This window comes from Ixodes scapularis, unplaced genomic scaffold, assembly GCF_016920785.2.
Source record: "Ixodes scapularis isolate PalLabHiFi unplaced genomic scaffold, ASM1692078v2 PGA_scaffold13__105_contigs__length_92229423, whole genome shotgun sequence".
Lineage (NCBI taxonomy): Eukaryota > Metazoa > Arthropoda > Arachnida > Ixodida > Ixodidae > Ixodes > Ixodes scapularis.
Genome location: NW_024609839.1, coordinates 22,091,684 through 22,223,003, shown reverse-complemented (window position 1 = coordinate 22,223,003; position 131,320 = coordinate 22,091,684). Strand labels below are relative to the sequence as shown.

Sequence of the window (131,320 nt, the reverse complement as noted above, 5' to 3'; positions counted from 1 at the left end):
ATAATATTTGGAGCTACAATGGTTGCCCAAGAGGTGGACGATGGCTTTTTTTTTCATTTTCAAAGTCATAACGCTCCAGGAGCCCTTCAAACTTACCTGTTTTTGACGCATATCTTTTTTGGACATCAAACAGATTTATTGGCATTTAATAACATTTATTGTTGGTAATAGATATACATTGCGATGTATTAAATTTTCACAATGATCTTGCTTTGGTTTTTAATAGGTGTAGAGGTTAGCTAATTTTAAAAACTATTAAAAACTGTTTGGGCGTTTTGTTGCGCTACCTGGCGGATGGCAGGCAAACTGCTGATTTCTAGTGTTCAAAAAAATTCCGAGGGCGGCGTTGGCGTCTGTATCATCATCAATCTCTGTGTCTTTTTACCTTCACATTTAATAAATATATTGGAAGATTTACTATCGATAAATGAATGGTTTAAGTACCGGGTCAGGTTATAAATCTAAGACAAATAATTATACACGCGTAGCGTGATAAAATGTGTTCATTATTCGCTATGATTGAAATCAATAAACAATAAAGACGAAGAGGAAAATAATACACCCGAGGTTACTTCATGATTAGAGTCACTAAATGAGCTTTAAAGTATCGGCATTCCATCCCCCAAAATTGTGTTGGGCGCCGCCATTTTGGGTCTTGTTCAGAGCAAACGCAACTGCCGATCGTCACGATCCAAAAGTACGACTTCCTCAGCATTAGATGCGGTGCTAGGAAGCTGATGCAATAGTGCAATGCTCTGTCGCGGGTTGTTTAAACATTTGTGGGGGACGGAAAAGCGTTTTAGATAAAGCTTCAGGTAACTGGCAACCATGATACCATGATTTTAAGCCACAATATGGCCAAGTGTCGTTACTCTGAACCGTATCTAATTTACTGGCACAAGCGGTAACAATGAGGAAGAGGCAGGTGTAAAAAGGTAGTGGCTTGTGGAATCCACGGGGCTTACGTCATGGCCCCTCCAGGTATTACAAGCCTCTTGAACAAGAGCATGAATAGTGCCATTAAATAAGCTACGCGTCATAGTAGCGACACTTGGCCATATTGTGGCTTAAAATCATGGTTGCCAGTTATTTGAAGCTCTATCTGAAATCACAAGAAACGCTTTTTCGGCCTCCACTTTCAACAGTGTGCGACAAAGCAATGCAACATTACATGAGCTTCCTAAAACCGAATCTAACGCTGAGGATGTCGCACTTTTAAATCATGACGATCGGCAGTTGCGCCTGCTCTACACAAGCACCAGAATGGCGGCGTTCACAACACTGTCGGGGAACAGAGTGCCTATACTCTAAGCGCAGCTGACTAATTTGCTCTAGTTCCCGCGAAGCTTCTTTTCCCTGACTGAAACTGAAAGTAAATATGAATAATACACCATTATTATAGCTTATTTAGTTATAACCAACTACACATAATGAGAGGAGGAAGCGGCCGGGTAGGAGAAACGCGGGTTTTATGTGCGACCGTTCTAACCGTCTCATAAGAGAGAACGCGCCAGCTTGCGCTGGTTTAAAAAAAGACATCCAAAGAAAAGAGGCGGCACGCTGCGCTCTTTGTTATTATGCGTCTAATTGCAAATTGTTGTGCGTATGTTTATAGAGCCGGAAATTAGTCCCCCTTAGTGGGCGTCTGACTCTCAGCTGTAGATGAGCAATTTAGCCAGTGCGGTACAACCGCAAACCTGGGCTCTTTAACGTGCACCACGCAGTAGTGATACACGACCGCACGCCGGTACGATGCTCTTCCAGATCGAAACGGGCAGGGGCGGGGTGGCTTCTGCAGCGCGAGCTTTCGCTCCAAGTGCTCCGAGCTGGTGTGCGCTAGACCGTGCACTCGGCCTCCCCCCCCCCCCCCCCCCCCCCTTTAACGTCTAATTTACATACAGGTATAAGTATTGGAAGATCGACGATGGACGTCGATCGTTTCGAGGTAATGTAACGTAATAATATTATATAAATAATAAACTCGTTGAAGGACTGAACGACTCAATTTTTCAATTCTTGGACTGTAATTTGGCGGTAGCCTATTGTACTTACCGTTGATGAAGAGCAATATGAGGTGACGAGGTAATGATTAAATGATGAGGCTCTATAAGTACGACGACATTAGCGGGTGTCGAACCACAAAGTACACTGCCAGACTCGTTTCAAGTATCGTGTACCCAAAGACTTCCTCCACCCGTAACAGAATATGGTAAATCAATGAGGATGCTGCTTTACAACTGTACGTAGAACAGGAAAACTGCACTGTGCAGAAGTGCGGCTTATTCGTTAATAGGAGGGACGGATTTCTAGCAGTATTCCCTGATTGACTGCTTGGAACAAATGGCCTCGTTGACATAAAGTGTCCCCGTTCCAAATCATTTTGAAGCATACTTAAACCGCAAAGGAGTACGAGGCGAAAAAAAAAAGAAAAATTAGCCTGGTGTGAAAGGTCCAAATCACCACCATAGCTTCTGCTATCAAATACAAGGGCAGTTACACAATACACAAAGAGAGTTTTATGATTTAGTTATATTTACACTCATGGGCATTGATATCCAACGTATTCAGAGAGATGACACCTTCTGGTCAACCGACATAGAGCCTTTTCTACTTAAGTTTTACATGGAAGGCCCGACTTCCGCTGAAATTCCTTATGTAGACGAGATGTCCGACCGAATAAACTGCAATTAATCCCGATCTGGGAATCTCTCGATCTTCGTTAGTAAGCCATAGCATCATGAGATCGAGGGGTGTGGCTCTTCGTCCGCCGAATATTGCTTCGCCGGGTGTTTTTAACGTGTAAGATGAGACCGTCGCGTGCTGCTGGAACAACAACCTGGCGATTCTTCACTGAACTGCTTCTTCCGTAAGCTTCAAAAGGGCTTTTTCTTGTTTCCCACACCATCTGTTCTGCTTGCCCGTTAGTTGCAGGATGGTATGGTGCACTGATGTGATGCCCGATGCCGGTTTCTTTTCTTCAAAAACTTGTTTATTTTCTTTGAAGCAAGATTTGGCGCGTTATCAGAGAAAAGTATTTTCGGTAGGGCAAAAGTCGTTAAAAGAGACCTTGAACGTCAATGACGTGTTTGGACGTCGTGGCAGGCATCGTGTAAACTTCCAGCCACTTAGAGTACGCATCGCCCATGACTTCGCAGATGCGGATACGTTTCGCCACCCACCGATTGAATAGTGGATCGTTTTCAGTTACTGTTCATGATGGCGTTGGACTCAAGGAAGACTTCGAGTCTTTCCAGGAAGTTAGCCTAGGTGCCAGGACTTTTGTCGAAAGCGGTAAGTGTTCGAAACTTCGACAACGCGGTAGCCACGTGTTGTGCTTGACACTGGACACATACCATTCGCTGAGAAGAAACTTGCTTGTTCCTCTGCCACGAGTCGTCTGATATCAGGTCATCACCTCAACACCATCTCCCGACAAAAACGCATGTCCATAGTTAGCAATCACGTGAACTTATAAATTCCCGAACGCTCGTAGCTTGCCGTCGCTAAACGCCGTTTATTCATAGCGTCATCATTGCAAATAAACGTCTTCCTATTTCTTCTGATGGTTTTCATCATATTCCTCCTAAGCTGTACTTACAACATTATGTGTGTCGGTACTTTCGAAAATATTGCAACGGCGTTTGTTTTCTGTGAACTATAATGTAACAAGCTTCACAACATCTTCCGGACCCCGTGAAACATAATATTTCGTGACCTTTTTTTAGTCGTCATTAAAATGATGAGGTAAGTACCGTAAATCGCGAAGCAGTTTACTTGACGTCCGCTTCCACTGGTGTCTTGGAAGATTGAGTCAACTGAGCGTGCATTCCTGCACAAGAAATTTTCATTGATAAAATATTAACACGTGAATCAACATTTGATTCCTTCTTGGTAAGATTTATTGCGAAAGCCCGTTACAACTGCTGAACCGCATCTCCCTATATCAGAGAACAATTTATACCCAGCCTGGCATTCTCGCATACATCCGTTTGCTGGGCCACGCTACTTGAGCTAGCTGAGCACAGCTGGCAGCGGCGCGAGCAAGGCCACGAGGGGAACGTGATGGTGCTCGAGCCATCCCACTGTGAACCAATGTTTCGGCCACCCCACGGGTGCGTGTCGCCATCTATTGGTTAAACTAACGCCTTGTTCAAGATGGCTGCCGTGGGACCGCAGCCTTAAAGAAGCCAAGGGGAGATCGGTGGGGGGGATCGGTGGCCGAGTGGGCTGAAGCGCGCACCCAGCTCGACGCGCGTGGAGCGAAAGCTCGCGCTGCAGAACCCAGGGATCCTGGGCTCGAGCCCCACCCCTGCCTGTTTCGACCTGGATGAGCATCGTACCGGCGTGCGGTCGTGTGTCACTACTGCATGGTGCACGTTAAAGACCCCAGGCTAGCGGTTGTATTGCACTGGCTAAATTGCTCATCTACAGCGTGTGACTTGTCGCAACTTTAATGGCAGACCAACTACACGCTGTATAAATATCCCCACAACCCAATTATAGGGAGATCGGTGGCCGAGTGGGCTAGCGCACACGAGCTCGGAGCACGTGAAGCGAAAGCTCGCGCTGCAGAACCCAGGCACGGCCGGACTGGAAGCCCGCGCTCTCTTTCTCTTCTTACAGCCTCTGCGATTGGGGCAAGCGCCACCTTACGCCGCAGCGCCACCTTACGCCGCTGTCACCTCACCTCTGGGCTACCCTTTGCTGTTTGCACAGAGCGCGTCTGACAGTGTATCTCAGCGCTGTCGCAACTTGCGGCCGAGATTTCTTAGCCTTTGACACCTGATCCTTACGTTTAGACCCTCAGCCACTATCTAATGCGGTTCTGATGAGCCCAAAACGGTAAATATTTCACGCACATCTCCGAGAGATTAGGAGTATGAAGTAGCAAGTACAGACAGCGAATGTAATTGCGGGAAACCTATACTCGTCTTTACCTCGAGGACTTCTGATGCAACTTAAGAACAGGAGGAGACAGACCCCTTCTGCGTGGAGGATCTTTAAATGATAAATGATTCGTACACTCTCGTGAAATGTAAGCAGGCCCAATCTATCTATTGCCGTGGTCTGCGTCATCATTTCATAGGCCGCACATGAAATCGGTCAGCTGCTCTAGACGAGGGTGTAGAAGTCTGTACAATTTTTGCACAGTGCATATTACAGCCTAAAGTGCTTCCTCGAGGGCTTGTGCACATATCCAGCTGATCGTTCGTTTCTGTCCGTGACCGTCTTTTCATGGTTAATCAGAAATATTCTGAAGAACTTGTGGCAAATTAATCCAGCCAAGCGTCTTGCGCGACTGTTGTCAATGCCCTCTGGGCAATTTAGGATTGGCGCGCGGGATTGGCGCGATCCCTAGGTAGGGTGCATTGAGTTGCACCCTATCTAGTTGCAGAAGTTCGTGCACATTTTTTACATGGACAGTCCTTAACAGCCTTTCTTTAAACAAAAAAAAAAGCAACCATGTTGTCCAGAAGTGCGAGGAACCTAGGATTTAGATAATGAAGTCCGCTTTTATCCTGGCCTTGCAATAAGACGAACAGAGGATCATCTCTGTTACTCGTAGTCAACAGCATAACACAGGCGTCGCACCAAACTCACTAATGAGTTTCACCAGATAGCCACCGACGTACACCAGACCAAAGTTGCCAAAACAACAACCTGCGAAGCTCGAACACCAGCGCAAAGCAGCTCAAAGGGACTCTCCGAGTGGGGTGAAGTGGGGTGAGGTGGTTGCGCCCCTGGCAGCAAGCAAGTGAACTACATACGGAGAAAAAATGCCATTGACTCCCGGGCGATTGCAAAGGCCGTAAAAAGAGAAAGAGAGCGCGCGCTTCCCGTCCTGTCGTGGCCCAGGATACTGGGCTCAATCCCCGCCCCTGCCCGTTTCGATCTGGATGAGCATCGTACCGGCATGCGATTAGGTGGCTAACCAGGCGCATGTCCACCGAAAGGTTTACGTTCAATTGTATCGCTCATATATTATTCAAGGAAGAATGTGCTTGTGCTCGGAATATACCAAAAGCCTTACACTGAGTGTGACAAAGAAGTGTTAAACTCCGAGGCAAGATGAACCATACACAACCCCCCATAACAAGCAAAAAAAAAAAAAAGAAACTTTGAAGATATTGTTAGTCATAATTAACAATATGTAAACGCGATTAGGTGGCACTGCACGTGACGTCTCATGCAGGTTACTGCGCGGTCGTCGCACCTGAAGAAAGACTAATATTAGCTATATTCCTCAGAGCACAACTGGATGGTGATATCGTTCTATTGAGACTCAGAGTATATTAGGTCTCATTCATTCCGGAATAAAGTAAAAGGAAAGGGGGATGGCGGACTCGATAATGCAATCTGTGGCAAAAACAAACCGGAATATTGGGAAACTATAATACGAAAAAATACAAGACCTGCATGACGTAATGCGCATCACAGCGTAATGCATGCATGCATGCTTGGTGTAATGCGCATCCTTTTCGCTTGGGAATTAAGATTTTGTAAACCTTCATACTGCATCTGGTTCGGTCATTGTTAATTAGTGCATGATTGCAATACATGCTGCTTGATGGTTGCTGTTCTCCCCCCCCCCCCTCCCCTTATATATATATATATATATATATATATATATCAGTGTGTCGAACCGAAAACAATACGGGTTCGGTTACGGTTCAGGTTCAGGTAAATTTATTTTGTTCCGGTTCAGTTCCGGTTCGATTAATTCGATCCACGAACCGGTTCGCGAACCGGTTCGGAAATTATAAATGACAAATTGCAACATCAAAATAAATTTCAAATGAAACATCTGAAATCACCACATACGAAACGGGATACATCGTAGTGTAAGGCTCAGGGATTTCTACCAGGAATGGTTTCTTTATGTGCACTCAAAGGTTACCTCACCGACTTTTACGCATACGGACTTCATCTAATTGGGTCGGACGCAGTAGCTGTAAAATCCGCGACCTCCTTACAAACCCACTTACAAGTAGAACTCGCTAACTATCCCGCCACCTCGGCAAGTAAGCAATTGAAGGAACAGTGGGGAGAAAATACAGCTTTCTTTATTTGAACTAGCCTTCGGTAACTCAAATTAGACCCTTAAAGAAGTTTTCATCAAACAAGATACGGAATATGAAAAACACTTCACCGAACGCAACGCCAGAAGGACGTAATATGATAAATATTAAAATAGAAGAGTTCGCTGTCTCACAAAGATGTTAGCGTCTAAGTGCCCATACGAAACCGGATGCATTATTATCAAACTCCACAGCCTTTTCTTTTCTCATTCCGATGGAAGCAAGCTTCAAGAACTCGCGCGTTCTAGAAACGTGTTATGAAATGAGCACACAGCAGCATTTAGGATTTACGAGATTGTAGAAAAATGAAATCCCGTGACGCGATTTTTTTTTTGCACAGCCTTCCAATTCTCTTTCTTTCGTGCAAGCCGCGACCAGCGCAATACTGGTTCCTATGTCAAGACTCATGGATGCAGCGTTAATATTCCTAAGACTGAGTGGAGAAGAAAAATATGTAAGCGAGGTGTGTGTCAGTTGACGGCACTTAAAAAACAAATGGCATTGATAGCACATTCATTGTCAACAGCGCGTGGCCGAACCGTTTTGACATGAGCCGGTAACCGTTTTTTTTTCCCGGTTCAGTTCCAGTTCGGGTTCATCGCGATAACGATATAACGGTTCGGGTTCAGTTCCGGAAAAAATACCGGTTCGGTTCCGGTTTTCGGTTCGGTTCGGTTCCGGTTCGACACCCTGATATATATATATATATATATATATATATATATATATATATACACCGTGTATGTTTGCTATACTTCGTTTCACCTTAGGTCCGAGCGTGGCCGATGTTATGAGCCGAAGGGTCAATCAAACAGTGTCAAAAGCGAATCGTCATGGCGTGCTCTCTGCGCTTCACTAGCCGGCAGATGAGCACGCACAGAGAGACGGCGAATACTGGTGGCCGGTCCTATCAACTGCAGAGAGCACGTAATGACGTTGCGCATCTTTCGCGGTTTGATTGGCCCTTCGGCTCATAACATAGGCCGCGCTCGGACCTAAGCTGAAGCGAAGTATAGTCCACTGTTGTAAAGCTTGTAATGTCGTGATATTTGTTTGTCGCCGTATGTGTGAATTCAAATGGTGTACCCCACTCCCACTTAGGCCTTTAATGGACTGTAATATCGTCTGATTAAAAAAGTAAATAATTAAAACAAGCGGCACCACTAGGCCAAGTGGCCTAGTGGGGATCGAACCCCCGATCATGCCACCTTCAGTCCGATGCCTTTGCTCGGAACCACAAGTAGAGCCGCCAACGTGCGCAAGGACCAGGGCTAAGTAGGACACCCGGGAACCTGACGTAGCTGACGATCGTCGGTGCGTGTAGCAGGCTCCCGGCTGACAAAGCGTAGCTTCCAAAATAATCCCGGACGTCACGTCACACACCAAATAGAGAGCGCAGCAGGCGTATGTTGTCACGACCTAGCACATCAGTAAATAGATAGATTGACGATGACATCAAAAGTTTCCCCTCACGATTGCTTCAGTTACAAACACGAGCTCATCAAAATCCAAGAGCACTAAGGACTAAAGGCGCTACTGCTACCCTCAGATAACGCAAAACCCATTCAGTCCTCTCATTAAAGAATACTCGTCACACACACTACTCTTATTTACATTTAATGTCTTGTTATTGTGATAACTGCAATGAGCCCTGATGTGCTTTGCCACACAAAGTTCCCCGTAACCAAGCATAGAAAATTATTAGGCACGCATAATGCACCAACAACACATTCTGTATCGCCAGGTTTATCGAAATGAGTAAAATTAGTTTAATTTTTTCCCTCGGAGGCCTCCGTATTTCATGTAGGCTTTACGTGTATTCTTTGCTGGAATAATGCTCTCTTTCAATGCTCTGGTACGCACACGACTGAATCTTCAGGTAGTAAAAAATAATATTACATTCACCTCTGTGCAAGTCACCATCACCCCGCATGGGATTTTTTCTGGATTTATGAATGTTGCAAATTTTGACTTCAGAATCAACAACTCGCAACATCAGCACAGCAGCGGTAACCTACAACATAATTGGATATATGTTAAATTAACTAGCTAAAACTACGTGTACTTTTAAAATTTGATTTCATTTTTAAAAGAAAACAATCGGATTTAGTTGTACATTACTTTAACACATATGAACGTTTTGGTTTTTGATGTTGAAGAAAACAGAACTAAAATAAAACAAAAAAACATACTGATCATTGCCGCAAAGCCTCTCATACGATAAAGTGCCGGCGTGTGTGTGTAAATAAAACAAAAAATCAACCTCGCATTCTTTTTATTTAGACCCAAGAGTTCATTTCTGAACGGCTATCTTTAGCAAAGGCAGAGGAGAACAAACTTGGGTTTCTTGCAGTAAACTTTGCTTCCTCGATGTAGTTATTGTTGTTGTTTTTTGACGTCACCGGAGGCTCCATGCCAAAGTTTATTCTCGATTGTGTACGAAAGCAAACGCGGCTATTGTGAAGGAGACCTTTAAACTATGATAGGGTAAAAGACAAAATGCGCAAGAGGCGCCGATGTTATATCCTCCAAACGCAATCTTCGTTGATGTTTATTTATTTTTTTTATTTTAACAGGAACTTTGCCCAAGGGCTAGATTGTATGGAAAAGTGTAAAGGTTGGACTGCATGAAGCGAACTTTCACGGCGAACTTTACGCCGAAAATTCTACAATGATGCGCCGCCGCGTGTTCGTTCACCACTGAACTCTATGAAACGAACAAGCTGCAAACGCCGCCGACGCAAACAGTACGACTTTCAGTGTTGCCGAGGAAAAGAGCGAATATCCTCTAAAGCCAATCACTTATAAAGCTTTGTTTAAACGCTGCATATTCATAAAAAGCGGAAAAACAAATTTGAGGAAAGGAGCAAGTATTCGATGTACAATAAAATCTCAATTACCCTTGAAATGTTTTTCGGGAAAGAGATTGCTAGGTGCGGCGGGGAACATCGTCGGTCTGTAACACTTTGCATCGGAGCCAAACAGAAGCCGAGCCGCGTACTACATCCCGATTGGTTCGCATGTTTCGCCGCGCGTGAGCCGTTTTCTGTAGTGGCGTTCGCAAGGCGAACAATATCAAGCTCCTCTACTAGGAATGTTGCGAACCAGCCTAGGTTCGATTTAGAAAGGTTTCGATATTTTCGAAGCGAACTGAGGTTTGAATTTGAAAACTTTCGATATTTTCGTACCGACCGAGGTTCGAAATCGAAAAATTCGAAACTTTCGATCACAGTGGAGTTTTGAATTTGAAAAGTTCGAAGCTTTCTTGGTTTATAAATATGAGGGTACGATTATTTCGACTATATTTTTACTTGAGGTTCGATAAATTCGAAGTTTTCGACCTCTTCTAACTTGAAATTCGAAAATTTCGAATTTCCTGGGATCTGAAATCGATAAATTCGAAGATTTCGAAAGTCTTTGGATATAAAAGCGAAAAAATTCGAACGCTTCGAATTTTTATAGACATAAAGTTGGAAAAATTCGAAAATTTTGACCTTGTTTCTAAATAAAGTTCGAAACGTTCGAAGGTTTCGGTTCTCGTCGTCTCATTTCGAAAATCGAAATGAGACGACGAGTGTCCCGGATGTTCTGGAATATTTGCCAGTGCAGAGTGACGTGTGACCATAGATCAGTAATTGTGACCGCCAGCCCCCTGGGGGGAGGGGGAGGGGGAGGGGGGCGGTCTTAAGCGTGTATCACACAGTAGTGATCACACAAACGCACTTTTTTACGATACTCATCCAGTTCGAAACGGCCAGGGGTGGGCAGGAGGTTGAAGCTCGGAAAAACCTTGAAGCGACCTGGCAAACTACCCCCCTACCCCCTTGCACGCTGATAGTAATCCGATCGGACACCTCCCGAGTGACGCTGACATATAGAAAATTAAGTTTGTAATTGTCCTGTCCTGGTTTGTTTCCCGGGACGGAGGAAAGGCCCCGCAAAAAGCACAGAAGCCGACACAACTCGAAGCCGAGGGCTGTTCTACCATACAAGTGGCGTCGGAAGAAGAAAAACGGAGGAGGGGGGGGGGGGGGGGGCTGCAACCCCGTTTTTCCCTTCCAGATATTTCGGACTGTTAAAGAAAACAATACGGGGAAAGAGGGCGTGGTCGAGCTTATTTTAATCTGAAATTGTTTATGCATATGTATAGCTACTCTCGCTCTTCACTGCATAAAAGATCGAGTAGATGGTAATTCTCGAAAACTCGCTTTCAGGAGGCACTACTTGTCACATGTTTAGTGGTTCGGAAGCTTTCAGCTGTGTCTTTTCGACCTAAATTACTGTGCCATTGATAAAAAAAAAATAATCATAACAATAAATGCGGGGATAAAAAGCCGGAGAAAACAAAAACTACCAAGAATTCGCCGGAAGTGTTGTATTCTTGCTTATTCAGAGGCTCAGAACTTCGAAACAAGTTTGTCCTAAATGTGTACAGGCAAAAAGAAACACGTCCCAAGAGCCTGAAGCGAAAAAACAAATGTTTATTTTAATGACGTGCTGAACTTGAACAGTATTAAATATATATTCTCATGAGTTAATTTATTCCTCAACGTGAAAAAACAATAAATACATTAGTTTGTATTCTGCAGATGGCAATGTTATGTACTGTATGTAGTGTTAGCTTAAATGCGATACCCCAAACAACTTATACGAAAAAAAAAAAAAAGTTTAGGGCATAATTACCCGTAGATACATGTTTGGACATTTCTTCGAAACTTATCTTGAATAATGTTCACATTCTAAGAAGACGCTTACCTAGGCTATACATAGATCATTCTTAAAAAGTTTAACACCTCTACCATAAACAGCTTCGGCTATAGCGCGCTTCAAATATGGCACAAACGACAATCGCCGAAAAACTGTCGTCCTTCCTCGCCCCTTCGGGAATATATTTCTTTAAAACTAAGCATGCCAGAACATTGAAATAAACGGCATTGTCTTTCGTAAGGAACGCGCCACTGCATGTAAAAATTCGGGAAAAAATAATTACGAATGTACCTCACTACTTGAATTCAAATGAAACCGTCCGCCGGTCTTTCGAACTTTTACCCTAAAAGTTCGAAGTTCGTCGACCTTTTGACATGTCAGGGCTCGAAAATTCGAAACCTTTCTAATTCTCTTGATAAATTAGTTCGAAAGCTCGAAAATTATCGAATTCATAGCCTAGAAAATCCGAACGTTCGAAAAGCTTCGAATTTTTTAGTGCAAGAAGTTAGAAAGGTCGAAAATCATCGAATGTTTTGGTCTATCAAGCTTGAAAGTTCGACAAAAAGTTCGAAAAGGATCGATTTTTTTTTGCGTCATAAGTTCGACGGTTCGAAAAGCGTCGAACTTATTAGTTTAACAAGGTCGAAAATTCGACTTGCGTCGAATTTTACAGTACAGAAAGTTCGAAAATTCGAAATCTTCCGAACCTTTGGAACCGCTTGATTCGGTAGTCAAGACTTCGGTTCGAAAAACGTTCGCGGCATCCCTATCCGCTATGTATACGGCGAACAGCCAGTTTTCTTACGATGCGGCAAGAGCGAACGCCAAGGGGCGAAGTTCGTCGAATATTCGCCGTATATCTGCTCCACGGAGCTCTTCAGCCTTAAGGCTGGAGTGTGACAAAAAGCGTTACACGAAGGCCACGGCAGCATAAGCGATGGATAGCCCATCGCACGCCACGCATAAGTATTCAAAGCATATTAGGGCATAATTGGTCATAGCAATTCAAAACATGATCGGAACTAAAAAAACGCAATCGAAACCAGAGAGATTTACCAAGGAGCTCAGAGGGAATCGAACCGTAGACTGTCGGATCCGCAGTCCAACACTTTGCCGTTATACGGATAGTCCGCCGTTTTCTCGAGCTACTGAAGCTAATGGTGGTCCTTGACATCTAGAAAGTGACTGTAGTTAATTAGCAAAGTACAAATTACGACGGAACCAACACTATATTTCTGACTTCCGGCCGGAGGTTTCGGTTTCTCGTGCGGTGGTGCTGTCACGTCACTGTTGGGTAGGCAGGCCACGAAGGCTGTGGCAAGAGAAAGCATGTGCGGCTAGCGCGTCTTTAGGAAAGAAATGGCGCGGGCGTTTGACTCGGATAGCATCAGCATCTGCTCCAAACATGGCACTGCGAGTTTAGATTTCAATCTCAGTGAGTCTCCAGTCGCCTTCGATCTGCCGGCGTTGCCTCATCGCGCCAACGGCGCTGGAGAGTACGGTCTCCGGCCGCGCTGGGCAGTGCAAACTGTGCAACCCGCCTACATTGATGAGGACTGGTAAAACTCTTTCAACATTCCCCTTTTTTGTATCTTGTATGTGCTCTCTAGTGATTGCGCACACTTGCCACAGGTGTTCCTTCAGGCCGGTACTGCCCCGCGCTGCGGTACGAAGATCTTTGTTGTGCTGAAGTTTCCGTGATGGGTCCACCACTTGGCAAGCTGCATAACGCGCAACGAGACGTTCCCGCTTTTGTGCCTCCGCAGGGATCTATTTGAAGTTCACGCTCGTTACGCGCAATACAACACACCGATATACCCTAGTGAAAGAGCCATTTGTATAAAGAATTCTTGTCCTGTAAACACATTTGAATCATACAAGATATATAAGCACATATAAAACGATATCGTTATTATTATATAGTAATTATACGATTTTTATATAGATCTTATATGTTCTTATAATATATTGTATGATTCATATGTGTTTATTGGACAGAAAAATTTCTCATGAAAATGTGATTTCTCAACAGGGAGGTGCAGTGCGGCAACACCAAACGGTGGGTACAGTCTCCACTCCGCCTCACCTGTAGCTGTAAATAAAGTACGTTCCTTCCTTCCTTCCCGCGAAGCTTAGGAAGCGCGAGCTCATGACTTTTAGAGGGTTCCCCGGCGCACGCGCGTCCATGCATCCGAGGCCACTTCTTGAAGCTGGGAGCACGTTCCTGTAACCTTCACAACACGAGTGCGGGATTTACGGTCGAGCACATCTTTTTCCTTGGAGCAAGTCTCGCTTGTTGATCCTGTAACACATTGCAACACAACGGCAAAGCGTTTCATACTTAGTGTGCAGTGCTACTAGTATTAGTATTAGAAAACAATTTTATTTGCCCAAATATGAGTTAATGACTGAACGGAAGACCCTTAGGTTTGCCCGGGAACGCGACAGAACAGCACACGACAAAACAGCACGCGACAAAACAGCACGGTCAAAACAGCACGCGTCAAAACAGCACAGCGTCAAAACAGCACGGCGACAAAACAGCACGCGTCAAAATAGCAGGCGACAAAACAGCACAGCGTCAAAACGGCACTGCGACAAAAGAGCACGCCCCAAAACAGCACGGCGTCAAAACAGCACAGCGACAAAACAGCACGTATGTAGCAACTTCGAGCGCGCTCTTCACCTCTCCATGCGCGAACAATTTTGAACCTCCTTGACCCTTTCATTTTTTGGCGCTAGGTTATAAAAGAGGGAGGCATACTTGAAGAGATTGGGTAGTTATAGGTGATATCTTCGCGTCGATGTTGGCCGCGTTGTCTGGTCTTTTATTGTAGGACCAGCGAAAGCTGAAAAGTTATTGGGAAAAAGAAATCCATAAGTTCAAGTTATGAATCGTATGGTTTGCGGCGATCCGGTGAGGTTCCGTAGTACTCGCCGTTTCGTAATTACCACCTAAGCGTAAAACGCCTCCCTCCCCCCCCCCCCCCCCCCCCCCAAAAAAAAAAAAAAAAAGAAGAAAAGCGGGAGATGCACCGATTACAGATGCATCGTTAGAACCGGTAAGATAAGGTGACTTTATTGTCGAGCGTATTCAAGGTGGTGCCATGGGCACCGATTCTGCGTGGTTCATTCGCTATGAATAAAATGTCCAGGAAACACGCGGCTGCAGCTTGCAGGCGAGAAGTCGTTTTAAATTAAATTTACAGATTATTTCCGACGAAGGCCTCGATCGACAGGAAACCGGTGAAGCAGAAACATGCCACAGCCTCAATGCTGTTGCCGTACAGCATGGGCAGAGCAGACTGTTGCCGCACACGCTTTCTGTTTTTTTTTTTCTTTTTTTTTTAACAACTAACGTCAACACTAACCCGTTCAATTAATTTGTTCTTTTTTTCCTTTTTTTTTTGTAGACAACATTGCTAGCAAACTTGCGCGTCAAAATTAGCAGAACTGCTCGAGAAATGGTCAGAATACGCACACGTAAAGGCTTCGGTACTGTCCAGGGAGCCTTCATGTGCCCATCGAGTATACTCCCCACACCGAACTTGCTCCCAAGAGAACGGATTTGACAAATTGGCCGTCGACGAGTTGGCTTTCGACGAATTGGCATTGACCCTCCATTATTTTACAGTGCCTACTTTGAGATATCCATTTTTTTTTTACTCCATACGCTGTATTTAGGGTTCAGCTTTTTCGGGTTAAACCGAATAAAGTACGCCGAATTATTTTTTATCAAATTCGGTTTTAATTAAAAAAAGGTCAGTATTTTCGAGGAAGTTCGGAGAGGCAGGGAGGTATTACTGACCGTATACCACTTCCTTTCGCAGTTTTCAGCTTGTCTCCGAGATCGGCTCAACGTTCAACAAAAGCTCCGGGGGCCCAGGGGTCTTCAGAACGAAATCTGGGTCCTTCACCTGCTATGAATTTGTGTGCCGAATTCTTTGTTCAAAGAAGAGAGTTTCATCGTGAACTGAACAATGAAAATCAAGGACGTCCATAAATGCCCCACATTTTTAACACCCCTACTTTTCGTCTACTATACTTCGTTTCACCCTATGTCCGAGCGCGGACGATGTTATGAGCCGAAGGGCCAATCAAACAGGGCAAAACGCGCAACGTCATGGCGTGCTCTCTGCTTTTGATGGGACTATACTCCGTTTCAGTTTCGGTCCGAGCGCGGCCGATGTTATGAGCCGAAGGGCCAATCAAACAGCGCAAAAAGCGCAGCGTCATGGCGTGCTCTCTGTGCCTGATAGGACTGGCCGGCGGAGGAGCACGCACAGAGACACGGCGAATACCGGCTGGTCCTATCAACTGCAGAGAGCACGCCATGACGTTGTGCCCCTTTCGCTGTTTGATTGGCCCTTTGGCTCATAACATCGGCCGCGCTCGGACGGAAGCTGAAACGAAGTATAGCCGGCGGAGGAGCGCACACAGAGAGACGGCGAATACCGGCTGGTCCTATCAAGTGCAGAGAGCACGCCATGACGTTGCGCTTTATGCGCTGTTTGATTGGCCCTTCGGCACATAACATCGGCCGCGCTCGGACCGAAGCTGAAACGAAGTATAGAGGAGGGCATACATACGAATTTGCTTTATTATTGTTTCTGCTCAATCATGCTGCGTACGTGACTATACACTAAACGAAATTCAGAGATACAAAATATAAAAGCAATATGGATATGTAACGCGAATTTACCACCCCTTGCAGTCGCGAAAATGGGGAAAAAAACGCACTAAGTACAATGCTTGCAAATTTCTGGATCTTGAAATGTGGCTCTCCGACCGAAGAGGTAGTGAAGCTCATGTTCGTCCAGTGTACGTACAAATAAGAGCACACGACGATAATATCAGATCACGATAGGGTCCCAGTGCGCCTTGCAGAACAGGTCACGTCGGCTGCCACAGACAGCAATAATTAAGAAAATCAATACCTGGTTTATTCACTATGCATTTTAAACAAACGCTTTAAAATACTGCATTTTCGGCAGTATACTGGTTCTCGTCAATAAACCGAAAAGAACCGAGAAGTTTATCAGTCTACAAATATACACAGCAATAAACCGACAATTCGTTTCGAATAAAAGCCGAAAAAGGTACGCCGAATTTAGAAATCATAAAAACTGAAAATGCCAAACCCTAGCTATATTGTCAATGTCCTGTTTTCAGACCATGCTGTTTTGTCGTGTGCTGTTCTGTCTCTGTGCCCTTTTGGCGTTGCGCTGTTTTGTCGCTGTGCTGTTTTGACGCTGTGCTGTTTTGACGCCGTGCTGTTTTGGCACGGGCTCTTCTGCCGCTGTGCCGTTTTGACGTTGTGCTGTTTTGTCGCATGCTATTTTGACGCATGCTGTTTTGTCGTCGTGCTGTTTTGACGCTGTGCTGTTTTGACGCGTGCTGTTTTGACCGTGCTGTTTTGTCGCGTGCTGTTTTGTCGTGTGCTGTTCTGTCATGGTGCCGGTTTGCCCCGCCAGCCACCCCTTGGGCGGCGGCCTGAACCCCCTGGGTCCTGATGGTGTCTCCGACCAGCTGGACTAGTTGGCTCTGCACTGAGTAATCGATACACAAGAGTAGGGCTTCTCGATCTTCTCCAGTAGGGGGTGGGACTGGCGGCCGATCCTACTGCTCTCCCACACCATGTGTCAGAGGGGTGCGTGGCCGCCACAGAGCTTGCAGTTTGGCTTGTACTTGTCGGGGTAAAATTTATTGAGTAGGGAGGGGCTCGGGAAGGAGCCTGAAGGCGGCGCCATGCCACCGACGTCGTGTTTCCCAGCGAGGGGTGCGGCGCGGACAAATAGCGCAACCTCTCGCCAGCGTAGTGATCAAGAATGTCCCTACGTGGCCGGCCTGTCGCCCCCGTCAAAAAGGTCAGAGAAGGGTCCACCGATGCCCCGGCCCTGTGAGCGAGTTCTCGGGCCGTGCAGTTTGCCTTCTCGTTGCCGGGGAGCGAAAGTACGCCGGGGCCCAGATGAGCCGTACTCTCCTTGACTTCTGAGATTCGCCCAGGACCCTGAGCGCGGCTGTAGAGATGCTTCCTTTGGCGAGCTCCAGTATCGCTTGCTGCGAGACGCTGACGACGATGCGTGCTCCCAGGACTCTGATCGCGAGGGCAATGGCCACTTTCTGTGCGACTTCCGCTTCCGACGTCTTGACACTGCAGTTTGAGATCACTTCTTCTTGTTGGTTGACAGCGGTTGCGACCATGGCCCCTTCCCCCCCCCCCCCCCCCCCCCCCTCGCTGGCAGCGTCCGTATAGGAGACGCCCTCCGCGATGATTAACCGTTTCTGCAGCGCCTTCTTGACTCGCGCCAATCTGCGTTCCGCGTTATGTGTCGGGTGCATGTGTTTCGGGATGTTCGGTATGACGAGGGCCCCCCCCCCCCCCCCCCCCCGACCCGCCTAGGGACGTTGGCCTTGTCCCGCGTTTGCTTCTCGTAGCGGATTCCAAGGCTGGCCAAGAGGTGGCAGCCCGTGGCTGTTTTCGTCAGCCTCTCCAGCTGCAAAACACGCTGAGCTTTTATGACCTCCTCGACCGTGTTGTGCTGACCTAAAGCCGCGAGCTTCCCGTTCAAGGTGGTGTCCGGGATGCGGAGCGCTCTCTTGTAGGACTTTCCGATGAGACAGTTCACCTTGTTCGCTTCCACGAGGCCGAGTCTTAGGAAAGGAAGGACGTACGCCAGCATGCTGACGACGAAAGATGCCATAGTTTCTACCGGCGATTCGGGAAATGAAGCGCGTAATTTGGTACGCAGTTAATTTTAGCGACGCTATCGTTTCGGACTTCTTTCCCTCGGCTGCAATGCTAAGGCAAAGATTCCTATGCTCTTGACCGTGGGGGTTCTGTTACCCTGGGTGTAGAGCTCGATGTCCGGCGGCAGGTGGCGGTACCGGACCGGCTTGAGGATGAGGAGTTCGGACTTCTGCGGGGAGCAGGCAAGGTCCCTTGGCTCTACGTAACTTTCCACCGCCCGAACCGCGTCTTGCATCGTGTCTTGGATGAAACCGTCTCTACCGCCGGTCACCCAGCAGAGTCTACCTAGCGTCCCATTTGCACGATATGAACCGCGAGACCAGTCCTCTCTCTCGCGCCAGTAGCTTCGTCGTAGTTGTAGGAGGAGAATATGGCTTTATCATATGTCCGTGATGTGGCACACATGCAGGGAACACCAGGTGCAATGAATAACGCGGTTATGAAGGGCAAGATAAACAAAAACCTGCATTAATTTATTTGCTGATCGCTTTATTTCATACGACTCAGGTATGCTCTTTGTGTAGTAGGTGCGGAGCTAACTGGGAGAAGGCAATCGCCAGAGGCTGCCAGCCTCTGGCGATTGCCTACGGCGCATTCCGGAAGCTTTCCCATCAACCAAATACGTCATGTTTGCATGGCGTATTCGGATTTTTTCGGTCGCTCACCGGTCACCTAGCTGTGTTTGGAGATTTGTGTTTGTCCTTTTTCCCTTTGTTCCCCTTCTCCAGGGATTATTTCCGTCATTCTTGTCCAGCTCGCTTGCTTCTTTGCATTTAATTGTATTATAATTAGAAGGGGGCTAACAGGAAACAGCGCTAAAATGTTACATGTGTTACATGCTGATATTCATGCAACACAAGACGTAATGCAATGACGTCACCTGTCGAATGACATCATATACATGAAGTCGTCACGTCATCATGTTACACGACCAACTGACAACTTCTCACAGCGGGATGTAATAATGTCACATGACATCCCGTCATAGATAACGGAACACAAGTAAAAAAAATAAACGGCATCCTAAGATAGTCTGCTGTGGAGTACAAAAGATGTACACACTTTTTCTATCAAAAGTTGAAAGGACAAGCTTACCACAGTAAAAAGTTAAAAAAAATTAGAACACTTTTTACCTACGGAAGGCATCCGTCTGCTAATTATATGAGTGTGACGGGCGGAAGCAGTTGCCTTGACGGGAGCGGACAAACTCGATAGATCAAAAACAGCGCTAACTTTTCGGCGTTTGTTGACCTGCGTAATGTTTTAGCGAAATTGAACGGACACGAAGCGAATGAGAAACATAGTTTGTCTGGTTATTTTAGCTTTTACTTTCAGCTACATACGGGTGGACGCCGTTTGTAGGCCGTTTCCGCCATCTGTGAGCTGTGGTAGCAGTCAGACTCCTGTTGTTAGCAGATGGGTGCTTTACACAGAAAAAATCATTATTAATTTATTTTCCTTTAACCTCTTTGCCTTTGTTTTTTAAATGAAGGAGAAGTAAGCTTTGACTACGTATAGGGAACTAAAACAAGGATTCGGAAGGAACATTGGTATAATAATTCACGGGGGAGCTCGCAGTTATTCCAGGCTGGAACGCTAGTATTGAGGATTAGGACATATAGGACAAAGGCCGAGGAAACAGATACGCGGTGTGTTGTATGACAAGGGGAAGACGAGGTAATTGAACTTGTGGTATTGAGGGGCACATGGCTTGCTCCCGCCCTCCCGAACGGCGGGGGCAAGCCATGTGCACCTCAACACCACAAGCTGCGGCTTAATCTGTCGCAACCGTAGGAGGCGACGGGTTTAGCCGGAGCGTTGGGGTTTCCAGACAAGAATGGAAGAATGGATGGCAAGTGCATTTTAATAACAAAAAGAAGATTGGAAGACTGGTGGAAATTATCTAGAGAGAATTAAGTGATTTACAACTAACTAACACAGCTGGGGACAGGTGGGACAGAGTAAAATAAGAAATCCCCCCTTCCCTGACTCCGGCCTAAATACTCCACCCTGTATTTCAGTGAGCCCGGTGCTTGGGTAATTCCTACTAGGTTTGACCAGAGGAAATGTCGCGACTCCCTCGCCGGAAAGGAAGAGGCGGGGGTTTATATTTTTGGTTTGTTTGCCTTTTCTGCCCAAAGCTCAACCTGGTGTTTTCCCATAGCGCCTGGTGATGGTCACGTAAATGCAGAGGGTAAGCAAATTGGCGAATTAAAGAAATCATAGTTTTAGTTCTCTTAGATTCAGGGCTAAGTGGAGCAAGCTACATCCCGTTATGAAAGGTACAGCCGTTAGCATTCAACCATCTATCCTTGTACCAGTATACTTGATCTGCAGACAACATTTGGCGGCAAGTCATGCATAGTCCAACATACGTAGTTTGTAGGGCGACAGTTGGCGGTATGTTATACTTAGTCCAGCACACTTAGTCCGCAGGCCACCTTCAACAGTGAGTCACACCCATGGCACGTTCACACTCGAAGCGAATCCGCAAACGCGAAGCGGATCCGCGCGTTCTCAACCGCAAAGCGGCTGGGATCGAGGGGTTGGAGCGCGTTTTTGTCAATCGCTTCGGGCCCAATTTGCCCGAAACACTTTCGCGAATCGCGAAATGGCAACCAATCGCAACGCGACGGTGACGTAACGTCGGTGGATTTCGAAACAAGAGAGCATCTGTCTCTGGTGAGGCGTTTAATCCGCTGTAGTTCAAGAGCTGACGCAGAAATAAACAGAGAAATGTTCACGTCCGTAACTTGAATTCGCCGTGAAAGGAATTCACTCGTAAACTTAACGGGCTTCGCTCTGGTGGTTTGGTTCGAATAAGAGTTTGTTTATTATTTCGGGTGCCACAGCCGCTACTTGTTCCCTTGTTATCCTTTGCCTGTAGAACGTCAGAACCTGCTCCTGATCGACCGAAGTGTCAGCTTTTGTACGCACTAAGGCAGTCGCGTGAACTATTGAAAGCTTTCGACGCTGCGCATGACCACCACGAAGGTCGATAGACACGTCGTGATCCTGAGTGCGTAGACTGCCGCGGAGCTGGCAGGGTACTTGCGCTAGCTCAATATGCAACGTTTACTGATGCCAAAAGGAATAAAGGGAACCTACTCAAGAAATAATGCGTACGTATCAGACAAGGCAGAGGTAATCCATATGACGTTTACTTGAGTTTAATGTCAAACGAACAGTATACTCGGTGGACGTGCGAGTGACGACATGAGAGTCCGCCGCCAACGATGCCACAACCGGCCAGAACCGAGCACATTCCCCCGCACCACGGTCGACCAGTGCCGTTCACAACTCCAAAAATAATAAGAGCGAACAATCAGGTGGAGGAACTAGCCGTCTATCTCGAAAACAAGGTCAGCTGTTCATAAAGCAAGGGCCCACTTCGAATTTAGAAGAAAGAGTAGGGGGCATCCTCTTCTGATTCAGCAAGGCGTGCATAGCTGGACTTTCCCTGCGGGCGAAGTCGAGGGAATCGCAGACGGGTTTTATGAATCCATGTCTCTTTTATTGCTGGCTGAACTCGTGATGCGTGCGGACATCAGGAAGAAAATCTTCGGATAGAAAAAAAAGCAAACTTCTGGCATTGGACCGTGGATTATTCTGAATTTTGGATTGTAAGACAGGGTTGCCAAAACGAGTCTCATAATATCACGCGTGATCGCCGCGAAACCGCCAACTGCCTCTCGGTGTGTTTGAACAGGGTCGCTCGCGAACCGCACCAGCAACCGCTTCGCAAACGCACCTCAACCGACAGTGTGAATGTGCTATTAGTCAATCATAGCCAGTTCGAAGTCTATAGTCGACGGCGACTCCAATTTAGTCTAGCATAATTATACTGGAATCTCAACGAGGTAGACGGACTGAGAGCGATAAACCCGGGCTCCGGTCTGCACTCGGAAGTGACCCCCCCCCCCTCCCCTCAAATGCCTCTGCCATGTACACAAATGTGGCTACTCATCACGTGACCAAACCAAATACGTCAAGTCACACAAAAGATGGCAGCGCCCAGCGGGTAGCGGCTGCTCTGGGCTGGGCCGGAGCATTGGCCGGAGCTTGTCGAATGCGTTGTTAGCGGTTCGGTGTCTCAGAGAGTTGATTTCAGACGCGGGAGCCTTCCTATGAAGCCGGTTGAAAGCAACTTCAGAGTTCAGCGGGGTCTCTCAAGTGGGTTTAGCGGGGAAATACGGAGGAAGGGCATGCATTTCGCTGGTGATCGATGGGAATATTGCCAAGAAAGAGAAAATCGGCCCGGCGTTGCTCGGACGTCGGATTGGCTTGGATATCGCTGGATTTAAATTTTTGCGCGACGATTTTGTGCTTTAGCTTACCATTGAAATCTTTGAGGTATGCAGTGAAGCGGGGAAAATGTATTTGGACAAACAGTTGAGCTACGGAAATTGCGGGAGTCGCGCATTGTGTAATCGGGGTGCTGCTTCGTTCAAATCACCAAAGGCTCACTTTTGTTTTACGGCGAACCGGAGAGCTGCCTTGAAGCTGGTAGTTCTTGTGCAATGCTAGATGATGCTGTGCTACTTTCTAATTTGTTCTGGCGTAGACGTGCAATTTTACGGAAGGCAGGTTTGCGGAGCACCGAAGAACTGCCTTCAAGCTGGTAGCTCCTGTACCATGCTAGGTGATGATGTGCTGCTTCCGAAATTGCTCTGGCACAGAAGTTCACTTTCAAGGAGCACAGGTGTTGCAGTTGGCATTGAATCCTCTGATCTGCGACACGTTTTGTCGACACAAACGATTCATCAACATTCGTTACGCGAACCGCAAGCTGAATGGAAATTTCATCGCTCGTGTAACCTACCCTTCCCACCCGTTCACGCCACTTTGTGGCGACAGTCTGCAGCGGCTCATTACCAGAAAAGGGGTCCCACATCCATTTCAGTTCAGTTTGTCCACAACAGTCTTCGAAACCCCAAAGGAGAGAACTTGTTCGAACAGAATGACACTAAAGCAATGCTGCTTCTTTACTGGTCAAGATATACTTTCTTCTGTCAATTTTTTATATTGTCACGGATGCTTCGTCCAGTCATTTCTTCAATCAATCCTTAATATTCCAGAAAGTTCCAGGCCATGCTCCGCTGTCATCATATGTTCCGGTGGAGGTGCTGGGTACTTTACCCTTGGCCCGTTCACTCTGTGTGCACCCTGGCAGCTTCTCAGCCGAGTTGCCCGACAACGGGGCACGGATGGCGGACTGTTCCGCGTCTTACACCCCCGGCGAGCTGTGAAACAAGTCTAATCCCGAGCCAGGCAGAAAAACCGCAAGACCAGCGAGTCCCACAAGAGCGAACCCCCCAAATGCACCACAAAGAATTCATGATCCGAGTCAGTTGCCGCAACCAAGAAGAACCATTGGAATCCACTGTCCTGCCAGAAAAAAACAAAGCAAACTAAGCCAACGATCATATACCCGTAGCAGCAAACCACGTCCGCTCCCACCATTGTTTGCTTGCCCGTCGTACCTCTCATTATGGCGCCTTTGCACGGCAAGGTGTATGAAGACGTCGAGTACTGGATTGAACAATATATCCGTGTCGTCCGCCGCAATGGATAGACACACGACCAGTACCTGCAGAACCTATGCTTGTCGTTGAAGAAACTACCAGACACTGGTTTGAGAACCATGAATGTTTGTCAGCTTTGTGTGAAGTTTGCAAGATCAAGCTGAAGCGCACGTTCGTGAGCCCACATTGACGAGACAGGGACAAATACCTAATTGGGCTCAGAACACAGCCCCAACGAGAGCATCATCACCTTCGTGGAAGCTCTTTTGCACCTGATGAATTTCCCGCGCCGACCCTTAGGCTACAGAAGACAAGAAGCTAAAAATCCTCATGTCCCTCATGTGAGGAACATCTTCGATAGCCTTGTCCGCAACCCTCACAAACAGCCAAAGTGTTCATCACCGAGGCTTCCAACATTAAACGTGCACTGCATGCCCAAGCCTGTCACTATCAACAACTAACCGGCGTCTCGACACTCGAGTCGTCCAGCTGCAACTTCAACGCCAGCCTCCCAGGCATCCACGCCATCATCCACGATGTTTTCCAGGAGGAGATCAGGAAAGCTACCAGTCGCCCATCTTTTATTTCGATTGCCGAGACTGCTGGGGGAGAGGTTCAACATGCATTTCAACTGGAGGATTCTGCGAGCGAAGCGGCATCTGACGAACTGAGGATGACTTACGTGCATCACGATCGAAATCTTGAAAGAAACTGCTCGTGTGAATTTTCATTCTTCATAAATATTTTCGAGACATAATTATATCCATAAAACATTCAGTTTTCTTGGAACCGCGAGTAAATGCCCTCAAGCCAGGAGGTTAATTCTAGCTTATATAACGAAATATCGACTAATAAATAATTTGTGCATTCCAGTAGCGTTTCGAAAGTGTTTGTGGTACTTGGTAACATTAAAAAAAACTATTTATTTCCTAACTGCATGGGAATCACTGCTAACTTCTTCAAGATCGCCATACAGTCAATTTCACAATCTTTGTGTCGAAGATTACAAAGCTGCAGAAGGTATAGTAAACGTCATAAAGATCAGTGTCTCCGAATTCCACTAGCGCTATTTGTAAAAAGATATTTGAACATAATCCTGCCTATGACGTAAAACAGTCGCATTTAGCGGCAGCTTAGTCGTCCTCATCCCTCCCCGCTTGGCCTCCCCTGCCTAGTCGGTCAACGGCTTCTTAATCTAAACGAATGTCGGCGCTGACATTCAGTAACTTGGCAGGCGAAGCAACAATAGCCGCAGAGATTTAGAATTACTCAGTGCTTCACGGAAGAAACCAAAAGCGTTTGAGAAGAACAGAATCAAAAATTATTTTTTGTGAAATGCCCCACGACCTTTTGACTCAATACCCACACCCTAAATTACCGACTATACTTCGTTACAGCATACGTTGGGAAACGTTAGAAGCTGAATGACCACGGTGTACCCATCAGTGCGTGCACGAAGAACAAAATGGGATTACGTCAGGCTGTTGAGCATTGAATGCCCCATGGAGCGAAGCCGGCGTTCCCTGTATCAGCGAAAAACGGCACCTAAAGTCCCATTGGCTGAGTGTAACGGCACCTAAATTACCATTGGCATAGCGAAACAGCACTTAAATTCACGCCATGGAGCACGCGCATCAGAAATAAAACGCCAAGAAAAGTACAGCAACGCAGATGCTTCGTCACGGAAGCCGTCGTGAAGCCGACGGTGTTCGCGAGGCCTGCGCAGTGGGGGATACTGACATCGCCGCCGGAGCGCCGTGTAAAAAAGGAAGACGTGGTGCGCTGGTTGTAGGAATCCACTGCGTGTAGGAATGCGAAAGCATTCCTTCACGCAGCGCATTCCTGTATGTTAATTGTTACGTTCCAAAGGCCAGCGAGGCCGTGTTCCATCAATGGCACTCTTACAGGGACGGTCCTCAACACAAACCCTCGACAAAAAACGTCTCGAAGACCTGGGATCAAGGGTTCCGGGCATCGGCCGAACTAACCAACGTCAACGGGTCTTCGTTTTCCTCTTTCTCCAACATTCAGAGAAGCGGCAGCTGCGGCGACATAAGCCTCCGGACCAATGAGAGTGGCTGTTGGACCTGATCTTCATTAAACACCACAGTCACCACCAATGTCTCATAAAAGAAGGAACAAAAAAAATATGCGTCGCTACGCCAGATATTTTGGCGTTAACACACAGAGATAGAAGAGGCGTACTCAAGTGGTGGCGGCATGAATCTCGTAGTTTCGATTGTTCTACGGTGTCGGGTTTATCTGATATCAGGTGTCGAAAGGTGTTCTTCCGTTCTTCATTACTACAAGAACATGAAGAAGCTCAACAAGGGCGTCACAAGTAGCACGAGGCGCCATCAGGTGATTTTGTACTACCCAAAGAGTGGGCGCCACAGTTTGTTCCGAGCTTTAGTACAGGAGGCCGATAGCGGTGGTCTGCTATAGTTGGCTCCCAGTGAATGCTACCTTACCGTGCCTGGGTTCCCTCGTACTGTGTGCTTGTTGCAATCGCACAGGAGCGCGGCTGTTGACTGTTGACCCGGACGGTGACGCCGATTGGCACATTACATCAAAAGCAATACAAGGAAGTGTGACAGAACGAGTTGCCCCTTACTCAAGCGTCCCTAACGCGTCCCCCTTGCACTGCGGACATATGTCAACGACATGATAAGACAATGTAAAAACAGGGTGCGATCGAACCGTTTCGTCCTCACCAGTAACATTACTAGTAACAAAAACTATGCAGCGACATTCATCTCCAGAATTCAATAATGCGTTACATACAGTGTTCAAGTCGGAATCCTTTTAAATTATTTCGATTACACTAAACTGTCATTTCAGGGAGTGAAGGAGGACCTTTATTTTTATCGATTTCCCGCTACTTTCAGCGGGGAAACTGGGTACATGAGTCACGTGGCTTCAATTTGCCCGGTTAAATTAGCGGAAAAAAACTAACTTCGAGTATAGCGCACGTGAATTGTTATGCCACACGTCGTCAAGACACGTGACATTATTTTCCCGCTTAATTTAGCGGGGAAAATAAATTTCTGTATGAACCACATGAAGAAAACGTTCCTGCTAGATTTAGCAGGAACATTTTATTGTGATATGACGTGTCGCCAGGTAGCGTGACGTCAATTTTTTTCGCTAAATTTAACGAAAAATTTTAAAGTGTTTTGGTCGTGCGCCATCGGTTTTCCCGCAAATTTTGCGGCCAAACTGAATTGGTGTACGTATATCGGTGGAGGTAATGGTCAAGGAATCTTCGAGTTCGTTCGAGTTTAGTGTAGAATATATTATATTTCGCAAACTCAAAACGAAAAACATGATCCCCCCGAAACTCGGCGCCCGCTCGGCCGCTTTTGTCATGAAGGTTGAATCTATATGGGCGCACGTGACCGCTTCTGCGCCAATACTGAGTTGTTGGGGGAAGGAAAAAGAACGCGATACTCTGGCTCTGCAAGCAAAGCCTATACAGCTGCTCTAAAACGACGTAAAGGAACTGAATATACCATTACTCTACCACGCAGTAAAGTAATTTTATATGCTCCGCTCTTGGAGCAGAGTATCGCAATAGTTTTCCCAAGGCGGCCATGTTGGATTCAACTTCATCATCGGCAGCGAGAACATGGAAACAACACAAAGAATACTATACATCTGACCATCTACAGATGCACTGCAGAAACTGTGGTGGCAGTCCCGAATTAAAACATTGCATGATGATGGCGCGCAATGGCGACCCTCTTATTAGATAAGTTATAGGGGCCAAGGGGATCGCCGGACTTGACGACAAGTGTGTCAGCGCCACTTCCTTTTCGTTATGTGTCAAAGAACTATGCTACTTGGTGAAGTACTAAGTGTAATAAGCGAAGATTTTCAGGGTGTTTTTTCTTCGATTTCTTTATACCTTTGTTCTACCTCATGCAAAAAAGTAAAGTGAACATGAGTTGATAATCAGCGCTGTGTTTTCTTTCTATGTACCTTCTTAAAAGTAAACATTAGACAGAAGTCTGTCTGGTTAGAGAAATAATTATCAAACTATGACGACCAACCAAGCCCTAAATCAGGGGCCCCACGTTTCCAAATCGGTTCGAAACGTACCTTCTTTTTTACTTGTTTATTACGCGCTGTTGGTTCTAATATGAACTCTCACCGACTCACCCAAGCTTCCGTCTGAACAAGACATTAAGAAACCATCTTCATTGATCTTTAATATTTTTTTTTGTTGCAGCAGCTAGCAGTTTAAACGTCATGCGAACTTTCGTAAAGGTCAGATGTTGAAGGTAGTCGTTCGGCTGCCGTCTTCCTAGTTAAGAATAGGCGTTAAGCGAAGAATAGGGCTTCTAACCAAAATAAATATTAAAAATGTTTCCGACGTTTCGGTACCAGTTCGGCCCTTTGTTCACGGGTAGGTGACGTAAACAAAAAGCGTCGTTTAAATGCCCATACGAATGTTTGGGGATTGGCTGACGTCACGCAGCCCCGAGAGGTAGCTGCTGGGCAGGGAACCCCAAGCTACGTCACGTGTGAAGATCTTTCTACACATGCGAACACTGAGGCACATTTCGATATAAATGTACGGATATAAGTTAGACAGATCACATTTCCTTGCCCTTTTGGTTGGTATTATTATTGTAGCATATCTGCTGACTCAACTACTAATATCATGCAGGAATATTGCACATTTGTTATTGGGATACATTTATATAAAAGAAGCTTGTTAGTTTTCGTAAACGCATGAACTTAACTTAGTTAAAGTATTATTTAGTTTTCTTTAAGAAATGTTTTTACAGCTTCTAGGTGATCGATGCAATATTTTCTTGGATATGTCTGGAATGGTTCTAAATACCTCCTGTGTATTTTCAGTCCTCTTTGCTACTGCGAACATACACGTAGTCCTGCAAACGCGATGCAAGGGAATGAACTTTGGTGGCTGTTTGCAGCGCTGCAAGTCGGGTGGAGCATTGTCGTACCTCCAAGTGGTAAGAAAACGAAAGGTTCACATGGCTGTGGCTTTTGATCCCTTGTAAACTAGAGAAAATATATTATAAAGCATTTTACTTGTCAGTGTTTTAACTACTTGACGCACGTAGCATGCAAATGAGTGTATCTAAAAAAGGAATCTTTTCAACATGTACTTAAATACATAAAGGAAACATAAGTTAACCTTGTTCAGTTTTGGCAATGAACCCTGAAACAAACACTCGAACTCATAGAAATCCTGAGCTATTCCTGTTTGTAAGAAAGTTCTAGACATAGGCTTTATTTTTTTCTGAAACTTTATAAAGGCTTTTATTTAAGATGCACATGTTCTGACTATCAAATGTTTGTTCAATGTGCTGGCTCAGGTCTGAGAAACAACTCACTCTATGACCTCCTGCCTAGCTTCACTCAATTCTGTTTAACATTCCGATATTGTTACAAATTTAAAGGGAAAAATAATGTATATCGGACTAAGTTGATTTAAATCGGATTTATTTTATTTAGATCAGATTTATTTGGTTTGCATAAGCATTATTCGCTTCAGATCAGATCAATTTTATTTTAATCACTTCAGGACGTGTTCAGAGAAGAAAATGCAGAAAGGTGTCATGTTTATTTTTTCAGAAAAAGTTTCGTATGAGGTCGCGAAACATGAGCATAAACCAAAAAAAGCCTTACTGCTGAATATAATGCCTTGTTTATGTAGAAAAAAAACGCGTATTACAGGAGGCGGAACAACAATTTTTCAATTGTGCGTAGACAAAACTTTGTTGCACACAGAAATAAAAAAATGCAGCCTTTCTGCGACGTAAACATTTTCATATATAGAGCACGCCAACTGGCATAATTGAAGTAGTTAAAAAATTGTTGTTTTTCTTAAATTGAAAACGTAAAAATTGTGCAATTTTTGCGTGAAAATACAAAATATCTTTCGTGAGTTTTCTAAATTTCCCTCGATAAACCCTTGAAAGCCTGTAATTTAACTCTGCAAGAAAATGTTGCATTTAATTGTTTAAATGAGAGTAGAGAATGAAAATAAGGAGTATTTAGGTAGTGATTTATGTACGGTTTAAACGAGAAGCTTTACTTTCTTGATTTATATCAAAACATTATCACAAAAAACAATCTCGGATTATTGATAATTTACCGTTTGACTACCATTATAAGCTTTCTTTATACATTTGTTGTCTATGTAGATTAAAACAAAAACCTTAATTAACAATCGATTTATACCAGGCTAAACACGAGCAAAAACCAGTGCTCTTCTAAGTAAATAAGAGCGTTGTTCTTGATACCCACCTTCCATTCGATTCGTAATTTCCACAACATCTTTTTGCAATGAAATCAGCACACGAAGAGGGTAGGGCATTTCTTTAAATCAATATAGAAATTAAGATTTGTTTCTATCTAGTATGGCGGGGACCACACAAATAATAACTTACAGTAATTCATTTTTCGTCATTTTCATTAGTCATAGACGGATGGATCAGTAAATATAAAATCTTCAAAATACATCCTATGACAAAGAATAACTAATGTCTAGCTACAGAGATTTAAATCCATCAGACTGGTCTAAATGAATTATTGATTTTTCATTAATTTTTCGCATCCTGGCTTTAAATAAGAAAATATAAACTTTTAGTCAGGTATATGTCGCAGTCCAGTACCGTTGGAAGGTTTCTGTCTGAACGGCTAGCGGTACTCCAGCACCGCAACCAAGGTAGCCGTACTTGGTCGCATTATCACCCAGACGCAATGGAGCTTTGTGCAAATGCTTGTGAGCTTTTTTTTATTAGTAATGTGGCTGATGTTGCTTATAAAAACTGAACTTTGCGTCGCGTTCAGTCTTTAGGGTGTTGTACATGGCTGAGTCCGCTGCACTGCGCTGTTCCCAGAGTAGTACCTTAACATGTGCAGTCTGTTGACAAAATCGCTTGATCCAGATGTCTAGACATCACTATACTCCGTTTTATATTACGACGGACTGTAGCGGATGTCACGAGTCGCTTCAACCAATTCAGCGTATCAAGTGACGTCACTGCGCCCTCTTATAAGTCATGTGACACTCACACGTCATTGTAATGCTTGTGGAGTCCCGTGTGGTCCATCGTATGGTAAGACGGAGCATAAAATTACATGAGTAGGCTGAAGTCTCCTTACGTGCAGGAATATGAAAGTATTCCTACGCGGCAGCGCATTCCTCCACGCAGCGCGCCTGAATCTAGCGGAAACATTTTCGATAAATTTAGCGGGGAAATTTCCCTGCTAAATATAGCGGGAAAATGTTTCTACTGAGCATAGCGGATAAATTTTCCCTAAATTTCTTGCTAATTTTAGCGAGAAAATTTAGCTAAATTTCTTGTTAAATGTTGTGGTCACGTGACCTCAGGGGAGGATCACGTGAACCCCCCTCTGAGGTCACGTGACCAGAAGGAGTCACCTATCCCTCAGTACATTTCCATCCACCTTCTGAAGAGCTGCGCTCTAATCCGGCATTACAGGGAATTGTAAACGGCTTTCATTTTAAAATAAAATCATTGATATACACTAGCAAAGTTTAGTTTTTTCACCAAGTTACCAGAGTAGGCCTCCTGCTCTGCCTTGCGTGCTTCCTGCAGTTATAGGACAAGCCGGTGTTATCTGTGTTTCTGCGCGTGCTGCTCTGCCGCTTGCCCTGTCCAGCGCAAAGAGCACGCCATGACATGATTATAATGCAATTAATTGCAAAGGTGGAAGCAAGCTGCACAAGAATGTCGAAAATAATCCCTGGAGAAGGAAAACAGGAGGGAGAAAGGACAAATAGAAATTTCCAAACACAGTGACTGGAGCATGGATCAAGCGGCGCCAATAGAGTAATATTGTAAACGTAAATAGCGGACACTGAAGCCCTACCGCGGTGCAGCTGTTAGGATTCACAACAGCCGCCAGCTGGCGTAGTGGTGCCTAATTATTCACACATTCGTTAAATATTGTAGCATTGAGAAAAAGACTCCCTTTAATTTGCATATTTCTGAAACTATCAGTAGCTTCCAACGTTTAAAAAAAATATGACATCCAGTGCGACTAGAGCTTTGCCAGGACACACGACTAGGCAGCCGCGCGCCCCGCTAGAACCGCAGCCAAGACTCCGGAGTGCGAATACGGGGTGCCGTTGCGGTCACCGTGTAAATTTCTGAAAGTTTTTTTTTTTTTTTTTTTTTTATGAGAAAGCAATAATTGTCCCGAGGAGCGAACCCGCGCTATCAGCTTTTGAAGCGGCGCGCCAAACGACGCCAAAATTCCCCAATTCCAATAAAGCGAAGCCTGTACTCTTTTTTTTTTATTTGTTTTGCGGATTTCAATCTGCAGAGGGGGCATAGATAAAGGCATGTTGCCTCACAGCGCCTCTGCCCCCTGCAGTTCATACAGTGGAAATAGCATTTCAAAGAATTCATAGTGATAATAAATAACAAGACCAGCCATTGTCATAAAAACAAATAGAAACAATTATTATAGAAATATCTGAAAACACATGAAATACAATGACTCAACTCAAACAACTACACAAAAGGCACAGCTTGAACAATGCGAGGCGATATGCTTATCATAACCCAGAAGTAAAATAAAATTAAAATAAAGATAAAGACAAGAATAGACACCGTTTTTTTTACATATCTACTAAACATTTATAAACAAGGATTTATAAAAGAAAGCGGAAAGTAGCTAAATCAAAACCAAAAATCAGGCTACAAAGCCAAAATTGAGGATTCCAAAGTTTCGTATACGTTACGTTTCATTGGAAATAAATATAAATAGATATGCATGCCTTAAATAGATGAAAATGCGATATCACTGCAAACCAGAGCTCCTCTGCAGTCTCGTTTGAACTTTGGAAAAGGGGAACTGAAATTAACAACAATGCCAGGGGAATTTAATAATTTAGTACTCATGTACGATAAACTTTGCCTGCCATAATTTGTTCGTATGCCTGGGATCCTACATTTCGGGTCTCGTAATGTGTAGGCACTAGAAGGAGGTGTCTGTGTTAAATAGAGGTTGTTTTTGTAGATCCATTGAAATAATTTAAAGTGATATATCTGGTCTGTCTTTAATATATTATATTTAACAAAAAGTGGTTGAGTGCTCAAATTTCTGACATTAGCTCCGTAATTTTCGCAAATACGAAGAATTTTTTTTCTGAAGGATGATTATTTTGTTGTAGTTAGATGCAGTGGTCGTACCCCAAACCAAGATAGCATAACTGATCTTAGAATAAAGGAGAGAATAATACAACGTCATTTTAAGCCAAGTGGGTATCAAATTTTGCATTTTATATATAATACCAACAACTCAAGACAGCTCTGCCTTCATTCTATTTACATGGGTGGACCACGTGAGCTCTTCGCTAAACCAGACCCCCAAGAACTTTCGCTCTCCAACTTGTTCTATAACGGTGTTCTCAAATATAATGTTAATAGAGCTGTTGTCTCGCTTACTAACAGGTTTGAAGATGATGTATTTTGTCTTACTTGTGTTTAGCTTCAATCTATTTACTCGTAACCAATTCGATAAATTAATGAGGTAGGCATTGCAAGCATTTTCTAGGTATTCTTTAGTCACACCAGTAAAAAAGACATTTGTGTCATCAGCATACATTACTAACTCGGGGGAGCCTGGTATTATCATTATGTCATTCACGTAAGCTAGAAATAATAAAAGACCGAGAATGGAACCTTGGGGAACGCCGTGCTGTATTCTCAATTTACTAGATGCTATGTTGTTAATAGAGACGTACTGCTGACGATTTTGTAGATAAGATTCTATTAGTTGTAGCGCTATTCCTCTTATACCGTATCTCTCAAGTTTATTTAGCAGGATATCATGTTGAACAGTATCGAATGGTTTTTTTAAAATCTAAAAACAAACCAAGCGTGAGCTGTTTGTTTTCAATGTTTTATATAATTTTGTCCTTAATGTCTAGGAGTGCTTGCTCGGTTGATTTGTTTCTTAAAGTCATATTGCTCTTTCGTTATTATGTCATACTTCAGAAAAAAGCTAGTTAATCTTTCATTGATCACGCGTTCATAAATTTTTGAGAATATTGGCAAAAGAGAAATTGGTCTGTAATTATGAATATCTGTTGCTCCACCTCCCTTGTATACAGGAATAACATTTGCTAATTTTAGTTCGTCAGGAAAGTCACCACTCACAAGCATCTTGTTTATAACGTCGGATAGTAATGGACTCAGCAGAGCTGCTTTATATTTAATCGGCAGTGCCTTGATTTCGTCATCACCGGCGGCAACATTATTTTTTAAGCTGTCAATTATTTTATTAACTTTCCTTGGCGTCGTCGGAGCTAGCATTATAGATGCAGACGTATTAGCGGTCGTTCTGTATTCAGCTGTGTAGTCGTGTTGTTCAGCGTACTTGCCGATATCAACAAAGTGCTGATTTATTTTGTCGGCAAGTGCTTCACCAGATACACTTTGATTATCTATTAGGATATGTTCCACGTGGTTGGTTGCTTGCTATCTATTAGTGAGATCGTTTACTGTGTCCCATATTTTTCTATGGTCATCGTGATTGCGTTCGAATTTATTTTGATAATATTCGCACTTCGCCTTTTTTAGGTCCGAGCTTAATTTATTTCTTACCTTTTTAAACTCAGCGAGCATGCTTAGGTCACGATGCCTAATAAAAGCGTGAAACTTCCTATCCATATCTTTTATTCTTTTCAGCAGGTCAGCAGTCACCCACGGTTTTCTTATCTTTTTATTTCTTACTTTTGTTTCCTTCAGAGGGAAAGCTGTATCATAACAGTTTTTAAATTTTACTAGAAAGTTTTGATAAGCTACTGTAGCGTTGCTTTCAGAGTAAATGTCATCCCAGGTTTCGTGTTCTATAAGGGAAGTAAATTTGCTCAGGGTCTCTTCGCTTATTGAACGATGCCAAAGCGTTTTTGAGTCTTCTACACGAGCCATTTCAGGAGTAGATCCCAAGCAAAAAATCGGAAGATGATCGCTTATGTCTTGTACTGAAACCCCAGCTATAACATCATTTTTATTTAAGTTTGTGATGCATACATCGAGAGAGGTGGCAGTATTTAAGGTCACCCTTGTTGGCAGTTTTCGCACTAGGAGACACATTATGACTTTTTTAATGAAGACAAACCAGTCATGATCGACGCCCTTGGGGCTGCGAACAGAAACTGAAGGCAGCCCGCAAAGATCTTTCACGGCTGGCACCCTGGAACGCGACGCAGGCCAATGGCGATATTGAATAATTATGGGGTATTGAGGCAGACCGGTACGTTCACAAAGTATCTGTGAAGCAATGATTAGGTGTTCACGGTGGCTAAACCGCATGCTAGCATGCGTGACGTGAGCGCAGAGACCGGAGTGCCTACGTCATCAACGTGGAGAATATTGGAATGTGGCAACCTTCCCTCATCCGAGGCCCAGTTGCACAAAAACTTTGTGACCGGGGATCTCAAGTGTAGACTCGACTTTTGAAACTGCGTATTGATCAAAGCAGCGGAGGATTCCTACTTTTTGAACGAAATGGTGTGGACTGACGAATCGAACTTATCCGCAACGAACATTAATAGAGTGACACCAATCCCCATTGGCTTGCGAAGGTTCGCCTCCAGTACTAGTGTCCAATGTTTGGTGCGGCAAGTACAACGGCACGCTCATGGGCCCAGTATTTTTGGACGCGATTTTTACTGGGCAGAGATAGATAGATAGATAGATGATAGATAGATGGGGCTTATTTGCGTTCCTGCAAACAGCCAAGTAGCCTGAGCAGCAGAGCACTGTCATGTACATAGATACATAAAAGTATGAGCTAAAAACACAATCAGGCGAAAATGTCTGTTTCATCAAAAAAGGCATCGTGAGTCTGTTGCAGACGTGTCATTGGGCAAGTGGCCCGCACATCAGGGTAAAACGTGTCTCTGCATTTTGATGTCCTCCCTGACGGTACCCGGAACCTCAGCGACATCAGCAGCTGGGCACAATCAAGAGAACCATGCGCAATTTGACGCAGGAAATGCATGTCTCTTGCAATTCGTCTATCGTGCAGAGGCACTAGACCGAGGTCAGTGAGCAGGGAATGGTAATTGTAGAAACGGCGGCGGCCGATATATTGGTCGTATAAGATTCTTATAAACTTAAGCTGAACGTTTTCAATAAGATTACTATGTAACATCTTTACAGAGTTCCAAACAACAGACGCAAACTCGAGGTGTGATCTAACCAATGCACAATATAGACATAAAAGACACTCAAAGCGACGAAATTTTTTTGTCATCCGCGAAATTACACCCAGTTGGCGAAGTCCTTGGCCAACAATGCGAGAGACGTGGAGGTGAAAATACAATCTCGAGTCCACAAAGACACCAACATCCCGTACATAGACTACCCGCAGCACTTGCTCTTCAAATATAGTGTAGTCGAAGACTACGCTCCCCTTCTTCCTGGTAAGGGACATTACTACTGTCTTTTTTGGATTCAGTTGAAGCCTATTTTTTAAGCACCAAAGTTCAACGGAGCGGATGTCATTTTGTATCTGAATACAGTCATTTACATTGTCAACAATACGGAAAAGTTTAAAGTCATCGGCGAACATTAGCACTTTCGAGTTTGTGATGGAAGAGGGTAGATCGGTAACAAATATCAAAAACAGGAGTGGTCCAAGGTTAGAGCCTTGCGGTACGCCAGATAAAGATGCAAATGTCTCCGACACACAATTTTAAAATCTAACATAATTTTGGTGATTTGAAAGGTAACTTTCAAACCACGCGCAATACAAAGTGCATAGTCCGTATATTCTTTATTTTCAACAAGAGTATCTGGTGGTCAACCTTATCAAAGGCCTTGGTCGTGTCAAAGTAAACTGTGTCCACCTGAACACGGTTGCATACTGCAGGACCACTATGACCGAGGAAAGTAGCTAAGTTCGTCTCCACTGATCTGTTCCTGAGGAATCCGTGTTGCAAAGGTGAATTTTTTTTTTTAAATACGAGTACAAGCGTTCATACATCACCATCTCAAAAACCTTTGAGAAGCCACAAAAAAGAGACACAGAGCGGAAATTATTGACATTACTAGGATTTCCTGACTTGAAGACTGGTATTACGACTGAAACTTTCCACCGAGAAGGATAAACCCCATACTGTAAGGACAGATTAAATATATGTGTCAGGATAAGTATAAATATTTCAGCACATCCTTTGATAATAAAATTAGGAATGTCATCACAGCCAGTTGAAAGTTTTGGTTTGAGCTTCCGTATCGAGCACATCACCTCATCCTCGGTTACACTGTGGTATGCTAAGGAGTCAGCAAAACCCTCAAATTCAAAATCATTAGGCACAGTGTCACGTTCCGAAAAGCAAGAACTAAAGTGATTAGCAAATGCTTCGCTCACTTCCTGTGGCTTGCATAAAATCTTATCGTCAATTTTTAACACAGAAGTGCTGACATTATCCTTACTTTGGGCCCGAGCATAATTCCAAAAGCAACTTGGTTCTTTTTTAAAATTGTTTTCTAAACCGCTGTGATAACGAGCTTCATCTCGAGAATAAAGCTTCTTAACTATTGCTCTGCAGACTGAAAACCTCTGATACCAATATTCACAATTTGACTTTTTATAGAGTTTGTGGTAATGCTGCTTTTTAGACATATAATATTTCAAGACAGATGAAAACCACTTAGGAAATTTTGATTTCCTTGGACACTGTTTAGGTATGAATTCCTGTATCGCCCGCTGGACAGTTGATGTTACCAATTCGACACAGGAATTAGCGTCCGTAAGGTGTAAGAGGCAAGACCAATCATAGCCACGAAGACGATTGTATAGGCCGAGATAATCGCCACGCGTATAGATAAACTTGCGTAGTGACTGCTCACGTAGTATTTGAAATGATAAAAAGAAACATAGTGTAAACGGAGGGTGAAAATAATCGACTGGGACAAGCGTCTCGCGTGTCTCTTTCACGTCGAAGACGGGTACATTCGATATGATCAAATCTAAAACATTTCCAGCACAGTTTTTTATCGTATTGTACTGATGCAACCCGTTAAAACAGATGAAATTGGTCAGGCACTGTACTTTATCTTGTACTATAGCGCAGTCACTCTGGGCAAAGCCGGTTAACCAGTCGATCTTTGGAAGGTTAAAATCACCGTAAAAGTGTACCTTGTACTTTGAGAAATCAATTCGGTTGTCTAGGTCTGCAAAATGGTCTACGAAAACACAAACGTCGGAATTCGGCGGAAAATAATATCAGCCAACAACGTAGCTTAAGCCATCCGATGCCGGTATTTCCACCCGGACACATTCCCTATACGTCTCAAGGTCTGTACGCCTAATCGGATAAAAATCAGACTTGCACGCTATTAGAACACCACCACCATATTTAACACGTTCAGTGTAGTTTCTGTCTGTTCTAAACACTGAGAATTGACTTGGAAAATAAGAGCTGCTAGTGCAAGATTCCTTTAGCCACGTTTCCGTCAGACAAATGATGTCATGGTCACAGGAAAGGGCATTACCGAAAAATTCGTCACTTTTGGTTCTAAGACCTCTCGTATTTTGATAGTACAAGTTAATTTTCCACTCCATCATTGGGGGTAAGTTGGACAATATTAGAATCTTCGAAGTGCTGTGAAAGCGACAACTTGCCATAAGATGGACGGAAGACGCAACCAACAGGCCACACCTCAGGCTTGTTCAAGAGTTCAAACAAGTCCTTGTCCAAAGAGACATGGAAAGAGCTGTACGTCGGATACCTGGTTTTCAGTTTGGTGCACACGACAGTCTTGTCCCCAACAAGCCCTGCCAGAAGTCCTTGCACATCCGATGCTTCGGTGCTCGCAGCCAGACGCGAGACAAAAAGACCTGTCACTGCCGATGGTCTCGGGGCGGTCTTCAGCACGGACTGCTTAGCTGTGCCAACTGTGGTTGGAGGCCTCTGCGCCTGCCTCTCCGCGTCGGATGAGCGATGCACACCGTGCGTTGATGACGACCAGGAGAGTGTTGTCGAGCACGGAACTTCAAAAGCGGTACGCCAGCACGCGATGCACTTCTGCCTGCGATAACAGCTGATGCGAAGCTACCCGTGGATGCGTGAGTAAAGACATGAAAGGGCCAGTCGATGACTTCTGCTGTGATGTCCCATTGACATGCTGATACCACATATCAGCATGACAATAGGACATCACAGCTGCAGGGCTCCCGCCAACAGCTGCAGTCAAGCACAACCACGGCTGGACCGTGCCTTCCCCGGACATTGAATTGGGCGCAACGAGCCGTGTCCTGGCCAGCAGGATTACCCGATCTTACCCCTCGATTTTGTTATGTGGGGCTATAATAAAACCTGATCACACTAGCGGCAAAGACATTGCCGGTGGCCGCATTGGCCCCTGTTTTCCTCGCATTATTGTCCTATGACAGCACTGGCCCTCGCGTTCTCGAGATCGCGCGCGCGTATCCGCCGGAACTACCGCGCTTTCCTCGTCTGCTCTTAGTTTCTTCCGTTTCGGCTCCCATCTTTCTCATATATCAGCATCAAAACAGCACTCGCTGCCTACATGGCAGGTGTCGATGATCACGTGTTGATCAGCGCGAATACGATCATCTTAGCTTGCTTGTTAATCTTGAAACTTTGCCGCGCTCTCAACGGTAGGAGACGCAGATTCTGAGTCCGGCCGTGTTGGTGCTACCGAAACACCGAAGGACAGGTCAGTGCTTTGCTGCCCCTGCTGCGCGCCGGAGATGAAGTCTACTTTATAGAGTATCACCAGATCAACACAACATCCCTCACAATGCAGCGACATGCGACAAGTGCCAAGGAGAAACTCATCTGTTATTCCGAATTCGTCTTTGACCATTTTCAAGCAGTTGTCCTTAGCGTTCTTATCTATTTAGCCAGGCACGTCTTGTCATAAAAAAGGGAAACGTGACACAGTTTCGAGGAACCGCTCGGTTGGGAAACATATTGGGGAAAATAAGGATTGCAGAAGAAACGAAATGACACTACGCTCTTTTACAGCGTTGAAGACGCGTGGAGAAGAGGCTTGGGCATTGTCATGGCATCGCAACGTCACTATCCACTCCACCTCGCACAGAATACTTTCTTTTGCGGCAATAAACGGCGAGCCCTCAACCGCGTTCAGGCCGGTTGCTTGGATGGCACCGCGGGTCGAGCCGCTGAGGTTGAAAACTGGTTTTGGCCGGCAGCCCGCGGCAGCAAGCGGCGGTTGGCAAGCCTCTGCGAGGCTAGTGTGGTCACGGCAGAAACCAGAACGCCAGATGCTTTGAAGGCCAATGTAATGGAAGTCTGTGGTGGAGTTTCGAAGATATCGCTGAGGTGTGCGACAGCAAATGGATTGACAAGATGAAACTACTGCATTGCCTCACAGGATGACTTGCCTGAACACGTCTTGTGAAGAGAAAAAGGTTTTGAGCGAAATGTTAAACCCATGAATTAACTACTATTCCGCCTGCTACGACGCTCATCTCTCCGCCATGTAAACATCGAAGACTAACCTATATTTTTTTCTAGCTTCAACACTGTGCTTTTTGCTATAACAAGCGGCAGTGCGATTTATTTACACACGCGAACTTTGAAATAACTCGGTGTCGTGTATCTCGCGGCCAGCGTCACAATCATGGCCTTGTTTTTGGATTCGTTTTCGCAGCGGCAGCGGCAGCGCGCCCGACCAGCAGGCAGGCTTAATTCATTCAAGCCACGTTTGAGGGCCCTAGAATTCGCAACTTTCAGCGAGGGGGGTACTGCGGTGGGAGAATCGCGCTCCCTAGCTCGTAGATGATTGGCTCCACTATAAAGATGCTCGCCTACACCTTCCTGACGTGAAAAAAAAATAAACTAGGGCTCTAATATTGCTCGTACATAGCAAAACTAGAATTACTCACGCCTTGCAGATCCAGCCTCGTACTGCTGTTCTACGGCGATCATCCAGATGACAGACATTTTGATAGGCACCAGTGCGCTCCCTATAGGCCGTGAAAGTTGCGAATACAAGGCGCGCGAGAGCGCAGTAGCGTGTTTTCCCGTAATTTACGGGCTGTACAGGAAGACTTGAAAAACAAATAACGTTAGGAGTTCCTTGACAAAAACCACTGAATGGAATATTTCTAAAAGCGCTGCACAACTTTGTCATGGGGACGTTTGCTCTGATTTGAATATTTTAAAATGTCATTAATTCATCTTAATTAAGTATTTCATTGGAAAAAGAACAAAGAATAGGCTCACTTGCGCCAAAGAACAAAATAACCTTATTCTTTTGGTTTCGTCATTCTCAAATGCAATAAAATATTTCTAAATTTTAGCTAACCCTATTGAAAAAACCAGCTTAAGCTGGTCCCAGCTTCAAGCTGGGTTATTGCCCCAGCATGCCCAGCTTGGCATGCTGGTCATGCTGGTTGATCTGGTCATACTGGTCATGATGGTTGATCTGGTCCCAGCTTCAAGCTGGGTTATTGCCCCAGCATGCCCAGTTTGGCATGCTGGTCATGCTGTTAAACTGGTCATGCTGGTGAACTTCCCAACCAGTTTAACCTGTTTAAATTAATACACAGAATAAAAAAGCCAAGCTCGTCAGAAAAGCCAACTCGGCATCCAATTTATTATTTTCGTACTTGCGGCAGCCTCACATGAACTCAAATGCTACACATCCTCGGCGCTGACACAGTACTAACCGACGCACAGATTCTCGGTGCAAATTGTCTACAATGTTAATAAAACCAGATTGCTTATCTCTCAACACGAAAAAAATACTAGACACAGGCCAAAAACAGGCAATAGCAGACGAAAATACTACACGGACGAGAGAAGCGAACCTGGGTCCCGCCAGCGATGGGGGCGAAGCGGCAACTTGCGTGGTCGGCAGAGGCGAGGAAATCCGTGTGGCTTGGATGGCATTGGCGATACTCCTCGGCACCGCCGTCATTCTTGGGCACACACACGTTCGAAGACACGAAGCGACGCCGCAGTCGGGACGTCTGACATCTTCCCGCACTGAACGGACTGCCGCTCGCTGTCTTCTCAAAACCCGCTTCGCTTGCACCGTCGTTCAACTAGTCTCCAAACAACGCGCACACAGCCGTCCCTTCGATCTGCCCTCTGCCCAAGCTATCCAAACGCGTCTTCGATTCTCCGTTTCTACCACTCTCTCTCTCTCTCTCTCTTTTCTCGCACACAAAGGTAGCTTGCAGCGCGCCTGACGCGCCCGGTGGTCTACCAAAAACGAGAGGACAAAGAACAGGACGTGGCCTCGTTCCAGCAGCCGACCTTGTCGCGCGCGCTCCCAGCAATGCCAGTTCGGCTATCTCTAGCCGACCTTGGCGTGCGCGCTCCCAGCATGACCAGCTTGACCACCACGATTATTATTTCGACCAGATTCACCAGCTTGTCTCCCAGCATGACCAGCTCGTCTCCCAGCTTGACCACATTGGCTCCATGGAAAACCAGTTTGACCAGTTAAGACCAGACTGGCTCCCAGCTACACCAGATTGAATCTAAAACCAGATTCGAGTGAGACCATGCTGGTTTTTACTTAGACCAGACTGACCAGCTTAAATTCCAGCTTGCCCAGCTTAAACCAGCTTGATTGCCAGCTAAACCAGTTTAATTACCACATTGACCAGTTTGACCACCTTGATTACCAGCTTGACCACCTTAATTACCAGCTTGACCAGTTTGATTTTCATGCTGGTTTTTCCAATAGGGAAAGCTACGTGGAACACACTGCCCTACATATTTTTTAGCACGATGCATTGATAATGCATTCACTTTAACTGCAACAAACTGAAGCCGGAGTTAACATTGCGAATTGTGATATGTCCCCACCCTTGCATGCCCATGTAGAGCCAAATGAATAGGAGGGCCGCCTGTCCGTGCGTCCTTGTATCTTTCAGCCCTGTGGCGAGTACCCTTGAAACAATTTATTTTGTGACCACTTGCCCTTTTCACACTTGGTATGCTACTGATGCGGCCTTGAAGAGCACGCTAACCTCTTAAATAATTTTGTGGTTGGTGTTGGTATTTTCATCTGCAACTGGACTAACATCGACAAAGCTATAGAGTGGTATTAAGAAGACAAACCATTACCCCTTCTCTCCAGCTGAACGTTTAAGGGTTTCTTTGGCCACACTATGAACAGCCGATGTTATAAAGAGTTGTAGTTTACGTCCCTCGTTGCAAGATTGCTCTTGTATTTGTTGTGCTTTACATTTTTAATTTTTCAGTGGTTCGGCGTGAATTTTTTTATTTGATTAAATATGAACATCCTCCTGTTCGGGCTCCTGCGTTTTCGGCCATCATGTTTGAAAAAATAACAATTATGATTTTAAGCATGACTGACATATTTTGACTTTCCGTTTTTTCTTTCTCTCACAGATCATAAGAATGTTTGCACTACGGAAGAGTGCAGAGAAACTGGTAAAGACTTTTCTAAATCGTAGTATTTTTATATAAAAATTAATTTACACTGCGTTAAAGCAAGATCGCATTTGTTATAATTTGAAGACTTTAAAGGTATCGCTTCTGAAAAGAGTAAATAAACACACCGACGTCCATCGGGCTCGCGCAGACTTTATTGTTTACAAAGAAATATATAGAAATTAGCTCCAACATTAACCTTCAAAATCCTTTAACGAATGAAATGCATCAGAAAAAAATACCTAATAAATACTTAAAATACCTTTTGGGAAGCGATAAAGCCCACCGTGTTTGTATTTTTATACAAAACCTATTTTATACCCGACGTATTTTTTACGTAACGTATTTTGTAGGTATTTCTTATAGCCTACATGACCCTTTTCAATTACATTGCACATTGCAAAAGGGGGAGAATCAGCATGTGTTAATTGTAGCGCAGTGCAATCTTTAAGTTCTAAAGATTGATTGAAACTGCAAGATATTTCGCATATCACAATGAGAAAGTTCGAGAGATTGAGTCTCGACTTCTGATAGGAATGAATTGAATGTGTTCCTTTAAGACGGAAGAAACCGCTACCAGGAGAACAGAAATGCGTACCATTACGATCCATGTGACATGAATTACCCGATTTGGCAATTTGCTGTCTCTTCGGTTCCAACAAGTTTTATTACTTCTAAATGTCTTAAATCTTTCGAAGTATGCGATCTTACCATCGCATTCAACTCCTGGTTTGGACCAGAGCTATCTTCAAATCTCTGACATAGATAAATGACCACCAAGGAATGTCTCAGCTTATAGTACATAAGATAAAGAAGTTTGCATGCATGTGATCGTTTTGAAAACATATCTCCTTACGGGCAGAATATCGTGTATGTGATATTCGAAAAGTGAAAGGTAAAGGATGAAGACGAATTACCTACGTGCTTTCTAGAAGTGTTCGAGCTATGCATACATATTGTGTCTGACGCCTCAAATAAGTTTTTAATATTATATGTCAATGCAGTTGCGAAAATAGAAAAAAAAGCAGATGCTTGAATATCTCTATTTTCCGTTTTTCAGCAACACGAATTAAAAATGGCATGAAATCTGACATCGACCCATGCGATGACTTTTATGAATTCGCCTGTGGTAATTACATCTCAAAAACAGCGATTCCACCACAGAGGACTACAGTCAACAGATTTGTTGAAACTATGATGAAGTTGGAAAACGAAATGGAACGTAAGCAGAGCAAAGAATATTATCATATATTATCATATTGTATTTCCACTTCAGGCATTCTCAAGAATATTCTTTTCACGCTCGCTCCAATGCCTACGTTTGCTGTCTTTACGTTGTAACATCTCTGTATGTTATGCCTTTACGTTCCTCTGAGACAAGTAATGATACTGCGGATATCCAAATCCTCAAGCTAAATGATAGAGCGGGTACCATGAGGTAAATAGCAATTATTTTGCTATATAACGTAACCTTTGATAATACTAACTATAAAAAATTACGAATCAGGCTTATGCAAGTATGATTGATGTGGCACACCTTTGACACGGCCCCCATTTTATACGGAAACCTTCAGAACAAGCCATTTGGGTACCCATACCTCTTCTATATTCGCTGTGTCTAAGGGTACATCAGATGTACCCGGAACGTCTAAAGGTACGTCGGACGCATTTTGGCCCCGGAGCCTTAAGATACATGTCGGACGTGCGCGGTACCGAGAGAGGCGTCGGACGTAGCCGCGACGGGGAAGGGTCGTATCATAGCGGGTCATAGCATGCCTTACTGAGACCCCACTGGCAATTTTCACTCCATCTTTATCTCTCATTGCTACCGTAATTAGTTCATTCTAAGCATTCCTTTTTTTACATACCCGTGATGTTCAAGGAAAAAGGGGGGGTGGGGTGTTTACATTCAAGAGTTGCTCCGACCTTTCAAAATTTGTGCGAGAAATATTATTTTAATGTAGAGAAATCATAAGCTAAATGCCACAGGTGAAATAAAACTGACCCGGAAGAGAATTAGCGCGCTTGCCGTCAATTCACATATCGTAGCACGGTCAACCAGTTGCTCTCACTACGACTCGACGAGTCTTTGGTGGCCCCGTCCAGTTAGCTGTATACAAACTCACCGATTTTCTTCTCGAGTTTCGGATTGCGACTTTCGCAATATTGCGCGTTCCCGCACACGTTTTACGGGTCGCGGCGCCCTTGAATACCAACTCCCGCTGTCTTCTTTACCATATCACACAATATCGCAGATGCTCTGCAGTGCCGTAGTTTCTGTTGCCTTTTGCGTACGTGTTCACTGTTCGCTCTAACTTCACTGTGTACACTCTTCGCACTCTGGGGGTACAGCACAGTTCTGAACGCCTGAACAAATGGCCTGAACCACGTAAAGAACATAGAAGCGCGCTTGCAAGTCAGACGACGGAGTCGAACGAACGGCGACGAAACAGAAACCGAATTCACAAAGCCTTACTTGTCCCTATAATCTAACGCGCCTGCGCGGTACCGCAAGTCCCGGTGTGTGTCGCCATCTACCAACTGATGAGGAAACTGAGTGCTAGGGTCCAAAGGTGGTGTGCTGCCGGCGCGTTAAGATGGGCACAAAACTAAAAGCGTGAATAAAACGTACAACGAGAAGCGGAAAGAAAACAAGCGACGTTTCGGACGCTCAGCCTTGATGGAGAGCAGACATCGCATGTCCCCGATTCCCAATTTCTTGTACAGAATTAAGATGCTTACAATATGTCCCACGTACCTTTAGACTTCTCGTTCCCCGTAAGTCCAACGTACCTTTAGAAGTTCCGGGTACATCCGACGTATTTTTAGACTCCGCGTTCCGGATCGGATACGTCCGACGTACCTTTAGGCACAGCGTTCTGCATTAGCTCCAAGTAAGTACATTCTGAAATGAATCGACCCAGGGCATGGCAATAACAAGTTTGTGTCAGATTCTGCGGCAAAAACAAAACAAAAACATTCCCTCCCGAAAATGTATGTCGACAACAGCGTCTGCTTGATGCACTGTATACGTAAGAGATGACGCATACATATAAGACGCACTTGGTATTTGTTCCTAATGTAATTTCTAAACGCAAGCAAGGTAACACGCAAGCACGAGAGGGGATGTGATGACGGTGTTTTTTGCTCGTTTTCTTTTTCGTGTGTGTTAAACACACGATAGTAGGGGAGAATAGATTATGCCGTTGCCAAAACACACCAAGAGTCTGGGTCCGTCCAAGGGTAGATCAAAATAACCCCGCAATCCCGTTACCCCGAAGAACATTATGGGATAACCAAGACGTCTCCTGAAATTTTTCTAAAAGGAATATTATTAGACTTCCAAGCATAGAACTTGCACTGCGGAAGGTCCACACGTTTAAGCTTGGGATCTTGTCTTAAAAGAAAATAATAAAAATTTTAAATCCGTGAAGACTGACCATGCCAATCTTTTACAGGTTACGTCTTAGAACGAGTGCCACGGACCCTTCTGGCGTTTTTTGGCTACGATTGTGGACGTTCCATTGGGATAAGAGGGCGTCCGGTGCGGAGGCAGATCGAAAAACCGCCCCCCCCCCCCTCCCGAACAGACAGCATTAACAGCTACGGAGGATTTGAATGCTCATTGCGGCCGCAACTCTCGAAAATTAGAAAACATACCTGGTAGTAACGGCGGGACACCCGGGGCTTTTATTTATACTATAACATGCAGTGAGCGCGAAACACTTTCCAACTTTCCCGAGAGCCTGGTGGGCGGTAGGGTGGCATAAACACAAGGCGACACGTCACAGCAGTTTCAGGTTTGAACGAACAGCACCAACAAACGGCCTGCTCTTTCCGTCTTTCTATGTTGGTGGCCTCAGCGTGATCAGGTCGGCACTAGAGTCACCGGATCTTGAAAAAGCACCGCCAAGATCCAGCGCATGTTGGCCATTCTTTGTGAGCCGTCGCGAATTTCCGGTCACAGGTTGCTTTATAAAGACATTTCGCCTATACGAATATTTGTCTATTCACACCCCGGCGAATCAAGCGGACATCTTTGCTGCAGCCCGTCATGGGCTGTCTGTGCTTGTTGGCCTTAAAAAATAATTTTCCTGCAATAAATTACGTTGTAAGAGATCTGTCAAAAAAAGAATAATTGGTAAGCGGATTGGATACACAGTACAAAGTACGCTTATACTGGCGAGGAGCGCTTCCAGTACGAGGAAGCTCCGGAGCGATTTTGGTGCGCTGGTTAGTACGACTTTTTTCAAGCTTCGAGGATATCAAAAGGTCGAAATGACGCTTGCCATGTCAATAGAAATCAATCAGCCAATCAGATTGCGACGTTTGGGTCTTCCGTATGTTAGTATGTGTTTATGTCCGGCTAGTAGGTAGGGAAGGTAATGACAGTACTTTTCCAGAATCGAGTCATTTTAAGCAGCACCATTGTGTTCAAACATGAGAACAGTTTGATTAATTCGAAGAGAAGATTTGCTTAACAAGAGGTAGACAAGGTACCATAAGCCGCAGAGAAAATGTATCTAGATCAGCCCTTTGTTAACGGAATGATATAAGGCCGGCGTGTATAAGGTAGTTACAATTAATATTAAAATATATTTAAACCATCCTCCTTTCTTCAGCATTGGAGTGCTGAATTTCTTCCACTCACAGACCTCTAGCATTTGGCAGCACGATATACACTGTACTAACTAGAAGGCCGAGCTAGGCTTTTTCCAGCCTTCAAGACTTTTTTAGCCTGTGTTTACGAAGATTCTGAAGAACTTAGATATTCCATTTCACCCAGAGTAAAAAATATCATCTCTTTTTTTTAAGTAAGTGCCAGCGTGAGTTGTCGTAGAGGTTTTGGGCAAAGCTTCAGCCATCGAAAAAAGTTGCGTTATTTTTGCTGACTGCGAGAGAGCACAACGCGAATATGACATGAAGGTTCCTCCAGTTTTCTGATATATAATTTCAGTTTTTCATTCATACCGACAAAAGTGAAGAATATATTTATTCAATAAGTAAACTATTTGCATCGCTTTTTGATTATCTAAGGTGTGTTCTTTAGTAGATAACTCGTGGGGGGGGGGGGGGGGGGGCGCAATTATCTCTACGCCTCACACTGTCAAGCGGTTTTGAGAAGGTGCTTTGTATTTTGCAACAATTAACTCAATGACATATCTCGTGCAACTGCAAACCTACAGCTTTGTTTTATTGCGTTTAGGTGTTATCAATACCTATACACCACCAGCCGGGGCGCAAACGCCTCGGACAAAAATGCATTACATCTTCAAATCTTGCAAAAAACTGGGTACGTGATTATTCATATATTTCTCTAATTGAGGTGCACAAAACGTGTTGTAAAATATTCGTTTCGTTATAAAAAAATACTGACGAAATCTGTGTTCGCTTTGTACGAGAAAAGTTTTCAGCTGTTTAACTTTCAGACTGTATGATTCTACGCCGAGATTAAGCGCTGTTGGGCTGATCCTACTTTAAATTTTTGCTTGGCGTGGTTTTATTCTAAATTTCACAGGCTTGAATGTAAAGGTTCGGGAGCTCTCTACCTGGTTAAGCGGTCACGAAGAACGATAAATGCGAACTCTAATCACATTTTTTTAATTTGAATTCAAACGCTCAGAAACCAGTTCGGTCTCTTTCTGTAAAAATTTCCAGTTGAACTTAATATGACAAAATACGGACACAAAAAGTGATACAGGGTGATTTCAGATAAGATCGACCAAAGGGTGGCTGGTCGACATTTTTAAATCAACTGATGTTTTTATATGACATTGTCTAGTGTCTGGTATAAACGAATCCACACTTAGTTCTGACCAGAAAAAGAATTTGGAGACAAGAAAAATCGTAAGGCAGGGAGAGGTGGACAGTTGAAATAACGCGCACTGATGGAGGGGGCAAGTTTGAAAGTGAATAATTAAAACAATAACATTAGGAGAATTTTAAAACTTTTTACAAACAAACTATGGGTACAACTTGCTTGTAATATAAAGTAATCATATTTATTAAAAATTTATTTAGTTTTCTAAAAATTGCCAAACATGCCTGCTCGAACGACAAATGGCAAAATTTGGAAATCTGTATCTCATGAAGTAATTTAATCATTATTACATAACTTGCAGACATTATTTCACTAATATATGGCTATTATTTAGAAAATAAATAAGGTATCTGAGTGACACAATAGTTACAATATATTTAGGCAAACATGGGAAAAAAATCAAACAAAGAAAAATTCCGATGCGAATAAAAAAAAACACCACCTTCGATTTTTTTCAAATTTGGGTACCCTGTTATACTCTATTTCGGCATTCATTTCTATTAAAAACATGTTGCATCATTGCACTGTGAAAGAAGAAACAACTCCCCAAAGTAGGGTCCTTTTTCAAAGCCTACACTTAGCAGTGTCCTATACAAGAAGTGACTCTGAGTTCCAGTTTCATGAAACTTGCACAAATCTTTTATATACATTTATTCAGATGAGGTCATTGATAAAAAGAGCGATCTGTCACACAGTAAAAGGGAGGAGAAACTATATACAGCATTTTACATAAGCGTACAAAGTGGTATCATATTAGAAACTAATGATTTGAGAAAAGATGATGCAGTGTGAAGTTGTACCTTCCGCTATATTTTACATCTAGAGTAAAATAAATAACTTTACTTCCACACACAAAAACAAAGATATAATAGTAAGATATTTAGGTTGGCTGTGTATTTACGATTACAAACAATTTCAGGTGTCGGATGCCATAGTGCCTAACTGGAGCAGCTTCGATACTCTCGTTGTATGAATGAATCTTGGCAAGCCGATATATTTTATCCTGCTCGAGGATCACATTTTGGGATTTTTTTTATAGTGATCAGATAAAAATTATTAGTAACCACCAACAAAAACAGTAGGTTAAATACCCCGTGAAGAAAAATGTGATAAAAAAGATGTCCTTGCATTCAAAATGAGCAGTCCTTGGGAAATCAAATTCGGCACTTTACGCTAAGGTTTTCCTCGCTGTACCCATTTAATAAAGTTGCTTCCAAGCAGATCCGACTGTCCATGCTACATATACGTCACAGGTCCCTTCTGTTGATGACTTGCTGAGCCGCCACGCGTGCCAAGACTGTATGCCAGGGAAGGCGCGCACCGTCAGCCACTCTTCTTTTTTTTGTTCACGATACCGAACAACCTCATTTTCGTCCAGATATACAAGATGAACGCCTTTCAGTTTCTTTGATAGAACGCTCACCATTGTCCTGGCCGTCTGAATTGCGCTTACTGAACGTTCTCTCAGGTTGTTCAGCGTGGCCTGGTGCTTCACGAGTCCGCCAACTCCGTCACATGCATTTTTCCCATGTCCAGATGCAGAAAATAACCACTGGGCTTGTGGGCAATCGTCCTTTGCAAATTGGTGAAGCTGGTAGCGATTCTTGAAATGACTGGCGGCGCCGTCACTTACGTACGTCACGTACGAGTATACCGCAACGTTGTCTTCAACCCACTCCTTCACTTTTTCTAGAGCCAAGCAAGCGTGAGCGGCGTCGTGACACAGGTCCTCACTGATGATGGCAAAGCTGTTTGTAGATTTTCTTGTCGTCACTACACATGTAAATATCGAAACTTGTTTTTTTTTCCAGTGATATGCTTGCACTTCGTCAGGAAGCACGATGGTCCAGTTTTCAGCAAAGTCAAAATGAAAGACAATGCTCCCGCGTTGCATGCACTGTTTTTCATCGTAGATCGCTTTACCTTGCGTTTGCCGGATATGGTTGTGAAGTACCCAACTTCCAACCGTCACTTGGATGACTTTTAGGAAAGTCTCAGGTTCCAAAGTTTTTTTCACAAGGTCGCCGGACTCCCATGTTGCAAGCACAATCTCTTCATCCTCCGGGATATCAAGTTCCTGGAGTGTAAGAAACTGGCCTTTTGGGCAGTGATCACAGTCTCCTTGAAGGCACAGTTCTGTTGCTGGGTCGCACAGAAATGCTGAGTTCATTTCACCAGTGTTGAATGTTGAGCCTGTAACGTTCTCTAGAGCGGCAATACAAAGATAATAATTGGCGCAGCGCACATAAACGCACACTTCCTGGTGTGGAATACATTGGACCCATCTAGGGCGCAACGAATAAAATTTCGTTAGCCCAACGCCGGAATCGGGATGCTTGTATTTGTGTATACAGAAGGCCTCTCGTATTGAGCGTGTCATGAAGCGCTTTGGCACGAACGTTTTCTCTCCGTTGAGCATGACAGAGATGACGTCCTTCTGGTTGGGACTTTGGCGCGAACATTGTAGCTCGTCTTTCGTGAAGTACTCTAGGGCAGCAGACAGGTTCTCAGGGCTCACCTTGCACCTCGTGTAAGGATCCGGCTCATACCACACGCCATGCTTTTCCTTGAGTTTTCGGGATTTACTGATGAGGTACATTGAGGTCTGTGGAATCATCTTTTGAACCTCATTCTTCGTCAGTGTTGACGGCAGGAGTGTAAGCAGTTGACAACGTTCCCGGAGAGAGGTGGCGGTTTCAAAGGCCTGCCGAAAGTTGTCCACCCACTCAGTGCATGTGGAGCATGTTGGTTCGGACGACCCCGATGGTGCGTCCCTGTCGTACGCAATACGTAGCCTTGAGCGTATATTCTTGACAGCAACCTGCTCCAGTTCTGTCTGCTTTCTCTTGACATAGGCAGGCCTGTCCCGACTTCATACGACGCTTGGTTGTCTCAGCGGCGACACATCTGTAGGTAGTATGCTGCGATTTAGATCTTGAATTGCTTCTTCAGCTGGCACAAATATGTCAGGGCACTGCTCTGAGCTTCGCATCGAGATCTCCTTAGTGATGTGCATGAAGCAATGGTAGCACAGGTAGTCCGTCGCACTCACTTTGGTGGAACAGTCAGGCGGAAGAATTTGCTTCAACGAGTTTAGGTCCAACTCGCCAACACTTCGAAAATTCCGCGGCTTTGGTATAGTCTTTTTGTGTTTGCAAAAGTAATCTGCACAAAACACTCGTTCGGAGCTCCAGGACGTCTTCATAATGTATACATAAATAATAGAAATGAAACCCCAACTGATGGCATATAATCGCCAAGTGAAAGAACTACTGGGTGCACAAGTGACAAGTCCGAGGTTGAGGAGCTCACTCACTGCAAACGTACATTTGAAAAGAGAGGTCACAACTGAGGCTGTCGGCGAAGCTTGATCCACGTCAAAGGAAGAAAGAGGGAAAGTCTTCAGACAAAAAATTGTGGTCAGCGGCCTTCGAAAAAGACTTTCCGGAATCGCACTGTCGTCCCTCCACGCGCTGATATGAAAGCACCCGAGCTTCTACCACGTGGTTCATGACACAGCCTGAGCCATGTCGGCGACCGGTTCGCGAGGGGTTGGCGGTGGGGTTACGTTGATGGTCACTCGGATTAGCCCTTGCTGTACTGAGCTACCTCCTGCAGTACCTTATCGCCGGCTGGTGTCAACAACGAGAACACACACACCCTGTCTACACCAAAACTACAAGCGTTCACCGCACACGCGTCGCCGCCGCTTTTAAGCTTTTGTGAAATTGCTTTCTTTTGCCGCGGAGAACCGCCTTATCTTAACTACGCGCCTGAAATCCTTCCAGGCGGGCTTACACAATATCAAGCGTTTCGAGAAATGCCCGTGGAGTAGAACTATGGGAAAATTCGGAGCCCGCGATGTCAATATCGTCGCCGTTGTTTTAGTACGCCGTCGCGTACTGCAGTCCCCCGTTGGGGGAGGGGGGTGGGGGGGGGGGGCGGTCTTAGTACGATAACATGGCGACAGCGTTTACACTCTATGTATTTACGCGAGGCTCGAGTATTTGGGGAAAATGCTGCCGGTTGGTGTGCCCCTTTGTGCCTGATATTATCGCCCGTGACGCCAGCAAGTGAGATGGCGACAGGCATGACTGCTCAGTAAACAGGCGTCGGCGGCCATTTTTTGCTGGCTGAAGCGAACCCCCTTGTCCTTGACAGCGAGCGGGGAAATGCGAAAAAAAGATTGTATCGGCCGTTTTGCCAGAACTAGCGACGAGTGTCGTCTGCGGTTTCCGGCAACTATTTTGCCATAATCGTGAGCTTAGCGAGGAAATGATTTTTGCTAGCCACAGAACACTACCACGCAGAAAGGGAATGCTTGAACATGTTTTTGTTCTGGATATATATGAGGGATATATATGAGAGAGAGAGAGAGAGAGATGAAGGTAGAGCGGAAGAGAGAATAGCATATAGTGTCGCAGGAGAATAAAGTAAACAAAGTTCCTAGTGGCCGATGGCTGCATGATCTTTTCTCGGATCACTAGTCCGTAATATGATACCTCTTTGTACACAGTAGTTTCTCCTTAATTTAAGTGTGTGAACGATTTCTTTAGTTATCATTGGCCTCATCTGAATAAAAATATATAAAAGATGTGTGTTGGTTTCATGAAACTGGAACTCAGAGCCAGTTCTTGTATAAAACACTGCTAAGTGTAGGCTTTGAAAAAGAACCCTACTTTGGGGAGTTGTATCTTCTTTCTCAATAAAATGATGCAACATGCTTTTAATGGAAATGAATGCCGAAATAGAGTATAACAGGTTACCTAAATTTAAAAAAAATCGAGGGTGGTGTTTTTTTTTTATTCGTATCGGAATTTTTCTTTGTTTGATTTTTTTCCATGTTTGACTAAATATATCCTAACTATTGTATCACACAGATACCTTAGTTATTTTTTAAATATTAGCTATATATTAGTAGAATAATATCTGCAAATTATATCATAATGATTAAATTATTTCATGAGATACAGACCTCCAAAGTTTGCCATTTGTCGTTCGAGCAGGCACGTTTGCCAATTTTTAGAAATATAAATAAATTTTAAATAAATATGATTACTTTATATTACAAGCAAGCTATACCCATAGTTTGCGCCTAAAACGTAATAGAGTTCTCCTAATGTTATCGCTTTAGTTATTCACTCTCAAACGGGCCCCCTCCATCAGTGCGCGTTAATGCAACTGTCCACCATATCATGCCTTACGATTTTTCCTGTCCCCAAGTATTTTTTCTAGTCAAAACTAAGTTTGGATTCGTTCATACCAGACACTAGACAATAACATATGAAAACATCAGTTGATTTGAAAATGTCGACTAGCCATCCTTTGGTCGATCTTATCTGAAATCACCCTACAATCAAATTGCTGGTAGATGTATCCTTCTCAGCTGAACACTTTCAAACGAAATTCGCCGAAATTGCTTAGCTGAAACCTGTAACACGGTCCGTTTTTTATGGGTGAGTCCTTTAAAAGAACACTCGCGGCCTATGCACATGCATAAATGCATAAATTTTTGATGACGTCATGTAATTACTGGGCAGAATGCCTGAATAACTGTTCACGCTTCTTCTAGTTCTTTGATTGAACTGTGATCTAAAGAAGTGCGTTCTCCAACTACTTTGACAAGATAGCGTTAAGGAGATTATGTCACAGAAAAGCCGGCGTCGGTGGCTTAAGATTCAAGATTGGTCGATAGGCTCATGACGTCACAGCCACGTGACCTCGCGCGGAAACTTAAAACAACCGACAACGCTCACGTGAATCGTGACGCCACGCGTGGAATGCAAGTGATTAAAAGCATGACTTGTAATTCGAATTCAAGGTCGCCGCATATCTCAAATGATTTCACTTTCTAAACCAAATAATTTTCCTAAAAAAACTAAACAACCTTGAAGAAGTTTAGGCTGGATTCAAAACCACGCTACTCGGTTGGGCGCCAGACACGCCATAGTCTAGGCCAGCACGTTGCTGTTGCTATTGTGTGTCCGGATTTTACAGGGTTTGCTGTGCTATCGCACTTGCTTCTACATCCCTCTTCGGGTCATTGTGCTCGTGTTGGAGAAGCGAGGTCGCTGGAAAGTTTTTACTTCCGGCAACATAGAAAGCAGAACAATTCAATTATGGTATACGGTAGACGTCACTTTGAGTTGTTTTTTATGGGGGTCGATCTGTATTAAAATTCCAGAAAGACACCAGTTTAAAAGCAGACAAAAACCAAACTGCTCATCAACGGCCAGAGCCAGGGGCACCCCAGGAGAAAAAGGCAGAGTAGGCCTCGAAACGTTGGGTTCTTATTTAGGGTTTGGTTGGACGTTATGCTTGAATACCTGATATTAATTAGTATGCCTGTCACTGCCTGCACAAATTCATTGGCTTCATGAATTTTACCAAACAATTTGTAGCTATGGCTGCTTAATTTTAGATTATGTGAGCATCAGATATATGTGTTGTGTTTAATACACCGACCAATAATTATTAACTTTACGTAGTGAATTTACACCTGTCCATCACAAAGCATATCCATTTGAATTTTATTTCTAGCAAAACATTCTGGATATTTTATAGGGTAGCGTCAGCCACGCTCCTTGTAAGGGAGATTATGTAGTATGGCATTTCTATGTCATGTGAAATGCCTAAGTAGCCTAATCTATTTATATTACAATTATTGTTGAAGTATGTAGGGGATTCCCCTTGGTGCTGCGCGCCTCGGAGTATGACAGAAAGCACCGCTTCAACCACACGTAGTCATTTATCGACTGTCATCGGCCCGCGCCCGGCCCAAAAACTTGCGCACATACTTCGCCGCCGGCCTTTTATTAGCGCTGGAGCACCGCTCGTATAAACAATTGCGGTTGGCCGCCGTGCGGTGTAGATGGGTAGACGATTTAACATCCGGGCAATCTTGTCAAACTCTTTGCACCAACGGGTGGCTCGCAAGTATTACACTCAAGACTAGAGGCAACTTCGGTACAATAATGCCTCTATAACGCACAAAAGTAGTCGCGGAAACCTAAATTACTAAGGCCATTTTTGTTTTCTTTTTTCGAGAACCAACAAACTTGCCTGCGTTTCATCTTCTGGGTGAACTATACATTTATTTCTTACTCGGTTACACTGGCATCCACATTACAGAATTTCATTTAAATGCACGATGTACAGACACGTGGCCTAACAATATGATACAAGCAATATTCAAAAGTTAACCTAAATGGTCACTGTGGTGTCATATGGATGTTTCTTGCAGATACAACGGATGTGAATGAGATCAAGAACCTTAAAGCAGTTCTTAAAGACAGTGGTTTCGCATCGTGGCCCAAGGTTCACTTGGCCGCCTCCCAACCTAGGCGGCAATATTATGTGATTAATGAACAAGGTTGGAATGGACTCTTTGGAATTACTGTGGAAGTAAATTATTTCATCCCCAGTACCCATACAATATTCGTAAGTAACTGCGTCCTCTTGAATTTCACTTGAGTGACAAATAATATTTTCACGCCAAAACTGCAGCTTGGGCGAGTTCGTTGGGCATATTTCTTACTTTACAGGGCACAAATTTCCCGCATACACAAGTATTTTTACAAACACAGAACATACCCTATGCGTTGAACTCAGAACTCTATATTTTATTTTGTCTTTCGTTGATTTTTTTGTCTGTTAAACCAATATACACAAATTGTCCACAAACATCTCTTTGTGGCCAATATATATATAAAAAAAAACATCACACAACGTTTTCCCAACTATCTTCGTGTGCCCAGGTAAACTAACTTTTTTTTGACAACGTGAGAGATAGAGTACTGACATATTTATTGTCAAGCCTAGCAATATGCTTGGCATCAATGATTTTCCTTGTCATCTGATTAACATGCTTGCTTAGGATGGTACAACTTGCAGAATGGCCGCACACACACACGATTCAAACACTGTATACCTAGTTGAACCGAGCTTGCATTGGCAAATTGTTGTTGTGTTAACGTAGTCGACGTTGAGAGACAGTGCAGTCTGCCCAATCCAGCTTTTTCCACAGGAAAGGGAATAGAAGTACACCACTTTTCCTGTGCACTGAACAAGGCTGGTGCGTTTTTTTTTTTTTTTTTCGTGCAGTTTACATGTGTGTGCAATGGATTCTTCACTTTTTCGCAAAGGCTGAACGGCTTGTTCCGAGCAGTGAAGATAACTTCACGTTTACCCTAGTCGCAACTTTTTTGAGACCACGAGAGAACTTATGGATGTTAGATACAACTACAGGTCTAGTTGTCCTGCCTTTGGGCTTTGTCGTCATAGCTTCACCCTTTTTCATTGCTTTGAGGAGGCTCTTGGCGATCGACGTTAGTACTTGACTAAAAACCCTGCTGATGTTAATTGAGAGATTTGCGCGTGAAAGCTTTCTTGGGTTGTACGTTGGTATCACTTGTTGGGACAGAATTTTATCATACCCTCTTGACCAGCTCGGAATGCGCAGAGCTGAACGGTAGGAGCGGTTTCTTTCCCCGTGGCTGATATGCTCAGCATACATGGTGGGCTAAGAAAAATAGTCTTATAATCAGAAATCTGACGGATCTCTTCTGTTGAAGCTCGTGTGTTCGATCGAACGGACGCATGCAGTTTTTAAAACGATATAGAACGCTGGCCACTGTAGCTGAGAACTTAATATTCTCGAAATCAAAAGAAATTAAATAATCGCCGACGTTAAAAAAAAAAAAAAAAACCTTTTATGACCGTTAAAGTACCTAAACATTAAGTCAGCAACAAGCATTTCTTCTTCAAAGGAATGACAAATCTGCCGAAGTTATCGTGGGCGCAGCTTTACGACTACCTATTAGAGCCACCTGTCTGTATGCCTGAACATGACTTACAACCTACAAGTCCTTAAACGTTTTAAGCTTCATCGTGAACAGCGAGGCATCGGCAGTGGACATCTACCTCCCCCAAGCACAGAAGATGCGTGCGGAGCTTCGCAGTGGGGGCGCCGAGTCGGACCTGAGCTTAGCTGACAATCTCCCGAATGATTTTACTATACTTCCTTCAGTATGAACGCGGGTCTCTGTAATGTACACTTTTCTGTAATGCTCCGAGAATTGCTTGCCTCTATATTCAAGGTTTCTTTCCCAGAACTCCGCGTCGCCTTGCATTTGAACGTGAAGTAATGGCCTGGTTGCCAATTAGTGCTATACGGAGATGGTCGATAGAGTCACCGTCTCGCCGCATCCTCTTCTTTCTTACGTTGCGCCATCTGTCGGCAGCACATCGAAGAAGGCGAGCACCGTCGTCGCCGTACTGGCGTCCTGCCATCACACAAACTCGGCGGCGTCAGCGGCGTCTTTTATTCCTTTCTCTCGATAAACTTCACATGTGACAATTTGTTTGAGCCGGTGTGCACTGACAACTTAAAAGCACGACCCTGGGGCATTTCTAGAAGCGCATGACTCTCACGCAATTGCTCGCCAGAGTACGGCGAGTCTAGACGCACCCACCCAAACACAACGTAAACATATCAGAAGCAGTAGCATTTCAATCCCCTGTCATGGCGGCCGGAAATGGTGCCCACACCCAATAAACCAGGAGTATAACAAAGAATTTCAAAAATCGCTGCACCGTTTTTGAGGAAGCGAAAAGATCTTTGAGGGAACAAAAGTGGCAGCCTCGGCGGACGTTAACAATTAAAAAAAAATATGTACTCATTGGGTGAAAATTAACTAATGTGTACTAATCTACTTTTTAAGTACTGAAAATAAATCCATGATTCCAATTAAACTTTTTTTTTTCAGTAATCATCGAAACCACCAGTAGATACCCGTTTTAGAAGGATGTAAGGCAGGTACAGCGTTTTACAGCTGAAAACAACGCTCTATTTGAACGGGTTTCTAGGCTTCAGTTTCATACTCGAGCTAATATTAGCGCCAGCGGTCCTGCTCCCACGTGGCCAAAGCGCGAAACTACCGCCTCGCCTCCCTCGCAGGAGTCAATGAAGTCTGGCGCAACAGCGTTGCGCTTCGTGGCCACGGGAAGCGGAAGGAGGTGGAGGGTGGAGGGACACTAGCGCAAGGATGCGCTCCTATATACCTATTCCACAAGGGCATCATCATTTTGAAATATCATCACTTCCAGAATGGGCGAAAGCATTGTTTTGCCGTCGCCTCGCCAATAGAATGCATTCAGGATATTGGCACGATTGACAATTGATGAGGCGAGAAAAGTGAAGCAAACTAGACGTTTAATGCGGCAAACTTGTGTGTCCAAAGCAAAATAGAAGAAGGTTAGTGCCGCAGGCGTCAATGTCGGCGAACCAGAAGGACCGAGCGCTAGGGCGAGACTGACACCTCTCGTTATGCTGAGTCCCTTGTGTACACTCGTGGGTTTCTGTAACATTCGGCGTAGAACTTTCGGCGCGTAGAACATTCGGAACCCGATCAGACGAAATGTTTTTTTTTTTTTTTTAACCTACGAGAACGCCAAGTTAATAAAAAAAATAAAAGATCATTCCGCTTACTAGAATTGAACCTAGACTTCCTGAGCGACAGTCAAGCGCGGTAACCATTCGACCACGCACTTTTCCCCCGTCTTTTTAATTTAAAATTGAACTGTATGTACCTGTTAAAAAAATTCGTTCACCCTTCCTCCTGCAGTCAAAGTGCAGCAGAACCACAAAAGAGATAAACGCACCGTGCTTAGTAACACAAAGTGGCGCAATATTTCGCATATCTAATCCGCAGTTCAAAGGGCGGAATTGGATAGGCAGTATCAACCCGGAAAACCGCAGCAAAGCAAATCGCATGCCTTACTTGGCGACGGCAGAGATCCCGCGCACTCCGAGCCGAGCCTCCAGTGTTTCCAAACACTCAAGCCCCTCCTGCTCTGTAGTCGCTAGCAGCGAACTGGGATAGACAAAACCATCCAGAAATACCTCCACGCAGGTTTCCCTCCTTCGACAACATGAAGGTGATCCGCTCTTGACCTCCACAGCACGTGCAAACCAAGGATGGTCAGAACCTCAAAGGCTCCGACTATCTCTTCCTCTCCCACACTCAAGCACCATTGCACTTCGCCAGGACACATACAAATCTTACTCGGCCACGCACGCCCTCACTCGGCGACGCGCGTGGCAATATAACTTGGTAAACCCTGTATAGAAATTATTTATTGAGGACATAAACTGCCCTCTATACCTTTGATGGGTGCAAAAATATATACACCGCAGTAAGGAATATATCCCTAGAATTATGCACGAACTACTCACAAAGCCGATTTTTTTTTAGAAGATGCAAAATAAGCATACACTCTGAGCATGCACTTTTTTTCATTTCAGATGGATGTTCCCCACTTCGAACCCTTGACGGAGCGAGCATTTCGTGACCTTCCGAACCCAAAGAAGGCATTGTACAAAAAGTTCATTGAAGATATAACTAGCCTTTTATATCCAGAGTATAGACAGCACATGCGCTCTATTGTAGACTCAATATATAATTTCGAAGTTGAACTTATGAAGGTAAGAAGTCTTCAATACATAAACCAATGGTGTGGATGCGTAAAATAACTAGTTAAACTCGTAACGTTTACCTGAGAGAAACAAGGAAATAGGAACCGCTAGAACCAATTAATCTTTGCAGAGTACCTAAAGTCTAAAGTTCTACACAAAAACCGCGTCGCTTTGTTACATTGTTGCGTCCTAGCGTCGTCAAATCCTTTCCTGTATCGCCTGCTTTATCGCCGCGTAAAATCAAGGAGAAAAGCGGACGTTATCTTTCACTAACATTCTTTGCAAAACTTCATGACGATATTGTTTGTATGCGCTTTCTCTGCGTGCATAAAAACCTTAATTTTTCCTTTCATTGTTTTGAGGTATTGAGTGTTGAATCGCTGTTGCTCGCTCTGGCTTTTCAAAACTCAGGAATCACCCATTGCGCGGTTTAGGATTTTGGGCGGAGCGCATGGAGTGCAACACCAAGTACCACTGGGGCGGGTAATCATGAGGGACTGTTTTTTTTTTTTTTCGCGGGATAGATTGCTCGCTACGTGTTTTGGAAACCTTTGCGAACGCCAGTGTTGATTTAATCTTTATTTATTTATTCAAATTATCATAAGGGTTGTCCGAAGGAGGGCATTACATACGGGTGGGGTGGGCCTTAGAGCCGAAAGTACATGACAGTACGGAGAAAGTGGCTTGATATTATGTAATGTCAGCATGATTTGAAAAGAAAAATATTGAAAAACACAAAATTCGGAACAAAGTGAGTGTCTGTAAAGGACAGATATGTGCGAAAGGGAAAATATTAGACGTTATTGATACTACAGGGAGTTCATTAAATTTATTTAGATCATCTTCGGTACCTACGTGTGCTGGTAGGTGGTATAAATAAGCGCGTACAGACAAAGCTTAAAATCTTCGGGCGGTCGTAGTTTGGTGATTGTTTCCGACTGCCGAGCCTATGCCCTTTACTAGTTTAGAAACTTATTGTTTATTAAGTTAATAAGTTAAGCTTATCAAATTTATTGCATAATCAATATAACTATTTGATATGTTGGAAAGTAGTAAGCGAAGTTTTCAGTGTGGCTTGAGCACGGTCGCCCTTTTGAGACAAACTTCCAGATACCGCTATATCAGTTTTGCGTCCTTCCAAACAACCTTAAGAAGTCAATGATTATGTCTAATCCGGGTGCCTCTTTCAGTAGTAAGCTTACGAGCTCACTGTAAAACGAAGCTCAATGAACCCGTATTTTTTTCTTTGCTAATTAAGAGCTTTTAGCTCCTGAAATCTACAAGAATAGTTTAACACTTGAAATGCAGGAAAGTATTTTTCACCTCCAGGATGCCCCTGGTAGTTGCTTCGCCTGCTACTTAGAATCGGCGCTCGGGCTAAGAAAGTAATGCAAATATATGTATGGCTCAAACATTGTGTTTGCGCCATACAAGGCGCTCCTGCTCATGATACTTCAGCTCAATATCTAAATTTCGCGAGCACTGAGCAAATAGAATGTTGAGCATAAAGGGTGATTGAAGAAAGCTGTGGTGGCTGCGTGACTGCATTCGAAATCACCGACGCCCGGGAGAACGGCAGGCTTTCGAACACAGAAATTTCAGCATTTGCGATGTCGGAATTTTCATCCTTCGCTGAGTAGGAACCCCTGCAGTAAATTGTAACGCAATTTGTCGAGGATCAGCGTAACGGCAACATCAATTCTGTGTTATGTTTTTCTTGTTCTATAGAAAAATAAAAATATTCCGTAATGTTACGTCTGTCCAGATAAGATCAAGTACGCGTGTCCACGCGAGATTTTATTTTCTCATATTTTGATATGCGACTCCCTTATCTATGAATAAAACGTAATCACTAAGATTTCGAGAGAAAAAAATCATTTCTAAACAAGCTGGGTGTCGCTGTGGGCACCTTCCGAGTAATCTGGTGAGTTGGGCCTGTTGGTATCGAGACACGATGAAAAACAGTGCGCAAAATACAGCAGAAGAAAGAGACAAACCTAGAACCCAGAAGCGCTGACTGGTAACCGATATTTATGAGAGGAAGAAAGAAACAGCGCTCATACGTAAAAAAAAAGACAAAAAAAAAAAGACGAAGCACAATACATTTCCACCATGAATATTTACAAACGCATTAAGACACTAAGAAAAATATAAATCTCTAAGGGCACACAAGCAGGACAGATCGCTGGTTCAGGAGACGCTTATTCGTTAAAAGGACTTGCTAGAACAAGCACTTCCTTCTCATGCAGCGTTATGAATGACCTGCTGACGCAACACTCGCTTAATTTTGCTGTATTGTACGCTTCCACTGGTCCGATATGAAAATTTTCTTAAAATCCCCCTTTGTTTAAACTTTGGTGTGAATCGGCACGCCTGACAGTACAGTGAAAGGTCTCCTACACGATACGTCATCCCATTCCAAATTTGTAAGAAGGGGGAGTAGCTTTGTCTATTTTAGTGTGGGCGCAGGTGAAGTCATGTTTCCACAAAGTAAAATATAGTTTTAAAGCTAAGTTGGAACGCCTACCCTCTTTAGCATTTCCAGAGCAGGTTTAAACTGAGGTAATGGAGTCCTTGTTACGCAAGGTCCCATAGAGCGGAGGGGTCGCTCGATGGTGCTTCAATACGTCCACAAAGTATCACACAATTTGAAAAAAGTGGCGAATCACTATGAGGTTCCGATAGTATTTTTAGCCCCCCGAAGGTGGCCAGAATTTGCTCTCAACTGCGCTCTAAAATAAAAAAAAGCGCTCCAAACCCGGATGCGCGAAGCGACATCAGGGACAATTCTTTCCATGCACAAAAGGCCTTGTGTATAAAGCACTCCGTATGTTCGTTAAAAGCGATGTAGGGCAGACGGGTCGCTGTGTAAAAGACCTCCTCCGAGAACACTATTATTCACTTCATGCCACCAGAGGTGGCAGTAATAAAATTACTGTAATTGAATTACTTACGACGCCACGGTGGCTCCACAGTTCTGGCTGACTAAATGTGTGCCTAATGCGCGCGTCATTGCACACGCCACCTGTGACATCTTGCGTGCGTCGTTGGGCGCTTGACGGCTTAGCGAATGGGGAGGAGGTGGCACCACGTCATGAGTGCATAAAATGAGCGCGCTGCGTCTTGCGCGTCACTTGCTCTTCGGATTTCATCGGTGTGTTTCTACTACCTCAAGGCAATGATCCCCTCAGTTGACCATATCCCACCACCACCGACACTGCCACAACCGTTATAACGCGAAGATTACACGACATACATATATCCCTCTAATCACGAAGGCATTGTCCCAACAGATGATTACATTTCACGACAGACCTACCATTTTACATGGGGGTCGTATAGCCTCAAAAAAAAAAACATCGTTCTGCAGTAAAATGGTACGAATGTTTCCGGTCTGTGGCCAACGTATACGCAAGCGCACACACCGAATCAGCAGAAAGAACTTTAATGCGTGCCGAAAACATTAATCGAAAACTTTTCTCCAAGGGGACTATAATGCTTTCGCATTCCCAAGCGCAAACAGTCTTAAGTGTCCCTGCCGCATTTTTTAGTTCTCGTACTTTTTTAAAATATTTTTGTAAATAGTCATTGTATGAATGTATTGTGCATGGTAATTTTCTTTCCTTTTTTATTTATAAACGTCGCTTCCTTTTTTCTCATATATATCAGTTGAGAGTCAGCGCTTCTGTGTTCTATATGTATCTCTTCCTTGGCCTCTCTTTTCGGTGATGTTTTTCATCATATCTCACACCTTCCAAGTTTTTCAAACTACAAAAAGAGTCACATAACTCTTTCGCCCCCATGAGACTTAAGCTCGAAGAATCGAGAAAAAGTAGGATGTCCCTAGACTCACCCAGAGCTAGGATGTCCATAGACTCGCCCAATCCTAAAATGTCTTTGAAGGTGAATTAGAAAGGAATAAAAACGTCTCCGAAGTTAGGAGGTCTATAGAACGTTGACGCATGATGCTATGGACATCCTAGTCACCGTTAACGGCGATACAAGAGTGACCAATCAGAAAGTAGCCAGTCTATAAAACGTCGAGATCGAGTTTTGTAGCGGTAACTTTAGCTTCTTCTTTGGATCTGTCGCGGCGTTCTCTTAAAGAATGCATTATTCAGGATGCGGTATGAAAACAACTTATCCTTTTTGTCGCCGAAGAACATCACACTCTGAGCCCTCTCTCCACTCGTGTTCAAGCTGCCTTCTTGATGCTCATCCTCCGATGATAAGGTACCGGCCTTTTAATTGTCTTTGTTAATCCTCGTCACCACTGTAGTCGTCGCACCGGCCCATTGCTACCGACTCGGGAGGCGACATGGTAGCAACTAAGCGCTTATTCTTCAGTAGTGATCGTTTATACTAAAAACCAAGATAGAAAATTACGTACAAGAGCACGTAGCGTAGAGTAAGGCGTAGCAGCAATGGTCGTTGCTCTACCCTGTGTTACTGCGTCACAGTGATGGTGTCTCTGATTAAGTGATTAGTCACTCCTTCAATATGGACTATACACCCTAGTGCATTGAAAAGATCCGGCGTGGAAAGTCAGCTGCAAATATACTTTTCGCGTTTTTAAGCGATGTTCGGTAGTTCTGTGGCGGTTGTGGTTTTGTACATAAAGGTTGGTGGAATACAACTATCAGCTGAGTTAAAGACGTTGCCTATCCCTGTTACTTTTTATTCTACTGTAAAATACTCTCTCCTTCTTCTGCATGCCCCAGACTCGGGTCAAACTCATTATGGTAGACTTCCACCAGATCGCCTGCACACTCATTGTAAATAAGAAAAAATATATTGGTAATGGGAGCCAAGATCTTTTTTCGTACATCGCTATAGAGGTTTGTAGACCCGTCCTTCTCCAGGTCGCGCAGTTCTTTTGTCCAACATTTGTATTTTGTCTGGGAATGTAGGGCCATGAAAACCCAGAAGAAGCCAAGGTGAAGCTCAACTTGTCTTTCTTTGGTCACAGTTTTTGTTTCTTGGCCCTAATTTCCAAAGCAAGGGCGAAAGTTAGGCTTTATTGCATGTAGTAAGGCTATCCCCCGAAATTTTTGGCCCAAATCGCCGAACTGCCGTAGTTAGACTCCACTTCTGGTTGTTTGGCTATCCTGCGGCAACTTTGGGCTAAAACTGACTAACGAGTGGTTGATGGTTGTAAGGTTAATACGTGGCATATTTGGCTTACGTTCGGCACTTCGGCAATTATGTGTCAAGCCAGAGGGAAGACAAAGGCCAAAGGATAGTACTCTGACTATAACTAAGTCCTTGGGGTAAAAACTGTCCGTGGCCAAAGATAGTACCCTAGTGTCACTAAGCTTGTACCAAGTTAGGTGTGTGTAGGGGTGCCAGCTCGTCATTGTACCGCCATCTTACTGCTAGTGTGTGTAAATGGCCCGGTAGTGAAGCCTTGCTCAGACGTGCACATGAATATTAGACTGGAGTTCATAGAAATCAATATCTACTCAAGAATGCGACACAAAGTTTTGAAGACGGGCTGCTTGCAATCATCTATAGCGTGTCTGTTAGGTATGGCTTGTCTTTTCAAATAGAACCTTTCTTTTAATACTGCCTTCAAACCTTCAGGCTACAACTGAAGACAGCAGAATTGATCCAAAGGACAACAGAAAACTCACGACACTTAAGGAAGTAGAGAAATTGATTGGGGTGAGTTACCTAGAAAACCCACCTTTAGAGAATTTTCGAGTCTGTCCGACAGTCTAAGTGAGTGCAGGCCTCCCCCAAATTTAACCCACATATCTTTAGCTCAATCCGCACACTTGAAGTTTTCAGTCACGATAAAAACGGAATTTGATTTCGTGGTCGCTACTCTCAAAGCGCAATGAAAAGTTTAGGTTAGCTGTCGTTTACTGAACTTACCAAACTGCCAGTTTGCATGGCGGGTTGAATTAAAAAAATTTATTTTTAAATAGAATTATACTTGTGTAAACAAACAAAAACTTACAAAGTTTGTTTTAGTTTTGTTTAATTCTTGTAACGTAACTGCCCGCTTCAATTAGACGAATGTATGCTCTTTTTTTCCACAGTGAAAAGTGTTTTGTGGTAACCCATAGCTTAAGTCCACGCACCTAGTTAAACGACAAACACGTATATATTTTTTTTACATATGACTGCCTAAGAGTTTTTGTGTGTAGCGTGTTGTTATTGAGCCGATATTGGAAAATTAGCGCGAGAAATATTGTGATAATTATGAAACGCAGATAATTAATTCTGCATCTGGATAAATCATATTAAATGGGCCACTGCGTTTTATGTTTTCGAATTCTTTCTGAATACAAATAAAAATCTTGCAGTAAGTGATTTGTAGGAGTATCAACTGATTGCCTCTCGATTCAATTGATTTCGCAAGAGAATCAGTAGAGCTCGAAAGTTGTTTAAATTGTGAACAATTATGCTTTTTTTTATTGCATTGCGAAGTGAGTTTCTTTGTTTTCAAGTGACCTTATTTGTTTCATTTATTAATATTTGCATATGAGCTTCCTGAGATGTTATAATATAGCGCTTGTGTGTATGATTACGTATATATCCCTCCAACTGTCATCTCATCCGGCGATGTGGTAAGAAAATAAAAAAAAATTAAATAAATAAATAAAAATTAGCAAAGTTAAATTTCTGATGAGGTTGCGATTCAATTGTGGATATTTTTCCGTGTTCATTAGTTTTATTTGCTTCAATTTGTTTGAACAGGGACTGCCCTGGAAAAAAATTCTCCAACACCCATTCGAAGCCATTAGAACGGCTTTAAAAGACCCACAAAGCATCGTCGTATGGAGATTAGGGTACTACAAAAGTGTTTCTAGACTGATTAGTCAAACGAAGCCGTAAGTACATGCGTTCACTAGTTTCAATGAGGTGGCGCCAGCATTTAAATATGCCGTAAAATAAGTTGGGTAAATAGGATCTGCGCGCAGCGAGTTCAAATTTTAATATAAAATGTTTAACATAGATTGGTGCTGCCAGGCAAAAAATGTCTAAAGCCTGCTGCTTGACACATCAGCGCAAGCTCCTCCTGCAAAGCCCCTCAAACTTCCCATTTTAAGAGAGTGAATTCAGGAGGGTAAGCGAGTCTCCCCACGCCTCCTCTCCAGCGTTCGTGCTGCTCAAATGAAGAGGGAAGGGTTTTGTGCAAAGAGCTCGTCCGTTTTTCTTAACCTGCGACAGCCAATAGTAGAGGGGACATAACATGAAATTTATTCATTTACCACTCGAGTTATGGGCGTTGAAGAAGAAAATAGGTAAAAGAATATAAGAAAAAAAAACACAACATAGTGTGAAACAACAACAGTCGAGCAATAAGACACAATTATGTTTACATTTTCCGTACCGAAGGATAGTCACGTATGTTAAAAGAATAATGTCTTACTGGAAAACTTGACTCTGGTTCTGGAAGGATAATTAAACATTACTAATCTAGTTGGAATAACATAATTATGAAAACAAATCGCGTGAGTCTGAGAAAGGTCAAAGTAATGACACGTATTATTATTTATAAATGAATATAGAGCTTTTTCAAACAAATTAAATTGTTTGAAGTTGTAACCTGGATATCCACAACAGAGGAAAGACGTTTCCGCCTTCTAAAGCGGGGTATTGATAGGCTTGTTTTAATTGTTGTTTTACTCTAATCCGGGTGATGAGAGGAAAGTCCGAAAGTGATGTGCGTAATTGCACAGCTTCCCATACCGAGCTGAACAATTTACTTTAGGAAATCATCCGGAAGCTGCATCTTTCTACCTTGTAGGAACCAGGATATGACGTAGCAATGATATTAGGAAACGGGAGTCAAAATTATTTCTTTTGCAGGTCGGGCTGGGTAGATGTGCACCACGAAGTATTTCGGGATACATATACAGAGATCGATGTATTTAAAAAAATGCAGGTACCGAAATAAATTGCTTTTAAGGCAAAAAAACAAAATACCGATATACATTTCTTATGCTTTGCAACGAATTATTCCTGACCTCTAGCAAAACGCCAAAAGAGTATTCCATAGTAGGGTTATCTATCTATACATGCAAAAATATATTTATATCCGAACAGTAGTAAGTGGGGAAGGAGCAGGTAGGGGCTATTGTAAATCGTACTGTTTGTATTCTTTTTATTTGTGAGTTTGTTCACACTCCCTTCTGAAAGCTCTTTATCTATTCACGCCTAGAATCCAAAATGCAGTTAAAAAACATAGTTGCCCTCAACGAGGGGCTGAACACCAACGACTGCTTGATAAGGGCCATCTGCCTGAATTGATTCTTGTTTTGTCGTGAGACTATCTCTAAAGCACACAGATATCGAGCGAAGCCAGATGTAGTCTGCACAGGACCTGAACAGGTTCCGTACAGGAAGATCCTAAAGTTTTCTACAGTTACAGTCTGATTCCTTCCTCCGCTGAACTCGTCTCGATTACAGCGTTCGTTTCGCTAAAGCGAAAGCAGTAAAAGCTTTTTTTTGTTTTTTTAGAGGGGGGAGGGGGTAGCTTGTCTTGAATTCGTCCAAGCAATTGCTCTGCGAACCCCCTTTGTTCATGTTGTTTCTGATTTTTCTTTTTACCTTCTTTTGTGACTATGATATACCAAACCACCAAAGGCTCCCTCCTCCCCCCTTATCCGTTGAAGAGGGAGTTATTTGCCGGGTTCATGTCACGAACTCTGAAACCCTTGCACCAGAATGTTGGTTTCTGACGTGACAAAAATCACGGGACTGTGTGTAAAAGCGGTACATACAGTAAAAAGTCTCTTGTAGAGATGTCTATTGTCTGTGTGGTTTTTATCCGCGGTCTCGGTATTTTTCTCATGCTAAATATTCACCAGGTCGTTCGCGCTCTCACGTTCACCTCAGTTTTTTTTGTTATGTTTTGCTTGTCGTAAATAACAGATAGTTAATTTTCGTAAACAAAGGTAACAAGATACCGAAGTCTGCCAGAGTACTGGGATACAAGTTATACATTGATAATGTATACCACGACTCATAAACAACTACCTTTTTCATAAGTATCTCAATTTAAGATATACGCAGGGGTGGTCCAGTTGCGCATTTGCGCCATTTTGATAAATTCCCGCTTGCCTGCGCCTTGCCGCGCCCAAAGGGAATAATTGCGCAAAACTGCGCTAAGGCGAACAAATCTACCAACAAATTGTTTTTTTGGAAGAGTTTTCGTTTTCGTCTGGTAACTGTGGGAATTCAATGGGGTTTGGCCATCACAATCCAATCTAGGTTTCCGGCTCCGCGGCATTGTCTCACAGGGTTCGCAACAATTTTACGGACATTCCTAACGCACCGCAGTTTTAACAGCTTTAGTTGGATTTCGAAGTGCACTATACTGAAGATTAGCAAACATGAGTAATTCTTTTATTTTCTTTTTCGGCGTGCTCATGTTTAGAAGCGTGACGCTGTTTTATACGAATGTACTCGTCGCATATTGTTCCCATTTCGCTTGCACGCTCGGTCGAGACTGCTTGGTTACGAAATGTCGCCTTTTTTCACGTCAAATGATCTGAATTCTTGATCTTACTACTGGTTAAAATGTCTATACATTAGGGAAACCCCGAATATTTTTATTGATTATTTGCTCGTTTCACGTGATAAGATTTTGTATAGTGCTAAGTTACCTCTCTATCTAGAGCAAGGGGCTCGAAACCCCTGCCCGTGGACGCGATCCGTCCTACCCGCAGACGGCCGCGGTGTTTCCAGTGATTCCCGGAAGGATCTCGGGAGAGACCGCGGAAAGACCGCGGGAGAGGAGGCGCTTGCAAAAGTTGAAAGAGGAGGGAGGACCTTCCACTTTACTCTTAACCTGTCACAAATTATACTACAGCATAACTGCTAAATTTGGGTTTTTAATAGGCATCACGTAACCAATCGCATGAATGCATGCCGGTATCACTATTAAGGAACTGCACCGAATTGCTCTAAACTTAAGTATGTGCTGCTCCAAAGCTGCTTCGAAAAACGACTTTCTCTGATACAAACGTGTTCCATAACGAGATTTTTTCCTACTCCAAAAATTGCTCCAAACTCAAAGCTGGCTGGACCACCACTGTATACGTAGTCGAAAGTATATCTGAGATACTATAGCGATACATTCGTATAGCGAAACAAATGCACCGCCCTGGTCCGAAGGTAGCCTGTGGTTAGCTTTATTCAATATGTAATGAATCTGAGACTTTTATAATGCGTTGAAAGTTACATTCGCACCCAAGTAATCGTACATAGATTGCAAACAAGTAAGTAGAAAGTGAAACAAGAAACGCGCATATCTTTCTAGTTATTAGTATTTCTTGTCCCTAAAATAAAACGATACCACTCTAAAGTTCGGCTAATTATGACATAAAACAGAGAGACCTCGAAGTTCCTGAGCGCATATTTGTTTCTTAAAGACACAAATGAACGACCAATGTTCTTGTGTCAAATGTATCAATTTTTTTCTTGCAGCTGGTGCTCGTTCTCACGAACTTCGGATCTCAGCGCTCGTTCGCCCGTGCTTTTGAGAATGCCATTCTGTGTTTGAACAAGTGTCACTAGGCTACTTCACAACACATATATAAATTGTAGCAACTCATTAATATCCTGAGAAGGTGAAAATGTAAGATAAGTTTGTGTGAGCTATATATTATGGAGTCCCATATTTCAAATAGGCAAGTCAGATAGAAAAGAAAAATTCAGTAACTATCGATTGGCGTTTACTGAGTTGGCAAAATTATTTTGAGTTTAAACCGGAGTTCTAAACATTGTGCTGTAAACAAAAAATGCACCCATGTGGCTTTTACCGAATGAGAGTATTGCAAAGTTCGGTGCATAAGTCAAGAACCATATTCTTTTCAATATTCCTAGTTTACATTGAGTTACCCGGCAAGATATGTGTTGGGGATCGTATATTCGGAATGAGTACTCCGCGTCAACAACGTCTGTGAGCACGAAGCGAAGTTGAACTATATCCAGTGGAAGATGTTTGCTATTGCTAATACATCCATATATTTTCGATGGTAAAAAGATGAACTTTGAGATCATTTCAGTGCTTTGTTTAAATATAAAATTCACTTTTGTTACAGGGAAGTGCTTTTTAATTATCTTGGGTGGAAACGAATTGTTCAGCTTTTACCATATACAAGAGCGACACTGTACGCTACATACTCCCAATTTATGGGATCAGTCGACGCCTCCTTTAATAAGCTGTCTGCTCAAGCTAACTGCATCCGTCAGCTGATGAAGAATATGAAATTCGTTTTTGGAGATTTATACACATCTGAATACTTCAAGTCAGAAGCGGTGTCTGATGTGAGTTACCTGTGTATACTATTACCTACTATGTTTTTTTAATAATTTTGTGAATTCGTTTGTTTGGGAAAGAGAAGAATCTTTCGAGGACTCATTTTTTTCGACGCTGCTCGGGTTTGCTTGGTTTCGCATGAATTATGCTGTGTCTACTTGGTCATACGTTGACATTACGGTACGCACCGGGATAGAAACTTCAGCGGAATGTGCACTGCGGCATACATGCGCGCACACCTCGACCCTCTGTGATGTATGCATCTCTGCACGTAGGCCATGACGCGTGCCATTTGTATTGTTCAAACACGGAAGTGTGATCCCTCGCGCGTCTACAAAGTGAGCAGCTCGAGAGGGCTTTGGAGATCCTGCTTCGGGACAAATACCAAAAAGTTAAATAAAAGAGCAGAAAATTATTGAAAAAACAAAGCAACAATAAGCTTCTATATCGGCGTCTTCGTGGGGCTCACCAATATGGGTAGGGTGTTGCCTACACATCTAGTCTTCCCCGAGGATGTCCTCCTAGTGGTTGGCAAGTGCCGCTCAGTAGGGAAAAATAGGCGCTGTGGGGGAGCGAGCCACTCCTTTCAGGATTGGGGTTGGAGAGGGACAGGTTTGGAGAGAGGGCGGAACAAGTTTTGGAGATTAATAATAATAATAATAATCTGTATTTCCATTTAAAGAAATGGTGGAGCAAAAGGGAAAATGCTTCTACAAGAAGCTTGACTGCTCTTAGCCCCATTTCGCCCCCAGCCCCTCTTTGGAACGTGAACCAAAAAGGGTTGGGCCTTTATCTTTTGTTTTTTGTTTAACTAATTGTTTTTCAGTAGGTATTAAACAACATGAAAATAAACAAATGAGTACGTTTCAAGAATAATAAATAAAACTTGAAGACACAGGCAAACAATCACGTTAGGGTTGTAACGAGTCGTGCGTTGCGGTATACACTAACTTTTTGTTTACATTATTCACACGCTGAATCTACTGACTGTCGAAGTATGACATGGCTGCCCTGCTAATCACCCGAAGAAAAAAGCTTCAGCCGTTTTGACATTTTCTTCTTACTCCGGTGCTGGGTCTTATACACCAACTCATTTTTACAAACAAACCGGAGCGCCCCTAGCGGACGCCACCGGCGCCGCGCATGCGCGAGGGGGGTGTGGGCAAGAATCTCGCCGTCGCCCATAAACAAACCATTGAAATGCGATGTTGTCGGCGTCGGTGTGAGTCCCCCTACCTTTTATCGCGTTCGAATTGTTGATTCTACGTCTTCCTGGCGATGTCTGACTACTTGAGCGGTGTCAGCAAAATTACCGAGGCTCGTTATACCGCAAAACGCCGCGTGAATAATGAGACATGTGGCGCTTCATTCCGCGTGGACGCCGCAGAATGTGCGCTGAAGCCTGATTCGCATGTTGCGATTTCGCTTGCAAATTTCAGTCACGATGCCGCTCGGGCTGCAAAAGCGTGAACCGTAGCTGAGATAGTCGACGTCGGTACTGAAAACCGCAAGCCGAATCGGACCAAGTGAAGTAGGCATAACAACTTGGTGATGGTCACTGGTAACAATGATCAACATCTCCTTGTATCTACTGTTTACATCGAGCCTGCTTACCAACCTTCAAACTTTAGTCTTTTGAGGCCTGCACTTACTTCTTACCGCAAGTACTGCGCCAACCTTAGGTCTACGGGCCGGCATCGTCTAAGAGAGCAGACGGCAAGCAGAAATGTTTGAAAGAGCAGACGACGGTTCGAACGATCCGGCCGCCGTTTGAAATTGATGACGCACTGAACGTAGTCCGCAGGTGGTCCGCACAACTTGACGGTTTTCTGGCGTTCATGTGAAACAAAAGAAATAAATCTGATGACCACAAGCATCCGTGAATTCAATCCAAAGTGCTTCCCGCCCAAGCGATCGTTGTCCGACGGCGTCTGCTTTTCCCTTTTTCACGGCACATATATAGATTCTGGGACGAACCGAGCACGTGAAAACTGACCTTCAAACCTTTCTCGACACTTTTGGTACGGCCCCAGTCGCGGCGTTTTTCCGAGAAGGCTGCTTTTTGTCTGGTTCCTTTCAAAACAACGCAGGAATACACGTCTGGCATGGGGACTTCTGTCCACAGCCCCAGACCGGAAGTCCGACCGACGCGCCATCACCGCGCCGTGACGTAACAGAGATAAGTTCGTGTATATGTGGTCGCCACACTATTCCCCCATCCAGTGTGCAGGATGTGGGTGGAAAAAAGAAATGGACCTTGCGTCGTGGAGAATTCCTGTGAAAGCGAGCCATAGCAGTTGTGGACAGTTGTGTGGACTTCATCCGGGCAGGCCCGAGTCTGTCGATCGATATGGTTTGTTGCTGGGCGTTGATGAACACTTCACAATATTTTGAAGTCCTCTTCGGGATTATGTACGGCCAATGATAATGTGGTTGAAGACTGCGGCGAACAGTATGGCCGCTTACGAAAAAGTGGCTTGTCTTTGTAAGATCCTTACTAGTGAAAACTGGCCGCGGCGATCGCCGTCGCGGGGATGTTGGTAGCCGTTCTGACTTGGTGTCTTTGAACCGATGAGCATAGTTGGTTGGTTTCGGAGAAACCGCTGTGTCCGTAGTGGTGTTAACGCATTGTGGAAGACGCAGAAATTCTGTTTACCAGCTCCGCAGGAGTGCATAAAGGTTCTTCCTTGAATGCTCCTCGTAGGCCAGGAAGTACTAATTGAGGAGTTTCAGCGAATATAGGGGGCGCTCCGATAGATCCAACATGGCGGACAAAAGGGGGATAGATTTGCGACGCCCGTAGACCGGTAGCGTATAAATAGAACAAAGCGTGTCGTTCTCTGTTTGTTGCCGTGTGCGAGACGATCATCATTTCAACCAAGACCTACCGTGATGCTACAGATGAAGTGTTCAAGCCAGTCGAAGGCAAGAAATCTTGCCATAGTCAAGATAGGTGTGCAAGTGTTCGACGTGAGCTCTCACGCTGGTGCAGCTGTCATCAAATTGAACCGAATGTACGCGGGTCCAAAGAAAGGTACATATCAACAATGTTCGCGCGTTCAAACTATGACGCGTACTTTATCTCAAACTAAACTTATCGGTCTGCGGCTACGAACATTTTCGTTGACGTGGCTTAGATGATGTAACCATTCAGGCCTCGCATTAGAAGGTGTTGCGAACTTTTCGGTTGTTCTAGTTAATTGTGCTGAAAAGCGGTTGGATGGAAAGTATGACAACTACAGCATACAAGGGACGATTGAGGTCTTTATCCTGCGTTCTATGTATCGAAACATCGGTATCATTGGTGTTATATTGCGATCAGCTGGTCGCCGATCGTCCTGTTTTTACGCATAATGTAAACAAGCCCCGGAAGCGCCAATCTCATTTCCATGTGCTTGTGCACCCCTACAAGCCTCATTTTGGCTCTTGTGGAAAGCTTTATTGTCATAGCAATAGTCTCATCGGTCATTCGAGTTGTATGTGCCACGGTGATATCTGCTGTGTGTGATCTGCTGACAAACAAGTCTGTATTAAATGCGAGGAGGAGAACGAAGGTAAAGCTTTTTTAACTGTTTTCTTTTTACAGAACAGGGCAAAGCTTCTAAAACAAGAGCAACCTTAGCTGATATTTGAGTGTGCTCAAGAATGAATTGCAAAAGGTGCTTATGCCAAGTGGTAGATGTATGCAGTTGATTTTCTGTTTGCTTCTGCATTGTAAATTGGAAGATATGTATCAGCAGAAGACATGTGTCCTTTTCAAAATGTCTTTTATTAGAGCAAATAGGTTTTCATACACAACCGAAGAGTTTGAAACACCATTTAATTTGAGGCCTGAATGGTTACATGATTTAAGCAACGTCAACGAAAATGTTTGTAGCCACAGACCGATAAATTTAGGTTTAGATAAGTATGCGTCATAGTTTCAGCCTCAAACACTCAACATTGTTATGTACCTTTCTTGATGACAACTGCACCAACGTGAGAGAGCCCACGTCGTCGAACACTTGCACACATATCTTGACTATGGTATGGCAAGATTTCTTGCTTGAAGTGAAGATCATCTCGCTACGACTAGCTACGACCACCCACCGCAGCGATGCAGGCACCGAAGGGGCGCAACGCAGTTAGTCGCCGTCACCGGACGCTGCTCGTTTGGCATTCACGGCTTTCCGCCCAGGTGCTTCGTTTGTACTTGGCACCGAGTGTTATTTTCTGTGCTTGTGTGTGTGCCGAGTGGCTAGATATGGGCCTCAAGAGCAGTTCTTCAGGCTCAATAGCGTTCGCCGAAGAACTTCTGAAGAAAATGCCACCCAGGAAAAAAAGCACAAAGACGCAACGCACCAGCTTGGTGGACTATGCACTGGGCGCGGAAATCGGACCCTGCGAATTATACACCAAATGCAAACTATCTAAACAAAACAAAAACATTTTTAGGCTCAAATTGGCTTCTGTGGACCATACGCCTGGACAGGGCCGTACCCAGAAAAAAATTTCGGGGGGGGGGGGGGGGGGGGGGGGGGGTTTCGGGGACAACGACGGCCATTTTGTCTTATTTTCGCCTATGAATCATGTGCATCGGTGGCATATAATGGAGAGTTATAGCAAACCGAAGAACCGGTCCCGGTTTGGTACCCGGTAGCCGACCGGTGCCACTGCGCGTGCGCAGAGGTGGAGATTAAAATCGGCTGGCTGCAAGTGCACCGACCAGGGCCGTACCCAGAAAAAAATTTCGGGGGGGGGGGGGTCAGAACCCCCTAACCCCCCCCTGGTTACGGCCCTGCGCCTGGACACTGGTGCCCGTTATTATGCATTGTATATTCACTGCTGTTTGTTGTGGCTTGAGAGTGCCTTCCTGTAATGATGCAGGGGGGTCCACTGAACCTTGAAATAAAGATATTTAAGCACATCTAGATGCAATGTCCCTTTAATTTGCCAACAGCACGCCAATGGTCACGATCAAAACTCACCGAGTCAATGGGCAGTTTTCCACAATATTTATTGCCATGTAATCACCAATTTGGTCCATTAAAAGTCTTGAGCCTGTAGCACATCCATTCTGGATCTGCAAAGCTTATGCTGTAGACGTGCGTCATCATATGAGCATGTTTCTTATCAATCTTAAACGTAAAACGCTAGTTATGCAACGACATTCCCATATCACATTTTTAGCAAATTGAATGGTCCCACCTGTCATACTGTTAGCTTTGGAAGTAAACCAATTCACAATACCACCAGTAGAATACATCGTGCCAAGCATTAGTGCCGCATGTGGCACAAAAAATGTCCTAACTAGGGAAGCAAACTTCATCGATCGTGTTGATTAAAGCACTCAAGTATGGGCGAAATCATCAATCAAAGAAGGTCACTCGAAAGGGAAGTTTGCTCGCTGAACGAATATGACTTTTTATTGGGCGTTCCGCAATGTAGGCCGAAGACATTCACTCCGTGATTGGTACAGAAGCATTTTCAATCGGTCGTGCGAGCGCAAAAACAACAACAAAAACAAAGGTGGATTAGAAACGCGATAGATTCGCCTTTGCACGGAGTACTTACACTAAAAATCGTGTCAACATAAAGCGACTATGGCCCACCTTGCTAGCAGCAATCTTAAAATTTATCCGTGTAGTCGTCGCACCCGTGCACCAACCGAAAGCGTTGCTGCAAGCCCCACCGCCGTCAACTTTGAGTCGCTGTCGAGTCTGAAGAACTCTGCTCTATGAGGTCCACATCCAGCCACTGAGCACATACAGAAGCACAGGGAATAATACTCGGTTCCAAGTGCAAGCGAAGAACCCGGGACGGAAAGTCCCGAATGCCAAACGACCTGCGTCGGGCGACGGCGGCGACTGACTGCGTAGTACACAGGTTGCGCTCCTTCGACGCCTGCATCGCTGCGGCGGGTGGTCGTAGCTCGTCGTAGCAGTTCGTGTAATCTCTGTTGCTCGTACCGGAACACTAGAGCCGCGTAATATTCTTGCTGCCGAAGTTTATAAGCCTACGTTCGCGGCCAACGCATTTACACAAAGCCAACGCCCAGCGAACCTATCCCCCTCGTTCTCTTTCGGCGACCGGCCGCCAGGGCGGTGACACCGTCGCTGAAACTCCTCAATAGGAGCGATTCTGTCCAATGAGTGATATCTGGACGCACCATAAGTGAACATTTTAGCCGGCAATTAAATTATTTAACAAGACCGCTGACCTGTAGATGGTAAATCGTCGTTCTTAGTCGACTGGTGCCAACAAGAAAGGTGAATTCGTTGAAAAGTGCAGACTCAAATTGCCTACCACGGTCGGTGGTGAGAGTGGCCGGCATGCCAAATCGTGAAAACCAGATTTGCATGAATCCCTGGGCGCCTGCTTGAGTTGTAATGGTGCTAACGGGGAGGACCTCTGGTACATCTGGTGAAGCGGTCAATGGCGGTTCGTACATATTTGTTGCCTTGTGATTCTAGGAGTAGGCCCGCTATGTCTAGGTGGACATGCTCGAAACAAGTACCCAGAATAGGAAAAAGATCTGGAGCAGTGAGGGTGCCTGTGAACCTTTGCACGTTGGCAAGAAGAGCAGCTCCGAGCCCAGTTTCGAACGACAATGTTTATGCTAGGTCAAACGTAACGCGGTTATTACCTTCTGTGATGCACGGATACTGAGATATGTCAGCGCATGGAAGGAGTCAAAGTCTTGTCGTCGTAAGGCGATTGGTACGAAGGGGCGAGGGGCACCAGCTGACATATCGCACACCAAGAGGTGGGATAGTCCAGCTAGTGTAATCTCTCGAAGAACTAATGCACCTGGTAGAGTTCTGAGCCTGGTCGGTTCTGCGTCATTCTGTTGGTGTGCCAAAAGAGTAGCCGGAATAATGTTTTAATTATGTGATATTTAGGCGATGACGGCTCGAGACAAGGTGTCGGCAACAATGTTATCATACCCCTTTACGTGCCGAATGTCTGTGATAAACACAGAAAGAAATGACATTTGTCGCAGTTTCAGGGGAGAGTGAGTTCCACTGTCTGGCTCGTGAGATTGTATGGCGTCTGCTAAGCGCTTGTGTTCCGTAAAGATGTGAAATCTTCGATCTTACAGAAAATACCGAAAATGACGGATAAAAGAGTAAACAGCCAGGAGCTCACGACCGAAAGGGCTGAATCGTCGTTCCGTATTGATTAACTTGCGAGAGAAGAAAAACAACGCTTGCCATGCACCTTTGTAGAACTGGTGGATGCCGCACCAATGACAGTGTCCGAGGCGTCGGTGATAAGACATATTGGTAATCCTGTTTTTGGATGATGAAGCAAGGTAGCACGTGCAATGTGTTTTTTTTTATGCTGCCGAACGCTTCATTTGTGGTATCTGTCCAGTTTAATGGTGCAGTTTCTCCGGTTGGTAATACTTTTTGAAGAGGTTGGAGAAGCTTTGTGCATCCAGGAACAAAGCGGCAATAGCAATTCACAAGCTCGAGGAAGCAACGTAGGTCACGCTATGTTTGAGGGTGGGGGTACTCTTTAATAGCCTTTAATTTTGAAAAGAGTGGACAGATGCCGTGACGATCGATTTGGTGGACTAGGAAGGAAACGCTGGACGCTCCTAAGTGAGACTTTTTCGCGTTGATCATTAAGCCTTGCTCATCTAATTTCTTAAAGAGACATCGTAAGGGGTCTTGGTGTTCTTGCTCGGTGCAACTTGCGACGAGAATGACATCTATGTATGCTATAAGGAAGGCATGCCTCTTAGGACTTGGTAGAGAAACTGTTGAAATGTCTGTGCAGCTTGCCACAGGCCAAAAGGCATTCGAAGAAGTTTGCAGATGCCGAACGGTGTTGTTATTGCTGTATTGGGAATATACTCGGGAGCCATGGAAATTTGATGGTAAACACGAACAAGGTCGATGGTGGAAAATATTACCGCTCGGTCGAGAATAGCTGTTGCACCATGTATGTGGAGCTTGTTGAACTTGTTAAAAAAATGAAAAAAATGGGAGTCAATAAAACAGAAGCGAGCGTTGAGAAGTCGGCGTGGCAGCTGACTATTGCGAGACTGACCCGGTAAGGTCACTCTGGGCACTTTATTTACTACACACGGTATGTCGAAGATTTGTCCTAGAATGTTCCAGAGAGTAAGCATGTATCGTCTAGGAGTACTTAGTAGAGGGAATTCATAAAAGTGATGTCTGGCTCCGGTACATCCCATTTGCATTTCCTCTCCACCCTGCATGCGGCAATATCTCGTGTCTTAACTCTAAGATCACTTAGGGGCTTCATGTTCAGCACAATATTTCAAGCGCCAATCGCATAATTGGTTATTTAAAACGTATCTTGAGACAATCTATGTTAGCACCGAATAGTTTTAAAAATTTATTTGGCCTAATCTCGGAAATATTCTGCCCTTTCGAATCGTCTGTGCGATACACTTGTAGCATCTGAACTTAGTTACAACACGATTCAATAACTGACTAATATCGTCTCACTTGTTCTTACAATGTAAATATATGCACGCAAAAAGTACACAATAATGAAACATATCCACTTTACCGGATCTGGCATACAAATAAAGACGCGCGGTGTGCCGGTGGTGCGCCTAGCAGCGAGCTGCCAACGGCGCACGGCGCCCAGTTTCACCGCTCATGTGTTCAACGCTTTACGTACGGTCAGTAGACCTTATGCGCGGTGCACCTGTGGCGGGCCTAAGTGCGGATGCGAGTGTCACGCGACGCCCACTTCAACCGCTCATATGTGGCATGCTTAAGACTGGGGTTATAAACTGTAGTTGATTTTAGATTTTAGGCGTTAGGGATCAATATATCTGTATAAATCCCTGTATTTCCCCCTGTATCCAGGCACCTTTTTGCACGACAATGTATTTCCGTCACTGGTATAGCATGTCGAAAAGCAAACTGTAAATAATACAAATTCGTTTAAAATGCGCTTGAATGTAGAACTTGCTTTACAGATAAACGAGATGATCACATATTTGAAGGAATCACTCACATCTCTTCTTGAGGATCGGCAAAAGAATTGGCTTGACACAAACACAAGAAGGGCGGCAATTAAGAAGGTACAAGAGGACCATTCAAATAGTTATTTTATCGTATGTAATTGAGTACAATGTTTTTATAGGTACAGGATATGTACCAGCTTATTGGCTACCCTAACTGGATCAAGACCCCTAGGGAACTTGAACTTTTATATCAATACGTAAGCCTGCTTTGCCAAGTATTTCTTACTGACTTCTCAGCGCACAAATATCACACACTCACACTAGTATTTCAGACAAATACACAACAAACACACCGGGCTGAACTCACAACATTATTTTAGATTTTATCTTTGTTTGCTTAGTCGTCTGTTAAATCAATGCACACAAACTATCCGCGATTATCTCCCTTTGGCCAATACACAAAGGTTTCGCAATTATCTTCTTCTGGCAACGTAAACTAACTATTTTTCTAAGAAGATGAGAGACGGAGTAGTGACGCATTTCTCATCAAGCCTTGTAATGAGTTCGGCTTCAGTGTCACGCTGCAGTTTTGACAAGGTTTTAATTCTTCATTTGCCACTGACCGTTTTTTGGGGGGAAACATTATTGGAATGAGGCGACACTACCTCCAAAACTGTGAATAAACTAATTCGCGAGTCTCAGATTGGCAGTCCGGTTTGATAAACTGCTTAAGAAACAAGCATAGAAAGCAGGGAGGTATTTTCATCGCATCCTTTCTTAGTGTATTCTGATTTGTTATTTTTTTTTCTGAATTTGAAGGACACAAGCACTGAAGAAAAAGCGAAACCTTTGGAACTTAGTGTTGAATGTGACAATCGATGCGTGGCTCCTCTAATGAATAAACATGTTTAAATACAGACTTTTTTTATATTTAGGTAACTTTTAAGACAAAGCGTATGTAAAGCTACTTATTTCGAGCACATTGTTAGTATAAATACTTAAAAACGAAGGAACGAAAAACATAAAAGACGTACCCGGACGACCACACTCTCTCAAATAGGAAAACATAATTGTTATTTAAAGAGTGTGGTCGTCAGTGTACGTATTTAATATTTTTATTCCTTTGCTTTAAGTATGTTAAGCTCGTCTACATTTATACATTGATGGCGACAATATTAGGTACAAACGCCAGAGATATTGGTTCCAAAGATACTCCTTTGTAGCGTTCATAATAATTAATTGTATGAGGCTATATGAATTACTGCAGTAGAAATTTGGGACACAATAACATCTCTTTTTATTACGGTAGTTTAGATTGACGTAAAAAATGATTTTAAATTCTTGCTTTCCGCTATGTCTTTATCGTTTAAAATATGTAGCATCATTTTGAAACACCGTGAGCATGATAGTGTTTTCGGAATATTAAATCAACTATGCCCGCATATAATTCTGCATTATGTAATGTATGTTGATATTGTCACAAATGTTGAACTATGGTGAGATAATTAACGAAAGAAATTAAATGTTTAATAGGGCGAACTTGTGTCAAAACAATAAAGGAAACAGAAAATAACAAAATATCGTCACGGACGTCTAAGTCGACGTAGCGGCAGGTTCGAACGCGAGAGCAAGACTGATACTCCTGTCAGGCGAACTAATTTAGTGCAGTTCAACCGAGTGCACTTCGATTGAGTGCCATTTGTGTAGTGTGCCACACGCCTTCTTCCTGAAGAATAGGGGGGATCGGTGGCCGAGTGGGCTAGCGCACACCAGCTCGGAGCACGTGGAGCGAAAGCTCGCGCTGCAGAACGCAGGGATCCTGGGTTCAATCCCCACCACTGCCCGTTTCGATCTGGATGAGCATCGTACCGGCGTGCGGTCGTGTATCACTACTGCGTGGTGCACGTTAAAGACCCCATGCCCATCTACAGGTGGGAGACTCGTCGCCCGCTGAGGCAGACCAAGTTCTAGGCTGTATAAACATACACAGAACTTAATTCCTGAAGAACACACTCAACTTCGAGTGAGTTTGCTTCTTCTGGTTTTAGCTTATTTTTCTTTATCTTCGCGTGCTTTAATTGATCAGAATCATCCAGTTGCCGTAAATATTGTCAATTAACGTAACGCTCTATTTAAACGTGTCTGAATTAAAATACCAAGTATTTGCAAAAAAAAGTTATGCCTTTACTTTAATATTTTAGGTGTCTAATAATACTTTACTCATCGTTATTGTCATTATTTAGGACTGACACTAATTTATCCCGTGTGGTACCGAAACACTTAAAGTGACATTTCGGTGAGCTGAAGTGCACTTGGTTGAGGTGCCCTAAATTAGCCCGTCTAGATGTAACTCCGGCTCGCCACGCGGAGCCCCTTATGTTCACGGGGTGGCTTCTGCAACAATCGCCCTAGAAGGTTCGGCATGTAGAACATTCGTTCTTCGAATAAGTAACAGGGTTCTCGAATTTACCAGAACGCGACATTTACACAACTAACGAAACTGTGCGCCCCCTCCCAGGCATTGAACCTCGGCCCTTTTGCGTGGAAGTCAAGCACAATACCCTTTGGGCTTTTCTTAATTTCTTATTAAAATACGGGTATTCGTACATAGTAAAAAAAACGAAGACTGTCCTGCATATAATGCAAGCATCCAGAGAAGGAAACATAGCGCCACAAGGCAATATGTTAAGACTATAAATGAAAACGAAATAAACGGGTCCGGACGGGAACCAAACTTTAGCAAGCAACTGTCAGACCCTACCTGGTGGTGTAGGATAGCCGACGCACTCCGAGGCAAGCCTTCAGCGTCTCACAGCACTCTAGTCCCTCCTGCGTTGTAGACACTATCAGTGAAGTGGCATAAACGAAAAACAAAAACAAAAAAAACACTGCAACAAAATTAATTTCCGCTGATTTACCTCCCTCGGCAAAAAGGAGGTGACCAGTTCTTGACCGCCACAGTGCATGAAGGCCCAGGATGGTTAGAACCTCAAAATTTCGACCCGATTCACCTACCCCGTACTCAAGGAACATCGCACTTCGCCATGACACACACAAATTCACTCTTAGCACCGCGCGCAATTGTGCCCAAAAAGGTTATGTATTAGTGAAATACAAGATAGCCAGTACCAGCGTTCCTGGAAAAGGACAGAGAGAGCAACTGATAGACTATCATCAGAGCGAAACTAACTGGCCCAACCAGACATCCTTATCAACAGTGCCGTTTGAAAAACGTCAGACTCAATTGCCGTTCCCTCCCACATTTGATAAAAAAGAACTCGAATGAGCATGTCAAATGCGTCCTAGTAGCGTCTTCCCTTTCAACTTGACAAGGTGCTGTTCAGAAAAAAAAGGGACCTTAAAAGAATGAACGGTAGCTTCAATTTCGTTATAAAATTTATAGGGGTCACGAAATGATTTTTATACTTTTTCCTTCTTAGCTTTCCTCCTCAACTCACAAATTGCCTGCAGTACCAAACAGTTCAAGAAGACGGAAAGGAGGGACTCCCTTCTTGCTCAGACCCACGTTTCTGTACCCGGGCACCGCCATTCTCCTCCTAGAAGGCTAAGCAGTCGCTCAAACTCGGAGAAAAGCTGCTTTCCCCACTCCGTTCACCCCGAAGCTGACAATGCCGTGGAAGCTTAGTATTAAAGTATTCAAGAAAGATATGTGCGGAGGTTCGCATGGAGTTCAAACCTCGTTCCTCCGCTCTGACAACTTCGCAACGCACGCGGCAATACACGCATGCAGCTATTTTCTTTTCATCATACATCACTACTTTTGATTTTGCTTTTTTGCGTCTCTTTTAATGTTACGTCTAGTTCAATAAAAAAATTCAATGTATACATTTTATTTCTTAGTGTGTCTAATCGGTTACGTATATATTGAATTAACTCGAATGAAGATATCCTGAATTGAATATTCGAAGAAATCTATTGCAACTAGATTTTTGTATTATTTTAATAAAATCGAAAATAATATGCTAATACCTTTCTGTTCCGTTTTTAGCTACCGCTAGTTTCAGATTCCATGAGCTACGTATCACTGATAAACATGACGTTACGCAACAATTTTCAAGCAAATCTTAAAGAATTGCCTAAAACCGTTGACAGGAACAAATTGTAAGTATCCACTGACTAGATTACGCAGAGTGACTCCGTTTGTGCATACATATATTTTAAAAAGCAATAATCTTTTTATGAATAATGTTCTTACTGCGCGTATGTTAAACTTGGTGATATTAGACTGGACCACGACAGTCATAACCAGTGGGACGAGTTTCAAAACAGTTTTATAAAACTATGTACCTCATATTTTATATGCCACGTTGCAATTGCAGTATGAATAAAACCATTTTTCTGAGGCAGGTCAATTTAAAAATAATTAGAAAATAAAAACGGCATTCATATCTTTTATTTTGTTTCGCTTAAATGCTAATTATTCCATCAGCTGAATTGAGAATGCCTCTAGCCCCGGCATAAAGTATTGCACAAAACAAGGACGTAGTTATAATAGCTAGCACACCGCAACATTAAAATCGTGCCTTAAATGGCTGCGACGACATTGTCGTCGTGAGTAGGGCTCTTTTTAATGCACCATTGTGGGATGTGTAGCACCTGCGCAGCATGTAGATTTGAAGTTGGGGCAGTAAATGAGAAACGTTATCGCTAAATATGAGCCTCCTTAGATCTGAGATATCTTTAGGGATATGATACCTTTACTGCAGCATTTCTTTGAACTATATGAATATTTCGAGCGTAAACAAGCAAAAGTTTTTGATGACGCGTCATGTCGAACTGCACAGAAGTCCACGTTTAATCCCGTGGGCATGGGGATCTTGAACTTTGCAAAGGAATGTAAATGGTAAAATAAGTTTCTGTTGACTATAACAAAAATGACTAGTGACAGATTCAGCACATGAGCCTCGTTATTAGGGTGACTCCAGGACAGCGCCACCTTGCATGCTTTTGAAGGCCATTAATATTGTGAGCGGCGAAATATCCGCGGGCGCCAGTTGGCTTTCACCTTGTATTGAATGGTCTTACATCAGGCCTCGGTAGAAATTGTGCACGGTTTCACTGAGTAGTCTGCTCAGCGTGTGTGAGCCTGGCTGAAGTGCAGCACAACTGGGTAAAAATGGCGTCGTTTGTTTTCTTGCACTAAAATACTTCTTCAAATGATGCATATATGTTGATAGACTTCTGCTTTAACCCACTACATCCGCCTCGGCGAATAGGGTATATTTGTTTATTATAATTCGAACAAAATAAAACTGAGAAAATAATGTCTCATAAAATCGAAAATAGGAAAGCGAAATTAGAGAACCTCTCACGTGTGTACTCAACACTCTAGGGAAAGCGTCTTCGTTTATCCTGTTGGTTCCAATGTATTTTGTAAGTGCTGGTTTCTTATTAATTCCAAGTTCATTTTTTTATTTTGTAAACCACTAAACAAACATTTCCTAATAATACCTGGCAGGCAAAAGAGGTATTCTAGAGTCGTTTCATATAAATACCTGCTTATTCGCTCAGTCAACGGGAAACATGTGAGACCCCCTCGCGATCAAAGTCTCAATTGTAATACGTCAGTGACACTTCAGGGTCTCCAAAAATTATGTATACACCTGCTGTGAATTACTATCGTCTGTATGCTTAATTTTGCGGACCCCAATGTGCATACGGCGTGATTTGCATTTTATCGAGTGATTTTAAACTTGTAAACAATTCTTAGTTAAACTTGAACAGAAGAAATTAATGAATCACCTGAATTTGCCGGGCCACGTCCAACAATTTAGGAGTTTGTGAAAATTTCTGCTTTTCCTTTAAGCAAGTAGCGATGTAACACACTTGTTTGTCACTTTTTCGATATGGGAGGTTCTAAGCGTCAGTTGCTGACAAGCAACTCAGCAACTGTCGAATCACACTTGGACAGAAGAGTTGGTATCGGCAAGCCCAATGTGGCTAGAACAAGTATGCGGTGCTTTGCAACATAATTGTGCGCGTGAGCATAGCTATGACATCAGCACGTCATTTCCTCTGGTGAATGCAAATGCTTTTTCTACAGCAGCCTCTACAGATCCGAAAAAAAAACAAGAATGAAAGAGATTGTGAATGGCCTTGACGCACGCCGCGCAAGCTGTAATTTGAAGGTCCGGGCTTGTTTTTGAACATTGCAAAGTTTTTTTTAAATATTTTTAAAAATATAAACAGCAAATTCGCGGCGCTCTGATTCATTAGAAAAATCAGTTACTAAAACGTCATACACGGTGTTTTAAATAAATAAACTGTTGATAATTGGCCTAGATGCGAATTAACATAGCCACACCGTGCCTTGAATAGCGCGTCATTTGCTAACACCCTTCCAGTTCCGCACAGGTGGGTGCCCGTAACGTGGTACCATCAAAACCTATCGTCGCAAATACAAAATTGTAAAATACCACCAAGATTGTAAAGGGTGAAACTCGATCACCAGCCTCATTTCTAAATTTCGACCGCTGAGAATATCTTTTGGGTATGAATATAGCGTTGCACCTTTGAAGAAAAAACGAGTAGTATTACCTAAAAAGTCACGCGCCAGGTTTTCTTTGCTTAATATGCCTAATTTTACTTTTTGTCTAAAGTTCTGGAGTGCACGAAGCTCTACACAACCACCAGGTCGCATTATATTGTACAAAGTTAGTGTATAAATTAAACGTAAATCATTCTACTCTCAATTTATACTATCCATTTAAATTACTATATATGCAAAATGTACTTTACCTCAGTTGGCCATTAAAATGAAAAAGCTGAAATTGTTCCCGCAATGAACTTTACTCAAGACAGTAAATTTCTCCGCGACGTATGCAAAACAAAATATTTGAGGTTCCCCCCAAATGCGGGTAAACTCCACAACTCTTTTTTATGGCTTGTTGCAATTAGCCCGAAAACTTCGTCAACCAATAAAACTGATATTTCTGGTAAAAGGGGTAGGACACGAAGGGTGAACTGGTATTTTTTACCCATTTGTTTTACGCGTTTAACGCTTTTATTGCCCGTTTATGTTTTTATTTTTTATTCCAATTTGAAATAAAATGCTCGTAGGTTTCTTAGTGTATACACCAGGTTTGTGATTGTTAGAACTCCAGTAATTGCAAAATCAATTTACGAAAGTTTATAAGTTTCGTATGGCGACCAGTCAACTCTGGTGCAACTCTGGTGTCGCTGCGCAAGTTAGCCGCACTATGGTGTCTATTAACAACGTGGTCACGGCATGTAGTTAAACGCGCTCACATTCTTGGCTTCCTCATGCCCCCCTGCTCTCCCAAGCTTGCCATGCTACAAGCTAGATCTTCCAACGCTTCTGCCTCCCCCTTGTCCTTTGACCTTCCTCCCGACGTGCGTGTGCACCTGGCTGGCCTGCCCTCGGTCCTTCGACCTCGGCGCCACGGCTCACCGGTTTTCTCTACAATCGAATGAGCAGCTCCCAACGCGAAAGAAGTTCCAAATGCTGAGCAAAGTTTGCTGTGCGGTGGGTTGGAATGTACAAGGCAGCCGCCAGTTTCGATCTCCCGGTTTCGAAAAATCCTACGCGCCGGAAGGCGTAGAAGCGTGTAGTCGGGCGCCGTGGCTGTGCCTCGTCGTACGAGATGCTTTGTGTGTGGAATATTTCAAAGTCGAGTACACTGACACGCGAACCATGGCGAGTTCGTTCGTGACGATCTCGTCGTGGTTGCTGGAGCTTGTCACCAGCTGCTCGATGTAAAAATGACCAGCTTCAAAAGACTCTTTATAAAAAATAGCGCTCATCGCTGCTGGGATCGGTTTCACACATGTGGGAACTAGAAGACCCTGACCAAGTGAGAGATATCCCTTAAGCCTGTTTCACATGCTGCGACTGTGCAAAAAAAAAAAAAAATCCGTGCGACAGCCGACGCAGCGACTGCGATCGCAATGTTTGGTCTGACATGCTCCAACAACCACGCGATTTTTGTCGGCGCGGCCGGCTCTTCTACCCAAGGTTAGTTGCAACGGAAAGGGACAAGACACATTTGACTTTGCCTAAAAGACAACAAAAACGTCTTAATAAACAAACAAATGCTTTAGAAGCACAATCTATAACTAGAAGTTTATAATAATTAAGTATGAAACCAAGACCGTTTAGGTGTCTAAATTTGTTTTTTAATACTGAGCTATCGCGGACGAAAGCTGGCTAATTAACGGCTGGTTAGCGAGAAAGCGATCACACCGACTCTGCGACAAAATACCAACTTGGTGGAAACCAGTCGCAGAGCCGCTGCGACAGTACGACTGTCATTTAGTCGCGCAGTTACTGCAAATCGCAACGATTTTGAACGAGAATCGCAGCATGTGATACAGCATTTAGACGTCATTATCTCGGAACCTCGTGCTTGAAACGCGGAAGGTAATCGAGGGAGCTAGAGCGCGAGATGCCGCGAGTGCGTGCAAGGGAATGGCGCGCCGCCAGGGACAGCAAGAAATGTACCTCACCGACATACTGAACATGGCGGCCTTCGCGAATGGGGTTCGATTCGAAAGCCACGAGAATAAATCAATTTATCTACGAAACTAATGCGCCACTTAGAGAGGAATTCGAGCAAACGTATCGCGACACCCTATAGGTCCCAGCAGTATAGCTATAGCATATTTTATTCATGCCTTGTCTTCAACCCTTTAACATCCCGTTTCAAAAGTGCATAAGACTGTGTTCTTGTCTTTTCGCTTCCAGTTTTCTCGAGGATCCGGCCATAGTCAATGCAGCGTATATTCCTTACACAAATGCGCTAGGTAAGGTTCCATACACCTTTGACAATTGATTGTAGGCAAAGCAACCTGAGCCCAAACCAAGACCAGCGTGTAAGGACAATAAGTAAAGGAGTGCGTTAAAGTGCATTCAAGCAAAGCTATGACGGCTCAAAAGGGCCCGTATAAGGGAAAACGTACTCTGGTATTACAGATTATCTGGTAAGGAATCGTTTCAAACGTAGAGTCCTTTTGCCGTCCGACATGTTTTATTGTGATAATTAGTGTCCCCCAAATATGTCGCAGTGTTTGTTTGCTCTCCCGTTTTCTGTATCTAGGAATCATTTCATAATTTATTTAAAATTTCTCATTTTCTTCTTATGGAATGTATATTAAAATTAGGCCTTAAAACAGTACCATACAATGTGTCAAAAGGAGAAAAACAGCAACAAGCAAACAATAATACATCAACCGAATCAAGTCACCGTGTTTACACTGTGAGAATCGGCCCGCCATCACCGTTAGTGGACGCGGGAACAGGACCGAGCTTCATTTTCTTTCCATTGCGTGTTGGCGTTTGCACGTGTGCCCCTGTGTGTGGGTGAACTGGCGACGCTCGTGCGAGCTGGGGCAGGGGACGCTTTGAGAAGAGAAAAAGACAAGGACAGCACGTGCGGTAACCTTTTGCAGGACATTCGAAAATGAGCTTCGCTTGTAAATAGACGTGTTTGTTTTCTTCCCCCTATCCGCGGAGTCCTGTCGTTTACTCTTCCGTCAGCGACTATCAGCTGCTTCCGTCGTTGGGTCCCGGCGCAATCTCCAAGAAAGAACATCTTCACTGGCGCAGTCGACAGGATTGCGTCAGCGGACCCCGGCGGTGTGATCTTCACAACGGAATCGGCGGACAGCGACTTGACGTGGCACTGGTGGAGCCTTCTAAAGAGAAGACTGGACTACCGAGCTCCTTGAAGACTGGACCACCGACCTACTTCGTGGTGACAGAGCTACATCGGACCTGATGCCGTCCCACTCCAGCGAGGAACGCCTGAGTCTACAGCTCGGACATCATTTTCGTGCCTGACTATCCTGAGAAGCGAGCTGCGTGTGTGATCCGGCGGCAGTCGTTGACCTTACGGTAAGGTGATTCTTTGACGTGTGCCCGCCATGGATACAGACAGTGCAGAGCGGCGGATGCCGGTTCTAACGCCAGAGCAGAATAGGGGTCGGAATAGGGATGTTGACGGGCCAGGTGAATTGTCACCTTTGAGTAGATTAGTGGCAAACTCGCAGACACAAGCGGATGGGAACGGAGGGGTCCGATCATACAGCTCAATTGAAAAGGAGATAGAACTTATAAGGGAGTAAGAACGGCTGTTACGCCTCGAGCTAGAGCTAGAACATCTACGCTCAGAAAACCGAAGGCGAGCCAGTGGAGGCGGCATGGAGTTCAACCTCCGAGATGAAGTTTTTCGCTTTTCGAGATTGATGAAGGGAGTGCTGACTCCCATGCCGTCGTCTGACTTATTAGTGCCGAGCTGGTTTGATGGCGTAGAAAACGTCTTCGAGACATATGAAGTCCCTGAGCGGCTCAGAGGATATCTTGTGCGACCTTATTTCACGGAGAGCATGCGTGCACTAGTGAATAGGCTGAACATGAGTGAGAGAAGTGGGTATGGTGCGGTCAAAAAATCGGTCTTGTTAGAGCTCGGAGTGTCGCGAGCTGAGGTCTCGAGGCCCTTTACTGAAACCACCACTTCTCTCAAGGAAAAACACGAGAACCCAAGGCAGGGCATTATACCTGAATATTATCGGGTGAAGTGTTTTAAATGCAAGGAATTGGGGCACCTTTCCCGCGAATGTCCCCGGACGAAGACACCAGACGGAGATCTTTTGTTTCTCAAGAAAAGAGTGGACGCCGAGAATGTCACTGTGGAGGAAGACTCCAGCCGTGAGCCCGACAAGGTGACGACCGATGTGGGCAAAACCGACGGTAACAACTTGGACCACCAAGGTCAGAAGAGACCAGACCCACCGGTCCGCGAGGTGCCTCAGATTCTGTTACAAGCCGACGACACGAAGCGGTCGTCGAAGAACAATCGCTGCTGCGTGTCTGTGCAGGCGGACGTTGACGACAGAAATGAGCTGAATGTCTCCCGTGCCTGGAGGACGTCCCAGCGAGCCGAGGATGACCATGATGAGCAAGTTAACGTCGAAGACGAAAGGCCGTACACTTTGCCTGGGCGGCAGGCATCCCGGCGTTCTGAAGACGACCCATCTGTAAACTTCGACAACGTCGAGGCCGGTCCCGACTTCTTACCTGAATTGCACAAGTTCCTACAAGCCAATAACGACCACGGCGAGAACGTGGACGACGACGAAGGACTAGACTTATTGCCTGGGCGGCAGGCGTCTCGGCGAGCCGAGGACGACGATGGCGAGAACGTGGATGACGACGAAGGACCGAACTTATTGCCTGGGCGGCAGGCGTTTCTTCGACCGGAGGATGATCACGACGAGAACGTGAACGTCGACGACGAGAAAGAACCGAATATCTTTCTTTGGCGGCAGACGTTCTGGCAAGCTGATAGTGACCACGGCAGGAAAGCGGGTGTCGACAAGAAGTCGGACATCTTGTTAGGGTGGCTGACGTCACAGCCGGCCGGTGAAGATGTCAGGGAAAGCGGGGACAGCGACGAGGACACCGTCTTCGACATGAATATGTCCCAGAATATAGCTAGGAACGCCGATGAAGACTCGACCACCTGCCAGCCGGCCACGTATGAGAGAGGTGGGAGTCCAGAAGACGTCAACAACGGCGACCGCCTGCGAAGCCCCTTCCTGATTCGTAAATCAAGACAGAGTATAAACTGTCGTCGCTCCTGCGCGGAGAAATTCCGGAACCAGCTACACACCGTCCGATTCAAGCCCCGCCGAAATCTGGGTGGCTTGAATAACCTGTCGGACAAGAGGCCTAGGCTAGGAGGCTAGATGCTGCGCTAGTCTCGGCGCGAGATTGGTCACTGCTTTGGAGCCTTGGCGGGCACAGTAAGAATCACTTTACTGGCGTGTGATTTGCATTTTGGTGTACATTTTTTTGATAGTTTGGATTCTGACGGGTTTAGTCACAAACTCTGTAAGGTGTGTCTGATATGCGTACGCGTTTCAGTTTAGTTGTTATATATTATTTTTGACATTTTGGGTCTAAAAAATATACTTAGTCGGGAGGTGTGAGAATCGGCCCGCCATCACCGTGAGTGGACGCGGGAACAGGACCGAGCTTCATTTTCTTTCCATTGCGTGTTGGCGTTTGCACGTGTGCCCCTGTGTGTGGGTGAACTGGCGACGCTCGTGCGAGCTGGGGCAGGGGACGCTTTGAGAAGAGAAAAAGACAAGGACAGCACGTGCGGTAACCTTTTGCAGGACATTCGAAAATGAGCTTCGCTTGTAAATAGACGTGTTTTTTTTCTTCCCCCTATCCGCGGAGTCCTGTCGTTTACTCTTTCGTCGGCGATTATCAGCTGCCTCCGTAGTTGGGTCCCGGCGCAATCTCCAAGAAAGAACATCTTCACTTACACCGCCTAAGATATATTTGTCCAAACAAAAATAGCCCAAGAGCAAATAAAATATAAATCACACAAAATGGAATACAAAAACAAACTGCAATTCTGTGAAATAATTGCAATAAAAATAATATTGATTTTAACCAAGTAAGAAAGCGATGCTTTGGGTAATTTTGAGGATGCAGCATTAAATGTAAAGTTAAGATCGCTCCACGACAGAACTTTTTGTTAAAGTGAAAATGTTGATGTTAATTTGAGTAATATGTTGAAAGACCCGAGGGGATGGTAGCTTTTTGTACAATATATTGATTTTTGAAAAGGCATAGCGTTGTTTATAAATCGTAAGATGGCCATATTTTAAAGTAACAGAAGCTACTTTATTTGTTCTTTGTTTATGCATGCGAGTTGGAACATAGAGGCAAATTTGCTGCTTATGAGTGCAGAAAATATACTGATGATGAAAAGTATGACAATCGAAATCGGTTGTTTATGTCTTGTAAATAAATTTGTTTGCACTTTTTTTATATTGGAATTTCTTAAAGATTCCAAAATGATGCAAGATATAGGATAATATACATATTAATTTTGAGCAAAATTCTGCGAGCCTTATAAATCTTTCGTGAACAAGCATTTCGCACACAATTTTTTTGTGTGTTTCGCTTGTTCATATTTTTAAATAGCATGCGTCTCATCGATGGCAAAGAGCTGTGGTGGTTTCCTCGCGGTAGAACTATTTTCGCCTAAACCAACAAACGGTAAAAAAAGAAACGTTTAGAAAATGTTTGAAGTATCTTGGGGCTTACGCTTATTTACAAAACGAACGTATGTGAGCAAAGCCTCACATATTTGAAATATTGATCTGAAACCGAATTTTTCAGGTTAAATATATTTATTATGTCTGCAGTTACATTCGCTCCAATACGTTTTCTTACAAGGCTTCGGAATTGCCTTCTAGCGTGCCCTCTCGCAATATAAAATTAATCTTCAACTCTTTTACCTTCCTTATTGTTTACTTATTGTGGAGGAACCTCATTATAGTGCCTTTATTCCTTACTTTATAAGGTGCTCTGATTCATTTATTCTTAATTTCTTCTATTTTTTTATTATGCATTAATTTTACTTTGGTTACTTTTTTGTTTGCATAGCCATTTATTCACCTATTGATTATTCATTACTGCACATGCTGGGGATACAAGGAGCGCCTGGCCATAAGATTGTTTAATTCGGAAAAATGTAGTGACTTTAAATATAATTAAATTTTTCAACAGCTCTATATGCAGGGCTACTGCAGAGTCCATTTTATCAGAAGGATATTCCAATGTAAGTAATTATACTTTTCTAATGATGCAGATAGCGGGTGGCTAGGAAGCTGTAAAGGCGAACTCGAATATAGATGACTTAGAGGATATTGAATGCCACGTATTATAATATGTTAACATAAAATACGCGCAGTTCACTAAGTAGTCATGCGCGTTTAACAGCGTTAAGAGGAGGAATGAAAAAGGTTTATGTACAATATTTCCTTTTGTGGGAAACGTTGTGATCCGTTGAGGCGTTCGGTGTGCGTTTCGTCATTCGGTATTCGTTCTCGTCATTCTGTTATTTCGTTTTTCTCGCAATCTAGTATGTCCTTTCATCGTTTTCACTCAAGAAATGAAGTTCTAATTAAATTGTTTTTCAAACACTCCGACGGAATGAGCATAGACCTGCTCATTTGTTTAAGGGCTCTAGCTGATACAAAAGCTGGACCGGTCGTTTGATAACCCTTCCATGGGGAAGCTTTACCGCGCATGACCGTTCGTCGCGTCCGGGGTTCGCCGCGTCCAGGGAAAGGTTGAACTATGCGTCCTGTTTTCCAACTCTGACGTGAATGTAGAGGTTCACACACTATGTTGAAATTCCCTTCGTCGAGTCCTCTGGATTTGAGGGGTCGGGGGTGGTGAGCTGTGCGTAGTTCATTTAAGTACACCCTTCACTATCTCCTCCTGAATTGGTTAGCCGCTGCTTGCCTATATTTCCAACGTCCTTGAATATTGGTGGCGCCGGACTAAGATGAGAGGTGTCGTTTGACCTTCGGAGCGCTTAAGAAGGAGGTTCCTTGCTTTCGGTCGCGTACGAACGTCTGGTCGTAGTGCGCCTTGCTAGATGTAAAGCTAGCCGTGGCGTCCCTCTTCGAGTTGTCTTCGCTCGAATCGGATGACGTATCCTCCGTGCTTGCTATGGTCAGCGGGATATCTTCATCCGACTGGTCGTTCTAGATCTCGTCATCGTAGTCTTCCTTGTCATCGACGTTGTCTTTGTTCAGGGCATCATTTGCCGTTTGCTTGTTAAGGAACTGTGTGCTGGGCCGCTTTACTCTTCCACGTGTCTTTGTACCCGCTCAAGAATTAGTTCGGTCTCACTGGATCAGTCTTGTTATCAAGCCCCTTCTGGGGGTATGGCAGAGCTCTTTTCATAAAGACCGTCACGTTGAAGTTCTTCTTTACCGTTTAAGAATTGGGAATACCCGTTTGACTCACCTGCACCTGCTCTGCGATGAGGATGTTAAGCTTTGCGACAACTGTGGTAAAGCTGTGACTGTCTTACATATCCTGTGGCATTGTAAATCTTTAAATCAACAGCGCCGATCATGTTTTCCAGAACTTTTCCGGAATCATCTTCCTTTCCAACCAATTTTTCTACTTGGCGACCAACCCTTGGTGCCGTTCCATTGAGTTATAAATTTCCTGCATAAAACTGGCCTTTTACACCAGCTGCAAGCTGCAGTTCTTTTAGATTGCATTTCTAAGCTCCCTATAAAAACCTCTGCTTATGCGCAATATGGCCTAAGTTGCTCTTGCGCCATTAAACCGCCAATAATCAATCAATCAACTGAATCAGTCTCTTCTTCCATTCGGGTCCTGCGCAGATCCTTGAAGTAGCTATCCCTGACAATCTAGCGTAAGCTTGCTCATCAACTCCATGTCCTCCATACTCAAGCGGAAACTTCCACTCGTTCCTTTTGCGACTGGTCTCGACTCCCTCGAGGACCCCTGGTTCATGGCCTGCTCTTGCCCGTGGTTATGTCTGTGTCTGCTCGCGAGAAGACCTGCGCACTTTTTTTACGGGCCTTCTTCTCGCCTGCTGAATGTTCCTACTTGATTCAGGCCTCTCGTAGATCTGTCACAAAAGCTCCGTCTGTTGGCCGACTTTCTCTCCAGAAAGCACCTGAACTGGTCTTCTAAAATGGTCAACAGGTGACGAAGTAACCTCTGCCGAAGGTGGCTGAATTGGCCGCTTTTCACACTCCACCAGTCGTGCATTGGATTCCTCCCGGTTCCTTTCCTTCCTGCCGTTCACCTGCTGCGTGTACTGCTCGTACTGTCTCCGAAGCTCATCTTCAGCCTTCGCCGCTTTTTTGCCTGTCAGCACCTGAACAGGACAGGCCGAAGTAATCGTAGGGACGGGATGTAACAAGGTGGTGTGGTGATTCATGTGTCACCTCCTTCCTGTCTCCCCTCTCCCTCAGCGGTATGTCGCCTCTCTGTGGCAGTTGAGCCTGCCTGTAGAACCTCTGCTGCTAAGGGGGGCTTCAAGCCTCTTGCTATTTCGCGTTTTCCCTCATCTTGCTCTGAACCCTTTTGTATTGCTCCCTCAGCAATGCCTTCACCTGAGCAACCTTCTCTCCAGTGTGTACCTGTATACTGGCCTCCTGAAGTAGTCAAATGGTCTGGACGTGATTGGCTCGTTGTCGCACCTGGGAAGGGGGTTGAACCAGGTTGGGGCCTTTTCATTGGGACGTCCACTAGTTTCCTTTTCTAAGATGTCTTGTTCAAAAGCCTTACGCCTCTGTGCTCTCTCGTACTACCGCCAGAGCAGTTTCTCTTTCTGATGCGGCTTTTCCCCGGTTAGGCCGTGAACCGGCCTTCCGTAAAAGTCGACCGGAGAAGACATCTAAAGCGAGCGGCCCGCAGAGGAGAAGTCGTACGGATCGCGATCACCCTTGATAGGCCTTGCAGGAGTGTCACCACTGTCGTCTTACCTCACCGTAGGTTTCTCGCCAACGTATGATTTGCTGTCGTCCTTGATAGGCCTAGTGGGAGGGGTCGCCACGGGCGAACCTTGGAGATTCATCGTCGTCGTCGATCTTGAAAGCGGTTGTTTTCGACCACATGCTGGCGGCGTTGCTTACCGTGATGGGCCCTTGTAGAGACCACCCGTAAATGGTCTCCACTGCGGTCAATGAAAGGTTGACGCGACGTACGTTTCCGGTGGTAGCCCTCCAATGGTAGTCTGCTCCTATTAGAATGCTCACTACACGCTCCCCTTGACAGTACCCCACAAGTAGATCAGCGAGTGTGAACACTTATCTTCGTAGGTTTCCGATTATGTCGCCATTAGTGAAAGTAAAGATCTCCCCGCAGATTTCCGGAACCTTCAAAGCCTCGACTACGATCTCGGCGGGCCCGTGATGGCTTCAAAGTACAAGTTCCACACGACGACAGTTTCTTTTTGTCACACTCGCTGAGTCGCCAAGAGCGAATATCGTTAGCTCCTCCTCTGCGACCGGTTGACATCCAAGCCTTTCAGAGGTGTCTCGGCGGATGGAGGTTCGTTGCTTCACTCCGTCGATCAGTGCTCGTAGGGACGTTTCTGTCTGACCACTCGCTCGTACCATGGCTGTCTGAAGCAGCTCTTGATTGTAAGCTGTCGTACTGAAGCTCAAGATGTCGATAAACTGAAGAGGAGTCGAGCTGGTGTTAGCCGGCTGCATTGTCGTCGCCCACTCGGGGTCACACATTACGGTCAAGTGTTTCTGCGGAGCACTTTGCAAACTAAAGTTTGTGCGCTGATCTGCTCCCTCTGGAGCGACGGAAATGTTTAGTGCACCGAAAGCACCTGTTTTCTACTTTTACCTTGTCCTTTTTTTATCATTTGAGGTGCCCTGCAGTTCTCCAAGTTTTGCTCCTTAGAGCTGCAGAATACGCAGCGCCTTAATTAAGGTTTCCTGGCACTGGACAATGCTGCCGCCGGCCTTTCCCTCTCGGAGTGACGTTCTAGGTGATGTAAATCGTGCGTTTGTTGTTGTGATGTGTGGGGTGTCAGCTGGCGGCACTTGTCAATGAACTCTTTAGTATTGAGAAGCCTAAGGAGTTCATTTTTGTCTTCGCTCTGTGGTAGTTTTTCGACAATCAAGCTGCAATTTTATCTGAGAACGAGCTCAGAAGGGAGAGACTTCTTTAGTACAGTATGCAGTAGTACCCCATAAGAGTCCGAGTCAACTCCGAGGCTTTTTAGACTCCTCATCCGGGTCATCGCATCGTCATAGGGTCTCCGGCGTCCATCCACTGCGTCTGTCGTCGCAATTTACTTTACGTTCAAGAGGTGTGTGAGGTGGTCGTTCGCGATGACAGAAGCTTTACCAAATCTTATTTTGAGTAGCTCTATGGCCGTGTCGTAGTTGTCACCCGTTACCGAAATTCCTTTGATCACCGCCTCAGCTCGGCTGACCAGGCGCGCCTTTAGGTACTTCACCTGATCCACGGGAGACAAGACGGGGTTCTGCTCGATAGACGATTGAATTTTGTCCCAGAATGTCTGCCACTCCGCCAGCTCTCTGTTGAATTTCGGCAGCCCAGTTTCGGTAATTTCACGTTTGGGACAGTTGCACCGTTTGTCTTTTGTCCCTCTGAATGTGACGCATTGTTAGAGGCCGAAGAGGTCGTTTCGTTGTTCTTTGGCTGTAGTTTCTGTCATTAGGGAGTTTTAGAATAACGTACGCAATTTTAGCGCACGCTAGCGCTAAATTTAGCGCTTGTATTAGCGCACGCGACGCAAGAGAGGTTTAGAATAGCGTTTCTCCGCCGCTACGCAAAAGCCCAAGCATCTCGCGCTGGCGACGCCACCAAGATACAGTCATTATTTTTAATTCACACACGAAAGGCTGTAACTTTAGAAACAAACAAGTTTTTTTTTTTGGTTCAGAGTACTATTATAGAATTGTTTAAACATAAGAATGCGACGCGAGGCGTTGACAGGTCGTGTCCGCTTGCGTCGCCTCGTCAAGAGAGGTCTCGTGCACTGACCTTTGCACATCGTACCTTCGCCGAGAAATATTCGCGCGTCGCGCGTCGCAAGCACCCAGTCGCCGGGGGTCGTTGCCAAACCGCGCACAATGTCGCCCAGTATTGAAAATCGCAGTTGTGAGGATGCCACCGACGTCGCAATCACGACGCCGCCAAAGCAGCCGCCGGCATAATCCTGGAAGCCGCCATTTTTTAACTGAGCTCGTGTTGGCTTTAGCCAACTTCTCATCACGAATCCTCCTCGGATAAGCGATAAGGCTCTTTGCGTACGCATGCTATTTCCCAGAAATAGCGCGCGCTAAAATTGCGCACGCAAAGCGCAAAACCTGGTTTCCGTTCGGAGCATGCGCAGTGGCGACGACGCTATTCTTTGCGTACGCAAAGCTTTAGCGTGCGCTATTCTAAAACTCTCTATTAGCTCGAAGCTCTCGACCTGGCTATGCCGATGGAATCTTCATCACCAAGGCCATCTTCCCTTTCTTCTTCCATGTTTTTCTCATCAAGAAGGTCCGCTATCAGTGTCGAGCATCCGAAGCAATTTTTCTTTTAACGCAAGAAGAGTGATCGTATCTTCAAACTTACCTTGCTGCGTGGGAAGGTGGTTCAAGGCTGTTGCTACCTGGATGATGAGCTTTGTAATCGCGGATTAGACTACTCCTCGCTTCTTCTTGAAGCTTCTCCATAGCAGCCGCTGTCGTACACGCTGTTCGGTTGCTTGGGTTGCCCGAGGTCGTTGTGCTTGCGTTGAACGTCTTCTCTTGGCGATTAGCTCCTGAGTTTCGGCACCATGATTTTGTTAAATAGCGTTAAGAGGAGGAATTAAAAAAGTTTATGTACATTATTTACATTGGTGGGAAACGTTGTGATCCGTTGAGGCTGTTGGTGTGTGCTTCGTCGTTCGGTATTAATTAAGGCGATCGGTGTGCGTTTCGTCGTTCGGTGTCCTTTTTTCGCGATTAAGCATGCCCTTTTCATCATTTTCACTCAAGAAATAAAGTTATAAATAAATCATTTTACAACATATAAAATTGTTTAAACGGAAATAGCACATATAATCAGTAGCACGCCACTAAAGAGGTTATTTCAAGTAAGATCTTTACTACATATCAATTCAGTTATATTTGCTCTTTAAGCGACTTAATCTGGATTGTAGTACGTATTTACAATAATTTAATTCTACGCTCTAATAAAATAAGATATGTCCCTACCCATTCTACTATGTAACACAGTGCTGTAAAAATGGGAGCGACTGGTTGGACTTCGGCACACGAAATAACACACGGCCTCGATACACTTGGTAAGTACCAATTTATTTATATACAGTCCATACTAATAACTACGGAATGTGTGTTACCTTGCAATAGGCTGTGTTTGTACAGAAACATGTCTGAAGCATTTTTTCCTCACAGTATGAATAATTGAGTGAAGAGGAATCATTTTGTTGTTGGCAACTGCTGAGATTATCGATTTTAGTCGTGCTTAGGCAGGCAATAATAATGCATTATACAATTTTTATATTATCAATATTATTAATATTATTATTCCATAGAAACGTTAGTCACCTGCGTACAAAAGTAGATTGCTTTTTTCTTCTAATGTTACCTTATGTTTACCTTCCGTTTCTAATGTTACCTTGTGGTACCATTTTCTAATGTCACCCGTGCCAGCGGCGCCGGTAACAGCTGTAGCCAAGCCTACGCCCGCGGTGGTGGATGTGGTCGCAACCACCAATGTCACCAAGGTCCCGAAGTTGTATTGAGCCGCCAACTTGTTTCAAGCTGCGACTTAGCTGCCAATGGATTCCCCGGGCTGCTGGTCTCTTCGCTCGAACGTTTTTTCTGCTGAAAGGCTCTGACGGCCGAGTGTCATGATGCTTCAGCAGAAGTGTCATCAGCTTGTCAACGCTCAGGTTTTCACGTGTCCCTGGTGTGACGAGTGCTCATATTGCCTCATAAGCCTTGGCTCCACAAATGGTGAGCAGCAGAGCTTTCCTGTTTGAAGGCTCTTCGACTCCGTTGGCTTCACAGTAAAAGCTGAAACGCTCGGCCGAGGATGTCCAAGCTGTTTTGTCAGATTCCTCCAGCTCGCCTTGAGTGAGCATACTTCCCAGTGAAGTTCTTGTCTGTCGACCGACCTCGTCACCAAAATATTATGTTTCTTGGGCACGGACTCAAACTCAAACTAGGTAGCATCCGGATGTCGTAATTAACGGCGCCTCGAATCCTTAACCGGTGCACCAGTCCCCTGCACCAGACCCGTGCCCCAACTACGTGCTCTGAAAACCCCGGCCGCCAGGCCGCGCTGTCGGTTGGACACCAGTAAATACATATAAAAAAAAAATTTCCATCAGTAGGCCATGGCGCTTTACTAATGTAACCCCATATGACATACGACAAATCAATGTCCTTGTTTCAAAAAGATACATATCGCCTGATGAAGTGGTTTGAGTACAATTCTTTAAAAATTAACAAGACAAAAGCGAATCTCGCATGTTTCCATAATCCTTTCAAAGTTCTTGTTCGCACTGCGCCTCTATTCTTACATTCGTCATCATGCACCTCGCGTCGTTGTACCCCCGTTTCTTATCGTAACATCAGAACGTAAAAAGGTGTTAAATTCGATAGTGACGTCATGGAATACACATCGAGGAACTGTATGCAAAATGCTCAGACGTCTATCTAGCCTATTGTGTAACATAACATATCTCGTCCCACCATATGTAAATCATTGAATATTAACGTTTTAGCCTATAGCATTCTCAGATATGAAATCCCTATCATTGGCGGTTGCTCTGACCTATGGCACACCAAAGTAGACAATGTTTTAAATAAACATTTAAACGCATGATAAACAGTTCAGGTGCCGACACAGAACAGGAACAAATAGCTGAATTAAATTTTCGCTATGTCGAGCTCTGTTTTCCAAAACGGTTGTTTTAAAATTCTTTTGGAGTAACCATTTTTGAAGTTCCTCACATTGCATCTCGCTCACTAAGACATACAACACGCTTTGAAGTACCAAGGTGTCAACAAAGTGTGGTAGAAGACTGTTGCGATTTTATGTGCCGGAAATGTTTAATACGTTTTTCTGACAACATATTTGAGACGGATTCTTAAGGAAAACTTAAACAAGCCCTACGATATCTGCTTTGACTTTGTTTTGGCAGCTCCATCTGCATTGAGTTTAACTTCTGGACATTTTGAAGCATACTTCGTTTTTTTTTTTATTTTTATGTGTAACCACAGGTTTTTTCTTGTTACTGAATCTCTGGACATTTTTAAACTAGGCTTGATATATTTTTGCGATTTCCATAGGAAGTTTTTTATCTCCTTTATAGTGGTGCTGAATCGCATGGAAGCAACTGTTAGGTTGTGAAATCACTGCTATTGGATGAAGTAGCTTTGACGCTCCAACTTTCGCTGGAGGCTGGGTTTCGGCAACACAAGCCATACAGGATTTGATTGTAGTGAGGTGTCACATACTGTGAGGACTCATATTAAATTCACTTTTTGGACTAAAGTGTATTTGGAAACAATGTTTGTTAGCAATTGTAATTTTCTGTTCGACTTCACGCACCATGCTCACCAAGATGATGTTCATCACACATGCCCTAGATGGGTTTGATCAACCCGTGTCTCTACCTGGCTTTATGTGTCCGTGCAATAAACATGTAATATTATTATTAATTATTAATAAAATTAATATAACATTATTATATTATTATTATAAATAATAACGATAAAGTTTCAGTACTAGTTGCATAAGACTTAGGAGGCTATGTCTGAAAACGTGAAGAGAAGCTTGCTTTCCATGCGACAGCGTAATGGCAGTTTTGAATCCAGAGTGTGTCTCTCTAACTTGCTCCAAGAAAATAAAAAAACAGCTGGTGCACGCTGCGTTTTTGAAATAATATAGTATTGCTGGCCAGTTCTATTGAGCAAGTCAAGATAATTTTGGCGGTCTGTAAACGCAAGACAAAGAAGCAGTTACTCTTATGAGTTGATACAAATCTGTAAAATTAATTAAATTTGTAGAGGGTAAACTAACGCACGGCCCGCTGGGTGGGTTTGCATTTTCCAGATTTAAGACAACCTCTTGAATGAAGAAAAATATCATGCTTGTTGGAATAAATAAAATTTATATTCAACAAGATTAAACATAAATACTGCACAAATATCTTTTTTTTTTAACAGTAGCACAATGTTCTTGATAGGACCAAAAGAGTGTTATGTGATGTTCATCGTAGTTATGCGTCTAGAGCTCATGTGTCGGGCATCCGTAGCGTAATCGTCACTGCGCCAAGGGTCTTGGACGAAGTCGCGTCTTGCAGTGGTCTTCATTGGCGATGGCCGCGCATGGGTCCAGAAGTGACCTATGGTTTTGAGGCTTTTCTAGACGTTGCCGAAAGTCACCTACTTCGCTTCAAGTACCTCCGATTGTGTCACGCGCTTTTTTTTATTATTAATTTAGAGGATACTACGGACCATTTAAGGTTAATGTGGAGCATGGCTACAAACAGTAGCAAGAACAAAACGTTTCAACACAATAAGAAAATACGTGGCTATACTGTTCAAGTTTACCGAAGAAAATATAAACAGGCATGTAAACAATACAATATACAAGAAACTAATTGACACCTCAATGAGAATAGGACTACGTCAACTACATGTAAGTAAAATAATACAAATTAAGAAACGGTGTCCACTTTCTAAATTTTAAAATGAGAGGTAGTGTGAACACGTAAAATTCATGAACCAAAGTACGACGCTCGGCAGCAAGACGTTCGAGACATTCAGTATATTTAGTGTCAAAAAAATGTTTCAGAGGTTTCCCTCACTTCCCCCTTCGCCTTCCTTTCTGAGGTTTTCTGTTCCAGGCTACCTCATTCTGCGGGCTCACCACTGGGCTCTTGTTGACCGCCATCTTACAAGCCGTGGTCCCTCCGCGACATTTTCGGGCCATCTCAAAGTCCGTTCGCATTTTTAGGTCGACACCGTAATCTTCTTGCTTGTTCACTTCCTTTTCCTTCTTTTCTATCGCGGAATGTGGCAACATTATCTTAGCATTGAGTGCGTACCAGTGTCAATTCAAAGAAACAAACATCTCTTCCTAGGGATGCTATGTAATTAGATACAATATTCATTTTTACAGGCAGCCAGTTTGACGATACTGGAAAGCTTCACGACTGGTGGAGCCCTGATGTGCGGAAGAAATTCGAATCTCAGGCCCATTGTTTCACCAATGAATACAGTGCTATTAGAGACAAAGAAGCTGGCATGCCGGTACGTAGTCTCCAATGATACTAGAAGTTGCCTAGATTTCAGTTCAATCTACTGTTAGATAAAAACGCACATCCTGCTTTCTTTAAAATGTTTTAAAACCGGCAATATACACTGTTTGCCTTTTATTCGAAGAGATCTTTTTTTTTTTAAAGGGGGGTTCCGCGTCAGGCGACTCTTGCCCTCACCATATACTTATCAAGCTCGGCAAACATTAGATAAGGGGATAATTGCCCTCGCAAGTTGATTATTTAACTAGGATCTCTCAGTAAACTTTTTTTATTATTGGTTTTAGGGGTTATGCCGGAATTGCAGTATTACACCGAATTACAATTAGAGGCTAGACCAAACTAAAGAAATTGTGCAAATGTAATAGCTTTTGAGACGTTTGTGAGCTAACTTACGCGTTTTTCAACGGACTGCAAAAAAAATTACGCTAAATTAAAAATAGTGCATCAATCCCCGCCCATATTGACGCGAAGAGTGACGTGGTCGTTTCAATAATGTCGTAACTATCTCGGCGGCATGAGCTTGGAGGATGCGCCGACAACACAAGTGATCACGAGACCTACACAACTACTTCACTCTTCCAAACATATCGTGGGCAGGGCTTGATGCGCTCCTTTTAAGCGCAATTTTTAAATAGGGCAAAAGAACGCGAACATTTATCCATTAATATCTCAAAAACCGTTGCTTTCGTAGTATCCTCCAATTGGTCTGACTCTATTAATAATTGCCGTCAATACCGTAATGGCAACATGACCCCAAGACCAATGACTCTAAAGGTAACACATTTTTAGTTAATTATTCAACCTAGCATGACGGTAATTTTTTTCATTTTATTTCCACGAAACCTTATAAACGCATGGTAAAGACGGCACTAATCTAACTCCCAACACCATGGAAGCAAAAATCTGTTTGATTTAGAAATTCACACCCTTCATCGGGTAATACATCTAATTTCTTAAGTGGATTTCAAATCGGATTATTCTTTTGCGAAAATTTGAATCAATTGTGGGATTAACCAAGGTAAAAAAAGTCGAAAACACGCAATTAATAACAGTAAATTAGACGTCAAGTCGAAATCGCATTCCCGCCATGACGCCACGGTCTCGATTATTCTTAAGCAAATTTACCGTGAGTCCCATCAAGTGTGACGCTAATTGAGCCTTGCATTCATTTGTAGTGCGCTTTTACACGACGGTTTTCTGAACACACTTACACCCAGGTAGCACGCCAGAGGAATGCCCAACTTGGGCAATGGTCTGGCAAACATAAGGGCCCAACTTTGGCGCAGTTAGGTTTTTGCACCATGGCACTCATCAGTGCCAAAATACGGTGCCTAACTATAGCGCTCGTCCGTCGTTTGTGTCTCTTCCTCTGTCCTCGCCTTTTCTGCGCTTTTAAAACCAAGAAGAATAACTAGCAACTAGCCCAACTTTCCACCCTACTCCTAACTATAGCCTTAGGTGGGCGATCCTAGGGCATGCCAAAGTTTGGCTCTTCTCTGGTACGCCAGAGAAGCGCCAAAGTTGGTGCCATACTTGAGCCATAACTGCCATAGTAAATCCTAATCTGGAAATTCGGGGCATGCCAAGGTTTCGCGTTTCTCTGATCCACCAGAGGAGCACCAAAATTGGTGCCATACTTGAGCCATAACTGCCATAGTTAGTCCTAATCTGGGAATTCGGATCATGCCAAGGTTTGGCGTTTCTCTGGTCCGCCAGAGGAGCGCCAAAGTTGGTGCCATACTTCAGCCATAACTGCCAGAGCAACGCCTAATTTGGGTATTTCGGACACGCCAAAGTTTGGCGTTTCTCTGGTACACCACAGGAGTGCGAAGTGTGCCATACTTGAGCCATAACTACCAGAGCAACGCCTAATTTTGGTATTTCGGCCACGCCAAGTTTGGCTTTTCTCTGGTCCGCCACAGGAGTGCCAACGTAGTGCCATATTTGAGCCGTAACCTCCAGATCAACGCCGAATTGATATTATTTCGGACATGCCAAAGTTTGGCGTTGCTCTGGTCCGCCAGAGGAGCGCCAAAGTTGGTGCCATACTTGAGCCATAATCGCCATAGTAAATCCTAATCTGGGAATTCGGGGCACGGCAAGGTTTGGTGTTTCTCTGGTCCGCTAGAGGAGCGCCAAAGTTGGTGCCATAATTCAGCCATAACTGCCAGAGCAACGCCCGATTTGGGTATTTCGGACATGCCAAAGTTTGGCGTTGCAAAGGTCCGCCAGAGGAGTGCCAAAGTTGGTGCCATACTTTAGCCATAAGTTCCATAGTAAATCCTGGTCTGGGAATTCGGGGCAGGCCAAGGTTTGGCGTTTTTCTGGTCCGGCAGAGGAGCGCCAAGGTTGGTGCCATATTTGAACCATAACTACCAGAGCAACGCCTAATTTGGGTATTTCGGACACGCCAAAGTTTGGCGTTCTCTAGTACGCCACAGGAGTGCCAAAGTGTGCCATACTTGAGCCATAACTACCAAAGCAACGCCTATTTTCGGTATTTCGGCCACGCCGAGTTTGGCTTTTCTCTGGTGCGCCACAGTTCTGCCAAAGTAAGTGCTAGATTTGAGCCATAACTGCCGCAGTAAATCTCAATTTGGCGATTCGGGGCATGCCGAAGTTTGGGTCTTCTCTGGCTACCCAGTGAAGTGCCAAATAAGTGCCAAAAGTGGCAAGGAAAGCCGAGATGCCTGCCCAAGTTTCGAATATATCTGGTGTGTCACAGAAGTGATATTTCACGCGTCCTAGAAGAGAATTAAATTAAATAAGCGTTGGAAACACGAAGGTAAGATATTGTCACGACTTTATGTGCAACACAAAAAGAGTTCGGCTTCGTGGAAAAACAAGAACTTTAACTTCTTCACTTCAGTGTGAAGTCCCAGCGGAGTAGATGAAAAGAATGTCCCAAAAAACAAAGCTCAGAGTCACGCGATGGCACGAGCGCAAGACGCTCGTGCGACCGGCCCGTGCGTCTGGTGTGTGGCACTGCCCAATGTCACGTGCTTATCTTAATGCGATAGCCTGTGCCATCCGCCGGTGTGTCTAGCGCGTGGCACTGCCCTCCCCTTCCGATGAAGCATCGTCCCGATGCTTAATCGTAGTGTACCATCTTTTTTTCTCACAAGCACAACAGGCGATGCCCAGGGACTTTTTGATGGCTGTATAACGTCGTCATGGAGCATTTCTTCGACCTGTTGCCGTATCGTTTCTCGTTCCTTATGCGAGACCCTGTACGGTGGCTGTCGTTTCGGCGTTGTTGCTTCATCCGTGATGATCCGATGTTTGGCGACAGTCGTCCGGCGCACCTTCGATGACGATGAAAAACAGTCATTATACCTATGTAAAAGATCCAGCAGATGTTCCTTTTCTTTTTCTGGGAGCTCACGATTAACGTCAAATGTTCTTGTGGAGGTTGTCGTTATCTTGCCTGGCAGTGAAGCTTCTAGTGAAAAGGACCCACTGACATCAGCGACGTCCTCAAGGTAGGCGATGGTAGTTTCACGGGAAATATGCTGGTGTTCGGAGCGAAAGTTCGTAAGTAATAACTCAGTTTGTCCGTCGTGGAGATGAACGAGACCCCTGGCTATGCAGATTCCCCGTTCCAGCAGAAGAGAAGAGTTCGCCTCGGCGATTCCTGAAGAGGCAGTCTCGTCGGTTCTTACAGTCACGAGCATGCTGCTACATGGCGGGAGACAAACCTGGTCATCCGTTACTCGGAGTGGAGAACGCCGTAGTGTTGAATTCTCCTCTTCAACGCATCGTGCAGTGGAGAATGTGATCATTTGCCTACGTAGGTCTATGATTGCGCCGTTCTCTCCGAGGAAGTCCATTCCGAGTATAACTTTTCTTGAACACTTCATGAGAACGACCAAACTGGCGATGAACGTAATTCCTCGTATCTGGATTCTCGCTGTGCACCTGCCGACCGGTGTAATTAAATGACCTCCAGCCGTGCGGATTTGTGGCCCCTCCCAAACAGTCATAACTTTCTTCAGTCGAGCGGCAAGATTCCCGCTTAACACGGAATAATCGGCGCCCGTGTCGACTAGCGCAGTCACTTCGTGTCCGTCGATAACCAGGGGGAGGTCGGAGGTAGTTAGTTGATCGTCGCCGTACGGTGTCTCCATGTCGTCGTCTTGTGCGTCTCGCGTCGTTGGAGGGTCTTCTCGGATTCGGGGGCAAGCAACTTCACCTCCCGAAGTCGCCACCTTTAGTTTCCCCGGCGTGGACTTGGCGACCGTGCCCTGGGAGCGTCAGGGGAGGAGCGGCGTCCAGAATACTCGTGACGTCTCGGTGACGGAGACCTAGACTGGCGTCGATCAGCTGAAGCACCAGCCGGTTGGTTGAGGTAGTCCTCGATTTCGGGTGGTCGCTGGTCGTAGCGCGGGCGGGGAGCATCAGGTGAGAAGCCTCGAAGTCCCATTTGGCGGTATGGGCACTGTCGGTAAACGTGCCCTGCTTCGCCACAGTGGTAGCAGAGCGGCCTGTGATCTGATGTGCGCCAAACCTCCGTCTTCCTTGTCGGCGGGCGCTGTTCGCTAGGGCGTCGAGTGAACTGCCGTGTTGGCCGCGGATAAGGCGGAGCTTGCCTGGAGAAGTAAATGAGTGGTGCGGAATTCCTCACGGCGGCAGCGTATGACAGAGTGCGCTGTTCCGAGGCTTCCTCCTGTACTGGTGTTATGCCAAGGGCGTTTTGAACTTCTTCCCGGATGATTGCTGACACAGGGGCGACGGTGGGTTGAAGTACCGGCGTCTGTAACTTTCGAAGTTCCTCACGGACGACACCTCGAATGAGCTCACGAAGGACGTCGCTGGTACTACCGAAAGCCGTTACTAGATGGTCTTGCGAGGCAGTCGGCATTTGGCGTTCGTACAGCCGGGAGCGCATCTGTAGCGTTTTCTCGATTGTAGATGCCTCTGCGACAAACTCAGCCACCGTCGAAGGAGGATTCCTCACGAGGCCTCCGAAAAGGTCTTGCTTGACGCCTTTCATCAGATGCCGCACCTTCTTTTCTTCGGTCATGATCGGGTTGGCACGACGGAAGAGGCGAATCATCTCTTCTACGTACGCGACGACGCCCTCATTGGGGTGCTGCGTTCTTGCCTGAAGCAACTGCTCAGCCCTCTCCTTGCGCTGTGCGTTGGCGAAGGTCCGCAGAAGCTGGGACTTGAATTCGTCCCATGAAGTAAAGCTTGTTTCTCGGTTTTCAAACCAAACGCGGGCTGCGTCCTCAAGCGAGAAGTAAACGTTCCGTAACTTCAACGAATCGTCCCAGCCGTTTAGTATCGCTACCCGATCAAAATGCTCAACCCAGTCTTCCGCGTCTTCGTAAAGGTCCCCGTGGAAAGCCTTCGGTGTTCGTGGAACCTGAAAGGCTATTTGACTCGGGGCAGCAGGGGAAGACATGATCCCTGTGCCTGAGGTCTCGGTTCTTGCTGAAGCCTTGTCCGAAAAAAGCCCGAACTCCGCTGGTAGGCCTTGCTGTCGTCGGCTTAAGCGAACGTCGGCGCTTAACGACGTGCTTCCTTCGATGTGGGCGTCCCTAGCTGGGCTGGGGTCACGGGTGTTCGAGGATGTACTAGACGTGAGCATGTGGAGGACATTACCCCGCACCTCCACCACTTAATGTCACGACTTTATGTGCAACACAACAAGAGTTCGGCTTCGTGGAAAAACAATAACTTTAACTTCTTCACTTCAGTGTGAAGTCCCAGCGGAGTAGATGAAAAGAATGCCCCAAAAAACAAAGCTCACAGTCACGCGATGGCACGAGCGCAAGACGCTCGTGCGACCGGCCCGTGCGTCTGGTGTGTGGCACTGCCCAATGTCACGTGCTTATCTTAATGCGATAGCCTGTTCCAGAGCCGTTTATACTGAGAGAGTTTGGCCTTCTTAAGGAGATTTTGACAGTCTGACAACCACAGCAGCGTAGTCTGACAACCGGGGGATGACTACTTCCGTCCGCCATATTGTGGCTCTGACTCATAGGAACTCTACGCGATTTCTCAGGAATGAACAAGACAAAGAAGTAACGCCATATTGTGTTATCGCGAAATCCGCTTGTTCTAGCGGCCAACAAGCTCCGCCCATCGGCCAAACTCTCTCAGTATAAACGGCTCTGGCCTGTGCCATCCGCCGGTGTGTCTAGCGTGTGGCAATATCATCACCTCAGTTCCCAAGGCTCACGGCAATATTTCGCAGTATGGTGCCAGTGCCGTCCGAAAGTCGGTTCCAATATCGCTCAAATGTCCAGTTTTGCACCACCGTTTGATATCCGGCAGGTAGTGCCATACAGCTGTTTTTCCCCGGCCTAGCGTTCGCGCAATATTGTGCGAATACTCCACGATCCGTCTGCTCCGTATTGGCCGAACGTCGTGCAAGTATATGTACTATCGCGGACAATATGAGCTGAAACAGCGCTCCGGCCTGTGCACGGCACTACGTGCACCGCCTGTCGCATCGCTCCCTAAACACGGCGCACCCTTAAGCCGAGATACATTCTCACTTGCGCTCACTGCGCCGCTGCGCTCTTCCGGCCGTCTGCTAGCGAAAATATTGGTCGACGGAACCACCATCACGATGCGTGTGCCGTGTAGCCCAATGTTTACGTTTTTAGCTAACGTGCATTTCAGTGCATTTCAAGAAAGCGCCAAAGTGGAAAATGCGTCGTCACGCTCGTATCTCCTCGAGGAGCGCTGCCTGACGAAGCTGCCTTGGCCCCCAAAAAGGAGCCGATCTGAATATCATCGAAAACATTTGGAGGCGCATGAAGGTAGCCATGTCACGTCGTCCCCTCCAACGCGCCACTGCCCACAAATTGTGGAAAGCAATCAGAGGTGAAAGGGAGTGGCGTCGGGCTGAGCCAGACTTCGTGGCCGCGCTCTATGATTTCTTACCGGACAGGAGGAGAGCCGTGGTCGCGGGTCAAAGGAGAATGACGCGGCATTAAATTATTTTCTTAAGTTTTACTATGCCTCAGGACCCTCTGAACCGGATTTCTGCCGATTGGAACAAAGCTTGATGCTACGGTTGCGACACACTGTTTAACGCCGTTAACCACGCCTAATCTTTTGTGTTCTACAATGTCGTCTGGATATTTTCTTTCGATTAAGTTTACATCTCCTTCTTCGGGAAAATATATGACTGTTTGTTCCACTTTATTGAGACTATGAATGTGTAAACAAAAAAAACTGGTGTCTTGTCAGCAACTTGTTTTGTTTGAAACAAACAGGTGGGCCCTGTAATAAGGAAATTATATTTTTTGAACCTTTTCATACCAATTAAGGTTACAAAACCTTCCTAGTAACATGTATGCTTACCATTTTTTCAAACGTCTGTGATCAATGAAAAAGAACAAAAAAATCAATACATTGGAGCCAGACTATATCCGGCATACAGATTTTGGTCTATATTTTACGATGTCCTACTTTGTGCATGCCCCTATAATCGAACAAGAACAACCTCCAACGTTTTTTGATGTGACTTTCAAAAACGATAATCGCAGCTGAAATTTAAGACACTTCACCAGTCAGCGTTTTTTTTTTCTTCAACAGTCAGCGTTTTTTGCACGGGATTCTGCGTGATAGAGTAAAGTTAATCAATTCCAAAAGAGGAACGACAAGTGTAATGTTTTGTTCCCCCCGCCGCCCTCGACACACATGCCCGCTGTCGCACCCGCTGTCTCGCTTGCAGACGGCCGGAAGAGCGCAGTGGCGCAGCGAGCGCAAGTGAGAATTTATCTCGTACTCTTGGTGCGTCATGTGTGCGGAGCAAGGCGACAGGCGGCGCAGGTAGTACCGTGCGCCGGCCGGAGCGCTGTTTCAGCTCATATTGTCCGCGATAGTACATTGTTTATCATTTGTTAGATATCCAATCACATATACAGAAAAACAAATTTGTTTCGATCGCTTCCAGAAGTTTATTAAACCCCTATCATTACACACGCTCTATTCTCGACATATTTGCACAGGTTACACTTCTCTCACTCTGTAAAACGAGAAGCAAACTATAAAATAGAATTAACACTGTCCTTATGCCAAGAAAAACTCATCACACAAAAAAACCTCGGAGATTGAGAGGAAAGCAGGACTACCATTAGAAGCATGCTTTCAGTGTACTTACTAATAAAAGAGCGATATCACGTAATCCTTGATAGATGCATAATCCAACTCAGGCACCCCACAAACACATTCGAGAAAGAAGGTCGCGCACATTCAACTGACGTCTCGTTGCCAGCGAAGGGCAGTTTTTGTCGAAGCGCGACCAACAAACAGATCACAAGAATTCCACAAACTTAGGTGAAAAGAATGAATGTTACCGAAAAATTGGCATGGACGTATTCCGACCGTTTACGACAAAAAAACAGGGCCGCGTCTGCAACGCACGAAAGCAACAGAACAATGAAAAGCCCATTTCGAAAACCGGACCTACGTGGCCCGCCTATTTCTATAACTAGGCAAACGGCGAAAACAACAGTCCCAGAGATCTCATCAGCGTGACAGACAAAGTAACGTGACAAATTTTCGTTCTAACGTTTTTGTCCTACGCGTCCTACGTAGAGAGGTCGCGCCGGGTCACGCGTTTCGCTCTACCCTTTTGATTTGCTTAAAGGGGCTGTCGCGCTCGCTGACAGCCACACGAAGACGCAAAAGCAGGTGGGGAGGATTTGCAAAAGGCGAGGCCACTTTTGCCTGTGACCTTGTCGCCTTGCCTAATCTCTCAGCGTTCGGCTTCCATTCTGGGCCTCAGAAAGATAATATCCTTTCTTGGTGCTTATGTTTTGCGGGCTTGTCGCCATCCGATAGGCCTCATTTATTTATCTCGAACTCGCTCGCTGTGACCTCCCATGGCTATCGTGCCGGCGAAATTAGGAGCGCAGCCAGGACATTTTCTTCCGTGAATGACGATCGGGTGCTTGAAATCCGAAGTAGCTCTTTCGGCGTCCATTTGATGTTCTAGTAGTCGGTTGTTGAGGCATCGTCCCGTTTGCTCGATGTACCTGGCCCGGAGGACAGGGGGATCGCGTACACTTCCTCCGCTTCCTCTCTTCCGCCAAGATTTCTCTTTCCGGTACTCCCATGGAGCGGGCGGGCTTTGAGCTTGAAGCCGAAAATAAATGTTTGTTAAAGTTGAAAGATTGTCCTGTCTGTATCGTCCCTTTTGTGTCTCCACTTTCCAAATGTTTAAAAAGTACCAACACGCTAAAATCGTACAATTTCCGGGATTTCATTCTCATTCACCAAGTGTGATGCGGGAACCGCACCACGGAGCCCCGGTCGTGTCCGCTCTTTGTTATCGCTATGATTTGACAGTGCTCAATCCCAATGCAAGACACGCACAGAGCCACGCTCGCTTTTGCAATGCGCTGCCAAATAATGATATCTCTTGTGGAGACGTGCGCACATCAGTCTCGCGCAGTGCTAGCTCAATGGCAGAACTTTCTGTAAAGGCGCATTCACACCGGGGATGGAAGCAGTCACGCGATCCGACTAAATTGCAATGCAAAAAAAAAGTAAGTAGATGGTAAATCTGGCGTGCGCGATGAGCGAGTCCAATGCCTTTGTTGGCGAGTCGCTTCTCAGAAACTCTCGCTCCGAACGCCGTTGATTGGCTGGGTCTCTCCGCGACTAGAGCGCATCGCAAAAAGTCAGGTCAGCAAGCAACTGCTCAAATCCCGTCGCTTTTTGCCCGCGATGGTCTCTTTTGCAATGAAAGTTATTGCTCGACTATATCGCATCGCCTGTGTGAACGCGCCTTAATGTCGAACGAGTCTCACGGCGCGTCCCGATATTGGCGTGTGTATCTACGCGCGAGTACAACATCCGGCACAATTTTCGTTTGCAAAGCCTGGTCCAGCCGCGTCAAAGCATTTAGCCAATCTTTTAACTAGAGAAATCAAGATACACCCAAAATAAGATAAAGTTGACAGCCGATTAATGCTTGATTTCTATTTAATTAAAATTACGACCACCCGCGTACATCAAATACCTCATCAGCCGAACTGCAAGGCAGTAAGCCTAGTTCTTGCTTGTGACAGTTGTAACAAGGGAGCTGCAGGTGACTACGGCGGGAGCCGCACGTGAAGGGACTAGCTGGTGCAGAGCCAGAAGAAGAGAAGGACGACGGGGCTACGAGGGGCTTGGCAAGTGCTGCTGTTCCGGCGAGCTATAAACAATATTTTGTTATCCTAACAACTGGCGACGAGGTTAAGACTACGAACCATGTTATTATAACAAGTATGTGAAATCTACCGCGAACATCATGCCAAAGTTAGAGCCGTTCACGGGGGAAGGTGGTCAGGAATGGGAAGAGTATGTCGAGATTGTGGATCAGTTCTTCATCGCGAACAACATCGTCGCAGACAAGCAACGAGCCGTGTTTCTGAGCAGCTGTGGCAGGCCAACGTACTCACTCCTGCGCAGGCTGCTGGCACCCATCAGACCTTCGGAGGCCCCTCTCGCCAGATGTCTTGAGTTGCTTACAGAGCATTACTCCCCGCGACCGTCGGTGATTGTACAACGGTATCATTTCTACTGCCGCACACAAGACATCGGGGAAACCGTGAAGGAGTTTGTCGCCGGCCTGCGCCAATTGGCCGATCGGTGCGAATTCGGGGCGGAGTTGGCGAACAACCTTCGGGACCGCATCGTGCACGGCATCAGGAATGACGTGATGCGGAGGAGGCTACTGGAAGAGCCTAACTTGACGTTGGATCGGGTGGTGGAGCTAATCACGAGCATGGAAGCCGCCGCGAGAGGTGCTGAACAGATCACCGGCCGAGCGAGCGGGACAGCCGAGACAGCGGTGAACCGCGTGACAGCACCGTCGACATCGGCGCAGTCAGCGGAAGAGCGACGCAGCTGTTTCCGTTGCGGCGGCAAGCACCGGGAATCAACGTGCAAGTTTGTAAATAGTGTTTGTTTCAAATGCCGGCAACGAGGTCATATATCAAGACTGTGCCAGAACAAGACAAGCCACGAAGGCAGAGTCAGCAGCAACGACAAACATCGCGAAGGAAAAACGAAGCAGACGCTGAACTCAACTCAGACACCAGCACACCGTTCGGTGCACGTCATGCAAGCTCAAGACAGTGAAGAGTCAGATTCGAGCGTTGTGGGGGACCTCTGGCCGTTAAACCCGAGCGAAAAAATAGCGCTACCAGGAAACGGCCGAAAAGAGGAACCAGAGTTCAAGGACCCGCCAATTTTCGCAGAAGTGACGATACAAGGAAAAACTGTACAAATGGAGCTGGACACCGGAGCTGTGTTTTCGGTTATGGATGAGACTGAGTTCGAAAGACGGTTTCCAGATACCGTCATCGAACCATCAACCGTTAAACTGCGGGGCTACTTCGGTCAGCTGGCTGCCGTAGTCGGCAAGGCGACGGTCATGGCGGAGTTTGGCGGGAAAGCTGAGCTACTACCTTTGTTTGTTGTACGAGGTGGTTCCCGGGCTCTTCTGGGACGGAACTGGGCAAGGGCTTTCAACATGCCTCTAGATCAGCTCGTCAATGTGCATCAGGTGAGCAGCACTGAAGAGTTGGCAGGCAGATTTCACTCCGTGTTTTCTGAAGGATTAGGGACGCTGAAAGGAATGAAAGCAACTATCAGCGTACCGGAGGGAACCAGACCCAGGTTTTTCCGACCGCGAACTGTACCTTTTGCGTTGCAAGACCTGGTAGCGCAAGAGTTGCAACGCTTACAGCGCGACGGGATTTTGACCCCCGTACGAACGTCAGAGTGGGCGGCGCCTATCGTACCTGTACTAAAGAAGGATGGTAGGATACGAATTTGTGGCGACTTTAAACTCACAGTCAACCAAATGGCTATTACAGAAGTGTATCCGGTACCGAGACTGGAAGAGATGTGGGCGAAGCTTGCTGGGGGAACAACGTTCTCTAAGCTAGATCTCCGCGATGCGTACCAGCAGATTGAACTGGAGCCGGCAGTTAAGAAGTTTGTCAAAATTAACACGCAGAAAGGACTGTTTCAATACAACAGGCTGCCTTTCGGAGTAGCGTCGGCTCCCGCCATATTTCAAAGAGAGATGGAAAATCTTTTACGAGATTGTAACGGCACCATTGTCTATTTTGACGACATCTTGGTCACAGGGGCAACAGAAAATGACCACTGCCAGAATTTGGAGGCAGTCTTAAAAAAGTTAAGTGAGGCCGGGTTGAAACTCAAACTGGCAAAGTGTTCACTTTTCCAAAGAAGTGTGGAATATTTGGGACACATTATTGACGCTGAAGGAATCCACCCCGCACCCAAAAAAATCGAAGCGGTAATCGAGGCGCCAGAACCCTCGAATGTCAAAGAACTACAGCTACCTTGGATTACTAAACTTTTACCGAAAGTTTATGCCAAACGTGTCATCGGTGTTGCATCCCCTCCATAAACTGCTGAAAAAAGGGGAGGCCTGGAGTTGGGGTGCTGAGGAACTAGCGGCGTTCAATACAAGCAAAGCGATGTTGACGTCTGCATCAGTGCTAGTGTATTATGACCCGAGCCAGCCGGTGGTACTATGCTGCGATGCGTCACCATATGGTGTTGGTGCGGTCTTGGCGCACAGAACAAGTTCCGGGGAAGAAAGGCCTATCGCTTTTGCATCCAGGCGTCTATCCGCAGCTGAAAAAAACTACAGCCAACTAGATAAAGAGGCCCTGGCCGTAATATACGGAGTGACTAAATTCAACCAATTCCTGTGGGGTCGACAATTCGACATTTGCACAGACTACAAGCCATTGCTGGGTCTTCTAGGACATGATCGGGGAATCCCACAACAGTGCTCTCCTCGAGTGCTTCGATGGGCGTTAACGTTGAGCGCTTATTGCTATCGACTGGTATATCGACCAGGGGTCAATCTAGGAAATGCGGATGGGCTGAGTCGGCTGCCACTGCCTGGATCCTCGTTCAAGGACCACGCGGCTGGGGAAGTGTTTATGCTGGAAAAGGCGTTTCCGTCGTTGTTCTCGGCAGCAGCGGTAGCACAGGCTACAAATAAGGATCCCATAGTGTCGACAGTACGAGAGGCTTTGTGGTCTGGGAAGCGTCTGCCGGAATCTGCTGATTGGAGGACGTTCTCATGTCGACTAGAGGAATTTTCAGTGCAGGACGGCTGTGTATTGTGGGGTTGCCGAATAGTAGTTCCAACATCACTAAGGCCAGCGGTGTTGAGCGTGCTACACGAGACACATCCGGGTATTGAGAAAATGAAAATGGTCGCTCGGAGCCATGTCTGGTGGCCAGGCATAGACGAGGCTATTGAAAACAAAGTAAATGGTTGTATCATATGCCAAGTTCACCGGCGGGCACCGAGGTCGGTACAACAAACACCATGGCCATTCCCGGAAAATGCATGGTCACGTCTACATGTTGACTTTGGAGGGCCGTTTCAGGGCATCTATTTCTTGGTGCTAGTTGATGCGTTCTCCAAGTGGGTGGAAGTGCACCGGGTGCCCTCACCATCGGCTAAAGCCACAGTGGAGTGCTTGAGATCAATCTTTGCCACACACGGCCTACCTGATGTGGTCGTTAGTGACAACTGCCCGGCGTTCGTCAGTGCGGAATTCAAAGAATTCCTGGCAAGAAATGGAGTTCGTGCTATCACTATTCCACCGTATCACCCTGCCTCAAACGGCGCTGCAGAGAGGGTGGTACAAACGATAAAAGAAAAGCTAAAGAAAGCTAAACCAGGGTGTTTCGAAGTCAAGATTCCCAGAATTCTTTTTAATTACAGAACGACGCCGCATCACCTGACTGGACGAACACCAGCAGAGTTGTTGATGGGGCGGCGCCTAAAGACTCCCCTGGACCTGCTGCACCCAGATCTCCGAGTCAGAGTAGGGTTCAAGCAGCTACAGCAGAAGGAGCGAGCGGACAAATCTGCAAGAAGAGACGGATTACCACAGCCTGGTGATCGTGTCTGGGCTCGAAATTTCAGACCAGGAGATCGTTGGGTCCCTGCAATAGCTGAGCATCCCACCAGTGCATCGTCGGCACGAGTGATGCTGGAAGAGGGCGGCACCTGGAATCGCCACGGGGATCACCTGAGGCAACGAGCACCAGTCCCACCACAAGACACCTTGGATGTGCAGCAGCCATTGGAGAGTGCACAAGACAACATGGATGTGCAGCCACCATTGGAGAGTGTAGTTAACATGCCTCTTGGACAACAAACTTTCATGCGGCCCGAAGACAGCGTAGCTAGGCAGACACCATTAGGCAGTGTGGTAAACCTACCTAGTGAGCGTGTGCGTGACATGGGTGGTTCTTGTGTGTCTAGAGCCGATATACAGACTCCGAGTGCGGTGCGGGAACGCTCAGGACAGGACGTTCAGGGCGAACCTGTGAGAAATGACACTTTGAGACGTTCAACTAGACAGCGCAGACCTCCGATACGGTACTCTCCTTGATTGACACTGTGAGTTGAGGGGGAGGAGTGTGACAGTTGTAACAAGGGAGCTGCAGGTGACTACGGCGGGAGCCGCACGTGAAGGGACTAGCTGGTGCAGAGCCAGAAGAAGAGAAGGACGACGGGGCTACGAGGGGCTTGGCAAGTGCTGCTGTTCCGGCGAGCTATAAACCATATTTTGTTATCCTAACATTGCTCTTGTTTGGTAATTTTGGCCCGTAGCTGCCAGATGACAGCCGAATTATCGGGAAGCAAAGCCTAACTTTAGCACTTGTTTGGAGACTTTGGCCCGTAGCTGCCAGATGCAGCCGAACTATCGGGAAGTGAAGCCTAACTTTGGCACTTCTTCGGCGACTTTGGCCCGTAGCGGCCAGATGACAGCCGAACTATCGGGAAGCAAAGCCTAACTTGGGCACTCGTTTGGCGACTTGGGCCCAAAGATGCCAGATGTCAACTGAACAGCAAGGTAGTAAGCCTAACTCTGGCATATCTGTGGCGATTTTGGTCCGAATGTGCCAGATGACAGCCGCACTATCAAAAAGTGAAGCCTAACTTTGGCATTAGTTTGGCGATTTTGGCCCAAAAATGATAAAGATCTGCCGAACTACCGGGCAGTAAGCCTAAATCTGGCATTTGTTAGGCGATTGAGGCCCAAAGATGCCAGATGACAGCCGAACTACCAGGCAGCGAAGCCTGAGTTTGGCACTTGTTTGGCGAATTAGGGCTAAAATACCAACACTGTTGCCAAGGAAGGTCAGCTTTGGCTCTACTTTGGCTTCTTCGGGCTTTTTAATGCCCTAAACTCCCAGACGCAAGCCAAGTTTTGGCCCAGAACTTGGTGCTGCCAGGGCAGTGTTTATATACAGGGTGTATGTATTCTAGCTGCACCAAACTATAACATTAAGGGTTAAGAAGTTATATAAATCATGTTTTCATTCTGTTTATATGGCTTGGCGGATATTACTTAGAAATATAGCCATCACTCTGGTCAAGCTAATTAACTAAAATTTGTGAATGAGCTTTTTAATTACTGTATAAGGATATTTGTTTACATTACAAGCCTTGAGGCGCTCGTATGCCATGATTTTTCTTCTTTCGAATTCCCGTAATCAGCTCGTGTTCTGCGATATTCGTCCCCGAATTCAGCACTTTTATCAGGCCAATGTAGCGAAGTTTGTTTATAGCACCCACTTTCGCGGGCTTGTCGGATTGAATGAAAAACATGTTTGGTTAAGTATTAAATTCAAAAACAGATATCGGAACACGGACTGGTTAAGCGAATTCTAGAAAATGAAACCGTCTAGGCATACATCCACCTTAAATTTTGTAACAAACATATATCCTAATTAAAGTAATGAAAAAGTTAAAACGAAAACTTTTTTAGTTAATTAGTTTGATGATAGTGATGGTTATATTTCTATCCAATGTTCGCCGAGCAATATAAACACGCCGGGAAAACCGCATTCATATTACTTTTATGATTGTATTTAAAAATTGTGCGGCTAAACAATTAACACACGGTATGTTATTAACATGGAATAGGCACTTCCGCATCAATTACGGGAAATTTAAGTCACTCTGGAGCGACTGTAATGCCACAGGAGACCAATGATGTGATCTAGATTATCACTTAGAAGAAAGCCAGCAAAAGCCGCTGAGACTTTAGTACCAGGCGGGCGCCGAAAGATAGCCTTTGGTTTCTAATTTTATTTGTGGTATTGCTAAAATGACGCTATTTTAACCAAAGCCCCTTTAAAATTATTCGTATTTAATAGGCGCCCGAGCGTCATGCTCTTGGTCGGGCTGTGTAAGAGAGACTGACTTAAGACAAAGATTGATGACGTGTCTGCTTTTTATTGAGTTGTGATTCAGATATATTTGTTTATTTTTAACCGCTTGTCTATAGTAGATGTTTTCTCCCTGAACGTTGTCTGTGTACAATATCAATTTCGCGAATTTCGGACAGAAATAGCAAATACTACACCAATAATGTGAACTACAAGGAGGCAATATAATTTCTTTATATTCATAATTACAGCTGTTCGGGTTGCGGAATTTGCGAGAAAATATTGCGGACAACGGCGGCATCAGGATCGCATACAAGGTAGTTTTTTTTCTTTCTTCGTGCACTTAACGCCCACAAAATTGTAAGCAAGCGCCAATATTGGCAAATTTTCTTTCTCATGCCTTGTAGAGGTACTGAAAAAGAGACAGTATTTTGGGGCAAATAAATGAAAAAATCGCGATTTATTTAATTGCTGAAATAAATTAAGAAACAAACAAAATAACGAACGACACGAGTTCCTTTTCTATAAAACGTTGGTCTCGTATCGTGGATTGCGTTTTTTTTATTACTTCCGCCTACTGTAAGTTTCATCGATACGCGGTTCAGTTGATTTAGACTGTGTTGTGACTGATTGAGTAATTGATTGAACTATGTCATTGTTTTAAGAGTGAATTCATGCCGCATCTGCGTTTTTTATTATAATCGCTTTCCAGGCCCCCCACTTTAAGGAGAAAGAAGCTCGCGCTTTATCCCTGGATATGCTTGGGTGTGCTTTCCTCGTACCCTGGCCACCAGCAAAAACGCTTTTGCTCTACACCTTCAACTGGCTAGATAAGAACGAACGCGTCAATAATTTGTGTAATTTGTTTATTTCTTTTTGTAAAACAAAGATGCATACACTAAAAGTTACCGCAATATTTCTCTTTTTTTTTTAATTTGAACTATTTACAAATGGTTAACATTTATTTTTCATCTGCCAGTTAACTATACACACACATGCCTATGCCAGAGGTATTGAGCAATTGGAAACATAAAATTTTGGATGGAATGTACATGTTCTACATAGTTACAAAATGTTAATTTTCTAAACGGAATTTTTTTTTCGCTACTGCAACCAGAGCGCGGTCAACACGAAGGACTCCAAAGAATGACGAAGCACGCGCTTTTCGCTATTCTAGCATCAGCTTGCAACATTTTTAAATATATTTATCACATTTAATAAATAACTTGTGTCTCAAGAATACTAAATTTAGGGTTGCAAATTTGCATTTTGAAGGGTTCGCGGTTTGTAAATTATTTAGGTCTACAATACTGTTGATCTGCCAGTAGAGGGTTAACATTGCCAATTCTGCTTGTGGAATATAGGCGTGGTTCGACGGTCAGCCCAGTATTTTGAACAAAACTAATGTTGCAGATTAAGTGCTACTCTGCGTCAATAGTGTTTACCCTAGTGCACGTCTGCGGTCCCCTAAATAAATCTTATATCTCCATTTATTAAATAGTCACAGGTAAAGTACCTCGACATCAAATTCTATTCCCAGTTACGACCACAGCTCTGTAAAACAAAAACAGCTTGCAGGTAAGCTAGATGAGTATGAAAGACTGTTCGAGCTCATTTTGTCCGCGATAGTACAGTGCTTAACAGAGGTTCAGCGACCACTAAACTTCCAAAAATACTTTTTTATTGCCAGCTATTCAAAAGCTAAAGTGGTCACTGCAACAGCTGGAATGTTTTCCCCGGGCTGGGTTGTGAATGGAGAGCCAAACCTTCACCACGTTTTTACGTAGTTTGGCTTTTGGACGCAGAAATAGAACAATGTTCTAAAACCGGATAATCTTGTTGCGGCGTTGAGTTTAGGAATCTCTGTACCAAGATGATTTTTCATACACTCATCTTGCAAACTGCTTAAATTTAAAACGAAAGAGCACACCTTTTACTTCAAATAAACTTCTTACTCTCGAACTAATTAAAGCTGAAAAGTTGTGAGGCACTAAGTTTTGTTTCACATAATTGTGCTAACATTTTTTTTATTACAATCGGATCAAGGGCAAGTGTAAGTTTGGTGATATTTTATTACTGACACTGCAAAAAATATTATAAAAAATATGAATCATTAGCTCCGAATGCTTTTTATATTCTAGCTCAATTACCTGTTTGTAGAATTTTTTCTTTGCCTGTATAGTTATTTTTATGCGCATGCGCGAGTAACGTAGGCTCGGGTTAGAAAAAAAAAAGGATTGTTGCAAAACACTTTGTGCGTTCCTGGAACTAATATACATTTTAAGAATGTTTCAGTTGGGATTGCAGGCAACAATTAATTGATTTGATTGAAGTAATATGCTGGCACCCGTTTATATCGCTTTTTAAGCGCTAGCACCTCTTTATATCGTTTATATGACTAATTAACGTAATGCTTCACATCTGTGAGAGAGCATGATATGCAAACGCATTACACAATGCTTCGGAAAACAGCTAAAACTGCTTACTTTAATGAATAATATGGATGACGTTACAGGCTCTGCAAAATGCCCTGAAGCGGAATCCTACAAGCCGAGTGAAGCTACCTGGATTTGAGAGCTACAGTGCAGAGCAGCTGTTTTTTATTTCATTTGGAAGTGTAAGCCGAAATATTTAACTATGTTTACACAACTATTGGGTGTTTCAGCTATTTCGCGAAGGCTTTAAAAATATGATGCACTCTGGCGTGTCAAACCAACGCAGTATTGTTCCTAGATATATAATCAAGTCAATATATTGTTACTATTATGCTTCAAATTGGCTAATTAACACAAATTAATTAGCACAATGTTTAAATTATAATATGTGCGCAACCTTTTTAAGGAAAGAGTTCCCAGGGCGCCATGAGAAACATCCCATCGTATAATGAGAACGATAATAATCTCTGGATAAGGGGAACAAGTGGGACAAAGGACAAACACAAACATTCAAACAGAGCTATATGTGATTCGTGCGCGACTGAAAAAATCCGGCTTGTCCTGGTATCGAACAAGGAACCTTTCCATTTCCAGTTGAGCGCTCTACCAACTGATCTAACCAGGAGTGAGACACCTGTAGAACAAACACGTTTTATCAGCTGCCACCAGTCTAACATCAAGATGGGTGAACGGTCTGGCCTGCCTTTCAAGGTTATGATGTTAATGAAATTAATGCCAAGGTGCAAGCGCTCTGGTCAAGGATGATAAAATCAACTTAGCTTAGATATGAACAATGGGTAGCTTCGGAACAACCTTCTGCGAGTTCAGATGGGTTTTCGTTTAGGCATGGCAGACGTGAAATACTTAGAGAAACTATACTAAATCCGATTAAAAATTATTCGGGCAAAACCACTCCTTGCTTCAAATCCCTTAAAACTCTAAATACACTATCTTCATATGCCTAGGAAATTGTATCAGAACGCCGGTTTTCTGGGCATAATATTTAGTGTACATCGTCATTACCAGAGTTACTATTCGTAGTTTCCTGATTCATATCTGCGTATCTAAAAAACAAAAACTCCTTTGCGTTCTCGTGCGTCTCACGCCTAGTGTTCTGACCTGATCTACCGTTTTCACTAGTATTCTGTCCTGTGTGAATATGCCAAAGTTTCTATGCAATTTGATTTATGTCTGGTGAGATCTCGGGGTCACAATTATTTTGTAATCTAGTGAATGTCAAAATATTTCATTAAAAAACAAAGTATATGTAACGCATTTCTTTTTAAATTTAATGTCTCTTTTAAATTTCCGCAGTTAAAGGATTGTTTAGTCAGTTTTCTTTTTTTTTGCTTACATTGTTAAATCTAATATTGAGTCTGCAACAGGTCCCCAATCCGGAACCCTTGCCAAAACGTTTGGCGACGCTACTAATTTAATAATTCGGCTGAGCCCAATGCTTGAAAATTAGAAAGTTCTTAACTGTGAAACTTGTTTTGAGCTCCTATTAAAACATTCTAAAATTGAAATCGAGGGACGAACATGTCAACTAAATGTACCCCTGTAGTGTATAATATTTTCTGGTCAATCTGTATTACCTCTATAAACACACGTTATTCTAACTCCTTTTCTCACAGATGTTCTGCAGCAAAATGACTCCGGAAGCAAGGATACACTTTATTAGTACAGACCCCCACACGGTACCGAGACACAGGTTAGCAAATTTCTACTAGCTAAAAGCTAGTTCCTCTTCAAACGAACGGTCACTTAAAATTTCATTGTTACTTACCAGAAACCACAAGACTCAGAGTTATAACTAGGTTAAAAACTTGTATTCTTCTATAAAGTCCTGATTTTCTTTTTGAAAAGCCGTAGGACGCATTGGTTTTAAAATACTTTTAAACACAAGAAGAAAAAAGAACGTGATTGGTACAGAACAAGGCAGCCACCAACCGCGCCAGTCTATTACAGCGGAGCTGTTAAGGGTAGGTTCCCGAGGATCATGTCCCGTACAAAACACTTGTCGACAAAAGCACCTCTGGACAGCTACCGCCATCTATAAGCGACGGCGGCAAGCACACAACCAGTATGGCTGCCGCCGTTGCTCGTAGATGGCGGCAACCTTTCCAGCTATCGTAAAAGAATGGATAGTTGGGCGGCGCGTTGGTGGGAATTCATCGTAAGAAACAGCGAGAAAAACGGACAAGGACGAAGAAGAAACACACATGACGACCGCAGCGCTCGCCACGTGTGTTTCTTGGTCCTCGTCTGTTTTGCGGGCTGTTCCCTACGCTCTTATCAATTTCGGTTTGGACTCACGATGGGTCGGTCGCGTACCCTTTCGTGGAAAGTGCGGCAGGAGCGGTGGCGTACGCAGCAGCGCGAATCTGTCCGCAACCGACATTAAGTATTAAAAGAAGACAAGAATAATTCGTTCAGCATAAAATTTAAAATAAGGCCAAAACTTGTTTCTGGTAAAAGAAGAATTTTCTTTTATTACTTAGTATTTCTCAATAGCCAGGCCCCTGGAGTTGCTGACTATTTAAAAATATTTTGTAAGAAGGAACCACTAAGATTTATATATTATCACAATTCTTCAAATCAAAATATCAACGTACTCTACCAATTTAAGCTAACAGCGCTGATGGTTGGTGATAATATTTTGAACCTTCCTGTGACATAGTTGACTAGACTAATAGTAGTAAACTATTCTCAACGCGTGTCCTGGTGTATACGCTTACTAATACTAATTCGCGCAAAACATGGTTCTTTTATTTACAGGGTAAATGTGGCTTTGATGAACTCTGTCGAATTTTCAAGCGCTTTCAGCTGCAGAAACGATCAAAAGATGAACCCGAGACAAAAATGCGTGCTCTGGTAATAAACATGTTTATTGAGAATTGGAAAATAAAGACATGAAAGAACACAGCGAAGGGTTCAGCGTTTTATTTAGACATAACTACATTACAAATGATTATTCAGCATGTTCTAGCTTACTGAAAACAGTCGGTGTTTGTTAAACGTTAAAAAATATTTCGACGTACTAGCATTTGTTTAGTTATTCTGATATTGAACCTCTACCTAGGAGCGCACATACCCCATTAGTGCAAAGTGGGCTGTCCTCGGGAGACCCACAGGAGCCCTACTTGGGCAGCCCACATTGGACGCAGCTTGGGGCCCGAAAAAGATGTCGGCAGCTAACAACGCTCGTGAAAAAACATTTGAAATTCAAACGGGTAGGAAACTAGCCAACCCGTTTGATTCAAATGGGTGGCCAACCTGTCGATCCGTTCAGATAAAACGTGATTATGGGATACGGGTACCCGTTTGAAACGATAGCCGTTTGATGCCCGTGCCCGTTTGATACGGGTGCCCGTTCAACCAGGCACGTGACCACACATGTGAGCGTGCCATTCGGATAGGCAAATTATTCGCTAGCCCTAAATCGGTATCCTCTGGAAGGTTGGTTATCTTAAACTCATAGACCTATTTCTAACTTGGAGGAAACGTGTGAAAAAAATCGTGCTCGCGCAGGTACTTGCAACCGGGCAGGAAAACAGACACAAGAGATGATTTTCAATTCGCCTAGAAGTTTATTACAACTTATTCCGTAAGCAAGTAGAAACGTGCAAGCGATCTGTGAAATGTGAAGAGGCACTCTAAGCTTTTATACAGCCGAGGTAATTTCAGACTATAATGGCAGACTCTGGGGAAAATTATTTTCCCGGCTGCCGCAAGATTAGACGCTGCATAATTCTATGGATAATCTAGAAGAGTACGCGTAGAACGGTCAATCGTTGCCAACAAGTAAGTTGCAGTGCACTTACCTTAATAATAGCGGACTTGAAAGATGTAATGCAATATATATGTCGACACGCTCAAAGCAGGACAACCACGCAAACACAAAAACAAGAAGGAAGGCTCCTTGAAGTTTCAACACGGTACGGCGCACAAGCTGTCATTTGCCGAACCCAACCAAACCGCAAGAATTCCTGACTTTTTGCAGAATCGCTTGTTGCCGATATAAGCGTAGGACTTTTCGAACACTGATAGCTTTGGTGCTCATCCAAAACGTTGTCGAGAGACATCCTAATAAGACCGCAGGGAAAGCCGGCGGATCGAAGCAGGTAGGACGAACGAATTTCGAACTGCACAGGACTAGGGAGCCTCCATGTGCGCTTTGCTAGGGTGATGCCACCCTTTGTAATACCACTCGCCGACAAACCAGCAGCCATTTTGGTTCTCAGCGATAATCCGTGGGGCTTATAATCCTCCCGAAAACTAGCACCTTATCTCACAAGTTCAGAGCAGCGTTGTGGAACCCACGGAGGGAGGATTAGCATTTTCCCCCTGGGATGGGAGGACCGATGGACACAAAGGCCACTTTCCGGCGCACGGGAAACAATGAGAGGAACAAAATGGCGGTGGACGAGGGTCTGGGAAACGGAAACAGGCAGTTGGCATCACTCTATGCATGAAGGCACCCTACACTGGACAATAAGCAGACAAAAAACAAAAGCGGCTGCAAGCGCGCCCTTGGCCGGATCTCGGAGGCTTTGCTTATCAGCGTGTAGCGTGCCCTCCTCTCCCGGGTCACATGACAGAGCTGACCAGAGAGGAGGAAGGGGCGAGATCAAGGCGCAGGACCACCGGGACACCCCCACCCTTCTACAAAAAAAAAAAAAAAAAAATTGCGACTAGTTTTTTTTTTTTTTTCGCAGTCAATGATAGAGGAGAGGGTGCACCAATCACTGTACACGCGCTTTCCTCCTCTCTTGAGATTGCCACAGAAAGCTGACCGCGCCGCGTTTGCAGCCTCGGAAAGCAGGCGAATTTTTTTCAGCACGCCTGAACGCTGGAGGTGGCGCGCGCCGGCCAGAAGCTCGGCTTGGGCCCGAGCGAAAAAAGCACCCAGCGCGAGCTTGTAATTTGACTGCTGCAACAGCGGGCCTGCTCTCGCAATGCTCGATGTTCGTGCAACCACGTGTTCACGCGCTACCTTCGCTGCGTCTTGAATTGACGCGAAACGGTGTCCAGAGCCCTCTGCGAGAGAGATTCGAGCTGAATAAGTAAATTGATGGAACGAAGAACGCCAAAGTTTTAAAGTTCTGTCAAAAATATCGGCTGAGCAACGTCGCATGTTTACGTAAAAAAAAAAAAAATTGTTGATTGTTGTTGCAGTATAAGCGAACATCATCGCAATCAAAATATAAATGTAATTACTTGCATTACGCGGACGATTGTAGATCGATGAACTGGCGCTTCCGGCTTACCCGAAAAAGGCTGCCACAGCTGAAACTGTCGTGCCCATATCCCCTGATCTGTACGTTCAGTATTAAACGGGCTCCGGAGAGCCGTTTGATTAAACCGGTACAGCTCGCCGGTCATTGGTCACCCGTCTGTGCAACATGCATGGTCACTGGTTTGAGCAAACGTGCGACAACTTTGCCCAAACGAGTGACCCATTTACTCAGATAACTGACCCGTTTGCCAAAGAAGTGACCTGTTTGCCCAAATAGGTGACCGTTATGGCTCATACGGGGGACCCCTTTGAGCCATACGGGCGACCCCTATGACAAACTGGTGGCCGGTATGGCTGAACTGTTAACGGTATGAACCCGTTTGCTTTCATATAGCCGCCAAATGGTTTTTTCAGTAGGGAAGCGTTTTCTTTATAGGGCCCATAGTGTTTTTTATGCACAGTCCACATAAGATAGCCCCGTGAACCTCGTTCCGTTCTGGGTCATTTCATAATTTCCCTCCGATGTGGGGTATTGCAGCCTAAATTAGGATGGTCTTACTTTCCCCGTCTGCTTATAAAAAAAAATTGTCGGTATTTTGATAATTAGATAAATCTGCATTCTGTGAGAATTTTGGAAAGCGTCTTAAACTAGAACATAAATATTGGGCAGTCCCAGGCTACAAAGTGCATCACCCGAAGGCTAAGACCAGATGCCGGATGAAATCGTCGAAAGGCAAGCTCGGGCTATTGTTGTTTTTATACGTGGCATAAATGCCACGTACAACAACATGACTACAGTATATTACTGTAGTCATGTAAAATATTTGTTATGCCTTGAACGGAGTTACCATGCAAGAATAAGCAATATATGTAGTTTTTTTAGTACAACAATTTACTTTTTTGTAATCGGCAAAAACAGAGCACGACAAAACATGCACGTTCAGTAGCAATGATTATGTACGCGCAGAAAAGTGTAATGTGTGTTTAAATTTCAAACTTTATATCCACGCAATTGAGGGGCAAGTATTAAGTATTCAGATTGGAATAGATGATAAAAAAATAGAACATTATTGTCACGCTTGGAAGTTTGCAAGACTCGAAAATCGTGAAAGAGGAACTATTTTTTGACTCTTCGAATTTCCGTGCATTTCAAATTTTTTACTGTTATTTAAACGCGCTCTCCGAAGTTTATTCTCTTTCAATACTTCCTTAAAAACATACTTTAGGAGTAGCTTAACTAATTTTAATGCTGGTGCAAATACTGTTCACCTTTTATAAAAAAAAATAAAAAATTAGCCTTAAGCCGTGCTCTACTTTTGCTAGTTATTTGTGTATTCGCCAACGTAGGAGGCGGCGCAGTCACCACAGGGGATCCTGTAGACGAGTCCCTGAGCCTTTTCTTCTGGAGGACGATCCTTTGGAAGAGAGAAGAGGCGTCCAATGGTGGACACCGGTTATTGTGTCACACTGACGCAGTATCTTCATAAAACGCGCGCGAGCGTCTCGCTTGTGCCATTGATGTACGATACGCATGCGCGGTTGTGTGGAAAGGGGGGGGGGGGGCGTTTTCTATTCGATTGTGCCTAAGTTTTTTGGACGTGTTTTTCGAAAACCTCGCAGGACACCTTTTCTGGTTCATATCGTTTATTGATCGTTGCGACCTCTTTCGCAGAGCCTCTTCAGTGGAGCAGACAGTAATTGGTCTCGTGAAGAGTGCGGAAGCCACAGAAGATTTGTGCGTTGCAGGGTGGTAGGACGAGAAGTTGAGGTATCGGCCGGTGTGTGTCGGTTTTTTGTAAACTTTGAATGCCAAACGGTTGGACTTTCTCTTCATTAGCACGTCCATGAATGGAAGAATGGAAGAATGAATTTCGCTGGTCAATACCAGCGAAATCAACAAGCTTTACCACCACTTACACTCCATCGAACCTGCGATACAATTTACAATAGACCAATCTTACCAGCCAGTCTGACTACGCCACCGCTGTCGCGCTGCCGCAATGCATCGAGGGAACTTTAGTCTTTACGCGTGTGACAACCTCGCTGGAGCTCTGCGCGTGCAGGGCAGGAACAGTCTCGTGTTCTGCCAATTGCCTCCTGTGAACTGAAGTTATGGCGACCACACGCGTGCGCCGAACGCTTGGTGAGATCGGTCTATTGAGCTGGGGCCTGACGGTTCCCTTTCATTCATAGGCTCAGGAACTCGTCACCAGGATCCCCCGTGGTGAATGCGCCGCCTCCTACGATGGGGGAACTAAACACTTCCCAAAACGTCTACGTCAGCATCAGTATGACATCAAAAAGAATAACGTGCAGGGCAGCGCGCTGGCAGAAGACGTCCAAAAAGAGGGTCACACGATCAAATTCAACAATTGCTCTATTCTTGACATGGAAAAAAGTGGCGAAGACGGTTTTTATTAGAGCCGTGGTATATTCAAAACAACAAAAATAACGTCAACCGGCCGGCTGGGACACTTCCAAGCGCCTATGCCTGTCCGGTTTGCGGTGCGTCACGCGGGGTGCTACGAACCATAACACACGTGCACAAACAACGGCCGCTTTAAAGAAGCCAAAGGGGAGATCGGTGGCCGAGTGGGCTAGCGCACACCAGCTCGGAGCACGTGGAGCGAAAGCTCGCTCTGCAGAACCAAGGATACTGGGCTCAATCCCCGCCCCTGCCCGTTTCGATCTGGATGAGCATCGTACCGGCATGCGGTCGTGTATCAATACTGCGTGGTGCACGTTAAAGACCCCAGGCTAGCGGTTGTACTGCACTGGCTAGCTTGCTCAT

General features: G+C 44.7%; 1 protein-coding gene across 1 annotated transcript; it reads left to right on the top strand.

Annotated features, from left to right (window-relative positions):
• The first annotated feature begins 28,971 nt into the window (after positions 1 to 28,971).
• LOC115332175 (neprilysin-1-like) lies at positions 28,972 to 126,168 on the top strand. The gene is made up of 20 exons (XM_042289828.1): positions 28,972 to 29,044; positions 43,453 to 43,494; positions 44,555 to 44,716; positions 48,701 to 48,787; positions 56,559 to 56,755; positions 60,621 to 60,800; positions 66,375 to 66,455; positions 67,497 to 67,630; positions 71,852 to 72,077; positions 81,014 to 81,118; positions 81,181 to 81,258; positions 85,011 to 85,123; positions 89,727 to 89,785; positions 94,569 to 94,620; positions 100,595 to 100,662; positions 104,517 to 104,647; positions 121,107 to 121,172; positions 123,371 to 123,472; positions 124,925 to 125,001; positions 126,069 to 126,168. Exons 1-20 carry the CDS (start codon positions 28,972 to 28,974, stop codon positions 126,166 to 126,168), a joined length of 2,133 nt encoding a protein of 710 aa, XP_042145762.1.
• The last annotated feature ends 5,152 nt before the right edge of the window (positions 126,169 to 131,320 follow it).

Coding starts and splice junctions, on each gene's coding strand:
- LOC115332175 (XM_042289828.1), top strand. CDS start 28,972: ATGCAAGGGAATGAACTTTGGTGGCTGTTTGCAGCGCTGCAAGTCGGG. Junction 89,786..94,568: donor TCCTTACACAAATGCGCTAG/GTAAGGTTCCAT, acceptor ATTTTTCAACAG/CTCTATATGCAGGGCTACTG. Junction 94,621..100,594: donor TATCAGAAGGATATTCCAAT/GTAAGTAATTAT, acceptor TATGTAACACAG/TGCTGTAAAAATGGGAGCGA.